The following is a 113,224-nucleotide window of genomic DNA, read 5'->3' as shown; positions in this document are numbered from 1 at the left end:
AATAGGTAGCCGCAGTGAGCTATGAACTTATCCCCCAGCTAGTCAAAGTTACCGTAGAAGAGAAACTACTAAGTTTGTTGCTCGACCAACAAACAAGCTGGACAGAACAGGCAATTCCAGATTTCAAGCTCAATGCCAACTATCATGGTTTTTAACTATCAATATATCCTACAAGACTGCAATTTTGTTTAAGATAAATGATACTTACTTTTCATAGAATGGTTGTCTTTGTCGAGGTTGTTCAGATTCAAAATATTCAAGAAGTAGCTCCGGAACATTGGAGCATGTCATGTCAGCTGATTGAACAGATAAGTCCTCTTTGGAAGAAACTGCAGACAGCTCTGATTTACACAACTCTTTCTCAGGTGGAAAAGCACTCATGTCAGAAGTGTAAGGCTGAGGAACTAGCATTGAATATGTTGGTGGATGACCAATGTAAGAGGAGCTTTGTGATGTTCCACCAATCTCATCCGCCTTCAAATTCCCAGAAGTAGGAAGACCGTTGCCATCATTCATGGGATGACTTTTACCACTCCGGAACAACTGAACTGCTGACAAAAAGGGAACAAAATAGGCACGAAATGAGAACTGATCAACTCCCAATCTATTTTACTCTGCAAAATCATCTGCCTTTATTTCTAAACCATAGCTTCCATGCTTTTCATACCACTGCCACATGCATTCCAATAAGATATTAGGTATCTCATGTCTGCACAAAGATGCCCCAACAACCTGGTCCTGTAAGCACCTATTACAGCTTATTATATTTGAAGAATGACAAATGACTGAAGAGGAAAAGTGGAGAAGTCTTTCAAACTCAGTAATTGGAGAACCAGTGGCCATCTGAACAGCTTCAGATGCCAATCGCATCCAACAGACATGATTCACTGCAGGCAGAATCTTGACCAAATCAGTTTCAACTGAAGAAAAGTTTTGATCTTTAGGTTCAGTTGTCAAGCGATTGACTGCAACATGCTTGCTATTTTTTCCCTCGAATGTGTGGGCACTAGTATTCTTCAATTTTGGAGCATAGTTTTCATCCTCCTGAGAAGTACTTTCTGAAATCTTGTGAAAGATCAGAGGCAGTTGAAACAATGTTGATCATGCCTCCACTGGCTGCTAAGCCAGCAAGAACACCAACATGCTCAGAATATGCCAAAGCCCCAGTTGTAAAGATGGCAAGCTTTCCATAGGTGGATGCAATAGACCAATTCGTGAATCAATTTCGCATCGAACCAGCCTAGATCGGATCCACCCCTAATCGGGCTAATTCAATGTCGGTCGCATTTGAAACAAGTCATAATTTAATAATCATTTACATCCAAAAGAGTTAATTTAAAATCAACTAGTTAATGTTCAAACTCAATTTGAAAATAATTTAATTTTATATTTTGTTGAAATTAATTTAAACGTGAATAGTTAAATCGGTTCAAACTCTATTCATTTATAAAAAACAGTAGAATCTTTGGCTTGAATTTGACACATTCGATTCTAACTAAATTCGAGTTCTAACCGATGTGATTAAATCCACTGGATTGACAAATAAATCAATTTTGAACTAAACCAGCCTGGATCCGATCCACCATAGCTCCACTATAAAATTTGGTGGAGTGGCTCCCATAGTTGCCTTAGACTACTTTTAAGTCCCCATTCAAACTGGTAGTCCAGCTAATCTATAAGCTTTGAACCCATAAATTGACTTGGAGAAACTGGCATAATTTGGAGTTAACTTTCACACAATTAAGTCTTTTGCAACCAAATCTTCCAGTAAAATCAAACTAGCCTTAAATTATTTAAACAAACGTGTAAAAATTGAAACTTTAAGTAAAGTAGAAAGAAAAAGGCTGAAAATTAACATTACCACTGACGGCTTTGCCTGAAGAGGCCACAACACAGGTTTGAATGACTGTGTTCTCTTGCCCGGTAAAGGGTTGCTTTAAAAAGCTGAATTTTTCAAGAAATTTAGTCCCAGTTTTGACGAAGAAGAACCCCAGAAGGCCAGCAGAGACATTGAGAGAAAGAACAAAACCAGTAGTGAGATTCAACTTCATTGCTATGAAGCTGAAAAGTATACTCAATACGAAGCTCACAACAAAGGCTCTCATTGTCAACTGTCTCCTCCATTAAGGAACCGGCTTGTTCTCAAAAACCTTCTCCGCTGAAGACCCCTCTTCTTTCTCCTTCTTGGCATGTTCATAATCATCTTCTGAGTTGACAACGTCCTCAACTCTTCTTGTTCGTCCCTCGTCTCATGTTGTTGATTAATATGCATTTTTGTAATGGTTTTCCAGATGAGAAAAAGAAATAAATATGCATATTGGAGATGCGAATCAATGAAGATGCAAAAATACGAATCTTTGAAGATTCAAGATGACGATTTTATAGGGAATGGAGAAGTTAGTTGGACACTTGGACTCGGAGTCAGTAGGAAAGCAAGATAGAGATTATTGTCACCTTTTATCACGTCAGGAGTCTTCCGTCTAAGTTCGAACAGAAAGGAACTGAGGTTAATTCAAGCTTGGTGAGTTATTTTCAAACTAACTCGAGCTTAGATTGGGAAGAATTAAGTTTGTACTTCAGTTAGTTTAAATTTAATAAGTTTTTTTTTTTAAATTAGTTTAAACTTAAATCTGATTATAATACTAAGTTTAGATCAAATTTGACATAATATTATTACCAAATTAAAATCAGTTAACGTAATTTTATTTGATTCATATTGATTGAAAAGATATCATTTTGGTGATTTGAATCAAAAATTTTTAAGTTTACCAATTTAACAAATCAAATGCTCCTTAATTTAAACTCAAGTTTGAACTCGATAAACTCAAGTTTATACTTATTTAAACCTTAATTAAATTAAGTATAGTGAGGAAAGTAAATATACTATGTAAAGTCCTATAATTTTAACTTTTCACAAATTCACTTCCTTAATCAATTTTATAAAAGTGTTTTAATTTATGTATAAAGATATTTTAAATAACAATTAATTTGATAAATAGACAGGACAATGGCCATGTTCGCTTAAATCCGATGCAAATGCAATTTGTCATACCTAGGGATCATCCCATGTCATGCCGGACAAGCATGGCAAAGTAAACCCGTGGTACAAAGCCCACTATGTATAATAAAGTAGATGGATACAAATATAAATAATAATATATCATTGTATAATTATATAATTTTAAATTACATTAACAATAATAATAAAATTATACACACATACTTTCACAAAGTTATTAAGTTTTATTTTCAATTCAAAATCATCAAATTATATGCATATAGTTTTATTGATTTCGAATACATGTTTTTACAATCGACAATAATATTATATGTACCCAATTTTTATTATCTAATTAGATATTTAAATAATATACATTTGATTTAAGATTAAGAATAAAATAGTATCCAATATCATATTATCAAACATGAATAATATTAAATGTAATAGAGTCATTGAATATACAATTACTATGTCAGTTATGTCAGAGTTTTATTTTTTATAGCATGATTAATATCTTACTATTTCATCTCAAGTTAACAAATTCAAATTTTTCACATGAGAGATAATGTTACTTAAGCCGTGGTAATTGTTGTTTCAAGATATATTGCAGATCGAAGGAGCATTGCTAGAAAGCTAGCGGACAGTGCATTCTTTTCCCTTGGCAGAAGACAACCCTCTTTTCATGTTCTTGTTGAGGCTCAATTTTCTTCCTCCCTTCTACAAATATTTCCTGCATCAGAAAAGAATTTCAGGTTCAATACTCAAACAATAGGTTAAAGCAACTCAATTTCTGGGTTGAGATCTCAACAAACCTCGAAGAGATCTCTGTGCATACAGCATAAGTACAGGACCAAGAGCATATTGTTTAAATCCCCTTGCCATCATTGCTATCAAAACCCGTGGGAAGATATCGATTCGAAAAACAGTTAAATCTTCAGCCCACCAATCAACAATGGCCTTTGGATGAGATGCCATGGTTGAAATTGCTCCCTCAGTACCACTCTCAGCTCTACCAGATACAGAAAACTGGTTTTCTTTACAAGCTATGTATGCTACTGCATTTATGCGACGACCACCGATTTTACTTTCTCTGCAATTGGAAGTGGGCTCTCTGACATATGTAAAACAGTAACTGCTCCTGCAAGGCTCCTGAGTGCTACTTCATTCAAGTAAGCGTCAGCTCTTCCAACCAAATTTCCAACTGCATATTTCTTGGTCATCTCAGGACACTGTGCCGCACATCTAAGCAGGGCAATGTTTTCTGTGTTGATCCCAAAATGAATTCCATAGCAGAATTTTGCTCCAAGTTCAAATGCCTCTGCCTCTGCCTCTGCCCCGCCCGGAGCATCAGATACTTCAATAACAGCAAGATTAGCTTCACTGGATTCAGATACCAACTTCCTTATGTATCCACATTTTGAGACCAATGGAAACTACCATTAGCGTAGGAGATAAAATAGCAAACATATCACTTATTGACTTGATTCTCTGACTTCTTATTTAGTACGTAGTGGAGCAAAAATATATTTGAAACTGAAAAGCAATAGTTGAGAGGAATCACACCTTATATGCAATGAAAAGGAAGTTCCTCTAACATGAAAAGTTACATCACTAGGAATCTCCTAGAAGAAAATCCTGAAACAGAATAAGGAAAAATAAGGACTTGAATAACCCATATAAACATGAGTTTAAACTTGAAATGAATGAGGAAAAACAAAGGATTGGAAGCGAACCATTCACTGTCTCTCTTCACGGCGGTGGACAGGAGCTCCTTCTTAATGGCCATGCTTAGACTGGTGGGCGTATCTATGTTTTTGTTTATCTCTGATTTCTTGTTGTGGTTTAGTAATGATTCTTCACATACATACATATATGTATATGTATGCATATGAATGTGTATGTATAAATTTATGTATGTATAAGTATGCATATGTATGTGTGTGTGTGTATATATATATATATATATATATATGTGTGTGTGTGTGTGTGTGTGTGTGTGTGTGTGTATAGGGCTGGATTCGAACCGAGCCGAGCTCGGCTTGCAGCCAGCTCGATCTCGGCTCAGTTCATATATGAGCGGCTTGAGCTCGGCTCGGCTCGTTTCGGGCTTGGCTCATTTCGGCTTGGCTTGGCTCGTTTTTTCTTATCAAAACGACATCGTTTTGTATAAAAAATTTTAAAAAAAATCAACTGAGCCAACTCGAGCCAGCTCCAGCTCGATCGAGCTCGGTTTAGCCGAGCTAGTTTCAGGCTCGAACCGAGCCGAGCCGAGCTTGAGCCGAGCTTGGCTCGGCTCGAATCCAGCCCTATATGTGTATGTGTATGTATGTATGTGTATGTATATATGTATATGTATGTGTATGTATGCGTATGTATATGTATGTGTATGTATATACGTATATGTATGTGTATGTATGCGTATGTGTATGTCTGTGTATGTATATGTATGCATGTATGTGGTATGTGTATGTATATGTATATATGTATATGCGTATGTAGGTATGTATGTGTATGTGTATGTGTATAAGTAGGTATGTAAATGTATGTATATATGTATGCAGGTATGTATATGTATGTATGTATGTATGTATGCATATGTATGTCTATATGTATATGTATGCATATGTTTGTGTATGTGTATGTAGGCAAGTATATGTATGTTTGTGCATGTATATGTATGCATGTATGTATGTAATATGTGTATGTATATGTATATATGTAGGTATGCATGTATGTGTATGTAGGTATGTATGTGTATGTATATATGTATATGCATATGTATGTGTATGTATGCGTATGAATATGTATGTGTGTGTATGTGTATGTGTATAAGTGGGTAGCCCATTAATACCATTGTAAAGGTGTTGTTGGTCATAGTAAAACACTAGAACTACCGTTTGAAAGAGGAGCTGGTCGTTTTCTGCAGCATGAGCACAGGCCTCTCGAGAAAGCTTCTTACAGTCCATCAAGCTGCAAACTTTCTCCCTCTCCAGGTCACTTTGAGTAGGATGAGCCTGTGAATATTGAAGCAAAAGATTGATCAAATTGAACATAATGCACCTTGAGGTAGATGCCTATGGCTCTCTATATATATCCCATCCTCTATTACCCTTGATTGCTCTGGAATAAGTTCAGCAAGACTAATGAATTTTGCGACAGATAAGTTACAATCGGAGGCTATTTCAGCAAGGTAGTTCTCCATTAGCTTCCCAACCCATTCCATATCATTTATTGTGGGAAAAACACGATCTGCTGAACTGTCCACATCAAACAATGTATCCCTGGTAAAAGAATACACAGTAATCAATAGATCATCCAATACAGCATGTCCCAATTGCAAGGCCATTCTCTTCTCCAAATCAAGCCGGCAAGCAACTGTTGTTTCAAGATATACTGTAGATCGAAGCAGCATTGGTAGAATGCTAGCGGACAATGAATTCTTTTCCCTTGGCAAAAAACTCACTATTGTTTCTAAGACAACCCTCTTTTCATGTTCTTGTTGAGGCTCAATTTTCTTCCTCCCTTCTACAAATATTTCCTGCATCAGAAAAGAATTTCAGGTTCAATTCTCCAACAATAGGTTAAAGCAACTCAATTTCTGGGTTGAGATCTCAACAAACCTCGAAGAGATCTCTGTGCATTCAGCATAAGTATAGGACCAAGAGCATATTGTTTAAATCCCCTTGCCATCATTGCTATCAAACCCTGTTGGAAGATATCGATTCGAAAAATAGTTAAATCTTCTGCCCACCAATCAACAATGGCCTTTGGATGAGATGCCATGGTTGAAATTGCTTCCTCAGTACCATTCTCAGCTCTACCAGACATGGAAAACTGGTTTTCTTTACAAGCTATATGTGTTATTACATCTATGCCACGACCACCAATTTTACTTTCTCTGCAATTGGAAGTAGGCTCTCTGACATATGTAAAACGGTAACTGCTACTGCAAGGCTCTTGAGTGCTACTTCATTCAAGTAAGCGTCAGCTCTTCCAACCAAATTTCCAATTGCATAGTCCTCAGTCATCTCAAAATACTCTACCGCACATCTAAGCAGGGCAATGTTTTCTGTGTTGATCTCAAAATTAATTCCACAGCAGAATTTTGCTGCAAGTTCAAATGCCTCTGCCTCTGCCCCTGCCCCGCCCAGAGCATCAGAGACTTCAATAACAGAATATCGGCTTCACCAGATTCAGATACCAACTTCCTTATGTATCCACATTTTGAGACTAATGGAAACTGTCATTACCGTAGGAGATAAAATAGTAAACATATCACTTATTGACTTGAAACTGAAAAGCAAGAGTTGAGAGGAATCACACCTTAGGTTTCACTCATCTTAAAATTGATGATGGTATGTAAATGTCAAAACTGAGCTACCCATGGCTCCAGGGATTTCAGGAAACCTTCTCTGGTTCTTTGTTCATCTTCCTCATATTCGCAGGCTATAGTTTCAGAGTTATATTTCTAAAGTAATGTTTGCATCGTTCATGTGCTGTTTGTTCAGACCAGTCATTGCTCAAACCATCCATTTGACGGGATCAATGTCTAGTCCAAATTCGAAAACATTACTTGACAGTTAAAGCCTTAAGAAATATAGACTTGAGTGTAGTCGAAGGAATTATACACAAGCTATTTGAAATTTTAAAAAAAAAATTTTAAACATTTATTTATGAGCTAATTTTTGTTAAAATTTTTTGTTAGAGAAAAAGGTAAAATTATTATTTTCCCTCTAAATTTTAAAACTCTAAAAATTTATAATATTTTTCTTCTTAATTTGGAAAACTAACATTTTCCCCTTAAGGTTAAGTTTTGAAAAGTGACATTTTTCCTTTTTCAAATTTCTTGATGATTTTCCAATGAATGACAACCGCTCTCTCTCTCCTAATAATAACTCTTTCCTTGACACATTATTTGGACAATAAAGGCATCGTATAGACGAATTGTCGTTGTCTAGACGATAACGATGATGCATCCAGAGTAAGAGTTCATCGTTTTTTATGTCTACCTTTCATTTGGATGCATCGTCGTCATCTAGACAATGACAATTCATCTGAATAATGTCTTCATCATTCAGATAAAATCTAATTGAAGAGAGAGTGCTTCGGATGAAGAGAAGGTGTCAGAAAGAGAGCCATTGTTAGAAGTGAGAGAGCCACCATCATTTGCTAAGAAATTTAAAAGGGAAAAAATATTATTTTTTAAAATTTAATACTAGAGAAAAAATATTAGTTTTTCTATTTAAAAAGGGAAAATAATATAAAATTTTAAAATTTATAAAAAAAATATTAATTTTATATTTTTATTTAATAAAAAAATTTAATAGAAATTAATGTATAAATAAATTTTTGAGTTTTTTAATTATTTTAAATATATTTTTGAGATTCTTGGATGAAAAATCTTTTTTGACCAAAAAAATACCTTAAAAAACAGTGGATATTTGGTTGCCCATCTTTCGCCTAGTTTCCTAGTCAAATAGTCAAATCACCAGCTGAAAATCTAGCTAGTACACCTTACCTACCGAATATTTTATGAGAGTTTTTAATGTTGATCTGAAAAATTCGGTTTATCCCAAAACCATCATTGTCCTTTAATGGAACGGAAATTCTTTAAATTTTTCTTACGTCAACATTACAAATTTTTTTCTTCACCTGCTTAATATAACAATAAAATTATGTGTATTTATTTTAGATGTATAAATATATACATATTTATATATATCATCATATAAATAGATAATTTTAAATTAAGAATAAAATAATAATCAATCATATAATGACACATATAAATATATATATATTTATGTATCCAAAATAGATATACATAGTATTATTCTTAATATAAACCCTATTGACAAATTCCAATTCAACTTCATTGATTTTGATTGTTGGGTGGATGGAAATGGAAATGGTCTTCCACATTCGAGAAGGATTTAATTTCTGTTGTCCTTTTTTTAAAAACAAATACAGGAATGAAGACAAAGATGTAATGTTCTTATCTAAACTCTAAACATATCAATCTATTTTTAGATTAAAAATCCTAACTTCAGAAACAAACATTCTAGTCCCAACTAACAATTAATAGGTTTACGGATAGATTCAATTTACGGTTAAACCCAAACAGGGTATATTTTGAGTTTGATATGAAATTGATGGGTTGAAATTTAAATTTTATTTAAAAATTATTTAACATTCCACTAAATCCGAATTCACTTAAATTTAAACATTCAAATCAATTTGTTTATGAAAAAAAACCCAATCCTTAACTTGAATTCCATTGGTTTGTTCATACTACCATTTGAACTCTAAGTAGTTTGAATGCTTGTGAAATATCTACGGAGCATGGTGAATATGATCGATGTAACAGTGGATAGATATTAAATCTAATGCTGATTAAGGACAGAGCCACCATGGTAGGTGCCACTAGCGGTGCATATAAGGACAAAAGGCTGTATGATAAGTAGAGAAGCCGTGTCTGTAACTGAAACTCAAAAAGTAGAGTCAACGGTAGCACTTTTAACAACCTTTCTTTCTGGGATTCGGTAAGTAATAAGTGATAACCACCTTTCAAACAATCTTTAAGTCCATATCTAACTAAGAAGCACAGATGATCCATAAATCAAACTCCAACCACAAATTCTTTTCCATGTGTTAAATACTACAACAATTACAAACTCAATCTTAAGCTCTTCACTAGCTCTTGGTTTGTAGTAGAGCCTGAAGAATCATGGCCGTGGAAACTACTCCACTTCTTGATAACCAAACATTCCCCCAAACCAATGCACACGATGAGGAGCAAAAACCAGTTCATTTTGTCAGGGCGTTTGGCCAAGAATCAAAGAAACTATGGAAACTTGCAGGACCGGCTATCTTCACTGCCCTTTGTCAGTACTCACTCGGTGCACTTACTCAAACATTTGCTGGTCTTGTTAGTGAAATCGACCTTGCTGCTGTGGCCGTCGAGAACTCCGTCATTGCTGGTCTCGCATATGGAGTCATGGTGAGTTCTCTATTTAGTTTTAGCAATTTCCCAGCTAGGAAAAATCTGTTTTTGTCCTACGCATGCTGACCAAAGTAGCCGTAACACCTATATCCAAACTCCAGAGTAGTTGCTTTGCCTATGATTTTGTAATTTCAGTATGATAACATAACACGTGTAAAAGAATTTAAGTGGGATGTTGTTCTAGAAACGGTAAGAGATGAAGCGAGTAAGCTTGTGATTTGAAAGTGCTCTGTTTTTTTGTTTTTGTTTTTTTTGTAACTTTAGTTAGTACTGGTAGCTGTAGATAGGGTTTATGTTAATTTTGATTGAATAAATGCAGTTGGGCATGGGAAGCGCACTGGAGACACTGTGTGGTCAAGCATACGGTGCAGGGAGACTGAGAATGTTAGGGATATACATGCAGAGATCATGGGTCATTTTGCTCACTACAGCTTGTTGTCTTCTTCCCATTTACATTTGGTCTCCACCAATTCTTGAGGTCTTTGGAGAGACCACTGAAATCTCGGAAGCCGCTGGTGGGTGCCTTTTTTAGCTTTATACTGTTCATGACACTAAAATTCTAATTCTATAATTTAACTAACATGTCATACTTTTATGATGAAATTATGTAGAATATTCAATGACTATGCAGTGACATTTTGATGCAGGTAAATTTGCTCTGTGGATGATTCCACAACTATTTGCTTATGCAGTGAATTTCCCCATACAAAAATTCTTACAAGCGCAGAGGAAAGTCTTGGTGATGGCCTGGATATCAGCCATTGTTCTGGTGCTACATGCATTTTTTAGCTGGTTCCTGATATTGAAATGTGGTTGGGGCTTAACTGGAGCAGCCATTACTCTAAATTTATCATGGTGGCTCATTGATATTCTGCAATTGTTGTACATTTTCATAACCAAGTCAGATGGTGCATGGAGCGGATTCTCATGGCTAGCATTTGCAGATTTGTGGGGCTTTGTCAAGCTTTCCTTGGCTTCTGCTGTTATGCTATGGTAAATATCTCTAAGCCTACTGTCTAAATTAAGAGTTGCATCATATCGATGCTGTACTGACATTTTTTCTTTTTTGAATTTGGATTTCAGCCTGGAGTTTTGGTACTTGATGATATTGATTGTGATAACAGGCCGCTTATCTAACCCCTTGATTCCAGTTGATGCCATTTCTATTTGGTAGGCTGTTAATTAAATTTTGTTCAGCATAAAAGAAGATACAAAATCAAGAATCAACTACAATACTAAACTGAAACATCTTGCTTTCCAGTATGAATATTCAAGGTTGGGATGCGATGATTGCACTTGGATTCAACGCCGCAATCAGGTAATGCCCGTTCATTTAATTAACCTGCAACATCTTGTTTTCCAGTATGGACAGCCATTTGTGTCAATGACTTACCATTTCTATTGTTGTTACAGTGTGAGAGTATCAAATGAACTTGGAGCTGGTAATGCCAGGGCTGCCAAAATTTCAGTGGTTGTGGTCTCTCTCACATCCATCTCCATTGGTGTTTGTGCCATGATCTTGGTGTATGCCACCAGAGACTATTTCCCTTACCTCTTCACCTCTAGCGATGCCGTCGCTGCAGAAACAACCAAAATTGCTATTCTGCTGGCAATCACTGTGCTTCTCAACAGTCTGCAGCCAGTCTTATCCGGTAACCTACTGAACTATTCTATACTTAGATTGTCTCGGAAATTAAAGTTCCATCTCTGTAAATATTGGTTTTGTTTGGTGTTCAGGTGTTGCTGTTGGAGCTGGATGGCAATCTCTTGTTGCATACATCAACATTGGATGCTATTATATTGTTGGACTGCCACTGGGCATACTCCTGGGATTCAAATTTGATTTTGGAGTTGAGGTGAAATAAAATTATATACTCCAATGCCTTTTCTTGATCATATTAATATCAAATCAAATCTCTTTGAAACTACAAAACTTTTACTTTGTTGGTTCCAGGGTATATGGGGAGGAATGCTTGGAGGAATTTGTTTGCAGACCATAATTTTGATAGTGGTTACTTCAATAACCAATTGGAGAACAGAAGTCAGTTTCTAAAAACCATTGTCATTTCCTTGCCTATGATATGATATTTAACCACAATGAAATATATTAACTGGGTTGAATGGTTTGCATTTGCAGGCTCAACAAGCAGAAAGCCGTGTTCGGAAATGGGGAGGTTCTATCGCAGATCAATAACAAGTTTTACAGTTTGAGGGGGCAATGAGAATGAATTTGTGACTGTGTCCTCATTTGAAGGGGGTGACTGAGACACAGGGTTTTGTTGTATGCATGTAGTAGGGATTTGGTCGTTCAATTTTGTTGTACCAGGGATTTACTATAAGCAGTGTTCTATTCTTTCAGCTAATTTTTGATTGATTTTATCACTCATTTTTCTTGCCATGGTCAATCAACTTCGAAACCACTGTATCATTCAAATGGTTGAAATCATTGTTTCATTGTTTCATAATTTATCTTGATAAATTCGAGTAATCCAATTGAACATAATGACTAGGAGTTAGGGGTGAATTCAAGTAAGTTGAGCTAGAATAGGAGTTGGTTTGAGTTGGCCTTGAAACCAAAAACTTTAGTTTGAGTTGACGATGAAATTGTTGGAGAAGCTATAAGAAAGTATTGGAGAGAAGAAGGGTCGTTGGGGGTAGAGATGAAGAAGAAAAATCTTCGGAGACGAAGAAGAATAATCATGGGAGGGTAGAGATGAAGAAAAATAGTTGTAGAGGAAGAATAAAAGTAGCAGGACAGGATGAATTTATCGATGAGTCATTAAATTAGAATTCAAACTTAGTTACCCTGATTCAAATTCAGCTCATGTAAGCCAAATTTGGCTAATCTAAAGTCATATTTAGTTACCCTGATCCAAATTATAGTTACACCTTTACAATTGTATTCTTTCTTCTTAGTCCTACACTATAATCTCCGTTTTGTCAACATTCTCTTATTTCTCAGTGATATTTTCGACTATTTTATTGAAGTTCTGACAGTAAAAGAGCGAGAGATCTACCCTTCTAGCTTGTTTTTCTAATGATAGTCAACACTTTCTTTTGGTTGTCAATGCTAGTCACGGTGAAGGAAGAAGGTGTTGCATTTATTCGTAGACAATATCAACTCAGTTCCTTGGTTATTCGTTGGCAATGTCTCTATCAAGTGCAAGATTGAGCCATTGTTCCTTGGTTTTTTCGTTGGTTGGAGATGAAGAATGAATTTTGCTAGAGTTGTGGAAGACAGAGGTGAAAATATAATATTTCAAAATTTTGGAGTAACTGTAAGAGAAAACATATGAACCCTAGGAAGGAAAAAATAATGAATTTTTTTATCAAATTTTGGATTTTCATATATATAGATATATGATAAAAATGGTAAATTAGTATACAATTAAACTAATCAATAATATTTACAAAATTGGATGAGAGATGATTATTTGAATTTTCTAAAGATAGGAAGTGAGAATTTGCCAATTCATGAATCATTTGCCTGGAAGAAAGGGTTTTGACAGAGATACCATGGGTTTAACTATTGAGGTGTTTAGAAATAATATATTTTGGTTTAGTTAAATGACTCTATTACCCTTACCGTGTTAACTTATTTACGAGAGAAAAAGGCGAGCTCCTTGTGATTGTAGATCTTTTTAATTCTACCACGCACATCCAAAAGCTTTCTCGTTTAGAGCGCGAACGCAGGAAAAAAAAAAAACACTAAATAAGTTAATAGCGCTAAGCCTAAACACTACAACCTAATGAAAAGCCCTAATTTTCTCGATTGTTGAATTCAAAATTGGTAATACCTTTGCAATTTATCTAATCGATCCTTGCATTGCCTTATTAATGTCTTGATCCATGTTCAACAAAAGCAACGTATCAATCTCGATCTCCGATGAAGAGTCAGACGAACTTGCCCGGATGAGAGTCCGAGTTCGTAGGAAGCGTAAGAAAAACCAGTTACGAGTCAAGAGCGCGTTCACTCTACTACTTCTTAGATTTTTTTTGAGGTACTGGACTCTGTTGATCTTTGTTCTCGCTGCTGGATTACTTCTTTTTGAAGCCACTAGAATTGGGAGGAAACCTGGTTTGGTTGTTAAGTCTAAAGACAGTCCCGTTGAAGTGAAGAATTCGAGTTCGGTGGAACATTCGACTCGGATTGAACCACGGACGAGAGATGCCCGTGGTGGCAGGGATCGTAAGTGTTTTCTTTAAGGCTTTATATTACTACATTAAGTTGAAGATAAATTACCATGCCTTTTTCAGGTGTTCAAATTTATACATGATTATGGTAACTCTCTATGGTTCAAATTGAAAAAAGAAATTTTGAATTTTATTTCAATTGTGTTGTAATTAGGTGTTACGAGGTAGAATTCTATTGCCCGGAGCTTGGGATTTTTTTTTTAAATCTTGTGATAGTTATGAAATAGGGGAGCAGTGTGCAAAGGAGCTCTTTATCATGAAATAAATTAAATTGTTGGAGTGCAGAAAAGTGAAACAAGAATTGCGAAATGCAACAGTTTTAAGACAAGAAAGCTGAATCATAAATTTACGAATTAACTACAGGTTGAATTTGAATTGTGGAAATAGAATGTCGTTCGTGAGGTCTTTGTTTTTGGTGTTCTTATCATCTGTTGTATAGAACATGACTCATTTTTGTGGATTTTATCAGGTTGCTTGAAGCTGTTACCTCCTGATGAGCTTGAGCATCTGGATCTTCCTGTGAATGAAGAAACCAGAAGTCATGTAAAGAAAGTGATTTACTTTTCAGAGAATGGTATACTTGATGTAGTAGGGAACGATACCTTTTCCCAACAGAAAAGCAAAGGCACAAGATTTAATTTATTTACAGGATACCAGACTTTGGATCAGAGAGAGAAAAGTTTCAAGGTTATGAGCGCCTTATTGATGTGTTTAGCTATGTTTAGGATAATAGATGATTTTTATCATGTTAAATGTTCAATTGTGAAATAAAGTTTTCAATTTTTGAAATTAATGTTATAAATTATATGCTTCTATATGCTTGTGCTTTTTATGTACTGTTTCAAATTTATATATCTAATATCCTCTATAAATTTGCTGCATGCAGGCTAGTAAAACTGCTGAGGTACATTGTGGTTTTTACAGTGAAAATGGAGGATTTACAGTCTCAGATGAGGACAAAAGGTACATGCAAAATTGCAAAGTTGTGGTATCTACTTGTGCATTTGGGGGAGGAGATGCTCTTCATCAACCAATTGGAATGTCAGAGGCATCACTTAAGAAGGTTCCATGTTTGATGTACACTGCTTATTACTTGCATACTCATTCAAAAAGGTTAGACACATAATATCATCTGGATTCAGGTGTGCTATGTTGCATTTTGGGATGAAATTACCCTGGCAGCTCAGGAATCAGAGGGGCATAAAATTGGTGATGATGGATTTATTGGGAAATGGCGCATTGTGGTTGTGAGGGAACTCCCATTCACAGACCAGAGGTTGAATGGTAAAATTCCAAAGGTATCCATGATTTACATTGTAATGTTTTCTTTCTTTCTTTCTTATTATTATTTTTTGCACTTTTTGTAATGTTCTTGATGTGATGAATCTGCCATGTCATTCATGGATTCTAGGTCAATTACTTATATTACTAGTGCACTTTTTTGTTCAATATGTGAACATGTGTGAGTGCATGTATTCGTATTTGTAATGATCCAAGTCCATGTCTGCTGTCATCAGATGTTGGCACATCGCCTCTTCCCTCATTCAAAGTACTCTATTTGGGTTGACTCGAAGTCTCAGTTTAGGAAGGATCCTTTGGGGGTGTTGGAAGCCCTTCTTTGGCGTTCAAATTCTGTGCTTGCGATTTCAGAGCATGGAGCTCGCAGTAGTGTTTATGATGAAGCTAAGGCAGTTGTTAATAAACACAAAGCCACCCCAGAAGAAGTTGAAGTGCAGTTGGCTCAATATCACCATGATGGCCTCCCTGAGAACAAGAGGTTTAATGGAAAGAAAGGTATTAATTTCTCTAATACAAATGTTAATAGAACGAAGTAGATGCATTTGCATGATTGAGCTTTTCTTGCCACATATTTCTTTGGGTTTGCCATACTTTATATTTGTCACACCAAAGTTGAGCTACCTTATATTGTCTGCTATTTTATCTGGATTTGTAGAGTTTAGATATGTCTCATCCAATACAAAGAAAGGCATTGTTTATTCATTATGTGCCCAAGTTTTATTGAAGGCTCTTTCTTCTTTTGGTTTTCACTTGTGAGTGTAAACCTGATTCTTCCCTGAGGGCAAGGTTCCTGAAACGAAAGGTATAGGAGTGCTATTGAACCCAGGCTTGGGTTTACTGCCCAATTTAACACCTGAATTTGGTGATTTCTTCCATAGTAAGTCATAGATAGGAAGGAAAGACTAATATCCAGAGTACAGTAGGTGGAATCTAGAGAAATCAAATGTAGTGGCTAAGTGATTGGTAATCATGGGACCTCTTACATGGATCTTATCTTGCTGTAGGAATTTCTTTTTGCTGTTTAAATGTTTATGGTCATTTGTTGGGATGTGCAGCTCTATCTGAAGCATCAGTCATTGTGCGAGAGCATACACCATTAACTAATCTGTTTATGTGCATCTGGTTCAATGAGGTGGTTCGATTCACTTCTCGAGATCAGCTGAGTTTCCCATATGTTCTATGGCGGTTGAATGTGTCTGAGAACATCAACATGTTCCCTGTTTGCACCCGTAAGGACCTTGTTAATGCCATGGGTCACATACGCAAGGCGAAGCCCTTGAACAGTACAATGTCCATGTTCTAAACGGTAACTAATTTCATTTCACCAATTGCTGTCATTGAGGGAGGGGGTGGAGAATATATACCGTAAATATTCATGATTCTTTTGTAGATGTAGAATTTTCTGAATGTTATTTATTGGCAGTGGCACTGGCTTGAAAAATTTCTTTCTCTGGATTGTTTCTTATTCATTTGGTTGAAATCGTGTATTTATATTTTACTATAAAAAAACCTATTCATTCGGAGACAGTTATTTGAGAGAAATTTTTTTCAGAAATAATAGAATTATTTTAATTTATATGTTTGTTATTTGCCTGGGAAGACTGGTTTATTTCATGATACATTTGGTTCATTCTTCACAGTAGGATCATAAATAAAAACCTATCTGGTACAATTTTAAAAATAAATTAAATGCATCCCACTTTTGTTTGTAGTTGGATAGTTTGAAAATATTATAATATGATATGAGGATGATTAATGTTTGAAAATAAATGTTGGGGGTGGCAATTTTTCTTTCTTTTTCTTTGACACTTTTTTATGATTGTTCTAGTGAATTTATCACCAATACAAATTAGACTTTTCGGATTTGAGGAGGTAGTTTGTTTCAGGAGCAGTGTATTAAAGTGATATCGAGAGAAGATACCAAATCCTGGGCTTTCGATCATGCTGCCTAGAATCATATTCTGCACTGTAATAGCGTTAGCCACTCGGCAGCAATTCTCTTGGCTGTGGTATCCCCTGTAGTTCACAAGGGACAATCAAAGCACCACTCCAGTCCCTGGTTGGTTCTTTCCTTGTATATTCAACAACCACATTGCATCATCCTCTAAAACACAACCAATAATCAAATCTAATGGAGGAGCATTTATCTTTCAGCTTACACTGCCGGAGGGACCTGACAGCACTTCTCGGGCGGTCGGAAAAGCTCAAGGTTTCATTGTCCCAATTGAACATTTTGCACATTCAGCATTCAACGTTAATTATCTCACACTTGAAGCCCCAGTGTGTGCTGGTAGCCACTCACAAAGATACAGAGGAATTACAAATTGGCCACATAACACGTTATTAGACACATGTTGTTCTTAGACATAAATTAGCAGATTTCAATCAATGTATAGCGAGCAGAGCAAATCCATTTCAAATAAAAAGAAAGTTTGACTGTTCAATTAATATCGCATATCCCTACTGGATAAGGTGTATAAGCTATTACTATAACCAATATAGAGAAAAAATTATCATCGCGAGACAATTAATAACGGTAAATGTAGAGTGGTGACATCATTGCCAATGATCTTTTATGTCTATACGGTTTAATGACACATTTGCCACGTGTTATTTATACTAATAAAAATCTAAGCACTTTATAATTCAATCATTATAAATGTAAACTTGCAATAACAAAATAAGCAATTGAACTTACATTATGTTGTGTTTCTTGCATATATTCATTTGGAGGGTATATTTTTATATATCTTTTAAGTAATATCTTTGGATTATTATGTCATCTCTTAATATAATTGTCTGAGTCAGCCAAATTATTAAAAACTTTTCAGTCAGGGTTTGAAGGTGACAACTGATTGTGCTATACGGTATGATCATCGAACTGGTTGAAGATTTGGGAATGAAAGTTTGGAATTTGCCAAATTTTAAGATACAAATGAAACTCAAATATTTAACCCGTTTACCCGCGTGAGTCGGACCTTAACCAAACCCGTATGACACGCGCACTTCTCCTTTCATATCTAACAGGTGAAAGGGGACAGTTTAACTGTTAAATGCACACGTTTTATATTATTCAACATTTCACGCTCTGTGTAAGCTTCGCTGACATCTCCTCTCCGCTTTTTCATCTAACGAAGGTGCATCGCTTGAATCTCTTTTACTCCAAAACCGCTACGAATGGCGAAATCTAGCGCCGACGATGCGGAGCTCCGTCGAGCTTGCGAAGCTGCAATTGAAGGCACCAAACAAAAGGTCGTTATCTCGATTCGTGTGGCCAAAAGTGCAGGGGTCTGGGGAAAATCTAACAAATTAGGTCGCAACATGGCTAAACCTAGGGTTCTTGCTATCTCTAGTACGTCTAATTTCTTTTCTTTCAGTCTCCATTTCTCAATTTCAATTAACGCTTCTGATCCATCCTCCTGGTAATTATTATTTTGTTTCTCATTTTGTCATTCTTACACATTTTGTTCTTTGTTGCTTATTATATTTCAGATCAGCTGAAAATGATATTTTGTTCTATTAATGAGAAAATTCTGAAATGTGTAGAGCCAGTTAATATATTGCTGATGATGTGGACTTTTACTGTATGTTTGTCCGAATCTGGAAAACTTGAAACGGAGGTTACTGATATATGTATTCAAATTTGATCAAAGTTCTGTTTAGCTAGATTATAGCATGCTTTTTAGTTTCTAGATTCATTTAAAAGTACCGTGCGGTTAGTTTTTTTTTTTACTAGTTTTTTTTTTCCCCCTTTTTCCAAAATTTTGAGATAACGGAGGAAGTAGGTCTACTTCTGTTTTGTAGTCTTTTTTCACTGTTGGTTGGGATATGCTGGCTGTGACATGTTCATCACCGGGTTGAAAGCTGCTCTTGATAAATAGGATATGATTGATGGAGTGAAAGAATAGATTATCAAATAATCCTGAGGGTTCAGGCGAGTGTCCAACCCTGTAGTTTGTTCCCACATGGTCTGGAGTTTGGATTCCTCAAGGTCATTGACTTGGCCAAAAGCTAGGAGTTTCCTACTTCCCATACTTCCCCAATACTGTAGGTTTTTGTGGGAGTGCTAGTTTTGAACTTGAGCATTGCAAGTTTCAAATTTTGGTTTGAAAATAAATTTAAGGAAGAAGAAACAGAATTTGGAGGGTCATAAGTTATGTAGTAATCAATGTAATATAGGATTGAAAGCTGTTGATCCTCTATTCGTAATTGTTTTCCTTGTTTACTAAACTCATGATACTTTTTGTTCTTTGTAAGAACATTGAATGATATATAATTTGTATGGCATTATCAATGATAACATTTTACACGTGCAGCAAAAGCTAAGGCTCAGCGAACTAAAGCTTTTCTTCGAGTCTTAAAGTATTCCACAGGAGGAGTCCTTGAGGTATTTTTTATTTAAGTTTTAATCATGTCAAAAGAATATTCAGCAAATCTAGTTTTTTACTATACTAACTTTGTTAGCCTAAAAGTAGCTTTACTAAAAATCAACCGCTGAGCTCCTTATCATGATCATTGGTTGGGCTTCGTCATGAGTTTAGGCCATTGGCTATGCCTCAATTATGGTGTAAAGATATCTAAGATGGGTTTTGGTCTTAGATTTTCAAGCTATAGGTTTCTTGTCTGAGCTTGATGATTCTAGGTAGACTATTATGTTAATTGGTTGGTTGTCTTCTTCTGCCTCTTTCTCTCTTTTTCAATTCAAGCAAGCCTGATGCATATTGAAATCTGTTTTAGCCAACAATTTGTGTCTGTGTCAGACATTTTATGGTCTTCTTTATACCTTCCATATTTCACTTGTAATTTGAGATTTGGGTGTGTGTATGTGGTCATGAACTAAGTTGTTGAATACTTCTTAATTTCTATCACTGATGCTAGGACAATTTTTTTACCACATGTTTATATGAAAGAATGAAGATAAAAACTTGACATTCAAACATTCTGGGACAGAAAAATTAGTAGATTATGACATAAAGTTACCTATCTCCAGAAAATTGACTTCTTATAAGTTAATAGTTTATAGAACATAATATGCTTTATGCATTTTTCTACACGCTTTTAGATCAAATTCTTTGGCTATGTATTGTTGAAAGTTTCTTACACATGCAGCCTGCAAAGCTTTATAAGCTTAAGCATCTCTCTAAAGTGGAGGTTGTAACCAATGACCCCAGTGGATGCACATTTACCCTGGTAATGCTCCATCTATTACTTACATCTGAAAACAGAAAAAGGCTTTATGGTCCATCTTTTTCGATCACTCATTGTTGAATGTTTGAAATAAGAAGAACTTTCATAAAATGTGAAGTTATTTGTTTTTCCTTGCAAGTCAAATATTTTTCTTGCTCCTCCTATGAGGCTTGTTTCTGCCAGTTCCTGACTGAGTGTGTTACAGGGATTTGATAACCTCAGGAGCCAGAGTGTTGCCCCACCTCAGTGGACTATGCGCAATATTGATGACAGGTAACATAAGATGATTTGTCTTTTCTTTTTTAGCTGGGGAGTTTTACTCAATTAGAGATGCCCTTTTAGTAATATTTTTTAACTAATAATTCTTTTTAGTGATTGTTAACACAGGATTTTTCCTTTTTATTTCTTGTAGGAACCGCCTTTTATTTTGCATTTTAACCATATGTAAAGATGTAATTGGTCGACTTCCAAAAGTTGTTGGTATGGATGTTGTGGAGATGGCTCTTTGGGCTAAGGTGCAATTAGTGATCTGACACACTATTAGCTTGGGACTTTATGCAATTCGATTGAGCATGTTTGTACTATTCTGTTACTTTTTTGCCATTTTCATGCTGTTAAATTACTACTTCCAAATTGTTTGATCATAGAAAATTTCTATATATAATCAGAATATTTTGGCATGTTGAACAGCTTCAGTTATTGCTGTTGGTAATGATGAAATAATATATGCTTAACTATCTTCCACTGCAGAAATGGTTGAAACTCAAACTGAAGAGTGTGCTATTTATTGTGTGAATGAGTTTGCTATCATTAAAAAAAAAGGCCTCTTGCCAATTACATTTCTTGTTCTGGTTGTGTTTGAAATAATAACCTGGCTTTGTTTCCTTGTTATGTTAGTGGTTGGTTTGGTATGTTGCTTGATTTATAACTTGTCTGTTCTTGATAATATAATATGTATGGCCATAAGTTGAGATGACAATTAAATGTGATGATGTGGTATTATAGCAAACCTTGTCCTTGATGTGATGGGATTAATGATGCAATACAGGAGAATACACCCTCAGTGAAGACTGAAAGAAATATGCAAGATGGGCCTGTTGAAGCTAGCGTGGCAGAAAGTGAGCTGAAAGTGACTGTTGAAAGAGAACTTGTCTCCCAAGCTGAGGAAGAAGATACGGAGGCTCTGCTGGGCACGTACGTATTTTTGTCCTTTTATTTGTGAGGCTGTTAAAACAGGTTGGGATGTATTTTAAGAAGGTTGACAGTCTATGTAAAATGTGAAATGTATGTATAAAGTAGCATACGAATTAAGTTCTTCTTGAGGCCCTTGAAATTCTTCAACACTGAGATGCAAAACTTGAGTCACTGACATGTTAGATCAAGAACATTGCAAAGGAAAGGAAGTCAAATCAGATTAAATTTTGGGTCACAATTTTGCTGCAAAGTTAAAAATTATTTTTAAAACTGGAGTAACACTTTTGGATTTTGTAGATGAGGAATGAATGTTAAATTTTTAAGGTGTATATTGTTTCGTGGTCTGTTTTTGTAGTTTGTTTAATGCAAATATTGACTCATTGTGATTCTCATTTGCTGAATCACTGAAATGGAAACCAATATATTGCCTTTCTTCCACCATTCTTTTGAGCATGAATCGTTGAGATCACTTTTGTTCTGATCTAATGTTTCTGGGTATGCAGTTATGTCATGGGTATTGGGGAAGCTGAGGCATTTTCTGAAAGGTTGAAGCGTGAGCTTCAGGCCCTTGAAGCAGCAAATGTGCATGCCATATTGGAAAGTGAACCGCTGGTAGATGAGGTATTTCCTTCTTATTTACAGCTGTACATTTGAGTTCAACGATATTTATTTTTTGTGAGCATGTGCTTTCTTTTACTTTCTTGGTTTATTCTTGTAATTAGAACTTGTCAGAGAATGGGTCACCGAATATTGAGTCCTAATTGCACTATGTGACATGTCCTAATTCAACCCATTTGTATAAGATGTTGTAGACAAGCAATTATCTGTCAGGGATCAAATCTACTGCTATATAATCGTCTTAAAAGTTGTTTTAACAATATTGGTACAGTCTCCTCTTCTCTTCCATTCAAGCTGTACTTAATATCCATAGGAGTGCCAGTAGTGTGCCACAAGAACTATTTGTCATCTGCAGTTACTGTTACATTTTATTTGACGTTATATCTACAAAGCATATTGTTCAACTATCATCTTATATTAAGTACGTTTTATTAATGCTTCATTTGTTGAGCAAGTTCGGTTTTACCCTCCTTTTTGTAGTCCTTTAATCTGTCGGTACTTAATCTGTTGGAGCAAAGAATTGTTTTGAATTTTATTGTTCCTGATTATTTACTGTCTTTTTACTTCTTAGGGACCATTTTTGCCATGAACATGCTTTCCACTTAATTGGTGATTTCTTGTCTTGCAGGTACTGCAAGGACTCGAGGCAGCAACAAATTGTGTGGATGACATGGATGAATGGTTAGGCATCTTCAATGTAAAACTTAGGCACATGAGAGAAGACATTGAATCGGTAGGGGACTTTCTATACCAAATTATAATACTGTGGTGATTCTTCTGGTCCATTCTTGGTGGTACTTATCATTTCTGTGCATCTGGTACTACTTGAACCTCATTTTATTACACACACTATTGCGTTGCACAAACAAATTACCTCTCTGTCAACTAATCAAAGTTGTCTTGCTTCATTCTTCATTCTGCCTGTGTTTGGGTGTTAACTCAAATTAATTCCAACTTAAAAGTCTATCATTCTATTGTATTCTAGTTCCTTATTTCTGTACTTTGGTTTTTGTTTTAAATGGCTTAGGTTGTTTTTTTTTTTTCCCCAAGAAACTTCTCTGGTTACATGGTTTCATTGTTTTGGAAAAAGGAACTTGACTTATTGGGAAAATTTATGGGTTGTGGATTGAGTCTTGGTAAGTAATGGAATGAGTTGCCACTGTATGAAATTTATATGTACTGTTCTATTTTTCGTAAGCTTTTTATGTAATGTTCATGCATATGAAGCATTCTTTTTGTATTGTAGTGAAGATTTTTTTCTCAATGTTAGGTGCTAAAGACTGCTTTTAGTAGTGGGCATTTTTCTAAGCTGAGCACCTGATAAGTTTGCTGGTAAAATTTTTTTCTTTTTGGTCTTAATATACAGATAGAAACCCGCAATAACAGATTGGAGATGCAATCTGTTAATAACAGATCACTGATTGAGGAGCTTGATAGGCTTCTTGGGCGATTGCGTGTTCCTTCTGAGGTATGCAATCTATTGAGTAATATTACATACACTAACAATTGATACAAACACATGTATAAACGTTGATGTGTCATTATGTGATTGGATGTTACTTTATCTCTAATTTAAAATCACTTAATCACATGATGACACATCAACTTTTGTACCCATTGTTAGTGCAATAAGTATTATTGGCTATCTATTATTTTCATTGTGTACATAAAATAACTTATTTTAGGCAACATATCAAGGCCACAATATGTTATCTTTATGACATTTTGTCTGTTACAGTATGCAGCTTGTCTAACAGGAGGTTCATTTGATGAGGCACACATGCATGAAAATATTGATTCATGTGAGTGGTTAACTGATGCATTGCACAACCTGGAAGTACCTAATCTGGATCCTATTTATGCAAATATGCAAGCTGTTAGTATCCTACCCATCTTGTTTTTCTTTTCTTTTGAAAATCTTCTTGTAAGGCAGATCATCTAATGGTTTATTTATTGCTCCTATGGTTTTGTTAGAAAGTGAATTAGAGCATTTTGAATTTAATAATATTTCAGTTCATTTCCTCTGAAAACTAGAATTTTCAAATTGCAACATTATAGTGATACGATCTATGACCAACCCTGCAACCCTGTGCAAGGGAGCCTTTCCTTATATGGGATTGGATCAAGTTTGAAGAACTTTCCAGCTTCAAATTAAAAGGTTGTTTTAAACAGTTATACGAATGGATTACATGAAAAAAGGATGCTGAATCCTCTGACCATTTGCTCCTTCATTGTCCAATGTCTTCACTGTTATGAGCAAAAATTTGTTGCGAAACCAATCTTCAATGGGTTGCTCTTAGATCTTGTTCAGATTTACTTGTGGAGAATTTCAATTTTTGGTAAAGGAGAAAAGGCCAAGCCTCTCAAAAAATGTGTACCCTTGCTCTTTTATGGGTTATTTGGGTTGGGGCGAAAGAAATAAAAGGAATTTTGAAGACAGTGGGGAAGAAACTGGAACTCTATGGGACAAGATCAATTTTTTGGGCTTCTGAAAAAGACTTTGAGCACACCTCTTTTTTCTTTATCCATCTAAATTGGTTTGGGGTAATATGTTGATTCCGGTTTTGAGGGATTTGTCCATGCCATAGTGTTTCTCTTTTTTTTTTTTTTTTTTTTGGGGGGGAGGGGAGGGATGGTTTCTTTTTGCACAGGTTCACGATATTCTTTGTAAAGATTTGCCCCTTTTTACTGGGGCCATTTGTGTAGTAGTGGATTTCCAGTCTACTATCTAAGTTCTTTTACGTTAAAAAATATATATAAATTTCCTATTTAAAATTAGTCATACGAATGGGCTTTAGTTGTGTGCATGATACCAATTTTGGTGAAAATTGAACTTTATGTAGATAGACTAATGAGCTGGAGAAAGCATGGGCTCAAAATAAGATAGCTCAGCTTGCGAGAAAAACTTCAGACTGTAATTGTCTTATTATATAATGTCATTGCTGATCGTTGGGTGGAATATTCTCTGAAGACAAATTTATGTTTCCTTAGTTTGCTTCTACAAGGTTACTCATTATTCTTCAACTTGAGCAAGATGAGCAACAGGGTCTAGAATTTTTTATGGGAAAGTATGAAAATTGTGCACTAGCTCTTTTTTTTTCTTTATTCCCTTTATTTTTGCTCCTAAATGAAGATAAACCTGCTGAAATCCAGAGGCCTGATTAGGAAAAATTTAACACTTGTGACTAGGGTTAAATGACCCACTTGCAAACTTGTCCAGTTCTAGTCTTTCATTTGAATCGTTTCTATGGAATTCTAGTTGTCTTGTTTCTCCTCTTTTGTTTATTTATTCATAGTAGAACTCCATATTTAATCTCAGCATCTTGAGTACCAGATTCCTGTAGCCACCAAACTGGCTGTATGAATTTTCAACCAACCTAATAATACCATTTATTAGTCCTTGTTGCTTGATGAAAGCATCACTTTGTAAAGCGTTTTCAGTTTATACAGGTTTTTTTCTATATTATTGTCTCTTTCTAAAAGGTGTAGCTGAAATTCTTACAGGTTAAAGAGAAGCGAGCAGAACTGGAAAAAATGAAAACTACATTTGTTAGAAGAGCATCTGAGTTCTTGAGAAACTACTTTGCTAGTTTGGTGGATTTCATGATAAGTGACAAGAGTTACTTTTCTCAGGTATTTCTCAGCTTCATGTTCTTTTGTTTGGAAGAATCATCTGTTTTGGGACTGAGACTTCTAAGTTACTTGTCTCTTTGCAAACAGCGAGGACAATTGAAGAGGCCAGATCATGCTGACTTGCGGTATAAATGCAGGACATATGCTCGCCTTCTGCAACACTTAAAGGTCAAATTGTGGACACTGTGTGTGTGTGTGTGTTGAGGGGGGATTTGCATGTGCATGTTTCTGGTTGTATGACTTAATATGTAAAACTTGTTTCCTTTATGATTTTCTCTGCTTTCAATTTTCAGAGTCTTGATAAGAATTGCTTGGGTCCTTTGAGGAAATCTTATTGTAGCTCCCTCAACTTACTTCTTCGCCGGGAGGTTAGGCCGCACAAACTTCTTAATAAACATCTAAAAATTACTTTCCTCATTTATAATTGTCTTATTCATCTGTTTTTGGAGCTGAGAATGCAGCCCTTGATTCTTATCTCGATTTTGGATCTGTGTTGCATGCCACAAATATGATACTTGCAAGTTGCACCATAATGTGTTGAGGATGTGTACAATGTGAATAGGATTTATCCTTTGTGAACGCGGAGAGATTTTTATTTTTCTAAGTTCATGCCTGAGATTTATCTGACATTTTCTTCTGCTTCTTCCCGTGTTTTTGGGTAAGCCAAATTCATGGTTGATAACTGATAACATAAGCTTTTTCAGTTATAATCTCCATTTGTAGAATGACTGTATAAATTATTGCTGTCTTTTGGTATAAGGCTGTCATACTTTTCCAAACTTGATAGTTCAATCGTTTTAGCAAAGTGTGAAGTTAGGCTCTAAAGTTATTTTATTTATTAACAGGCTCGAGAATTTGCAAATGAGCTTCGTGCTAGTACAAAAGCATCCAGAAATCCAAGTGTCTGGCTTGAAGGTTCTACAGGATCCGGTCAAAATGCAAATACGGCAGACACTTCTTCAGTTTCTGATGCATATGCCAAAATGCTGACAATTTTTATTCCACTCCTTGTAGATGAGGTTAAAGAACTTTCCATAGTTTCATATTAACTTATTCTAAGTTCCAAATTTTATTACTGTTTATGTTGACAGGTTTCTCCTCACTGTCTCAAATTGCAGAGTTCTTTTTTTGCACACTTCATGTGTTTTGAAGTGCCTGCACTTGTTCCCCCAGGAGGTCATGCTAATGGAAGCAGAACTGGGTCCTATGATGAAGATGCCAATGACGATGACTTGGGCATTATGGATATAGATGAGAGTGACAGCAAAGCTAGTAATTCTTTTTTTCTATCTTCCTTCTTTAAGTTCAAGTTGGTATACATATGTCACAAAGTAATGCTGCTCCTATCTCAAGCTGAGATAACTGAGTAAGATTCCTTAATTCTTTAGGTAAGAACTCTGCAGATCTGTCAGCATTAAATGAATCTCTCCAGGAGTTGCTTAATGGAATTCAGGTAAGTAATGCTATAAAAAATATGTTGTGGATGTTCATGTCCTTGTAAGTTCTCTTTTATGTGCTATGGCAGGTTTTCCTGCCAAACTTTTTGTTTTGGTGCTTACGATAGCATCTTTTGAAGATGGATTTCCTACTTTATTTCCTCAGTTCCTGATTTTGACTAGCAAAAGATGCCAACTTTTATTTAATGATTTCCAGGAAGACTTTTATGCTGTGGTGGATTGGGCATACAAGATTGATCCTCTACGGTGTATATCTATGCATGGGATCACAGAGCGCTATCTTTCTGGTCAGAAAGCTGATGCAGCCGGATTTGTACGTATGTTGCTTGGTGACCTTGAATCCAGAATATCTATGCAGTTCAGTCGTGTGAGTGTATGCTATAAGCAGGAACAATCCAGTTTCCTTATGTATTATGATGATTGAGGAGCTCATCTATTAATTTGGTGAATTGTGCAGTTTGTTGATGAAGCTTGTCACCAAATTGAAAGAAATGAGCGTAATGTACGGCAGATGGGTGTCTTATCTTACATCCCAAGGTAACTTGTGTCGTAACAGCTTGTGATTTATTGTCTTCATCCAAATTTGGCTCTTTTAATGAACTAATTATATTATGTGTCCACCTGCCCCAATTTTGAGAGTACATAAAGAGGAAATATATCAAGAATCTAGTATCTTCTGATTGATGGAACTGAGATTTGAGCCATGAACTGTTCCAAGAAAGATTTCTGCAATTTGAGCATAATCAATGAGATCTGAGCAACAGCTGTTAAATAAAAAATGAGTTTATTGAATGTCTCAAGACCTTTTATAGGTACTTTTAAAACTTGTTTGAGCTGCTGTTTTTGAGGTTTTAAACTGACATTCTCCTCATTCACTTAGATCTCTGTCCACTTTAATGTGCATATTCAGTTAGAAATTGCTCAGGTGAAAATAATTAGTTAGCTGCTTTGACAATGGTAATTTTTATGAAGGTTAATGTGCAATAGGAATGATGAAATTGATAATATGGTTGTGTTAGGACTAATATATAGGTGAAATATGTATGGGCAATTATATAATGGATTGTGCAGTTGTGAAACAAGTATGGTATGTATGGGTAGTTATAAAATGGGATTGGGCAGTTATGAAAAATATATGGGTAGTTATGAAATAACGCGAGCATAAAAGATAGATTGGGGAAGGAGAAAGGGGAGGAGGAAATTGGGTTTTGTTTGGTTAGCCTCTGGCTGATTGAGGAGAGAGTCTAGCCTCTTGAAAGCTAAACAAATTAGGGAGACTGTTTGATTGTGTTTGGATTGTCTTATTGTTGTGTTTGGGTAAGAATGCGTGTGAAACCTAGCAGGTTGTTTGAAATATTTTTCCTTGAACATATATATGTGTGTGTGCTGTACTGTCCTTCAATGTTTGATTTAGCATTGATATAATTATTTTGTATAGATTTGCAACTCTTGCAACCCGTATGGAACAGTATATTTTGGGACAATCTAGGGATTTGGTTGATCAGGCATATACAAAATTTGTGAGTACCTTCTTCTAAAGCTTGGTATTTGGTTATTTTTTAATGAATGCCTCATGGTGCTTTGTGCAACTTGATTCTATTATAATGCATAACGTATCAGATTGATGCAGTTTCAGACAAAGTTATGTGTAAATAGTGTAGGCTTCTTTCACTGCTTGCAGTGGGTGGTATTCTAGCTTAAGCACTATAATTTGATCTGTGCTTGTGTTGATTCGTTATAATGACTGTCATCAGCATAATGGTCAAACAACAATGTTGTGATATATGAAGGCATAGCCACCTGAGAGGCTAGTCTTTCACTGACTTAATCTCATAAGCCAACATTATTGTTTGTGTTAATATTTTGCAAGTCTGCAAAAACAAAGCAACCTAGGACTTGAATCTATTTTTGGATTCTCAGCTTGTTTAGTGGTAGGGTCTATGGAAAATAAAGGTTGACATAAATGATAGCTTCAGAAAGAGGTCCATTTACTGAAATCTTGAATGTTCTCCTATAGTTTTTTGTCTGAAGGCCTACTTGGGGGTGGTGGTTAGCTTATATTTTACCATTCTTAGCAAGCAAAATAGCATACATGATTCAGGTAAAAGCTAATCATTCAATATTGGGTATGGCTTTCCCTCAGTTGCAATATATATATATTTTTTTTGGAGAGTAGTCAGCCTCGTCAGAGTGGTTGGGAAAATGCCAACATCTGGGTGAAATAAAAGACTTCTCAAACTGGAGTATAGGCCACCTATCGGATTATGATAGCTTCTGTTATAGGATTTTGTGCATGTTACCCTGTAGTTAGTAATAAATCAATAGAAATCCATGTCTATATATTACACGATAGGAATTTCTTTTGGGTACAATTTACATTGTAATTATTGTTTGACAGGTTAGCATTATGTTTGTTACTTTGGAGAAAATTGCACAAACAGATCCAAAATATGCTGATATTTTTCTTCTAGAAAATTATGCAGCGTTTCAGAACAGGTAATTTTTCCCTTCTATTTGGCAGTTTCTTTTGGCTATTCAGTTGATGTTGTTTTTTGTTTAGGAAAGAGGATTTTTTTCTTTATTTTAAAAAATCATTGTTTCTCTACTGATTATAACCAGTTGCACAGCTTGTATGACCTAGCCAATGTTGTGCCCACTTTAGCCAAATTTTATCACCAGGCTAGTGAAGCTTATGAACAAGCTTGTACACGTCATATCAGCATGATTATATATTATGTAAGCAATCCGCTTTTGTCTCTTAGACTCTCTAAACTCACCTCTATATATGTACGGGTCGTTTCACTGAGAGTTATTAAATAATTCTTGAAAGTTTGATAACTTTTACCTTCAGTTTATGCATTCTTCAAGTTATATATTTAGCTTGCCTAATAAGTTTGTCCTTTACAGCAATTTGAACGGCTTTTCCAGTTTGCTCGAAAGATTGAAGATTTGATGTACACAATCACTCCAGAAGAGGTTTAATTATTTTCGTTTCACATATATCTTGAATTTGTTCTTGCATATGTATTTTCCATTAGCTTGGTAGAACATTTGGGATTCCACTGCATGATTTGCTATTCCTTTAGAAAATGAAAGCAATATGAATTTTTAATTATCTTCATCCCAAGTCATCTTATATTCATCATTTATGTTGGTCCGGGAGGTTGGTAATCTGTTACAGTTATTCCTTTCAGTGAGACAAGATAGGATTGTGATGTATAACAGGGACTTGTTCTTCATATCTGAAAATGGCTTGAATGGAATTGGCAGCATAACAATTTTTGTATTGTCCATCACATTTTGCCTGCATTGTTATAATTGTCTAGTCCATCTTTTTGTGTGGGGTAGGAGAACATACAGTTTAAAATTTTAAAAATGGATCTCTAATCAATGTTCTCAACAGATATTATAGTTTTCATTGTATTTCCATGTGATTTATAATTCCTGTGGGAGTCAGAAATCTGACTGAATAGGCACTTCTGTTTCAACTGTGCACCCAAATACTGTGTGGGATCTACACCCGCAAACTAAACTTTCATTCAGGAATGAGACTTTGGCAGTTTATTTTTCCCATATTTCACTTCAATTCCTCATCTAGACTCTTACTCAAATAACACGGCAGTTTCTTTAGGTCCATCTTTTGAGGGAGTTGATGTTGCATGGGTAATAATAAGGACCCAGTGGCATTACTAACCAAAATTTTGGTCACAAGTGGCACTGTTTTGGTTACATATAACAATGTTTTATTTGCCATAAATAATAGTTAAGCTGCCAATAACTAATGTTGTAAAAATATTATAATATTGCTACTTAATGACCAAATATGTATCCACTAATATTATTAGGCTGGTTCGAAGTTTGACCTAAGGGATGTACAACATATTTATATCATTTCACTATCTTCATTATTACATTTCCCTGCATGTATCTGCTTTAGCACAAGCAGCATAGTGTATATTGCTGGCTCTCAAATATGTGTGCTCTAGTTTAGACATTTTCTAGATTATATTGGTGCTGTTTACTACAGCCTTGATAAGGGATTGCTGTAATTTTAGTCCTACATCAGTGCAAATTAGTTTTTCTGCAGGTTATATCTTATGAATCTCTTCTGAAATTTTGTGCTCTTAATTTTTTTTCTTTCAAAAAATTTCAGATTCCTTTCCAGCTTGGATTATCTAAAGCGGATCTGCGGAAGGTGTTGAAATCCAGTTTATCTGGGGTAAGTTTATTGACCTTTATAATATCTTTAACCTAGTACTGAACAGTAATGAAACTATTTTAACAACTGGAATGCAGGTTGACAAATCCATTGCTATAATGTACAAGAAGTTGCAGAAGAACCTAACTTCTGAGGAACTATTACCTTCTTTGTGGGACAAATGCAAGGTAAGCTGACTGCTTTTTCAGAAAAAAAAAGAGTCTGGATCTTCATAGTTGAATATTCATTTTGGGTATTTTTGGCTGTATAGTGCATAGGTATAAAATATTAAAGAATGAGTATTCTTTCATGTATCCCAAGTGTGAAAATAGAGTGGAAAAGGTAGAAACTCAAAGCCTACTGAGTAACGAGGACTCTTATACAATTTTCTGAGCTCAGAACTTGTACAAATGATAAAATACACCCTTGGGATATGATAACATGGAAAAATTAGTGTTAATAAAATTATGTGGTTTACAATTGACAGAAGGAGTTTCTGGACAAATACGACAGTTTTGCACAACTTGTTGCCAAGGTTTACCCCAACGAGACCATCCCTTCTGTGGCAGAAATGAGGGATCTTTTGGCTTCCATGTAATTATCTTTGGCAATTCCTATTGGAGGGAAGAGCTTCATTAGCCGGCTGTAATTATTTTTTAAGTTTTGACACATTTCCCCTATTTTGATTCGTTGGACAAATTGTCTTCACTGTTTGAGATTCTGTTCAATGGACTTAATGCTTATTGTATCACTTTTTTTTCTATTCATTATGAATTTTATTTGTTTTTCATAGTTGCCTATTGTGGTGAAAAGGGTGTCTGATTATCATGTCGTCCTACTATTGCTGGTCACTTAGTCCAGGCACAATTAATAAATGATGATTTTGCCAGCAATTTTTGCACCGTTAAGTTTTTCAGATCAAGTATGGTGTTACAAGAGACGTTAGTGCTGCAGGTGGCTGTCACAAAGTAAATGGTAAACCTTAGCCTGTTGTTTTCTTGTACATTATTTATTGGTAATACTGCAAAGTTTCCATTGTTTGTGTGCTCAATACATGCCATTTTACATTATGGCAATTGACTCTCTGTTTACTGCTTATGGTACAAAAAGAATTTGAATTATAATAAGGTAATTTGAGCGTATTTTGTCTTGACCTGTCTGAAGAAACTAGCCGGGGCTACCTATCTCTCCATATAACAGCCAACAGAGAGTCTGGAGAGAAGGAAGATACACGCTGAGGAAATTAGCACAGCTCCAGCAAAACAAACCATATCCAGACTACTAACAAGAGGTATTGTGTTGAATTTTTCCAGCACTCCTACTTGAAGTATCATCATCACAGCATGCCCTATTTTCGATTTTGCTTCCCAAACCGACTCCATTTCTACCCATTTGGGAAGTCTCTGAAAGAAAAAAGACGCAGACGATTAACAGGAATTCTATGCAGACTGCTGCACTGATTTTTTTTTTTTTTGGTTTTTATTTGTCGAATGAACGAGGAGACAGACTCACCTTCATATGGAAGAGACCAAATAAATTGGACCCTGAATGTTCTTTCTTCTCCGCTATATTCTTGGACCCCACGAACATGGCATACAATCCTACCCCGAAAATAAGCATAGCGGTTCCCACCAAGAAAACGTCTGCATAAAAGATTGACATAATTGAATTTCTGAGTGTACGTTCTAGAAGAAATTTGTCTTAGTTGAGTTGAGTGTCAAAGCAAAGAATACCTATGGCTTCTATAATTAGATGAACCATATGTCCCTGATCAGTGTTTGGAGGTAGCGTATTGAAAAACTGGAAATATGATTTCAGCACAAGAAAGGAACCCTGCAAAATGTAAAATGTCTGTCAGACTCTTACTGCTATAATTGTACAAATAATCTTTACTTCATTTCTGGGCATAAAACAGTACCTCCAGAAAACACAATACTGAACCGACTAAAGATCCCGCAACAGCAAATAATGTGAAAAACCGACAATCCACTATGACCTGCATGATTTCAGCTCGAAAAGTTAATCTTAGTTTGCGCCTCAGCTTTTATATCTTTAATCATCAGATTAAAATTAAATTATCAGATTAACAACCAGGAATATAAGCTCAAAAGTAGTAAACAATTAAATAAAAAACATTGACGTACCCTTTCAATAACCATCTGGGTTAATTTCCAACGTCTTTGCTCCAATATTTGTCTTAATATCTTAAGCAGGGCATCAATAACTTGGGCCAGCGAAGAGGCAAGATCGATCACTGGACCGACCTCTGGCTTTGTTGTAATCAACAATCTATCTGATGCAGCCACAGATGCTTTTGTGGGCAGCATTGATCTCCCGTGATCAGAATTCCCACAAATTCTCTTATCCCCATTAAGTCCTGCCTTACTCACACACCTGACAGTATTTGTTGACGAAGATGATGATGATGAACAAGTAGAAGAAGAAGAAATTGCATGGCGCAGAGGATTTGAAGTTCGCAACAATCTTGAGGTTGCCATTGCAACTCTTCAGAGGGTTAAAGCTTAGGTTTCTTTATTTATTTATTTAGGGATTGCGGTAAGTGATGCTGTTTGTTTATATACCAGGCAAATGTGATGTGGGAAGGAGAAGATTCGTGGGATATTAGGAGGCCTGGCCTTTCTCGCTTTTACTTGGAGAGGTTGGTCACATTTTTCAACTTGGGATTTTGACAAACAAAAATTCCAAAATCAAAATCACGTTGGTAATTGGTTATCGTGTGGGTCCTCTTTCAATGTAAGCCGCACATATGTTAACAGCGGATCCTTCCAGGAAGTCTGTAAGTTGGAAACAGGAATTTTTCTCCATCGTTGGCTTGGTCTTGACATCAAAGAGAGTCTACCACCGTGCATGCTTGCGTTAAGGAATAGTAGTCGGCGGCCCTGCTACTCGACAACAACAATTTAAGGTTACGCCTTTGAATTTGGCTTCCTAACCATTTTTACTAATTTTCCTTTATATTTTCAAATCATTTACAAGAGAATTTTACTAGTAGCTTAGTCTAAGTATCCAAATCCTTTTAGGAAAATGCCATCTTGTGTGTTCCATATCAAGGGGAAACAGAAGAAATTCTTTGCTAAGTTGCATATAATAATAATTACAATAATTACGAGAGTTCTCCGTATAAGGTTTAAGAAGAATATGTTGGATCGAGAATTAGTACAACAAACATATAAAATCATTGAAATAATAGGGGAAACATATGTTTTGAAAATCTGATTGACTAGTCAATTCTACATGATTATGTCATATAAACTTAGTTTAAGTTTTAAAAAAAAATGAAACATCTTCAAATGTCTCAAAACTATCGGTTTAATCAACTATTCATGCTAAGATCAACATTAAGACTTGGCCTAAAGACCCATCCCATGGTCTAAATCCAATTTTGATTATGACCAAAGGACTTATTTCTACCCAAAGTTTTCTCCTTTTATAAGTTCTCGCCTCTTAATTTTGAAAATCTTATTTACTCACCCATAAGTGGTTAAAATTAACGGAATCTTAACCCTTTAAAATTTTATCTCATTTTTCCCTCCTAAACCCTAAAAAATAACTATTTTTCTCCTACGTTAAGTTTTAAAAAATAACATACTTCTCCCCCCCCTCCCCCTTCCCAGCCCACCCCCTCCCACCCCAGGGTTTAGTTTTCAAACTTCGACGTCATTGTCGACAACCTCTCTCTTCAGTGATCTCTCTACTCTCACTTAAATTTTTGATCGGCATTGAATGAAACTGAAGAGATCTACGCCAAGTTTTAAAAATAACATTCCTCCCCCCCCCCCCCCCCCCCCCCAGGGTTTAGTTTTCAAACTTCAACGTCATTGTCAACAACCTCTCCCTCTCTCTTCGGTGATCTCTCTACTCTCACTTAAATTTTTTATTGGCATTGAATGAAACCAAAGAGACGAAAAGACGAAGTTTTTCGTCTAGGAAAACAATCGTTTTCCCAAAAGATGACAAGGAAAACGCTCATCTTTGTCGGGAAGATCTCATCGTTGTCCGGGAAGATGATCGTATTTCTAGAAGAAGACGAGTATCTTCCTCGTTCTCTTCTGAGAAGATGATCTTTTTTCAATAAAACTCTCCGTCTCTCTGACTTTATTTGACGCCAATTGGCCATCCAAGTGAGAGAAGAGAGATCGTTGAAGGGAGAAAAACGTAAGGAGAGAGAAGTCATTGGCAATGATGTTGAAATTTGAAAACTAAACTCTAAAAGGAAAAATGTCATTTTAAAAAATTTGACTTTGGAGGGCAATAATTAATTTTTAGGGTTTAAGAAAGAAAAATAAATAAAATTTAAGTTTATTTTTAATATTATATATAAAATGATAATTTTATCTTTAAAACTAACACAGTTAATGAAATTTTCAAAATTAAAAGATAATAATTTGAAAAAAGATGATACTTTGGGTGGGAATAAATCCTTTGGCCTTTGATCAATTAAAATTCAGATTTAATATTTAATTATTAAATAATCAAAATTATTTTAAATATTTATTTAAACAGTATATTGATCCAATAATCTATCAGTCAATCTAAATCTCGATTGGCTTGAATTGACCTAATCAATATCCTATTTAAATTTGAAATATTGAAGGAAAAAATGAAGAGAGCTCAAAGCACAAAGCAGGTAAATGAGTTACGTGAATAATCAAAGGAAAAACATAGAATTCTCAGCTGATGACCATGTTTTCCTTAATCAGAGTTACCAAGTTTGAAAATTTCGAGAAAGTTAACACTGTTGCATACCAACTTGCTCTCCCACTAGACATGCCAGGGGTCGGGCCAATCTACGATATAGCCTAAACACCCTTGTTTTTTTGTACACAACCAGCCTCTTTTCTTTTACACAGCCAGCAAAGTCATGAAGCTAACTGATCCATATAAAACTAGAATCAGAATCGTCAGAACTGAAACCAAAGCCAGATTCTGACAATTTATAAGTAAAATATTGTAAGGTGTGTGAGTAAGGCAAGACTTAATGAGAATAAATAAATAAGAGAGTTAAAAGATTGCCTTACTCACACACCTTAAACCAAATGAAAAATGAGAATAAATAAATAAGAAAGTTAAAAGATTGAATAAAAATATTTATAAGTAAAATTTTATATAAAAAATAAAAAAATTAATAGACGCAACGACCATATAATTTGTAAAAAGTGCAAAGCAACCTTTCCAAAATTCACAGGGGACCATATAATTTTATATTTTCTTAATTAAAAAAATTTTAATTATTTCATTTAAAATTAATAATTTTTTTAAATTAAATTATTGAACTACCGATTCATGAATATATGAACTGCCTGTTCATGAATCTATAAACAGGTGATTTAACCATCAGTTCATGAATCTGTTAACCCATGCTTTAATCGCTGATTCATGAACTGATCAAAATAAGAAAAACCTGAATCGAACCGTCAAAATCCGATTCTTATTTCAATTCAGTTTGATTCTGATTCCGATTTAACATGAACCAATTCTGATATGGTTCATGGACCAAACCAGCAAAACTAGAGTTTCCCATGTCAACTCATTAGATTCCTTGTATAATAGTAAAAAATTAATAATTTTTTAAATACGGTGAACAATGTCATGCTAGGCTCGGCCAGCCCAAGCACAATGCATTATGGTAATCGGTGGTGCGTCTACACGCTGTGCCAAAAAAAGATGTTTTCTTATTACCCTTGGTTTTGGATTAAAAAAACCTCAATTTTATCTATTAAACACCTCAAACATAAATAAATACATATATATAATCTAATTAAAACCAAATTACAATCATTGAAAAGAAACTTAACCAATTATTTGGGCTGGTACATCAACATCCCTTGAGTAATGATTCCCCCTGGCCTGACAGCACCTTGGTCTGTCTTCTTGGTAAACCCTGCAATGGATAAGTTGTTTGGCAATTACATGGCAACAGATACTGCTTAATGAAGAATGAAGAATAGTTTTAATTGGCATGAGTGATGAGCCCAACACAATGGAAACAGAACAGACACTTGAGATGAGTCTTTCTAATCCATTGTTTTTCCATTCAATTACTTGTAATTTTGTAGATATATCAAACTCTATCACAAAGAGATTAAATGACCAATAAAACCTCATATCCAATGCAAGTAAAAACACACAATCCGCATAAGTTTACATTCTTCATCAAAGATGAGCATAGAAAAGCGCACATAAGTAGTTTGTATGAGCAAAGACAAATTACTGCCACATATACTACATGACGGTCATATATTTATCAATCACAGTGAAAACAGAACAATGATGCATAAAGATCTTATTTTTATTGCGATGTAGCTCAAAAGTGCTTGAGACATAATCACAGCAATTGCCTCATAAAATAAAAGGTCTTTGTCATCATCACTGCCACATCTTCTCTATAAATGCCCACCAGAGACATTAAAATTGAATACTGAATCAATATATATGTGTGCAGGTGTAAAAACAAGAAATATAACCTTCAACCACAAACATTTGCATGGTATCCAAAAACCATTTCAGCCTTGAAAAAACTTATAGAACATTAAATCTTCGAGTAAAGAATGGCTCGACAAGGAGTAGACAACTAATTAATAATTGATTGTGCTTAGACGAGCCTCTACTTGCCTTGAAATTATGCATTCAGAAAATATGATCCTTATGGCTTTACAGGCATCTATGCATGATGTATTCTTCACCAAATAATCTAATCCAAGCTTTCATTTATAGTTATAGTCATCTTATATAGTCTTGTTGATATAGCAAGAGATTCTCATATATTCCAAAATTTTTAAGTAATTTCCTTTCGTCATTCTGATTTTTAAAGCATTATATTTGTCATACTGTTTTTGTTTAGGCATAACAAATAACTAAGGATTTTAATGTTTGGTAATTTCATACGAAACAAGGCACATAAGTTCTCATAAAATGCTCATTCTCAGTGACTTGCATTTCCCTGACGTAAATCTACAACAACAATCTCGTCCTTAAAGTTCCTGATCAAATTACTTTACAAGCTAAATTAATCTTGCAATAAACAACCATAAGTAGCTGAATATCAGAAGAAATTACAAGAATATAAAATGAAAACAAAAGCTTTGGTTCTTTCAATTTTCAAGACTGCAAAAACGTTTGGTTTCGGTCATTCAAAGCAATCTAAAAGTTGTTGGGACTCTTTTTCATTGAGAAAACTTAAACATACAAAACCAGAAAATGAAAACAAAAGGTGAATTGGGGGTTACTCTCAGACAAATGCCTCGATTTGTCGTCAAGGTGAATGGATTAGTTATCGGACTCGTCATCAAAATTCATCATCACAGAGATAACCCCAATCAATCTCAGTCGGTAAGATTCATCTTACAAGAACACACTAAAAATTTAAAAAAAGAAATTAAACACGGTTACCGAAGAGGTATATACCGTCGTTTCAGAGTGTTGGACTGCTGCAGAGAACACACCTCATAATGCCTCTCTCGTTCAGACTGCATCATCTTTTATACTTATGTTACTCTTAGGGTTAGGGTTTTCGTTGTAACTCCAGTGATGAAAGTACGAAAATAACCATTCACAGCTGCTTATTTAAATGTCCAAATTACCCTTATCACCTTTATGATTTACATCTCCACCACCGTCGAGTCGACAACCTCGGGTGGACCCATGCTTCCGCGGTTCAACTCTTCAATGTCTGCAATACACTGTAAATGAAATTTGGTGGATTTGAAGAATATCTATTCAATGGAGTCCTCCTTTCATTCATCATGAAAGTGTCTGCACATTGTACTGTGGATTGGGTGACACTAGAAGTGCCAAATGAGTGTTTGAGCAAATATCCGAAAGAATTTTGGATTCTCTGAATTTGATGCTGCTGGGTTTGACAGAAAATGGGGAAGGAAAAGAAGCTCTTCAAATCTTTGCCCAGATGAAAGAAGCCTGGGTGAGGCCAAATGGGTCTACTTTTGATGGTGTTAAAGAGGCTTGTGTTAGCTTAGGAGCAGTGGATGAAGGATTAAATCATTTCGAGTCAATGAGCCGGGATTATTATATTTATCCAACAATGGAGCATTACAATAGTATTGTTGATCTTCTTGGAAGGTCACAGAAGATTGCTGCAGCAAAAGAGATAATCAAAAGCAATGCCAACTGAACCAAGCTCTGTGGTGAGGAAGACACCAGAGAAATACACCAAAACTTGACCAACAGATCGGCCTGGTGAATTAGGTTCATTTGTATCACCTTGGGGCTTTAGGCTTAGTAATAAGAAGAAAGAAAGGGACTAACTTAATTTCAAACCAGAAGATAACTAGTCCAGAGAGAAGCGAGGCCTATGAAAAGCTCAGGTGTTTGGGTAAGGAGGTGAGGAAAGCTGGCTACTTTGCCAGACACAAAGTATGTACTTGATGATCTTGACCAAGAAGCAAAAGAGAAGGCATTGATGTATCACAGTGAAAGGTTGGCCATTGCTTAGGGGCTTATTAGGACTCCTCCGTGAGCCACTAAGGATCATAAAAAATCTTAAGGATCTGCTGAGATTGCCACAACTTTGTCAAGATACTTTCAAGCATTGAGAAAAGAGAGACCATTCTTAGTGACAACAAAAGGTTTCATCAATTTAAAGATGGAAAATGTTCCTGTCGAGATTACTGGTGAAAACTCTTAGAAATATAGATATCCTTCATAGTTCATAAAGCCTGATTCTGCAAGTCATATGTCAGTGGGATACTGTGTTGTTCTGTGGAATTTGAAGCAGAAGTTCGGTATTAGATATGAAAACCATGTCATTCAGAGGCTGCAATAACATGGTAAATTTATCTTTAAGGCAACTTTTGGACTTGTAATTAAAGGTAACTCCCTCACAAATAAAGAAAATTTTGGTTTTAGTAATGCAATAAGAATCTGGTGGTTAATAGAAATCAGTGTGAAGTCTACCAAACCTCATTCCCCCAATCTAGGCACCCAAAATTTCAAACTTCATGATCTATCTCAATCAAGCATCCCAATTTGAGCAAAATTTTGCGGCCACAAGATCATTAGATCATCACCATGTCAACAAGTGGCGCTTACATAAATGTACATCCCGCCAATAAAGGAGTTCAAGAACCATTAGAAATGGATATACAGTGTCCCAAGTAAAAATCAGTGGTGGCCAGCCACGGCCCTTGAAGGAAAGAGCCTTAGAAGGAATGTCAACAAAGACCACAGGCAAAGCACACCAAGGACTTGGAAAGTTACCACCATGCCAAACATTGCACCACTTCTCTCCAGCCATTCTGGTGATCTTGGAGCATCTTTCATCGGCAGCATCAACCTCCCAATAAAATGATTAGCTTTGCTCAACTGATATAGTCTATATAACTACAATCAACATAAAAATTGGGTATCAGGCATTAACTTAAATCAAGAGAACACATTTTCTTAAATGAAAAAGAAGCACCTCAAAAATAATCGGAATCAGTGGCCAACAAGATGACCGTCGCTTGTCAAGATATGTCTCAAATGCAAGTTGAACTGCACAGCCAAATAGAAAAGGAAACACTGCAACCAAGGCTGGCAGGCCAAGCACTGGCCAAGTTACATAGACAGCAAAGAGAGGAGCGACAACCTTAAAGCCTGCTGTGAAGAAAGCAAATGACAAGTATCCTCTAAGGCCTGTGATAAGTCCCCACCTCTTTGGACTGAATTGCAAATATGGCCTCTGAACATGATCAGTCACAAGCAAAAATGTTGCAAGACCGATATAAAACGTAGACTCAGAAGTTAGTGAAGCCACAAATTCTGCATGATTATCACAAGGGAAATTATCTCTGGAACCTTTTTCTCAAAAACACTAAGAAATAAGCAAAAAATAATCGTGAGCGTATAGAGTAAGTAGTGCCATGTTTGGTTTCAAATAACAAATAAATAAACAGGATCACAAAGAAACAGAAAACACAAAAATGATAAAAGAGAACCCCAAACAGGCCTATATCTGGAGTTGGCTACTTATGATTGAATTATAGAACCATATTGGAGATATGAAGATCAATCCAGAGGAAAACTAATTCAATATAAACTCTGTAGTTTTCTATGACTCTACTACTTCAACTGTGCTTTTTTTTTTTTTAAAGTAATTTATATGTTAAGAAATGTTTTAATCTGAAGTATATTAATTTACAGAGGCATAAACATCAAGTCCAGTCTGCTTTGACTCTTTCACTGCCAATGACACACAAATGAACTAACATTTATCATGCAGACATAATGCATTTATAGCTGGGGCCAAGTGCCTACATTTAATTGATAAATGCGGGGCTGACACAACAATACCTCCTCTATAGCCTCCCTTTCTTTAATGCTTAGAGACTGCAACACCAGACTAAGACAGCAAATTGCCATATTCAGATTACGACCTTCAATTAGAATAAGCACAATCTATACCTATTGGAAACCTTAATGTATTTTACTCTTTACTGTCCTGTCTATTTCATCTTGCAGAACAAGAAGAAATTTTTAATACCAGAGGGAGAAAAATATTCAGAAAAAAAAGTAACTCTACTAAAAAAATCAATTACAACCTTTTGTCAGTTCAGACTCATTTTTAACAATGAGAACATTAAAAATTTTCATAAGTTTTTATCATGTCAACACCAGTTGATTGATTTATTGGCTAAGTTTTAATCTAATACATTTCTTGTAATTCTTACCACTCAATAAGAGAGTTAAATGAAATCAGCATAATCTCTCTTTCAAGTTCAGTCTCTTTACGCTAGCAGCCAAAATGAATCATCCACGAGATTTTGTTTCAAATATTTGGGATTAGCAGCACTTACCCAGTAACACATTCAAACACATGATACTCACTCAAAGCAAAGGCCATAATACTTATCTTACTGCATATCACCCTAAACCTAATAATTTTGGGCTATAAATATTGTAAAGCTGTCCTTTTCATACTAAAATTTGTCACTTGAAAGCATGTGATACAAAATTGATAAAAAAGAAAACCATCATGGATTGAAACAAATAAAAAAATGGAATATAAACACATATTCTACCATAGTTATTTGAGTTTAAAACTGGTTAACATAAGAGAAAGCAACTAACTATCTTACCTATGAGAATCTCGTTCTCCAAGAAATTTTCTATGGTATCGCCAATTAAAAACTGAGGAAGGATCAATGACAGTATGAGAGCAACAGGAGCCAAAATCCAGAGGAAAGAACCCTTGTCTTCTTGGAAAGGAGCTGACATCAACTTCCCTTCTTCCACTAGCTGGTGAGTTAAGCCACAAAACGAAACAGAACCTGATTTCCCACGAAATGGCTCCACCCCATTATAACTGACAAAGGCTACACCAGAATTGTCTCTCTTAGAAATGTCCAACTTTGCCTCAGTATCAGAACTAGAGGCACATACAATAGCTCCTCTTTGCAATCGCCATAACAAAGAACCTCCAGTTTTGTACTTTAAACGAGGCAAAATATGCCCTGCAAAAGTACATTCTTATTAATCCCATTCTTCAAGTATATAATTACCAATTTAAAACAATTACAAAAAGCCTCAGCCTTCTCAACAACCACAGAAATGAAACAAAATAACACTGATACAGATAAAAGTAGAGTGCAAAAGAGATTATACATCTAAACGTATTCCCAAAACGAACATTCGGACCTTTCGAAACGACGTGGGCCGGAGAGACCTTGAATTGTAAGATTAGAATTAGAGATAAGTGATTATAATAAAGGAAATGAAGAAGAAACGCAAGGTTAAGAAAATGGAATTGAAAAGTGACTGCTTACAGTTCGATGAGCGAGTAGACGATTACTTGAAGACTTGACTTGTGGGATAGGAATTCCAAGACAAATTGGGTGCACTTCCATTTTAGTTTGTGTTGCAAAGAGTTTGGGTTTTCTCTGTTTCTTTGGACCGCTTAAACCCTAACTCCTGCTCACAACTCCTAAGGGTGTGTTTCTTCAATTCATGGGCTTGGAGGGAACCAACAACCACGTTCCCAAACGGGCTAAGTGGCTCATGAGGAGTTAATGGGTTAACTTGTTTTGACTTTTTGAGTTTGGGTTTGAGTTAATTTTTTAATTGAATTCGGGTATCATATTAATTCGCTCGATAAAAAATATTAATATATTTTTAATAATTTTAAATATTATATTGATATTATTAAAATCTTATTTTTTGAGTTTAATAAATATATAAATTTCTGTGGTTTTGACTGATATATTAAAAATTAAAAGATTAAATATAGTTTTTTGAACCAAATTGGACTCATTCATTCAAACTTCAATTTATGATATTACTAATCAAATTCATGATATTACTAATTTGACGGTCGAATCAAGCTTAATTTAGCTTGATCTTACCCTTGATTTAGCGGGACATGTTGATGCTGAGCTGTTCTGTGGTGATTGGTCCACCTGTAAACTTACGGCAACATTATAATGTAGAGTATCTAAACCCAGTCTTTTCAAGATGTGCCCCCCGGAGTCCAAGTCATCGTTATTTTATTATTGAAGACGAAAATGAAATAATATGGAATCATTTGGCATATAATATGGATAATTTACAAGACATTTTAATTAATTAATTAATGATCGCTTAACCATTTTTATGGGAAATTGTAAAACTAGTTATATATTACTTAAATTAATTAGTTATTTCTTACATATAAAATAAGATAGGAATTGAAGAATGAAAAAAATTAATTAATTCCCAAGGGCAAACTTATAATAATAAGTTGATGGGCAGAATTTGATATAAGTAGTAGTAGTAATAGTCCCTAATAAAATATGTCATTTGATACCATACATACATATAAGGACCAAAACCTTAAAACTTAGATTGGATTAATATATTTAACTGATCTAATTATGACTCACTCATCAATTATTTGAGCCATTAAATTATATTAAGTGACATTTAATTAAAATTTTTATACCATTTTGGTAGGTGAAACATTGATTTAGGATAAAGAAAAAATTGTTAATAAATATGAGATAGAAATGATAAGATCAATATGACAAGAAGATGATAAAGACAATTTTTTTTGTTGGAAATAGCTACCAGGAAGAGATTAGCAACAATGAAAGTAACAAGAGACCAATATGGTAAGGTTAGGGTTTTTTTCATTTGGTTTTTATGCAATTAGGGCAAAATTTTACATTAGCCCATGTACAAATTAAATACAATACAATTGTTCTTTAAAACATATCAATTTATCCGGTGAAGAAGAAAATAAAAGATACAAGCAATATTACTCATACTTTTTTTAAATACTTGATTAGATTCTCAAATGATATTTTATCATATAATAAAATTATATATATGTATTTTAAATACATAAATAAATATAAATTTAATATGTATCATTAACTGATTGAATAATTTTAAATTAACAAAAAATATAATATATTTCTTAAATCATTTATTAGTTTAACCACAAATCAATCGATTCAATCTTAGGTTGACTTAGACCACCGTTCACTGTTAACATTCTATCCAAATATCAAACCTTGGTAGAGACCACACGTAATATTAGGCTTTTGTGAATACATGACGAGGCATTCTAAGCAATAACAAGCAAATTTTGCAACCTATCTTTTGCTGGAAATGGGAATAGCCAAAAGACAACCGTCCAAAAATCTCGTTTGGCGATTTCTGACCAACTCCGAATCTAATAATAGTGTATACGAAAAGCACGTTAAAAAAAGAAAAGATGAAAAGAATCACTAAACCACTCCGTCCAAACCTGCGTTGTTCCTTACGGTGCCTAACCATTTTTGGCGGCACGCAATAAAAGAGTGGACCAATAACATTTTCAAAGCTCAGAGTCGCCATGGACGGAAGTTGAAAGCTAAGCTTTCGACGACTTCTCCATATTGAACATTTTCAAAGCTCAGAATAGCAAATCAGGATTCACAAATTCAACCACGTTATTAATTTGTCCGAAAGCTAAATAATCGATGATAAACCCACGCTAAACATCTGTACATGAGGACACGAGAATATTTCACCGTCAACATCGGCGTGGCTGGGTGCGTGGGGACGGTCTCCGCCAAATTGGACGACTGATTGTCAGTCCAATCTGCACGCGCCATGTTGGCGAGTGAAGAAAATGGCACTCGATCAAGTGTTTCTTTCTTCAAAATTTCGAGTCAAGAGTCAGTAAGGATATCAATCATAGAAAATCATACCCTAGGCAGAAGCACGTGGACAGCACATAATGGAAACGTGCACGGGTGAGGCGATTGTCTCAAAATCTCAGTGAAGTGGAAACAAATGCCTATTTCCCACCCAAGTTGCAGAGAAATCTCAAACTTTTAAAAGTTTAAATATCCACCAATAGTTAAATTTGAATTAAAATTAAAGATAAATTTATTATTTATTTAAAAATTAAAATTTTATTATATATATATTTTTTATATTTAAAAATTTACATTTTCTCTTAATCAAAAGTTTAAAAAATGATAAAATTCTTAAGATTTATCTCTCTTCCTCAACATCGATTTTTTTTTTTTGATCATCAATCGTTCTCTCTTCCCTTTAATCTATGCTCTGGTCTATCTCTCTTACTTATTTGACCATCTTTGATCAAAGACAAAAACAAAATTTTTTATTCAAAAAATTAGTGTCAGAGGAAGAAAAATAAATCCTATAAGGTTTTTGTTATTTTTTAAACTTAAATTGAGAAAAAAAAAGTTTTTAAATATAAAAAAAAATTATAATAAAAATTTAATTTTTTAATAAATAATAATTTTATCTCTTATTTTAATAAAAATTTAATTATAAATATATGTTTAAATTTTTAAATATTAAAAAATAAGAGTTTGAAATTTTACTATAAATCGAGTGGAAAATAGTCCTTTGGCCAAATAGAAAACATGCAAGGCAATATGCGACATGCATGGCTATTCTCTCGTGGAGGAAGACGTGAACTCATTTTCCCCTTTTTGTGCCGCCGTGGAATGGAATTATCGAAATAATTTATGTTGTTAAACACGTGCGCATTTTTATGTAATATATTAAACATTCCACTAAAATGATTAATTACTCTTAATTTAATTATAATAATTAAAATAATGAATATTTCCTTTGGGTAGGATGTGTAATTAAATCTTATTAATTTTTTTTCCTTTTTTAAGATTTTTTTTGCACATGATTATAATGACTAATGAGGAGGAATCCGTTTTCCTAGCAAACTTTGTTGAAACGACCATTTTTGACATTTAAGTTTGAAAAGTTTGTTTTCCATCCATCAATATAAAATGGTAAACAAGTAATTGAGCAAGCAGATAACAACCCTAATTAAAAATAATTTCTAAAATACATGAATTTGTCTACTCAGACTTTTCTTTTCCTTTCTTTCTCTCTCCCCTCTTTGGCTTATTTCGATTGTCTAGTTTCTTGATCACAAAATGGGATATTTTCATTCAAATTCAATACAAAATTTAAACCTAAAGGCACAACATTTAGCCTTGCTTCCAACGCATATCCGCGACTTGGCCCATCTCGACTTGCTACTAATTCATCATCAATCTCCTCTTCTCGCCCACATTTTGACAATGCCAATTTCTCAACTCTCTTCACCTAAAGGCAAACCCCATCCAAGGCCAATTTCAAAATCAATCCAATAAAGGGCAAACACTCCTCATTTTAATGGTAATTTCTTCATGATCCATGGTGAATAACTCATTATTCTAAATAACAAAACTATGTGAATATGTTTTCGAATATACAATTAGATACACAAATTTTGAAGAGTCAAAGGTTATAAGCTATTAATTTGTTCGACTCTACAAGTCATCACAAACATAAAGTAGTCTTTGACAAGAAGTAATGAGATCTAACCATCTGAAACTAAAGAAGAAGAGATCAAATATAAGCCATCGGTTTTTGTAGGGATTATAGATGTGGAATGTGAAAGGAGCTTAATAGGACACATGGTGGTGGTGGTGGTAGTAGTGATGATGGTGGTGCCAATGGAGATAGACAAGAAAGTTGGGGGGTTTGGATGACAAATAGTCGGTCCACATGGAAATACTAATAGTGGCCAGCCCTAAACGCACGCACACCTTTCACGACCACGAAATAGCTTACGGGGTTTTTACACTACTGCCCCACCACCCACCACTAGCATAACCCATTATAAAAGGAATTAGCACTTCAATATGTATTATTATACAACATACAATATTTTCTCCATCTTTTTCTATTATTGAAGTACCTCTCTCTATCTGTCTCTGCAATATTGCGATGGAAATGGCATCCACTTCTCTTTCTTTTCCTTCTCTGCAACCCCACTTCCATACTCCACAACATAAATCTTCATCATCAAAAACATATACCCGTCGACTTGCTGTACGTCCGATCACCGCCTCAGTTTCCGAGAAACCATCTGTACAAGCTCCACCAACCACGGTTTCACCATCCCAACTTCCGATCCGTAAAATTCCAGGAAACTATGGTCTTCCTTTTATCGGTCCAATCAAAGACCGTCTTGACTATTTCTACAACCTCGGTAAAGAAGAGTTTTTCAAGTCAAAAATGCAGAAGTACCAGTCAACTGTGTTTCGAACCAACATGCCACCGGGCCCTTTCATCTCTTCTGATCCAAACGTCGTCGCCTTGCTCGACGGTAAGAGCTTTCCCACTCTTTTTGACGTGACGAAAGTTGAAAAGAGAGATCTTTTCACTGGTACTTTCATGCCCTCTACTGAACTCACCGGTGGTTACCGTGTTTTGTCATATCTTGACCCGTCGGAACCGAAACACGGGAAACTCAAACAACTATTGTTCTTTCAACTTAAGTCTAGCCGAGACAGGGTTATCCCTGAGTTTCACTCTGCCTACACTGACTTGTTTGAAGCTCTTGAAAAAAATTTAGCTACCACAGCCAAAGCTAATTTCTCTGAAGCCAATGACCAAGCCGCCTTTAACTTCTTGGCACGATCGCTTTACGGTGTTAACCCGGCTGATACTAAACTCGGCAAAGATGGACCTTCTATTATTCCTATATGGGTTCTCCTTCAACTCAGTCCAATACTCACTCTTGGCTTACCAAAGCTTGTAGAGGAATTATCCATCCACACATTTCGTCTTCCTCCATTTCTGGTTAAAAAAAATTACCAGAGGCTGTACGATTTCTTCTACGAGTCATCGGGTCCCATTCTCGATGAAGCAGAAAGGCTGGGCATCTCCAGAGACGAAGCATGCCACAACCTGTTATTTGCCACATGCTTTAATTCCTTTGGAGGAATGAAGATTTTCTTCCCCAACATGTTAAAATGGATCGGTCGAGCTGGGGTCAAACTCCACACTCAGTTGGCAGAAGAGATCAGGGCGGCGGTCAGATCCAACGGTGGAAAAGTCACGATGGCTGCAATAGAACAGATGCCGTTGATGAAATCCGTCGTCTACGAGGCATGCCGCATCGAGCCTCCGGTACCGTTTCAGTACGGAAAAGCCAAAAAAGACATGACCGTTTCAAGCCACGACGCATCGTTTGAAGTGAAAAAAGGAGAACTGCTGTTCGGATACCAACCGTTCGCAACAAAAGATCCCAAAATATTCGAGAGAGCAGAGGAGTTCGTGGCGGATAGGTTCGTCGGCGAAGGCGAGAAGTTGCTTAAGCACGTGCTGTGGTCAAACGGACCAGAGACGGAGAAACCGACTGTAGGAAATAAACAGTGCGCCGGAAAAGATTTCGTGATGCTGATTTCCAGGCTTTTGGTGGTGGAATTGTTCCTCCGATACGATTCGTTTGCGATGGAAGTAGGAACATCAGCACTGGGGTCTTCTGTTACGTTAACCTCGCTGAAGAGAGCGAGCTTCTGATGATTGGAGAATAAAGCAATTGGAAGGGGTAATTTGGGGAAAATGAATGATGTTAATATAGTTGGTAAGCCTGGAATTAACAGCATATCATGAGGACTAGTCAGTCTTTTAACATTTGTTTGGTTATCTTCCTTGACATTAGGTTGGTTATATTGAATATAATTTATTTCATCGACTTGCCTGCCAAGTGTCTCTCTATTTCACTAATGAATTATGGCATACGTAAACTTACGTAAAAGTTGACAATGTAAGAAACTGAAACCTTTTTGGCGGCTGAATTATTGAAATTTTTTATTAGTATTTATCAATTTACCATAAAATAATTAATTTGAGATTAATTTGATTTTGTTTTCATAAAACCTGGTTTAATATTTAATTTAAATTCGATTCATTTAATCAAATTTTGAGTAATTTGGATAAAATTTAACCCTAATGAAGGTTGTTTTCAGCCCTAAAAGAGGCGCAATTGGCCACAACTGGCCCATTTTCTTTCATTCATGAATGCCACTTTATTTATAAGAAATTGAACGATACCTTACTTTGCATTCAGCCTTTTGGACCCCAGTAAAAGTACTTGACTTCAACCGTGGAGTACGATAATGTTTGATATTTTGTATTTTAAGATTTTCTGGCCACAATTCTGCTGGTATATTATTGATGAGTAGGGACTCTCTCTGCCCACTCTTCTTTAACAAGTTAAAGTCTTACTCTCCCTATCAGAAACCACACTGTATATCATCAAATGCTTATAATGTTTTCAATACCGGATCGCACATTGGCTAGATAAAGAGGATAGTTTGGTCCAATAAGTAATTTAACATTAAATATATAGTTTTAATTATTTTAACATCAAAATAAATTTAATCATGATATAAATTAAAAAAAAATTGATATTTGATGTTTACTGGGTTAAACCCAATTTAACGTTTAAATTGTTTGATTTAAATCAATCAAATCTTTTTTAATTCTAAAAATGGTTTTCAAACATGGGTTTTAAAACCATATTGTAACCTTCAAGAGTTCATGGAGCCATGGTGAAAGGACAAAACTGTTCCACTACAATACTACGTTGACAATACTAAATAAAAAATTAACTATGAACATGAGGATATGAATCCAGTGCCCACCTCAATAAATTCAGTTCATTGAATTACAACATTACTTAGCAAACTATTTGATGAAGGTGAGCTTTGTTCACTTAGAGGCCTTTGGCTTATATTGGAAAAAGAAGAGCAAGGAGATGGCTCTAATGAAGTTGAGCAATTGATTTCTTCAGAAGATGCCCATCTAGTTGTCCTGATTTGCTCCAGTTCAGCTGCTACCTCCATCATTGAAGGTCTCATGTCCCTGTGGAAAGCAAGGCATCTGAATGCTAATTCAGCAACCTTATTAACAGAAGAAAAGGTCCAAGCATCTCTGTGAGGCTCCAGAAATGGATCTATAATCTCGTCTAAACGCCCCTTGCCAATCCTATCGGAAGCAAAACCAGCCAAATTAACTTCATTTTGAGGCCTGGAAAAGTCCACTACTTTCATAGCTGTTATGATCTCAACAAGAACTACTCCAAAGCTATATACATCACTTTTGTCTGAGAGTTGGAAATTCTGATGATACTGTGGATCAAGGTACCCTGGAGTGCCCTGTGGTGCAGTTGAGATGTGGGACTGGGAGGTTTCGGTCTTACCAAGCCTGGATAAACCAAAATCTGCAACTTTGGATTTAAAGTTGTAATCCAAGAGTATGTTGCTTGACTTAATGTCTCTGTGGTATATTGGAGGATTGATGGCAGAATGGAGATGGGCTATGGCTTGTGCAGTTTCTGTGGCAATGTTAAGGCGAATTGACCAGGCAAGTCCATCACCTCTTTCTCTTTGTAAATGTTGGCACAATGTTCCATTGGGCATGAATTCGTAGACAAGGATTTGTTCACCATGTTCTATTGAGCAACCCAAGAGGCGGACTAGATTCGGATGGCTCACAGATGATAGGAGCTTGATCTCATTCACCAGTTGCTCAATGCCGTCAGTGTCTCTTTGTTTTATCCTTTTTATAGCAACCCACAAATCATTATCATGGAGCTTCCCTCGATAAACCGTGCCATAGGCCCCAGTTCCCAGCCGTTGCTTCTCTGAGAAACCGTTTGTGGCCCTCTCAATTTCTTTGTACGGATATATGGGAATGCTGATGCCTTTAGCTTGAGACAGGCAGCGTTTCGTTCTGTTTCTGGTATTCGAATTGGATTGCCTTCGGATAAAACAGCATACTAGACCCAAACTGATAATCAAAGAAGCCCCGGCTAAGCTACCTGAGAAAGAAAACAAGTTACAGGGAAAGTGGGGTTTTGTTGCCAAGAAGTTACAGGGCAGTACTGTTCAATTGGTGTAGGGTAAGAATAATTAGGTACCTCCAATCAAAATAGCAGTTCTAATTTTTCCTCCACATTGGCCAGAGATGTACTTTGAAGTGTTGCAGTCTGATTACATAACAAAATTACAAACAATCAAGAACATTCAGTAAATTTTCAGCTTTAGGAAAAAGCATCGACTATATGCAGTGGAAACATATCACCAGACAATAAGATTTGTCTATAAAGCAACAGAATAATAATAAGAGGGTCCCCCAGATGCATTGGGTGCCCATACTCCCCAAGAACATGATAACATGCCCTCTATTGCCCGTTGACCATTGAAATCACCTTTTCTAGCCTTTTTTTAGCTCGAGATTGGCATGGTAGTTGAATGGCCTCAGGCCCACAGCGCACCATTTCAGGGTCCTATTGGGGTCAACTACCTTTACTTTTTTGCCTCGAAATAAGGCATTTTAATCATTTAACACTTTCCAATACAGCTAGCCAGTGGGAATTTCATTCAACTGTCAGTCCACATATCACTGCAGCAGGCCCCTTTTAATATATAACTCTGCTACTTCCATACCATTATTTTACAGAGACAAGTACAAATTTTATGTATTTTCATGTGGGTGAAGACTAGTCTGACTGGTAAAATGGAGTCTAGTAGATTATTTCACTTAAAACTATAAACTTAAGCAAGATTAATTGTGTGAAAACCATCTCTGTTTATGTATTTTCATGTGGGTGAAGACTAGTCTGTTTATGTATAAAATCCCTGGAAAACCAGAAAGTACTGACCTTTATGGCAGCCTATGCCCGCAAGGTAACCATCTCCTCGGAAGCCTTGTTTACAGTGGCATCGAAATCCGGGCCTTCCTCCAGGAGATAAAACTGGAGTACAATTTGCATCCTTAGAACAGTGGCACGATCCTTCTAGCCACCACCCCAGCTGGACGACCTGAATATCTAATGAAACTCCTGAAACGGACGGCGCTGATGATATAGACGACAAAAGATACTTGCACTGCGGCCTGGTGAGATTATCATAATCAAGAAACCCATAATCTTTTTCCTCCGAATAGCAGCTGATATTGCTGCTATCATTTGAGACGCATTTAAATGACTGAAACTGAGTCTGCACGTCAATCAGTGAAGGTATTTTACATGTAGTGACAGTGGAATTGCAGTCGCTTAAAAGTATGGCGTTTCTTGATGTTGGGGCGTAGTTGTGGGAGAAGAGCTCGTGAAGGGTCTGGATTGAACGGATGCATGTGGGTTGGATGATGAGCTTTATATTATCAGTGTCTATGGTTTGAACTGGAAATTCGCCTATGAAAACATCACCTTTTGAGCTGCAATTCAGGCGAATATGGCAGCCATTAGAGAATCCAAATGGGAAGGGGACGAGGTTGCTGCCGCATGATCTGTCACATGTTGCAGATGCATCAACACTGAGTATTGAAAATACATTCAAGATTCCCACAAAGAGGAGAAGAGGTAGTTTCAGAGTCATGTTGAATTCTATCTCATAATAATTAAAGCTGAAACTGGTAGCAGGAGAATTTTGAGAAAGAAGAAGGAATTCAACTGTGCTGAGAGTAGCTTTTGAAGGTTGAAAAAGTTTGAAAGGTAATTTGAGAATATGGAGATTTTGTCGTAGTTGTTGAGTGCATCAAGTAACAGTGTGTGAAAGTTGGACTGCTACTTCAGGAAGATTGAATATTTTATTGTGTGTTTTTGGTACGTAGTTATGGGGATGGAGGGTTGTGACTTTCTTATAGAAAGCGCGGGCTATTTAACATTAACACATTGGTCTGCACGGATGTGAAAACAGAGCATGAACAACAATGAATTGTTTCTTCAAATTCTCGAAAAACATGGTTTGAAAGCGCTAATCAGATCAGTTTAAGATGAGAATGAATCATCAAAAATGATGAATTGGTGTTAAAAACGAAGAAACCAATATAAAAAATTAATCAAATTAGATTGCAGTGAACTAAGACCGAACCCTTTGACCCAAATCGAGAATTAAAACATAACCTTAGAAACACGTATTTGAACATTAAGTTGTTGATGTATTCATTCACTATTTATTTTCCTCCGGTCCGGGCTAATAAAGTCAAAATATTGAATTATGTTGATGATTTTATTGACATGGGACCAAGGATTTTCAAGAGAATAATAAATTACCCGTGAAGAAGGAGATCATAATTTAACACCATAATTATTAAATATTTATTGAAGTAGGTGAATGGGACCAACGATTTTGAACAGTATGTCATCCTGTCCCTGATATTGAGAGGCTACCTACTCATAATTAAATTGGGAATTTCATTCTAATTAAATTGATAGTTTAAATTGGACCGCTCGTACTAAAAAAAAAAGTTAAAATTTTGAGTTTAATGATGAATTATATAAGTCTCCGATTTAAAACTCTTAAGGGTTGTTTGATTTACAGTAAAAAAAATTATTTTAATAATATATCTTTTATTTTTTATATTATCTTATTTGATTTATCAATAATAAAATATAATTATAATATATTATTATTAATAATAATGTGACAGGTAAATATAAGTGGTAATTAAATTATCATTTTTATTTTAGGTATTAAAAAATTATCAAAGTAATCTTGATTTTATTATAATTTTATTCTTATTTATTAATTTTTTAGAATTAACATTCCTTCACTTTTAATTAATATAAGGGATCGTTTGGTTAAAGCGGACTAAAGATTATTCTAATACTCTATCTTTCATTATTTATATTATTTTTTTGATTTATAAGTAATAAAAAATTTTGATAATCTTTTATTACTAATAGTGATATGACAAGTAATATAAGGGTTGTCTGATTACTATCTCTCTTTAGTTATTAAAAGATTAACAAGATAATTTTAATTTTATTATAACAATATCTTTATGTATTAATTTTTTTAGAGTTAAAATAATCGAATATTTAATTAATATAACAAATAATATAAAAATTATTTTAAAATAATTATATCTAAAGGTATTTCAGTAAAATAATATACTAGTATTTTTTTATTGTGTCTAACCAAACACAATAATTATTTATGTTTAACCAATTTTATCAAATTTAATCAAACATAGTAATGATTTATACCCAGTAATTCTTAAGATAATTTATCTTTTAGGTAATTTACCAATTTTGATAATAAAACATTTCTCAAACTAAATATTTCTTAAGGAGTTATATAAAATATATTTTAAAATAATTATATCTAAAAATATTTAAATAAAATTATATTTTAATATTATTTTATTATATTTAATTAAATATAATAATTATTTATATCAATATATTTTTTATCAAATATCATAATAAATTATTCTCAATAATTTTTAGAATAATATATTTTTATAATATTTTTTTATTTTTAATAATAAAATATTACCTAAATCATACGCAGACATGATGTTTTACCATGAAGATGGACTAAGGCGTATTTAGGTCACCATGTTTCAATTATTTTGAGTGTCAATATGGAGTCGAAACGAGTTCCCTGTTCCCCACAAATTGACAAATATTTCAACCATTAAGCCAAAAAGAGAAGGCTATAATTATAATGCTTGTACCCTAAAGCCTGAATTTTGGGGCATATCCTTGAGCAATAAATAAGGCCAAAAAGGACTATTTTCCACCCAAAATATCTTATAATGATAAGTTTTTATTTTTTAATTTTAAAATTTTTACTTATTCACTCGTAAATAATTAAAATTAACAAATTTTAATCTTATATAAATAAAATAATAATTTTATTTTTCAAATTAATAAATTTAATTTTTTATGAATAAATATTTAAAATTTTTATAATTAAATAATAAAAACTTAATATTAAAGAATACTTTAGGTGGAAATAATTCCTTTGGCTAATACCAAATAATGTGTAAACCCTTCTCTGTCACGTTTCCTTCTTCAATTTAAACACAAAGTCCATGACAAAGCCAAAGTTCGTCCAAAGATTTTATCTATTTTTAAATAAAAACAAAACAAAATAATGCCATCCATTCACACTATAGAATTCATTAAATTAAAGTTTCCCGTTTGTTGGGATGTGGTGGGGGCTGGCTGGCTCTAGCTGGGCACCAGATTTCAAACACTGGTAGTTGTGGCGTAATAATCACACAAACCAAAGCAGATTCAAGACAAAACAGCCACAGGCCAGGCTTGAAAGTAGCAGATTTTTGGTGGGTACTGTAATGTGTGAACATATCATTGCAATTTCACGTCAGATAAATAATATATTATTGTATAATTAATTAATTTTAAATTGAAAATTAAATAAATATTCAATTAAATATTTAAAATCAGAAGTACGTAAGATTGCTTATGATTCAATATTGTAAATTTTTTTTCTCGTTGCTCTAAAAGGAAGACTATAGATGTAGAGAATAATTTGTTTGAAGAATTTTCATATACTTTTAATGCACTTTGTTGGAGAAGCCCAGTTTGGCCCAAACCCCACAAGAGGCCCAAGAAGAGGGTAAGAATAGAAGAGCTAATGGACTGCACAAGTCCAATCTCTGAATGAAGGGTCTCTAACCATATATAAAGTTTATTTGTGGGTTAATATGAGAATCTATTAATCGGTTATTACTATCATAACCTAAATATTTTTAGTTTATTTAAAATTGGATGTGAATATGCATTTTTAAAGACTAATAGAAAAATATAAATGATTTTAGGCAAAATAAAATCGTTTAGCTCATGCGATCTTTACAATAAGCCTTAAAATACAAGCTAAAAATACATGCAAAAGCATAAACCGTTCACTAATAACGGCAACCCAAACTGATAAAACTAACAACCCCGTTATTATTTCTCTCTGTAACGTACACGTGTCCTTAAAACGGTTCGGATTTATATATAAAAGTCCCTCTCTCTTCTCCCGCCTTTAGCTCTTTCGTTCTAACAGCTACTCTCTGGTCCTCGCCTTGTATTCATGTCGTTTTAATTTTTAATATCTTTAGCGTTTTTGGATTGGAATAATAGACGGAGGACGTACGACGGTTGCTTAATCTGACGGTTCGAATTCAATGTCAAGTTTGGGCGGCGGCATGTTGCATTCTGGTCAAAATCTTTCTTCAACTTCACAGAATGATGATGGTTTTCATGTCCGTTCTAGCAGTGCTTCAATGTTTACTTCATCCTTTTCTGACGCCTCTCGGATGAGCTGTGAGGGTTCACCCTTGACCATGTCGCCATGGAACCAAACTACACCCTTTCAATATTCTCCATGGACCCAGTCTGATGACAGCCTTCCGCAAGACGGCCTCATCGGCTCCCTTGTACGTGAAGAGGGTCATATTTATTCCTTAGCTGCAACCAAGGACCTGTTGTACACTGGTTCTGATAGCAAGAACATTCGGGTTTGGAAGAATTTGAAAGAGTTTTGTGGGTTCAAAGCAAGTAGTGGTCTTGTTAAGGCCATAGTTATCTCCGGTGGGAAGATTTTTACTGGTCATCAAGATGGTAAGATTCGTGTATGGAAAGTCTCTCCGAAGAACCAAAGTGTCCACAAGCGATTGGGTACTTTACCAACCTTGAAGGACATATTCAAGAGCTCCCTCAAACCAAGTAATTACGTTGAAGTGAGACGTCGTCGTTCATCCCTCTGGATCAAACACTCAGATACGGTGTCGTGTATGAGCTTGGATGAAGGCAGTGGCCTTTTGTACACAGCCTCATGGGACAGAACTTTCAAAGTTTGGAGACTTTCAGATTCAAAATGCCTAGAATCCGTCATTGCTCATGAGGACGCTGTAAACTCTGTGGTATCGAGCTGGGAAGACACCGTCTTCACCGGTTCAGCTGACGGCACCGTTAAAGTATGGAAAAGGGACCAAAATGGTAAAGGAACAAAGCACACCCTTTTCCGTACATTGCTACAACAAGAATGTGCGGTGACAGCTCTGGCAGTGAACACCTCAAATTCCACCGTGTATTGCGGCTCCAGTGATGGTCTACTCAACTTTTGGGAACATGACAGCCAGTTATCTCATGGCGGGGTCCTTAAAGGCCACAAACTTGCGGTTCTATGTCTGATGGCTGCTGGGAACTTGGTGTTCAGCGGATCAGCGGATAAGACCATATGCGTGTGGAGAAGAGATGGGACGACTCACATTTGTCTCTCAGTGCTGACGGGCCACACTGGACCAGTCAAATGCTTGGCAGCTGAGGAGGATCGTGATTCATTCAATCGAGGTAAACGTTGGATTGTCTACAGTGGGAGTCTTGATAAATCGGTTAAGGTTTGGGGGGTGTCTGAGATGGGTCCTGATATGGCTAAGGTGCAGACGCAGTAGCTCCACGTATTTTATACTAAAAAATCTGCATTCAGTCTGTGGATGGGGCAAATTTTTTCCTGCTGGGTTTTATTTGATGTAATTGGGTCTGTATATGCTGGGCTAGAGGTACAAAGATAGTTTTTGGTTTTTTTTTTTTTTCTGGGCTTTGCCTACAATGTCGGAAAAGGACTGTTTGGATACTAAAGTCGTTTTTTTAACCTTTCGTAATGTTCTGGTAAGATTGGCTTGGAATTTACTTATTTAATGTGAAAGCCTACGACTGTGAGTTCTCCTTCCTTCCTGCTGTCTGCGTGAGCTCAGGCCAGGCAAATGACCACTTCTGTTACCGACTGAGTTAAAGTCCAAAGCCAGTGGCACTGCTGTCTCTCCACCTTCAAGTATTCGAAGGACCTGAAATTTTACAAAATATAAGTGATTATATGATATAACTAAAGCCCACAAGATTCAAATAGGGCAGCAAATTAACCTTTGACATTGGTGGTCTGGATTCTGGATCAGTGCATAAACACAAGAAGGCAGCGCGGGCCATAGCCTGTAGCTGATGGGTGAAGTTCTGGTCATGATTAGAGGCTAAATATGGGTCAATTAGGAAATATATCTTTTCTAGGATAAAGCCTGGCTCTAATGAAGCCAGAGGGTGGAACCAGTTAGACAGCACATAATGCCCCTTGTAATGTTGCAGCTTGCTGGTTCTTTGACCTGTCATGAGCTCTAATAATACCACTCCAAATGCATACACATCAACCTTCTGTGCAATTTTTCCACCGTTAACATATTCTGGTGCAAGATACCTGCATTTGAACACGCCAAAGATTAACAATAGACCAATTTTCAAATGAAATATTCAGACCAATTTGGTACCCTGATGATCCGATGACTCGTTCCTCTATATTTGTACGCCATTGCGAGTGTCACCTAGCAAGTCCAAAATCAGCTACCTAACAAAACACCAAAACAATTAAAGAATATGCATATTCTGTTATTTTTGCTACGAGCATGATCAGAAATTCATGTACCAGAGGTTCAAAATCATGAGTAAGGAGGATATTACTAGGCCTCATGTCTCTATGCACTATACAACCAACTCTGCAATCTTCGTGAAGATATCTTAACCCTTGAGCTGCTCCTATTGCTAACTTCAGTCGAGATTGCCAGTCTAATGGGTCCGTTATATTCCCTGTAAATTTACAGAAGTGCAATCAATATCGAGTCAAATTCAAAGGCAAGGATGCAAATGAAAGCAAAGAATATTGACGACAGTATTTCTTTGGGGAAAAAATTCAACAGAGAAAGGGAATACCGTGTAAATGGAAATCCAAGGAGCCATTGCATATGAACTCATAAACTAAGACTCTCCTCCTGCTGTCAATACAGAACCCAATCAACAATACGACATTCCTATGTTGAGCACAGCTTAAAACTCTCACTTCCCTGCCGAAGTCAGCATCAGCCTGTGAACCGTCAAACTTTAACAACTTCACAGCAACCATTTGGCCGTCTCTCAAAACTCCCCTGGAAACAACTCCAAAACCACCTTCTGCTAAGAAATTAACGCTTGAAAAACCGTCTGTAGCTTCCTCGAGCTCCTTATAGGAAAACATTCTCGGTGGTTTGCCAAATATCGGTCCTTGTGTTGACATTGGGAGCATAATGGTGGAGGTATTGAGGATGTTCTACCTAAAGGGACAGCATTCCTGATGGTTGAACTTAGATTTATAATTTGGCCTTTTTGATAACTTTGATTGAAATCCAGTCTGCCAGCCTTTGTATCTAGATCATACTGAATAAACTTATCAAGCAGGGACCTGGAAGTTGGAGATTTACTTTTGTGAGTATCTCTATAGTTTGGAGTCATCAACAATGCGACATTCTGGAATCCAAAATGCACTGTTGCAGTTAGTAGCTAGTCTTTGTTTCTGGGAGTTTAGTGACATAACTGGATCATCAAAATGGATTTGATTATCTATTGGGATGTAGTATCCTCTATTCATTCCTTCAAAAAGAGGGTTTTCTTCATAGACTAGAAAAAGTGGTGTCGTTGTATCAGAACTCGTTAATGATCCTTGTTTGGCAGTTCTTGAGGAAGAAGTGATTTGTCTTTCAGGACTGTATACGGGAGTGGAATTGTTCATGCTTTCTGCTGGTAACTTTCCAGTTTCCTCAAATAGTGAAGCAGCAGCGGAGAGATATGGCGTTTGGTCATCATCTGAGCCATGTAAATTAAGCCTAAGGACTTTGGCTTAAGAATTTTTTATCGCTACAATGTTGCAGTGAAGTTCCTCCAGGCAATGTTGCAGCTCTTGCTTTAGTTTTCTGCTTCAGCAGAACAAAAACCGTGAAGCACTTGCTTCCAATCTGTATATTCTGGCTTATAAAAAGGCTGCAAAACCAAAGTCTCATAGAGATCACAAATTTCAGCTCAAGCAAAATGGGATTATGAATGAGATAAAACACCAAGAGCCTGACTTAATCGACTAGTTGGAGGATGAATCAAAGCAAAATGCTAGCTAGTATAAATCCTTAGCTACTGTCATGTCCCCCGAAGCCTATTTCCTTGCTTTATTTTAAAGTAGTAGTGGGCTTGAAATGTGGTTAATTGCTTGAACCCTGGTATGAATTCGTTCCTCACCCTTGTGTTTTCGCAGTTAAATATCACATAAACGTTGGATGTGCAAATTCAAAAGGTGATTTACTTTTCCGTTCCTGCATTAAAACACTTTTTCATCTACTGAATGTGTAAATCACATTTTCCTATCCAAAACCTAACTTTATGTATAAAAGATAATTTTGACATCATTAGAAAGTTAAATGGCTTTATTATTTTAACTATTTCACTTTTTAAAATTATTATGCTATTCGAATTAACAAAATTATAAGATAACCCTTTATATATCAAATTTGTTATCAACACCGTTTTCTTCTCATTCTCTTTCATCCTCTTTTTCCTTACAAATGTTTCTTTTGAGTTTGTGTTTTGGTGGGTGGTGGTTCTAATGGAAATGGGTTTGGAGGGGTGGTGGTTGAGGCATCTAATGTTTCTAAACTTAAATTGCATTGACTTCCAATTTTTAAAAATATAAAATGATTAAATTATTGTGTTTGATAGTTTTATGAGGTTTAGGTTTGGGTGAGTGACGACTTTGGTGGATTTAGGTTTGGATTTGGGTGGGTGACAATTCTGGTGGGTTTGAGCTTGAATGGGTGGAGATTGTGGCGGCTAAATTTTCTAAACTCGAATTGCAATGATTAAATTATAAGTTTCAAACATGTAAAACGCTATATTGTCATGTATGTTTGAAAGTTTTGGTGGGGGACAATTCTAATGGGTTTTAACTTGGGTGGGTGGATTTGGGTTTGAATGAGTGACGATTGTGATAGTTGGAGTTTCTAAACTTGAATTGTGAATATTAAATTGTAGTTTCCAAACTCTTAAAATGGACAATTTTTGAATTTTTTATAATAAAATTACTTTTTTGCCACTATAATGTTGGTTTTTTAATGAAATTATGTTTTGAATAGAATATTCTAAGGGATATTAAAAAAAATACCATCATTTTGGCCCCGGGTATACATTTTTTTTACTACACATTTTATTAATTAAACATTTTTAACACAAAATCTAGTATAATACCTAAAGTACCTTTGTCTTTAACCTTAAAAGCATAAGTCTCAGTTAACATTTGAACACTAAATAACAAATACTTTACTTAAAAATTATCCTAATCTAGAGTAATATTAATCCATACCCTTTATATTATGTTTTCTTTTTTGTTTCAAAATTAAAAACCTGTGATTTATAGAAATAAAAATGTATTTTTCAATGTTGTTATTTGTCAATTAAATTAGTTAGATACTAATAATACAATTTAAAAAATAAAATTTGATTATATAAAATGATTGTTTATGATGTATTTGGAAAGAAAATAAGGTAGAAAACGTACTTGGAGAAAATCGAAGGGTAGACCCTGAGATATCTCCTACTCTTCAATTTTCTTCAAGTACATTTTCCATATGATTTTAATTTCAAACACATCATAAACAATCATTCTACATAATCAAGTTTTATTTTTAGGTTGTATTATCAGTATCTAACTAATTTAATTGACAAATAACAACATTGAAAAATAAATTTTTATTTCTATAAATCACATGTTTCTAATTTTGAAACAAAAAAGAAAACTTAATATAAGAGGTATTGATAAGTTTTATGCAAGATATTTGTTACTTAGTGTTCAAACATAGATTAAGATTTGCGTTTTTAAAGTTGAAAATAAGGATACTTTAGGTATTATGTTAGATTTTGTGGTATAAATATTTAATCCATAAAATATGTGATAAAAATGTATATGTAGATACAAATGATGGTATTTTTTTAATATCCCATATTCTAATTTATGTATTTAATGAATTGAAAAATATTTTAACAGCCAAACACCGATTGGAACATTTAGATCATTCTAAAAAGAGAATTTAATCATTGGGTAGCTTTTAAACATGAAAATAGACTATAAGCCACCACCAAACCCATTAAATGAAAAGCTCATAAAAAAAGAAATAATACTTTTTTTTTTTTTAATGTTAAATTACTTGTCCAGTACGACCCACTTGGCTCCATTGCTCCTTGCCTCAGTCGCCACTGCACTTCCAGGAGTCCCTGATACCACCTTAATTTTCACTCTCACCTACATTCAGCCATTTCACTGTTACTGCATAAAACATTAAGGCACCGTCTCCATTTTGACTCATAAGTAAATTATTAGTGATGAATAAAAACAAATATCCCTACACTTTTTCACCCATTCTGTGAAATCAAACAGGCCATAACAAGTTTCTGTTCATGGGGTCTACAATTGATCTGCCAGCAACTTCTATGCTCATGCAATTCACCGACAAAAGGAAGACCTTATTTTATTGATTAACTTAATTTGTTTGCATCTCACCAGCGACAGATCTTAAAACCTGTTTGGCTTCCTTGAATCTTCTACACTCTGACACTCAATCAATTCACAGTTTTTTTCTTCCTCCGAAGACTATCTGTATCTTTGTCACTTTAATTTTACAATATAATAACTGTACCACGTAAAAAAGAATTAACACGTAGGGTATAAATTGTTAGGTGAAAAATGTGGTGTAAATTTTGAAACTGACCTCGATTTGGTTATGAAACTGAAATATCATCTGTGAACAATACTCGGAGATTTTGCAAATCCGATCCGGCAACTTTTCCGCCTGACTGCTCTTACGATCGCCATTCAACCTCGGAAACCTCCAGAATCTTCTACCTTGTAACACAACATTAAAACAAACGCTTCATAAACTTGAAAACCAGAAGGAAAAATAGAAATGCAAAATTAACATAATTTACCTGATTTTTCGGCTGGGAAAACGGCAAGCAAAAGTAATACCGTCCCCGGGATGAACAATGTGAGTGAGAGCCCATGCTAATGCAGTCTTGGAAATCACCTTTTCTGCTCTAACGGCCACCACCACTCTCTCCGTCGTCACCTCAACCGTGGAGGTACGCTGACTCAAGCTGGAGTCTGTTCTTTCAGGAAGCATTAGCGCGACTTGAAGTGAGAATCTGAAGAGGTAATGGGAATGGTTTTGAGACGGTTTCCTTCAAGTTAAGCGGGATAAAAAGATTTGAAGGCAAAATTGGAAATGGTAACCATGGTTAGTTGACGGTGGTTAACTAATCTTGATAGGGCCAATTATTGTTTAATCATGATCTCACAATTACGTGCATATATTTTTGTATTAATAATGTAGCAGGAATCATATGAATATGATTAGAAGATGAAGGCTAGTGGTAGGTCATATGTGGCAGCTAGGACAGTCCAATATAGTGACTTGTTTTTGCAAGTCAATTGATTTGATATAAACGTTACAACAAATTCTAAATTAATATAATATATAAATATAATGAAAAATAAAATAATATTTAATTATATTAATATGATTTAATTATATAATAGTATATTATTATTAATAATACTATTTTTTCAATCTATATACATATTTATTTTACTCACTTAATCATTCTAACTGATTAGTTGTCAGGTTAGGATATCATTACATCTTAATGTTGGATTATACTAGCAATTAATTTGTAGTATATTTGGGTGGGAAATGTTCCAAGATATCTTAGAAACTTCTTTACGTATTCTCTAGATGCTCTTTGGATCCAAATCTTCCACAATGGATTCAGCCTGATCGATCTTTCAATTCACGCCGGATGTGGCACAAGGATGGCAGGGACCAGCTTGTGAATCAGTTGAGGAATCCGCTTCTTCCGGCCAGTGATGAGAATCACTGTTGAATGGATAGCAGAGATCTTGGGGTGATGGCTAATCATGTATTTCTATTATTAGCCAGTGCAAAGAGAAGCTTAAAGTGCGAAACAATATTGGTCGCACAAGCACCATGTGAGGACAGTAATGAGTCGGGATAGTCAGTTTTCATAATCTAGGACCATTTTAAAGGTTCATGAAAACAGTAAATTAACAAGCCAGGAAGTCGTGGAGTGAGAAGTACCTCAAGCAAGCTGGCCTCTGGCATAGTCTCTTATACATGGAATTCCTTTATTATCATTTAAGCTAGCCCTTAGAGCTGAAACTCACAGGATTACACCAAACTTTTGGATCTCCATGAAGCTTTGACAGATAGACTGAAAGACGTGTGCTGGGTGGCACAGGGTACCCACCATTGCTGCTGCAATCTTCTAAGGATTCATGTGGCAGAGACAATGGGACTGCTGGAGCTGGATACAGACCTAATGTTTCCTCTAGGGTAGCTTGAAAGTAGACCAAGTTTTTAACATCTAATTCCTGTACTCGTCTTCCTTCGTTATGGGCTTTATCCAAGACACTACGGTTATTAATTACTAAAGCTACAGCCCATGTGAGCGTAACAGTTGTTCTGTCTGTGCCTCCAAATATCATAATTCATGGCCTGCAGAGAACTAAGCTGGACTCGACTTCAGCTATCTGAGCTCACATTGATAAAGCTTTCTGTCATATATGCTAAGCTGGATTCTTGCTGTTGGTGGATCAGTTTCATTCATCACTCTGGCCAATACAGCAATAATTGAGGCCAAACGCATTCCAACAACCAACGAAATTATCAAGTCCAACAAAATTCCTGTCAATTTGATAGGTTCTCTTATATAGGGCTTTTGTCAAAGTCTGTGTGGCCACCTGCCTTTTGGCTGGTCTTGTCCCTATCTTCTTTTTTTAAGGGATTTTAAGAATGCGTGATTACTGATATTTTAGTGAAAGGGATGGGCCATCTGTTGAGATGATTGAACTCAAAAGCTTATGGAGGAAGTCCCATAATTTATTTTCATTTGTTTCGATTGAATCATACCATTTCGAGTGTCAATTAGCAAAAATATAGAAGACTTTGACATTAATTATCACTGAATTTAAACATATAAAGAAGGAGAAAGCCGTGGGGTGAGAAGAAGTTCAAGAGGAGCGATTAGAAATGGTAAATAACAATGGAGTATACTCATTTCAATTTCCTCGCCTCACAAAAGAAAATTATGGAACTTGGTGTCTCCGCATAAAAGTTGTACTTGGCTCACAAGATGCATGAGATATTATTCAGAAAGGTTATGTAGAACCTGAAAATGAAGCTGATCTACCACAGAATGAGAAGGATGCTTTGGCAAAGATAAAGAAGAAGGATCAACAAGCACTCACCCTCATCCATCAATGTTTGGATGATTCAATGTTCGTGAAGGTGGCCGATGCAACTACCTCAAAAGAAGCATGGGAGATTTTGCAAAGTTCATTTCAAGGAGTTGACAAAGTGAAAAAAGTGCGACTCCAATCATTACGAGGTGATTTTGAAGCTTTGCGTATGAAGGACTCTAAGTCAATTTCGGATTATTGTTCAAAGGTAAAGACCATCGTAAGTCAAATGAAAAGGTATGGTGATCAGATTGAAGATGTTCTTGTGGTGGAAAAAATTCTTCGTTCCTTGACTCCAAAGTTTGATTATGTGGTTTGTGTTATTGAAGAATCTAAAGATTTAGACTTCTTATCACTTGAACAATTAGAAGGCTCTTTACAGGCCCATGAAGACAAGATTAAAAGGAGGGAAGATGAACCACTAAAGCAAGCTCTAAAAGTAAAAGTTTCTTTGAAAGATGATAATGGTGACACTAACCACAAAGGACGAGGACGAGGACGAGGCCGTGGTCTAGGTTATGGTAGAGAAAGACGAGGTGGAGGTGATTATGACAACTTTACCAATGATGAAAGGAGTCATCAATCATATAGAGGTCGAGGAAGAGCAAGAGGCAGAGGAAGAGGTAATAATTCTAGACCAAATGAGAAGATGTATGATAAGTCTAAAGTTAAGTGTTATAATTGTCATAATTTTGGTCATTATTCTTGGGAATGTTATTTTCCAACAACTAATGTTAAAGAACAAGTGAATGTTGTTGATGACAAACAAGAAGTTGAAGAGCCCGCTTTGTTGCTAACACTCAAAGATGACAAAGGAAAAGAAGAAAACTCGTGGTTTTTATATAATGGAGCAAGCAATCACATGTGTGGGGACAAAGGAAAATTTGTGACACTTGATGATAAAGTGCAAGACAATGTTTCCTTTAGAGATTCTTCACGAATTCAGATATGTGAAAAATGTACTATTTTAATTTTCTCAAGAAATGGACATCATATGCTTATTACTGACGTATATTATGTGCCTAAATTAAAAACCAATATTTTGAGTTTGGGACAACTTATTGAAAAAGGGTATGAAATTCACATGAAAGATTGTTGCCTTTGGCCCAAAGATCAAAATGATAAGTTGATTGCTAAGGTGTTTATGTCCAAAAATAGAATGTTTATGTTGAATCTCTATACAATAGACGCTAAATGCTTGAAGGTAGATATAAGAGAAGAAGTATGGTGATGGCATACGAGATTTGGGCACTTGAATTTTGGAGCACTCAAACTTTTGGGAGATAAATACATGGTGAAAGGAATGCCTCACATAAACCATCAACATCATTTATGTGAAAGATGTCTACTTGGTAAGCATTCGAGAAGGAGTTTTCCAAAAGAAGCTGAGATAAAAGCAACTAAGCCACTTCAGCTTGTGCACATTGATGTGTGTGGACCGATCTAACCATTGTTTTTTGGTAATAATAGATATTTTTTGCTTTTCATTGATGATTATAGTCGAAAGACTTGGGTTTATTTCTTGAAACAGAAATTTGAAGCTTTTGAAGCATTCAATAAGTTCAAGACTCTGGTGGAAAATGAAAGTGGCTATACAATTAAAGCTTTGAGGTCTAATCGAGGTAGTGAATTCACATCAAAAGAGTTCAACAATTTTTGTGAACTACATGGTATTCGTTGTCCTTTAACAGTTCCTAGATCACCACAACAAAATGGTGTTGCCGAAAGGAAGAATAGAACAATTCTCAATATGGCTCGATGTATGCTGAAAACCAAGTGTATGCCTAAAGAATTTTGGGCAGAAGCCATAGCTTGTGCAGTTTATTTGTCAAACAGATCTCCAACAAGAAGTGTCAAAGACAAGACACCACAAGAAGCATGGAGTGGAAGAAAGCCCAGTGTTGCTCATGTTCGAGTTTTTGGAAGTATTGCATATGTTTATGTGCCGCAACAAGAAAGATCCAAGTTAGATGATCGAAGTGTCAAACATGTTTTCATTGGCTATGATCAAAAGTCTAAAGGCTACAGGTTATACAATCCAAGCACACATAAGATCGTAGTGAGCCGAGATGTTGAGTTTGATGAAGAAGCAATGTGGGATTGGGAGACAAAAGAAGAAAACACCTATGACTTTTTTCCATACTTTGATGATGAAGAAGAAAATGTTATTCAAGATCTAAGTTCATCTCATTCTCCTACTTCTTCTACACATGAGGAAGATTCTAGTAGAGAATCACAGAAAATGAGAAGCTTGCATGATATTTATAACGAAACTGAAGAAATTTCTAATTATGATTTCTTTTGTCTTCTTATTGATAGTGAACCATTAAACTATGAGGAAGCGGTGAAAAACAACAAATGGAGGCAAGCTATGGAAGAAGAAATAAAAGCAATTGAGAAAAATAACACTTGGGAATTGTCAAAACTTCCCGAGGGTCATAAAGCTATTAGAGTCAAATGGGTTTATAAAACAAAGAAGAATGTAAAATGAGATGTGGAAAGATATAAAACAAGACTTGTTGCTAAAGGATACAAGCAAAAGTATATTGTAGACTATGAAGAATTTTTTGCACCTGTTGCTCGTATGAAGACGATTCGATTGCTGATTTCTTTGGCAGCTCAAATGAAGTGGAAAATTTGCCAACTCGATGTTAAGTCAGCTTTTCTAAATGGTTATCTTGAAGAAGAGATTTATGTTAAGCAACCAATGGGTTTTCTAGTTAAAGGCCATGAAGATAAAGTTTTGAGATTGAGGAAAACATTATATGGTTTAAAGCAAGCACCAAGAGCTTGGAATACTCGCATTAACAAGTACTTCCAAGACAATGGATTTGTTCGTTGCCCTCATGAGTACTCTCTTTATGTTAAATCATATCAGAATGAAGATTTGTTACTTATTTGCCTTTATGTGGATGATCTTATCTTCACCGATAATAATCCAAGACTGTTTGAAGAATTCAAGAAAACTATGTCACAAGAGTTTGAAATGACAGACATAGGACTTATGTCATACTATTTGGGCTTGGAGATGAAGCAAACATAAGATGAAATTTTTATTTCACAAGAAAGTTATGCAAGAGAAATATTGAAGAAATTCAACATGCTTGACTGCAATCCTGTCAGCACACCCATGGAATGTGGAATAAAATTGTCAAAGTTCGATGAAGGATGTAAGGAAGATCCCACTGTATTCAAAAGTCTTGTGGGAAGTTTGAGATACATGACATGTACAAGGCCAGATATTCTTTTTGCAGTTGGAATGTTAGGTCGTTTTATGGAAGCTCCTACTTCTACTCACATGAAAGCTGCTAAAAGAATACTTCGTTATCTTAAAGGAACAATTGATTATGGGTTGTTCTACTCTTCAACAATTGATTTCAAGCTTGTTAGATTTTGTGATAGTGATTTTGCAGGAGATGTTGATGATAGAAAGAGCACTACTGGTTTTGTATTTTACATGGGTGATTGTGCTATTACATGGAGTTCAAAGAAGCAGTCCATTGTTACTCTTTCAACTTGTGAATCTGAATATGTCGCAGCAACATCTTGCACTTGTCATGCTATTTGGCTAAGGAGTTTATTGAGGGAACTTTATTTACCACAAAAGGCAGCAACTGAAATTTGCATTGATAACAAATCTGCACAAGCATTAGCCAAGAACCCGGTTTTCCATGATCGTAGCAAACATATTGACACAAGGTATCATTTTATAAGAGAATGTGTTGAAAAAAAGAAAATAAAGCTTAAGTATGTAAAGACACATGATCAAGTTGCGGACATTTTTACAAAGCCACTCAAGTTTGAAGAGTTTCATCGACTACGAGCATATCTTGGAGTAAAGAAGAAGATATCAAATTAAGGGAGAGTGTTGAAAGTTAATTTGAAGATTTTTAGGTGCATCTCATGTGACACAAGTTCATGAACATATTTCAAGGTGCATCTCATGTGACACAAATCCATGAACATATTTCTAGGTACATCTTATATGATACAAGTTAAATGTTTGTGCAACTCAAAGTTCAATGTTTGTAACATAAGTTCATGTTCATACATGATTCATTTACAAGTTCAAGTTCTTGTTCATACACAAGTTCAATGTTAGTAGTACAAGTTTAATGTTAGAGTGTTAATGGTTAATGTACAAGTTCAATATTAGGTTCATGTATTTAGGATTTTAAAAGTCATCCTTGTACCTATAAATACTCTAATTATTTTATATTTGAAGCATGAATAAAAATTATAAGTCTTTTCCTCTCAAATAATTCTCTCACACAAAGTCTTTCTCTTATATAAAGTTACCTCTCCTCTCCAACATTTGACATTAATTATCACTGAATTTAAACATATAAAGAAGGAGAAAGCCGTGAGGTGAGAAGAAGTTCAAGAGGAGCGATTTTAACAAAAGTCATTCCGATCCCCTCAGCCATGTCAACAGCTTCATCAAACGGCGTTGCAAATTCGAACCCATGCAGCAAAGAAGCAAGTGTAAGTTGCAGAACCGGAAGGGAAAACGACACTCCAGGACACATTCTTCTGCCGCTGCCGAACGGCATGTATTCAAAATTCTGACCCCTCACATCGAATTCCTTGTGGGTCGTAAGAAATCTTTCCGGCTGAAACGTATCTGGGTCCGGCCAAACACGAGGATCGCGATGAATCTTCCAAAGATTGAAAAAGAGCCGTGTGCCTACTGGCACATGGTAATCAAGAACGGTGCAATCTTCCATGGATTCATGTGGAACTGAGAGTGGGCCAGCTGGGTATAGACGCATGGTTTCCTTCAGGATGGCCTGGAGGTAAGGTAAATTTTTTAGGTCTGACTCCTTCACTTGTCTTTCTTTGCCAATGTGAAAGTCTAATTCATCGCGGGCTTTGTTTAGGACGTCGGGGTTGTTGAGAAGTAAAGAGAGCGCCCATGTTAACGTAACTGCTGTGGTGTCTCCGGCCGCCAATACGAGGGACTGCAACGTCGGTAGAGGGGGAAAATTGGCAGATAACTCATTAGTTCAAAGAAAATTGGCACATGACGTTAGAAGTTACCATTTTCAACTGGCCAAATATCATTCCCAACCCAAGGTTTTATAAAACGACTATTTTCCCTTATTAAATTTGGAAAAGCCAATTTACTTCTCATTTGTCAAGTTAAATGTTAATAATAATAATTAAAGGGTATTTATGTTATTTGTTTCAAATATTACCATAGAGATATATTGTGGAGGTGTTAATGTTATTTTTTAAAAACTTATTAAGGATAAATAAATATTTTTTCTATCTTAGTTAATAAATTATCATATTAATCTCGTATATTTTAAAAGTATAATATAATTTTATATGATACTTATATTTCTTATATATTTTAGGGGTATAATTATCAATTTTAAAATATTAAGAACATATTAAAATCTTAAAAATATTCCAAAACTTTTTTCAAAATTAAAAACCCTCTTTAAATTTTCATTAATACCTTTAATTTTTCAAAAATTAAATTTAACTAAAATATATTATTATATGTTATTGACATCTTATACATTAAAAAATTTTTGTTAGTTTTAATTCAAATTAATATAAATTATGATATTAAATTATATAATAAAATTTTTCGAGTAAAATATTATTTAGGTTGAGGACTTTTTTGCCTTTTCAGTAATTATATACAAAAAAAAAAAAAAAGTAAACAGAATTGGTTAAAAAATTTAACAAATGGGTGGAAAATGGTTTTTTAAAATTTAAGGGATGCAATGTTATCATAAAACCTTGGATGAGAATGGTTCTTTCGCTTTTTCTAAGTCAAATGCAGATCTAGGGACTGCAGAAGACACTAAAATTGGTTTATAGAGGCGTACCAGGCAGGTAGCTTTGTTGACAGTATCAGCATCACGACCTGGAAACAAATCTGGATCTTCCAGAATGGACATCATCACATCCATGAAATCTTCTTGATCTCCTTTCTTCTTCCTCTTGTGCTCTTCCAGCCATTCTTGAACAATAACGTCTAATTTTTTTGCCGTCTTCTTCATTGGCTTCTTGTCTCCTCCTATATCCAGCCACTTCAGAAATGGCAACGCATCTGACACCACAAACTTCCCAGTCAACGCAAAAAAATTGGCTAATTCCTCTTTCCATTTATTGCTCTCTTTATCCTCTCGCAAACTGCATCGCTTTCCCACAACATTTCTCAAAATCACGTTAAGGGCTGTATCTCCAAACCATCTTTTCATATCCACCAACACCTTCTTCTCAACATAGAGGTCATATAACTCTTTCAAAGAATTTTTCACCTCAGATTCTCGTACGTTTCTGAGTTTCTCAAGCTGGTGGGTTGAGAGAAGCTCCACTGTGACAATCTTGCGAACCTGGCGCCAATAGGGGCCATATGGGCTGAAGCCAAACATGGAAGAATTGTAAGTTAACAGCTCCAGGGCCATGGTTTTTGGACGACTGGCAAAGGCCTTATCGTGGGTAGTGAGACATTCTTTAGCAGTCTCCCAATTACTCACCACTAAAGCTCGATAAACGCCCATCTTGACAGTGAAGATTAGTCCATATTTATCAGCCATGTCGGCGAGGACTCTTTGAGGCGGTCGTGGCCCTCCTAGGAGATGTAGATGACCAAGCACGGGCCAAGCTCCACCAGCCTCTGGTGCTCCTTTCTTCTTGCTTGCTGTTCTTACAAAATTTATTGATAACCACAGCAAACAGTATAGAAAGACCGAAAAACAGAAAATTTCCGTGATAGAACCTGTTTGGGATGAGAGAAAAAAGTCCATGGCTGCCTGGACTCGCAGAGAAGCACTGAAAGAGTTCAGCTTGGCCTATATAAGCATCTTGGCACTATGTCACACAGTTCAATGTATGCTTATCTGCATCTTTTTCAGCGGGGCAGGTTAAGACTTTTCTATGGGAAAAAATTATTTTTTTATCGTTCAACTAATTAATACCAGTGATTGCTAAATACAGAGTGGCAGGAGGCTTTTCATTGGTAGTAGGTAAGAAAAGTTTTTTGATAGAACATTAATAGTATTTTAAAAAAAGGCTCAAGGATAATATGATTATCTAGAAATTTCAAGTGAGGGTTTTGTGGTTCTGAGGGATTCATCCCTTAGAGAAAATTGAAATGTAAACGAGTGGCTGCTATCAGCATGCCAAATTGTATCAAAGGTCTGCCTAATTGTTGTTGTAGTTTATCGTTTTATGAGGAGGAGTTTTGTCATTCAGATTTACTTGTCAACCAAATATTCTCCAAGCTAGCTGACCACCAGACTGGTATACAATACCAATTATTTTTTGCACTTGTCAGTTGTCATATCCAAGCTTAAAGAACACTTAATCAGTCATAGAGCTCGGCAGGGAGGCGAGGGAAAGGAGAACCTCCAGTGGTGTGGCTTTTGGAATGGTTGTAAGGTGCCCATGAGCTTAAATAAGCTTAAAGAACACTTAATCTTAATTTTATTTATCATCTCACGCCAGAAAGGGCTGTAAGGTGCAAATCCAAACACACCACGTTCATGCTTATGAGCTTTACTAAGCTCAATTTTTTGACTTCAAGTACGAGGTTAAAATGAAGGAAAGCATATTTGTAAAACAAAGCGAAGACCCTTCTCTTTCCCAGAGAGTTCAAAGTAACTTAATCTTAATTTTCTTTAACTTGAGTTATCTTACTCAGTCAAAATTAGAACAGTTGGCTTTGAGGCATCCTATTACTGACAAACGAGAAGAGGAAAGGTCAATCCAATTGAAACCAAAAAAAACAAAAATTTCAGCCCAGAATAACCTTTTGAATCTGTGAAAATTTGGTTAATAGGATAAACTGCGCAAAAAAAAAATTGGTATAATCAAGTTTTGTTTCGCAAGTAATAATCAATCATGATGTCAAACTGATTTGGAATTCACAGAAGATTTTTTCCCAGAACAGTGACAAGCAACAGTGTCAACTAAATAAAGAATAAAGAAATTATATCCATTTAAGAATAGAAATGAAGAGAAAAACTTAAAGTGGAAGAAACAGAATAGACAAACGTGGTGGAACATAAGAGAAATAGAGAAAGAGACAGGATCGTATACATTTTGTCTCAGAATCCAAGAAAAGATTCATGGTAATGATGAACAGTGTGGAAATTCCTGAAACAAAAAGATATTCTACTCTTGTTTCAATTTTGCCTGGTGCTCCATTACATTTGAATACAATTTCAACGCAAGAAGATCAATATCTACAATCATACCAACACTACACTTTCTGCATTCTCTCAGTTGTACAATCATCTTCTGCAACTTTTCTTTTATTTCACCCACCACATTTAGTCTTGGGTGCAATTATAAATTTACATGCGAAATTCATATAGAAACATGTTTGCATAATGATTGCATTGCATTAATAATTTAGCGGCCCACATCGTACAATGGCTCTCTCTTGTCTGACCTTTCATGTGAAGAGCCACGGGGTTCACTGGTCAGGCAATTGTGTAAATTTGAGCTTAATCATATACATGGTGGAAAGAAGTAAGTGCAAAATTTATAATGAGATACTCACCTTTGTAATCTTGACCTATAAATATCTGTAAAATGATATGAAAAATTGGGTTTCTTAATATTTTTATTGGAAAAGATGCAAGCTAGAAATAGCGACATTAATTGAAACTGAAGCTCCAACGCTCTCTAAAAAAAAAAAAAAAACCTGATAACTTATTGGTAGATTTTCATCTAAAGCTAATTTGGACAATATTGAATCAACAACTTTATTAGTTTCTCTAAAATAAATGCACAAATCTCCCTTGCTAATTCTCATGCCACATATTATTAATGTCATCCAAGAGTTTAAAAATTTATGCTCCTAATTATGTCTTTAAGGCTAATTAACTGCATCTGAGCTATTTTTCGGATATGTATTTTACACAAGAATTCGTCCTGCCTTCCATTACTCGTCTGGACCAATCGAGAGGGGAAGCCATGGCCCTCTGGGAAAGACCATTATTACCCAGCGTGGCGTATCGAGATAATAAGTACAGCAGAATTTGGGATCCAGATAAGATTAGACCTATCCATTCACCCTTAATTTTCGAAAGACCAGCAGTCAAAACTTGCCAATGCAAGGTAATTAAACACTGATTCCTTTACATTGAAAAGCGAAAAACATTACTTATATCAATTAATGGAGGCAGTGATGTTTTCAACACTTGAGAAGGGTTAACTCTTTAGAGGATTCAGTATAGTCCATTTGCCAACTTTGTCTTCCAAGGGTGAACTCCAGATTAAGAAACTTCTCGGAAGGTGCCGAGGAGTTAGAATCCAATCTCTCCACAGCATTATGATCAGACACATGGAGAGCTGCCTTGCGTCCGTCCGCCTATCATATAAATAATTACACATTCAACAGCACAAATAGAATTCAATGCATTTTCCATATTTTGTTTTTTTTTTTAAATCTTTTTTTTTCTCCAGCCTTATAATCATACCTTACTATTACTAGCCTTGAAATGAGAACATGTCAAAGCATTTCCCTTGTCCGATATGCTCCTCTCGTCTGTCTCCATTGATGGCACTGACCCTCTGATCAAGTAATATTTAATCAGTGAAACATCAAAAACTCTGGTACAGGAAGAAATTAATGCATCACCATTCAAAGCTACAATAATGCTGATCCGTAAAAGAAATCTGCTTCTTCAGTATATTGAGTTATTGAGCTCCATTATTTGGCTTTTGTTCAGTAATGAGGAAATGTACCTTTGGCACTTTTGTTGTGTTGGCTGTGGTGATGCTAGTAATGGGTCGAGAGAAGAAGGGATGGTATCAGTGTTTTCACAAGATAATCCTCCATCGACACTATCAACAACTCCTGTCCTTTTATTTAAAATCGTATCTGTCTGCCCTTGGCCTGCAACATTCATTATAGATAGAGCCATTGCACTTGCTTTATCAGACACCAAACAAATAATTCACCGAGTCCCATCTCAAAACCATTTTGTATAAGTTGGAAAACAGTGATTCAAATGATAGTGTTTCTGTCACACTTGGATCACCAAGATCCCAAACAAAGAGAATTATAGAAGAAAAATAAAATTTGTAGTGCATTGAGCGGCAATCCAATTACCTGATGCTTTGTCAGTGCTCTTCACTGTTCTATACATCTGCATGAACACCCACAGAGAGAAAATGAGAAAAAGTCCATAATGCTAAGATTACCTCTAGATGCCATTTTGTCCTTACCCTTTGTTCTTCACCCCCACTACAATTGAATCATAGCAAATACAAAAATAGAATACAATGAAGGGGCAAAAACGACTGTAAGAATCACAATAAAATCTATCTCATACATAAGTTCAAATTTCATGGTGATACAAAACAGTAACCCCACCTGCAAGTGACTCTTCACGTGAGCTAGGGTTAGATCTTTCACATTCATCAACTCTAAGACAGATTTTGGAGTTGCTCCTGTGACATTTTTTTCAATAAAAATAAGTAACCTAACTATGCTGTTCTCTCAAACATAAATTACTACGATGGTATTGCATAAAAAAAGCAAACAAACTAATGCAAGATAAATATTTCATTTTGTTGTTATATATTACTTTCATGGCCTCCGAGAAGCTGGACCGCATGGACAAAATGGGCATGTAGAGATGTTGTCCATCTCATTCTGGGAGCTCTAATGCTTCTTTTCACTCCATTAATCATTCTTGCATTCCTCTTGAACTCACGGCCATAGATTTGGGGTTGACATGGCTGACGATGATAAAGGTTTCTTGGTAGTTGCAGTGAGGGAGGAGGAGCTAAATCAGCCATTTCGATCCCTAGACTCAACGTGGGTTCACAAGGACCAAGATTACAAGTGCTCCTGTGTGGATTAAAAAAGCCATTTTCATGGCTTAAATCGCTTCCGCTGCTACCAGAGTCAGTGGCTGAACACCCATCACTATAAAAAGCATTTCTTGGCAATCCATAAAATCCTACTTCCTTGGCTTCACAATTTAAGGCAGATGGTGGGCTGATCTGTAGAGAAAGATCAGGCAAATCTGTTGCGGTTGTCATTATAGGGTTCAATCTTGAGAACATGAGGACGATTGAGGTCTAAGTTACCCAAAAACCAAACACTCGGTTAGGTAATACTTGACAGGAGTAAGAATTATTCGTATAAGAGAGCTAGCTAGGGAATGTGAAGAAGTTTGATAGGAATTAATGCGGATTCCGGAAACACAAATGGGCTAAAACATTGAAAGTAGAGCTACCTTTAATTAGAACCGAAAAGGAGGGGTTGTGATTCTCTCATGAGTGCCTCATGATTATTGATTTGTGTAGGTTTGTTAAGGGTAATTAATTGGAAACTTTTTAGTAGACTTCCTCTAGGGTTGAAAAATTGCAGAGACTACCAGTCAGATGAAAAAATGCAGGAAGTAACTAAACTTTCTTTATTTTTGGGATGATAAGTTTGAAGGAAAAGTTAGTGGGAAGTAGAAATTATGTATTTAAGGACGCAGAGGACCAGAGGCCTTTCCATGGAGAGAGAAAGATAGAGGTCTGTTTTAGTTATCCCCATAATGAAAAGGAGGTGCAGGGATACGATTTATTAATGGCGGTTTCTACAGGGAAAGGTTGGAATTCGAGAGAGAAAAAGTTTAAATAAAGCCAAATAGGGAACTGTTCAATGGAATATTTGGAATGGAATTGAACCTGTTTCTCTCTCCCTCTCACTCCCTACTACGTTGATAGAAGGCGACCCATCTAAATTCCCTACTATTTTTTATTTGTGTCAGGTTTTTTAGCCTCATCTTTGAAAAGACTATTCCCAGATTTCATCATGAACGAGGATTGACTGGCAGCTCAAAATATCCCTGATCAAAGCTGCACTCTTCATGCATGCATACATCAACTGCGCTGGTTCAAATCTAAATCACATCAGGAATGCCTACAAGGAGTGGTTAAGGTGATGATCAATGAAGTTTTCTAACATAAGAAGCACTGAGTTTAAATTTTTTTTAATAGTATTTTAAAAATAATATATTAATTTATTTAATATAATAATTATAAAATTAATTATTCTTAGAGTTTAACTTATTTGATATAATTGATTTTATCTTAAAAAAATACTCGAATTTGGATAAGACTCCTCTTTACAAAAAATATGTATATATTGAGAATTTGGGATATAGAGTGCACTTGATTAAGCTTGGAAGACCAATATAAATATTATTAATCTGAGCATTATGACTGATTTTTTTTAGTAAAGATCATGCAAGCAAATCCTTCCTAGGTTATACTGAAGCTTTACATTATTTGCACGTAGCATGATGAAACACTAGATTTTGTTGACAGCTCTTTACTATGAGTCTAAAGTCTAAACCGGCAATTTCATTGCAGCTTAAATGGGCATGAACTGAAGAATCTCTGCATACAAGCCAGACTTGAGTGCACGTAGGAGATATGGCATTGCCAATAAGCATCGAGCTGTACACGTGCGAACGCCCGTTCAAGATTGAAGGATTAAAATGGTCTCGTGAGCTAGCGAAAGGAGAAAAGGAATATGAACTGTTCAGAAGGAAAATTCGTCAGATTGGCTGGGGTGTCCGGCGACACTAGGGCCTCAGACTCACATGCAGCTCTCTCTCAACCCTTTCCATCCCACGCGCTTTTTTTTCCAACTTCACTCCTGCCATACCAAGAAGTCCACCTTACCATTACACAAAGATGAATACAAAAAGAGGGTGGATGTGAATGACTTGTATCCGAATATTTTTTTATTTGAGTTTAGATCAAATAAAAAATGTTTAAATTTGAATTTGACTCAAATTTGTCAGGTTAAAATTAAAAGTAATTTAAATATAATTCGAATAAAAATTATTTGGCTTAAATTTATAACTTGAATCTATAACTTAATAGTTTGAGTTTGTGATTCGTTGACAAAACAATATTGTTTTAATCTAATATTTATAAAAAAATATTATTTTGTAAATGAGTCATAAATTTGAATTATGAATCCGAACTATATATTCAAATTATGAATTAAAACCAAGATCGAAACATTAATCTGAATTACAAATTTAAACAATAAATTTAAGTTAAACTTGAGTCAAATTGGGTCTAATATCTCTTACTCAAGTTTTGCTTAGTTAAAAAAATAAATCGATCCTTTTAATTCAAATTTAAACTAAACAAATTTAAATTAAATAAACTTTTACGATCCAACCTTTTCAATTCAAATCTAGAGGCAATATAAACAAATTGGGAGGTTAGAATGGCGCGTGGAGAGAAAGGGGAGGTGGGAATTGTAGGAGTGCGTGAAAGTGAAGGTAAAATTCAACGGCTAGTATTTGTCTAATCTAAAAGCGTTCTTCTCACCCCTCCAATATTCCCTCTCCGTGTCCAGATATTCCTACCTGTCGTGCCCCACCCGCGCGTGGAAAGCCACAAAGAAAGGCCATAATCCTCGCCGTCGACATGGCTCTCATCCATCATGTGACCTCACAGACGTGACCTTGTCTAGGCGATAAGCTCTTCTTTGTTCTCTTCTCTTGTACCATCTCCTCCGTATTCCCAAAAAAGAAAAACTAATTAGCTCGCAATCCCATGGCTTTCTCTTTTACTTTAATTTAACCCATTTGTTTATTTGGTGATTAGAGAAACAACAAGATGATTGGAAAATGTTTAATCATTTGTTAATAATTTCGAAGCCACGGTCAGCGTCTGATCCGCTCTAGATTCTCCGGGAAATGAAACCCTTTTGTCTATTTTGTTATTCCCATTAAACTCTCTCTCTATGGCTCACTTGCAATACTGTCAAATGCTTTGGCTATATTCCATATGTTTGTCTTTTCTCTTCCTGAACTTTTTTAACCAGTGCATTGCCTTCTGGCCATGGTGACTTTTGGCTCTCTGTGAGACTGCTAAACAAGTTTTAAATTATATTATATATAAACAAGAGATTAGACAAAGAGTAGCAGAGTTGAAAAATGGACGGTTTAAATTTCATTCTTCTAGCTTTGTCTTGAAGATTGAAAAAAAATTATGCCATTTGGAAGAATATTAGGTTCTTCATGGTGATTCGTGAGATGAGGATAGAGCCATGTGTTGCTTTGAAATTTGAGCATCGCCTTCTCTCAGACTCAGTCTTTGAAGGACAGAAGAGAACGGAAGGAATCACCGAAATTTACGCCGTTTAGGCTGACGTGCATCACGACATTACATATTCAACACATTGTTGAGCTTGTTTCGTAGAATTTTTCTCATGTCTTCGTGCCTGAGATAAGAGTGCACTGCAGACTTAACTTGGTAGCCTCTAGCAATGGTTAAATATTGTGTCACACAAGCCTCCTGCTGGAGCTCTGAAGCTATAGCTTCTGTGCAACTGAAATCGATGCGGCCTGTATTTGAGAAACAAGGTGAAAACAGAGTCAATTTCTTAAGAAGATCTAAGACAGTAGAGATGAATGAAGTCAGACCACACAAGAGGGTTTTTTTTTTTTTTTTTTTTTAATTTTTAAATTAATCTTACTACTTGAGACTTAACATTCACCCCTTTTCTCTTTAACGTTTGAGACTTTGGCGTGCCGTTTACACACAAAAATGTGCCACTAATTAACTTAATTAGCTTCAGAAATTATCGAAGTGCATACAACTATACCACATAAAAATCATACCAGATATTTCAGAGTTAGTAAAACTGATAAAATATTAGATTTTGTAGGGAGAATACTTAAATTCAACTCTTTATTATGCTTATAAAACTTTGACTTACTTAGCTAGTTACCCAAAAAAAATATACATACAAAGAAATTAATCATATCCTAATCATCAATTTTTCCTTTCTCATCCATGCATTTGGTTAGCCTAATCTAATATGGATTATTACGAATATCAATAGGTGTATATTAGTTTAATAAAATTATATATTTCATTTTAAATATATAAATTGAGACACATTTAATATGTATAGTCAAATGATTAGACAGTTTTGAATTAAATAGAAAATAACACTCAATCACATGACATATCATATATGTATTCATTTGTGTATTCAAAAATGGGTATGCATAATATTGCTCATATTAGTATTATATTTAGGTTAATTAACATGTATAAATAATCATTGTTTTGGTTTACAGTACCCACTTTTCGTATACAAATAAATACACATTTATGTGTGTTATCACATAAGTAATGTTACTTTATCTCTAATTCAAAATTATCCAATCAAATAATAATATATATAAAGTGTATGTCTATTTATGTATTCAAAATGGGTATAGATAATTTTATTGTTTCTTTTTTAATCGACTAGAAAGTTGGTTTTATAATATTGATATTATATACACAAATAATAACATATTATCATATGATTGAGTAATTTTAAATTGAAAATAAAACCACATATACTCAGATGATAACATATCATTATTTATATATAAAATTATGCATATTATTTATACACATAATTTTATTATTTTATATTCTTTTGAAACCGTCCTAGTCTCAGTTTCTCACAGTTGTCGCATGGACCACAGGTTGTTCAATTTTATACCCTAGTCTTTGGCTCTTTCCAATTTTTCCACGAAAAAATGAAACTACTTTGGCCGTCAGTTGTAAAGTTCTTGTATAATTGATTATAAGAAGACAAAGGCCTTACAAAATGTCAGCAAGAACAAAAATATATCCCCATTTCCATTTCATGCAGGGATAACTGCTGTTTTGTTGAATTTATTATGGATAAAACTTTGACTACGGGCCGTATGATACTTTCTCATAAGGTAACCCCAGAAGAATGAATGCGTGTTTTGTTTTTAGTTGATGGTTTGAAAGAAAATTAATAAAATTTACAAGACAAATTCAAATGGGAAATTGGAAACAGATGCATGGCTGCATCACCTATGCGTAGATTGCATCCAGATCTGGAGCCTGCAATGAACACCGCGGCTTTTAGCCAAGAATTGTAAAATTATTTATGAGGGATCGTTGGACATTGCAATATATATTCTTTTGTAACGGGTGAACCTAACCCAGTTTATTGGACTTGTAACCTCGAGATACAATGACCGTAAGAGAATATATATATATATATTTTCTCTCTTCACTCATACTATTTGAATCTTAGTTTTTCATAAGAGGGTCTTTTACTTTCATCACTCAAGCTAACCCCTCGGATCTAGAGGTTTATCGATCCAACATTGTTTCGTGAAATGATAATTTTTAAGGAAATAGTCTTCTATATCTTGGACTAAGAATTGTACTACCCTTATTATGTTTGAAAAATAGTAATCATATGCTAAGTGATCATGTACTTATTTCTTGTTATCGAATGATTTATTCATCAATAGTATTGAAGTTTGAAGTTGACATTGTCCACTCTAAATATTTCATAATTACTTTCTTGCCTTTCATCTTTATAGTAGTTGTTTTTAAGGTTCTTACAACAATGTCCTGCCTATTGTCTTGCAACAACTCATAAGGTAAGGTAATACCATCTTAATATACCTTGATCAATAAGCACATGTACAAATAATTGAACTTTCAACGTTGTACTAATTTGTTATTGTAATGTTTGGCTATACACAATTTCTTAGCCACCTCGAAACTCCTCAAAGTGTATAATGTAGATTATGAGTGATGTTTTATGAGTACTAATTTAGATACAAATAATAATATATCATTATATGATTGTATATTATTTTATTCATGATTCAAAATCATCAAATTTAGATGGTAACACATTATCGTTCATATCCAAATTAATATTCATTATAAATATACATAGTTTAATTGGTAGATTATTATATCTTTATGCAATGCGTTCATGCCCTTGATGACATTAATGTGAATTGATCGATAAAATTAAATAAAGTTGCACATATTAGTTAAATGCTTATAAATAAGTTAAAAATAAGGATTATCGAGTATAAACAAATTTAAATGTCATCCTGAAATTTAGGAGTTTTGAATAGGGTTGGATTCAAAGTAAGCTTGTTAGAGCTCGAAATGAGCCCGAACACGAGCCCAAGACAACAAATATGAACTTGAGTATTAGATGTGAAGTAAAACTAGAAACGAATCCAAGCTCAAACTTGAACTAGAGTCATGCTTGGCTCACTTGAACCTTTAGCAAACGATGTCATTTCCTATCTTATATAGGATTGGATTCAAAATGAGCTAGTTTGGGCTTCAAACGAACTTAGTTCAAACAAGCTTGAATACGAGTCTGAGATAATGAATATGAACCCAATCACAAATACGTGTTGAGTGAGCTCAACGAGCTTAAATCGAACTTGAGTCAAGTCCAATCCAAAACAAGTAGGGTCTTATTTAGACTCAACTCAACTTGTTTCTAACACTAATTCTAAATTAGAGATAAAAGTAAATAATTAGAACATATATTCACATGACGGCGAGTTTGTTTGTTTCCCTATGTTTGTGGGTAATATTTCTCTTTGAACTACCAACACAAGAAACAGAACACAAAACACTAATTGAAGACTAAGGTCCAAATACACTCTTCGGACTACTGACCATCTAGTTTAGGATTAAGGCCCAAAGACACCGACCTTGAATGGGTCCTGGCCCAACTAATTAGATCCGACCGAATCATAATCTTTTTTGCTCGCTCAATGATTTCTCCAAACTTTCACACTTTCTCGCCTTCGTCTTTGTCGGATCTTTGCTGCAATTTCGAGGAACAGCGAGCAAAGATGACGGTTTTTCACTTTTTCAACTGTGCGATTCTCACTTTCGGTCCTCACGCCGTCTACTATTCCGCTACTCCATTGTACTTTTTTAATTTTACTCTATTTTCATTGCTATTCGTGTTCAAATTCTTGTTTTTTTGGATTATTTTTAGATCAGTAAACTTTAGTTTCTAGCTAATTTTGTTCATACGTGTAGATCTGAGTATGATACACTTGGTACTTCTGTTAAAGCCGCTCTTGTTTATCTCGGAACAGCTTTGGTTAAGGTTAGTTCATGGATTGAACTGATGTATTATAGTTAAGCGATGCCTTAACTAAAACTAATTGATATGCTTGATGGCAGCTTGTTTGTTTGGCGACGTTTCTTAATGTATCAGAGAATGACAACTTTGACCCGTATCAGGTATTAGTGTTATTTCTCTTCGTTTGTCTGATTTCCATTTGTTGCAAAATAATAGAATGGAAGTCGCTATTAGATTTTGTTATTTCAATTTTCTTGCGTATCTATTTGTTTCTTGCTGTTCCATTGAAACTTAGTTAGTTTATGCTGTGTTGAAGCAAAGCTATTTTCCAATTGAAAATATTGGCGAGTTGTTCCATGAATATCCTCACCCACTTTAGCTTGGTTGCAAGAATACTGTCGATATTTCTCTCTGCTTTATAGAATTGGGCATGCTGGTCCTCTTTGTTGGGTGTTTACCATGAATGTTAAAGCTGATTTCTGAGCATAGCATTTAAACCAAATGTTAAATATAATGACATCTATTCTCGTTTCTTACTCCTTCTTAGTATATCTTGGATTTAAATAAAAATCCTAGCTAGGAACTGCATCATATCTGTTTTCTTAGTTCAATACTCAATAAGTGATATGTAAATGTACAGAGATTTTGAACACATTGCTGAGGTTGTGAGTTGGTGTTCCTAGATTGTAACATATGCTCAATCTTGAAAGCCCACATATGTTGCAACATTAGAATTAGTATGAATTAATAGATTTCATCTGTTGTGATGCTTTGATTATCATATTGCCGTTTATCTGCAGGAACTGTTGAAAGCACTAATTGGTTTTGTAGATGTTGCTGGGCTTTACTTTGCCTTGACCCAGTTGACTCACAGGAACATCTCTCAGAATCATAAATTTCAAGCTGTTGGGCTTGGTAAGTGAAGCTTGGTTTAGTCACATTTTGTTTGAATATCAATTATTTGTGTTTTCTCTTTGTAATACCAACAAAAATGTTAAATAATTAGATTATCTGCCATTTATGATTTATATTCTTGAAGAAGGTTCTGAGTTTAAAATTTCTTTTGTGCTTTATAGTCAGGGAAATGGTATAATTAAAAAAGATCAGTTCAACAACTTTTTGTTCCCCAATAATTTAAGTTACATTAATCAAGCAAGTAATAGTAAAATAATACCCAAAGGAGATAGGTGGGGAAAATGATACAGGAGAGAAATGACTGAGCAGGGAAGCTCAGTTCTCATCAGCATGTATACCTTTCAAAATTTCATCAAATTGATGCATAATATGGATAATAAAAAAGACTCTTGTTTACATTATCTGATAAACTGTTTGCATAAACTGACTTTATTATCCATATTGTCCTTTCTTAAAATGTAGTCTGTATAGGAAATGCTAAATTGTAAGTGCATCTTCTTTAAATTTGTGATATAAGTAAACTGTTCAGAAGCCAGTAATGGTAACATTTTGCATTTGTATACCTTTTGTCTGTTGACTGAATGAGATATTATTACTAAATTAGCTTCTTGTTCTATTTGTATGGACTTCTTAAACCGTTTGTATTATCTTCATAAGCATTATGGGACCTTCTTTTCCCATGATGGTAGGGTGGGCTTTTGCGGATTCTGTACTACATAGATTGGCACCGCTTTGGGTGGGTGCTAGAGGACCGGAGTTCACTTGGGATTACATTTTGCAAGGTCTAGAGGCTAATGCAAATTTGGTATGTTTGTATCTTTGATGGATAGAAGTTTCATTTATTCACTGATCCTTATAGCATGGAAATTTTAGCAGTACTTTAGTAGGTCAATTTGATCTGTGGAATTTTGGCTCGGTAATGAAACACATTGTCATGGATTTTGTATTCAGGTGTTGAGCATATCCCTTGCTGCATTAGGTTCTTTGATGTGGCTTCGCAAGAACAAGCCCAGGACATTGATTCCTATAATATATGCATGTGCAGGAATTGTGGCAACCATGCCATCCATTACAAGGTCATTTCCTTTTCAACCTTCACAAAATCATAACTTACATCATTATATAAAGTTCATCTTATTTTGCTTCTCTAAGATATGAGCTTTTTTGGGAGATAGTGAAATTGGATAAATATTAATTATAGTCAATCAACTTTATAAAAAAGAAACTTTAAGGGCCTTATGTTATGTAAGGTCTCTTGGACTAAATTATTTCTGTAACTTTTAGCCATGCTTTGTTACCTTAATAAGATTGTTATCAGTTTGTTTAATCATGTGAATTCTGAGATCCTTACTAGTTAATGCATTTTGTAGTGGTGTCTATCTATACTGTTGTTCTGAAAAATGCCTTTTGCAGCTATCTGAGGCGAGGATTGGGGTGGCAATTCCCAAAAGTGGTTGGCTTTGAACTTTTTACCTCTTTGATTATGGCTTTCGTTTGTTGGCAACTTTTTGCTGCGTGTCAGAGACCATCTACCTGAGGTTCTTACGGCAGCTTAATTCTCCTTTAGGGGGCTTGGCCCAATCAATCTTCCCCCTGTGACGGCAATGGCTTTTACTTTAATTTCACATTAATGTTATAGTTTCTGGTGTATCTAATTAATTTTGATCTACGCTTTATTAGTAACCAACTCATATAGGAATTTCTTTGATGTAACCCAATAGCTAAATTCATGAAAATTTTGGACGAAGGATGAGGTAGTCCTTGCCTTGCACTCACCTGATGTCTGGAGCCCCTCCTTTCTCTTTTAAGGTTGATGTGGGTGTTTGAAAGAAGAAACTCATAATGCCTACCGATCATCTTTGTTTAATTGGGTTGAATTGTCCTTGAAATTACAAACCGAATCGAGTTTTAACTCTCTTAGCTCAAAAGTTAGCTCAAATTACCGGTCATCTTTGATGAAAAATAATACAGTTTGAGTTTGTTAGGTCAAAAGTTAAATATAACTTGAGTTCGATTTAAATAAAAAATAATTCAATCTGAGTTAGATTTGGGTCTATTTTGAGTTCATGATTTGAATGTGTTTTGAAATTTTAGTTCGAATTTGTGGTTTATTAACAAAACGTTGTAGTTTTACTTAATAGGAGATAAAATGATATAATTTTAATAATTGTTTAATATAATTTAAATAGAATTGTAAGAAGTTCAGACTAAATTGAATTATTTGTCTAATTTATGAGTTAAATTAAGTTAAATTTTTTCTAGTTTGAGTTTGGTTAAATTTAAAAAACAAATTGACCCGTTTAACCTCTGCTCGGTTAGAGTTAGACATAATCAAATATAAGTTGAGTTAACTTTTGAGATCAAATTAGATCTTGAAGCAACTTTCTAATGTTGTTTATTTAACATGGATTTTGGCACAGTTGCGATCCAACCACAAGGGTAGTATAAACTAAGGATTAAATTTATTGCGAAAGATAACAGAGGCATTTCTGCAAACTTGAATTTACAGCAAAACAAATCAATTAAACGTCAGATAGAGAGAAGAATTAAGAGTCACTCAGATTCTTCTAGCCATGCTTCAATTCGCAGAAGAACGAAGCCAACCGCAACCCCAACTAGCACAAGCCCATTCATGATGGCGGCAATCCTGAATATCTCAGACGCAGCATCACAGGTAGACCAAAGTGCACCACCGCCACCGCCTCTTCTTTTGGATGTTGTCTTGAGAGAGCTCACAACATTTGCGAAGCACTGTTCAGTGCATAGAGTTATGCCGAGAGAGACCACCTCGTTGTGTGCTTTAAGACCTCCATAGGAATTCAATCCATTCAGATACAGTACCTTCTTCATTCTCTTCTGGGTTCTGCTCCCGCACCTTACCACGGCACCGGCGACTGTCGCTGGAGGAAAGACTGCGGATGTTGCCATCTCCGTTATGCCCACAATCTAGAAACTAAAAATTCCATATACAAAAACTATGTATCAATCTAATGCATGTCAATTTTACGAAGTTAAATATTAAAAACAAAAAATAAAAAAGGGGAAAGGTAAAAGAGTTCAGAAATGATTAACTTTGTCGTAGACCCAGTAGTTGCAGCCAAGGGCAGAGCTTACAAAGGATAACAGTGTATTTAGAGACACAGGTTTGGATAAGGTCAGAAATTTATGGTTAGTTGACAAAGCTTTACATTGACGAAGGCAGGCTTGTTTACTCTTATAAAATGGTAAACTCTTTATAAGTCAGACGATGTGCCTCCTGGAAAAATACAAAGTTGTTGGATTTATATAGATCAATAAATTATGTAAACATATTTTGTATATAACTTTATATATAAATTATGATATGTTTTTTTATGATTGGATGTTAGTTTATCTTTAAATTTTAACTATTTAATTATATAATAATTTATCGTTGTTTATACATAAAATTATACACGTAATATTACTCTATATGGATTTGGGTTTTTTCAATTAACTGTAAGATTAGGGTTGGACTCGAGCCGAGCCAGCTCGAGCTCGAGCTCGGCTCGGCTCGGTTCGAGCTCGAAACGAGCCGGGCTCTGCTCGGCTTGATCTAGCTCGAGCTGGCTCGGATTGGTTAGGTAGATTTTTTTTTAAAATTTTTTATACAAAATAACATCGTTTTGACCTATATATATATAAAACGATGTCGTTTTGATATGAAAAATTAGCCGAGCTGAGCCGAAAACAAGCTGAACTCAAGCCGTCCATAAATAAACTGAGCCGAGCTCAACTGGCTGTGAGTCGAGCTCAGTTCGGCTCGAATCCAACCCTATGTAAGATGGCCTCTTACCATATGTTAGAACTAATGTACAATAGAATTCAGGTCAAGCATGACATTCTTGAAAGGCTACAAGAGTATCAAATGCCCATTTTGAGAGCGCCTATAACAGATAATGGGCTAAGGGACATATTTCCACCTAAAGTTCATTGTATTCTTAAATTAGTATCTATTAATTATTAAAAACTTAAATACTTATTTATGAGTTGTTAAAATTAATCAAATTAATTAACATTATCTATTTTTTTCTGAAGTTTAAAAAAGTAACAATTTTCTTGATAATTAAACTTTAAAATATTACATTTTATCTTTTAGGTCTTCTTTATTTTTCTCCCTCCCTATTTTGTGTCGTCACCGACTGACTTCTTTCTCTCTTCCCTTTCTAACACCATTAATCAAATGAAAAACGTCTTTGTCACTCAAAGAAGACAAATTGTCTTCCTGTAAAGACGAAGATGATGATATTTTCATCCAATGATAGAGACGTTCTTCGTCCAATTACTGGTGTCGGAAAAGGAGAGGGAGAGAGAAGCCAATCGGTGACAAAGTTGGAAAAGGGTGAGAGAAAAACAAGAAAACTCTATGAGAGAAAATATAATATTTTAAAGTTTAATCATGAAAAAAATTATTAGTTTTATCTAAAGCAATATGGATAATGTTGTATTATTTTAAAAATATTACTAGTTAAATGATAATTTTGTTCTTAAAACTTAATTGATTTTAATAATTTTAATTGTTTATAGGTGAATATTTGTGTTTTCAATAATTAATAGTACTAATTTGAAGATATAATAAATTTTGGGTGGGAATAAGACGTTTGGCCTAGATAATAATTATATATTTGGGCTGAACTGAAGTAATTAATTGAAGTAAAGATAAATAAACTTCAATTCACTACCAACCGAAATCCTAAAAAGAGGCCCAACTCAGGCTAAGCTGGCCTCCATTTGTGTCCTGATGTAAATATGATGCTTCTTTAACGTTATCATGTACGGAAAACAGAACCCAGAGCTCCCCTAGCCCGGGTGAGATTGGTGTTGGGCTTTTCCTGTGCAGTTTAGGTGGAAGGGAAAGAAAGCCTCTTTGGCCATAAGTGAGTATTACTCGAGAGAATTTTAACCTTGTATTAGGTCTTACAAGTTAAGAGATAATGTCGAATAGACAGTTTCTATATAGCGTTGGCCTCCCCAAAGGTAAGGGAGGCATGCAAAGATTTCCTTGGATCAGCTGGAGATTAGCCCTTGAGTGTAATGGCAAAAGGGAATTTAACTGCAAGACCCACCCGTCGAGCATGACGAAGGTGAGATTAAAATCTAAAGGTCTTATAGTTGTCTTTCCGTGTTGCGATAAAATTGGAAAACTTTTTCAAAAACAACCTAGTTATTACACTTATTACATTTCCAGGGACCACTGCAATCCAATCTGCCCAGTTGTATACACACTAATGCTTGAATATGATTTCTTTCTTTCAACTGTTTTGAATTAATTGTCTTCCCGTGATGACCCTAGAACTTGAGTTCTAGTTAACACTGGTGGATTATAGCTATTAATATCCGGAAGCTTTTATTAACTTGAGGAGATTCCCAGAAATATCAGCAATCATCTAGCTCTTTTTATATGCACATTTCCTAAGGTTAAGCAGAAAAGTTGTATGCTTACAGATTCAATCAAACAGCACCTATGAACATAATCCATGACCAAACATGGGAAACTGGCTGAATCTGAAATGGTAAAATGGATTTCAAGGCTCGGAGTAAAGGAAAATTGAAGGCAGTATATAGAAGACAGCAGGTTGAGAACTCAAACAGCGAAATACTTATATTTGGTTTTTTATGCCAGATTGGGTATGTCCGGCAAGAATTTGTAGTTTGTAAAATGCAATGAGATTGCCCCTTGAGTGGCAAAGGCACGAGCACTCAAGTAAGAAGGTCTGAGTTTGAAAATTGCTGAAGTGATATTAAGATTAAACTCTTGCTTAACTAATACAATGGTTAGCCGAAAAAACAAAATTCTTGCATGCCATTTCTCAGTGATACAGAGAAAAATTATGAAAGGAACATACTTAATAACAAGATTGCTCCCTTCTTGAGGCAAAATATAGTAAAGAAGACAATGTGATGGTAAACATCTCTTAGATACATACAGGGGTAAAGGCAAATGCAAATCATTGAATATCATTACTAATAGAATGATTATATTTCAATAATTGAAGCTGTCTCCAAACCATTTTGACTGTATTTAAAGTAACCAATAACTTCCTTAGCCAAGATATAATATCAGAGCAAACTCTACATGCCACTAAATATGAGTAATACAAAAAATACATTCAACAAGAATAAACAATTTTTTCTGCTTACACAGGATCACTTCCAAGAGCGATAGAGACAGACCTCACAAGTCGTATCTTCCTGTTTGCTTCAGCATCTTTCGCTGCAGCCAGGTCCAAGATTCAAACATGGGCAGTAGGTGCAGGTACAATCTTCTTCACAAGAGTTGCAAGAGGCAACACAGGGAGCCATCTTTTGGTCAAAATAAAAACAAAAGCATCCATTCAAAAGTACCCCAGTCCTACATTTCCAAATCCTCTGGAACAGATGTTGAATCTTCTATAAATGATGGATTAAGAAACTTAGCCACAAAAGCCCACATCTTATAAACATCTTCAAAGTTGGTCAAAAATCCAAGTGATGCTGTAACAACCTCAACTCGGTAAAAGACATTTTTGCCATCTCCAGAGCCATTCACCATTGGCTTGCACAAGTCTGCATCTTGAAGATCAAATGCTCCACAAGGCTGTTTTGGGCTGTCAACTACCCTAACATGGCAAAGGATACCAATCCCAAGAGATATACCACTTTTCTCAGCCAACTTTTGAACAATTTCTGGATGGATTAGTCGGCTTCCACTGCTATCTTTCACATTGAAGGCTACAGATGCACCCCTTTCATATTTGATCTTAGGACCATAAATCTGCACAAGAGGCACTCCCGAATTCTCACTTGAATTTGGTAACCGAAGTTGAAGTAATGAGGTTACAAGCCAATTTATTAGATAACGCAACCTGAGCATAGTTTTGTTGAGACCTAACATATTAATGTGATCAAGGTGCCGACAAACTATTTCAGGCTCCCTCCTCTCCCACTCTTGTTCATCGCTATATTCCATGTCACTCAAATAGTCATCTTCACCTAGTGTGGTTAAGGAAATTTCCCCTTGCTCCAAGTGGCTCAAGTTTTCTCTTTGGTTGTCCTCCATGCTAAAAGATACCCTGCGGTCCATGCTTGGAACCCGATTGTTCTCCTCTAAAACAAAAAATCTACCACCACCAAACCTATCCCCTTCCCTTCTTCCCAACAGTCTAAACTCTCCCTCTGTCTCTCTTCTTATTGCACTTTCTTTTTCTTGGCAAATTTCAGAGGCTGAAGCACTCTCAATGTTGCAATCACGAAGAAGCGAACTCTGGTTCTTGGTTCTGAGACCATTTATTGTAGACCTCAACTTAGAATCAGGTAACAGTGACCCATTCCTGATTTCATATTCTTCTTGAATTTCTCCAGCAAGCTGGAAACATGCATGTTTGCTACCATTTCCAGAAGCAGCTTCTGTTTCAGCAGAATCTTCTTCTTCAGGTATCACCCCAACACGATCAAGGTCTTGGGACATTGATAAAACAGCTGCATCAAAAGAAAGCACATTATCATCCTGCATTGGAAGCTCAACCCTCCCGTCGTCATAAATTGGACTTTTGGATAATTTTGATATTGCTTTGGGAGAGATTCTTTTTCCGTTCCTCTTCCCTGAAAACCATGAAGGTGGCAGGGGTGAACCTGATTTCTGCTTAATCAACTGGCCAGAATTGTCAGACCCCAATGGACTCTGACCCAAATCAATCCAGTATGAATTATCTGATGACTCATCCTCACTGAAAATTGGACTTTTCATGACCTCCCCAACTGAAATACTCCCAGCTTCTTCAAATATCGTGCTTGCACCATCCCTATCTGAGCTATTATCATGATCAATCTCCATTTCAAACACATCCCTGACCTGATTGGATGTAAAAACACCTGAGAAGGCAGGCATCTGCGATCCCCCATTGGATTCAGGCATTGATTCTTCATTACCATTAAGAGCATTATCTCCAATGCCAGCCAAGACATCAAGACCGTCCACTGAATCACTCAAATACTGGGGAAAAAAAGGAAGGATCTTCACCATACCGGACCCAGTACGACCAGACTGGTTTTGAAGAGTTCCCATCACAGATTTCTTGATCAAAAGGCAACCAAACCCAGTTGGATCAGACCCAAATACCCTGTAAAAAGAAGTGATAATAAAATCTGGCCGGAATAGGGACAGCCCTAATGAATCCATGTCCTTGGGACCCAATGACCCAGCATCAAGCAGTACATGCCAATTGTTTTGCTGAGCAAGTGCCATCCATTGGTAAGAATACTTAGCCCCGGTTACTCTAGACTGAACAGGAAACACAAATAGCCCATTTGCACAACCCTTTCTCTTCTTTTTCTTATTTGAAATCTTCTTCCTAAGCTCCCTAGAGCAGAGTTTCAAAGAAGGATATTTAAACCACGCACTATAAACCTTAGCACCTTTCTCTTTAGCACTCTGAGCCATCCAATTCACAGACTGGCTTTCATGATCAAACATGGTCAACAACTTCTTATTGGTCTCAAAAGGGTATGATTCAGCAAGCAATTTAAATGCAGACCCCCTACTAACAGTAAAAACCATTCCATATTCATTTTCAGGAATGTTCAAATATTCCATAATCCTAGTCTTGATATCATGTTCAGCTGTACCTTTCTCAGCACCACCATATAGAGCATGGTTACTCAAATTAGCAGTAATCTCAGACAAAGTAAATGTTGACGACTCCCAATTCAGTTGAGTTTGAATGTCAGAAAACAGCCCAAAGCCACAATAATCAAGACATACTTTAGCAAAAGCCTCGGATAAATGTCCATACTCATCTGATCGCAACTGATCAACCTTTTCAGTTGACTGGAATTTGGGGTACATTGTTAGAAACTTTGAGAAGGCATCACTTAGCTCTAGAATTGAATCCTCTGAACTGAAAATTCGGTCCGCAGCTAGAGCAGTTGCTCGGAGAAACTCCTTCTGGGTATGGAGTCTAGCAAGAGAGCGTGATCGGCCTAAGCTTGTTTCATGGTTGAGTGAATCAGAATCAATGTCCTGAGATTTTGCTAAAGACCCTTCTTCGGATGCCTCCTCTAAAGCCTCTTTGAGCTTGTTTTCTTGCAACTGGCGAAGCATAGAAGCTCTGTGCTTTACGTCCACGGTCAAACCAGAACGGTTTCTTCTTTTGCTTTTCTTGTCCATGATTAGAGCTGCACAGTGAGTTATTGGCTTCCATAGTGAAAGATGCATAGATGTTACTCTCTCTGCAACCAACCAATGTAACTGCTATTCAGAAAAAAAGAAACTCAACCAAAGTCCCCCAAAGAAAATGGAATCGATTTCAAACCGAAATGTAAAGCAAAGCGGGCATCTAGTTTGTTGTAGAAATCAAATGTTTTCTTTTTGAGTCAGATAAGTAGTCAAAATTTCAGATTGGACGACATTCCATGCTTTGGCTGTAGTGAAGAGGAGGCTTTACTTTATGTGATAGAGCCTACAAAATTCAAAAACAGCAAATAAAGATTCTTGTATTAGGACAAGCAAACTTTTTGAGCGAGATCAACTAAGAATTGGTCATAAAGAAGAGAAAGAGATTAAAAATATAGAAAAAGAAAAAGAAAAACAAAGGAGATTAGAATCAAACCTTTAACACGATCAGAGATACTCAGCTTTGGCATCCTTCAAGAGCCCATAACTCGGACGTTCTTAAATTAATAACTCAATTCAAATTAACAACAGAATCACAATGAACACCCAAGAAAATTAAAAACACTTCCCAACTCTTAACCCCACAAAAGATTCAAAACCTAGATTCAAAATCATCCCACCAAAAACAGAATAAATGGCTATGTAAATTTTACCAAGACCCAAAAGCCAAAGGCTCAAAATTTATCAATATTTTTCCCAGAAAAGCAATGTGACAACCAGAGATACCCAAAATGAAGAAGGAAGATATAAACGCAAAAACTCAAACTCACTCAAACACTGAAGCAGAGAAAGCAGGAAGCCAAAACAGCTTCACCAACTTCCCTCCTACTATCACTACTCGCCAACCACCTTTTTTGCCTTTTTCTCTTCTTTCAATTCAATCTTTGAATCTCTGTGTATAGATGAAGTGAGTCAAGCTGAGAGAAAACAAGTAAAACCAAAATCCTCGGCTACCAATCAATTCCTCATTTAATACAAACATGTCTGCATTGAATGCTGCAACTCTCTTTTCTTCCTCATCATTAATTACACAACAATTTCTATCAAAATTCCGTTTTTACCCTCTCCAACTTTTTTTCGCCATCGCCAATCACTTTGTCATAAGTTTTACGAAGTGGCAGCATTATTTGATTTACAGATAAATTTTGTTCCTTTTTCACTTTTTTGTTCTTTTTGATATTCCTCTGCACTAACACGCAGAATGTTTGAGAAAAGTTGCTGGGGAAGCTACTTTGACTTCTCCCTTCCCTCCAATATTTCCTTGGCCATCCATATTCATTTGGCATATGAAGTTTTATGATTTGAAATCAAACCCAATTCAATGTATGCTTTTTTTTTTTTTTAAATCTCATCTGAATTAAATTAATTGTTTTTTTAAGGTTGAACTAATCCCACATAACAGATTAAACCCTAGGTACAATACCGATTCCACAAATACGGTATAATTTTGAAAAATAGTCAAGGGACTTAAACCCATACCCTTGGAAGCCCATCAATCGCCATTCAAGCAACTTCTTGGAGGCAATTCAATATTCGTATAACACGTAATGGCAAAGTGTAAGCATTGCTTGCTGCATCTTAAAGTGTAATGCAACTCAACCTGCATTAATCTCGTGGATGCATGTCTCATCTGGCCTGTCATTTTAAAAAAAGTGGTCAACTCACGTGAACATTTCAACGAGATTGAAACACTGGATTTATAATTATAATTAATCTTTTCGTAAATAATTTTCAAGTCAATTAGCATAATCACCATTGCCATGTTGTTTGGGTAATGCATGCCGTGCAGGCTAATATAGTAAAAGTCTATTACTTTGGATTCCAAATTTCAGTGCGAAAATTTTTTAATTTTTCACTTGGTTCTAGGTCCAAAAGCATCATGCATGTTGGGCTAAGCTTTCTTTCTTTCTTCATTTTGACCTAAAACAGCTTTAAAATATCATCAAATTCCTATGAACCATGGGGAAATTTGTAAGGTAGTTTGACTAATGCTTGGACAGTCAATTGTTTGGGCCACGTGAAACGCTGCGTTGACCTAGGTCTCCGGGCACCGTTGACGTCAAACGCATCTGCTAAATTTAGCATGCCAATCAATTTTATTTTTGCATGAAGTTGTCACTCCCCAAAATAAGACTCCTATTGGCTCAAGAGGGATGAATCCTCTAATCTCCCTTCTCATTTACAGGAAGAAAAATTTTCTCCATTCCTATCTTGTTTTGATATTAAAATGATAAAAAATCTTTGTTATTTCCTTATTACAAAAATTTCTCCTTTTTTCTTTCACTCCATGCAAAAAAAAATTCTCCTTTCTTTCTCTTTTTCATCTCCATTTAATGTTAAAATATATCTATAATAATATAAAATTTTTTAAGGGAATTCAAATTATCTCTATTTACAACCTTGTATCCATAAAATCCTTTCCTCGTTCACGAAGGAGCGGGTTAGAGACCCGGTTAAGTGGGTGGAATTACCATCTCTGTTCCTAGGTTAATTGTTCTGTGGAAGGCAATTTCACTGTCCATGTCTCGTTTTGCTGAATATTATATCAATGCTTCTGATCTGACATCCAACAAACATAAAATATTTTACACGACAAATCAAGATGGCATCAACTAAGAGACGAGATATTTCTAGAAATTTCAATCCATTAAAAGAGTTGCCGGTCCAGGACGTACAAGAGTGTGGTTGAGTTACAGTTGTGTAGGGAAGTGAGATGGCCCGAACCACGATGCTCTTGCTCAGTGTCTTCTCTGCTGTTTCTCACTTACCCTGTGGAGATCAGTGGGATCTTAGGGCCTTTTTATATTCCTAGTGATGATCATGGAAAAGAAAATTAATTTATGGGTAATGAGTAGAGACGAGAGCCTTTTTGAAGAGATACATATTTCTTTGGTTGCCTTATAATGTCAAATTTTATCTTTAACGTAAAGTGCACCAATATCTAAGTTAGTGGGGTTACTACAAAATTTAAAGCTTTATATTTTAATTTTAGTTTTCGAGATGAGACAGACAGACAGACAGACCGGCAGACAGACAGCCAAGGACTATTTCCCAATACGTTTTGATGCTTTCACGGGATTTAAAAAATTTTAAATCTCATTCATAAGTTTCCTGAAATTAAAATTTGTTTGATAGTGACAAAAATAAGGTTGTTATTTTAATAATATTATTAAAAAATATAATTTTTTTTAATTTTAAAAATTAATAATTTTATTTCAATATAAAATTTTCTAATTTTCAAAAGTTTTTTTTTTTAAATCTAAAATTTTTACCTTCTTTTCTTTGGGTATCATTTTTGACACTAATAACATTTTTTCTTCACCTTAAAAAGTTAATAGATACACGATAAGATATAATAACTTTCTCTTTCTAAATCTCTTCGTCATAAATAAAGAGATCAGTCTCTTCGTATAGATGAAGAGACAATCTCTTTATAGAGACAAAGAGACTGATCTCTTCATCGAAAATGAAAAGATTTGGAAGAGAGAGGTCATCGTGCTCTGTCATGTGTTAACTAACATTTTAGAATGGAGAGGAAACGTTATCGACATTAGATATGTTGACTGAAAGGGTGAAGAAAAAAACTTAGGTTTAAGAGGGGAAAATTGTGACTTTTCAAAGTTAGAAAACTTTAGGTAAATGTGCAGTAGTTAGTTTTTAAAACTTAAGGGGGAAAATTAATAAATTTTATATTTTTTTAATATTATTAATAAAATAATAATTTTATTTCTGATCTAATAAAAAATTTTAACTACTGTTAGTTTATAGATATGATTTTGAGTTTTTTAAATTCAGTGAATATGATATTAGAAATATACCAAAACTTGGGTGAAAAATAATCCTTTGACCTAAATGCAACTATCGCAATAATATATCATCTGAAAACCGAATTGGGTACTAAAAATTGAACGTACTTTATATGTAATTTCTTTCAAATGATTGCTATGTTCGGAATCTGAAGTATGTTGATTCTATAATCTTATTCATTGTCTCAGTCCTCCCTTTGTCCTTGCATACCAGGGTCCATGCCTCAATTACAGACGGTACATCAAATCGGTAAAAGCCAAAAGAGAATCTTGTGAAAAATAGAAGGTTATTCAGACTGTGTCATTAGCCATGGCACTTAAGGGTTACCTTTGGTGGTTCATCCATACTTTTCCATAATCCAGACAAGCTAGTGTCGAACAAAACCGACTGCCTCTTGACAAACAATATCCCCAGAAGGATTTAAAAACAATCCTGGAACGCCATTATTTTATACTGATCACATTGTATATGTATTACTACCAGTCCTTTGTCCCAAGATCATCTGGGAGTCTAGGACTCTTTTCTCAGTGAAAAATCAATGGCCACTTCGGGCTGCATCAATCAACCATTTCTGACAATGCCCTTTGCCACTTCTATTGCCCTTGGTTGTCTTTCTTTCTTGTTTCTCCTCTTCTTCATTAAAAAATTTAACTTCACTCAGAAGAAGATGAACTCTACCAAGCTTCCACCTGTTCCAGGTACCATATATATATAGTTTTTTCTGTTATTTGTGCGAGGTTTTGATGGATGAATAGGTTGGTGCAGAGATTCCAGGGTTACCAGTGATCGGGAACTTGTTACAGTTGAAAGAAAAGAAACCACATAAGACGTTCACTAAATGGGCTGAGAAATATGGACCCATTTATTCCATCAGGACCGGAGCTTCTACTGTTATTGCTTTTATTTAGGGAAATTTTAAAAAATAGCCAAAATGCCCTCCCATTAAGCCAAAATGCCCAAAATCACTATTTCCAAGCCAAAATGCCCAAAATCACTGTTCCAAAAAAAAAATGCCTATAACTTTTTTTAAATACCGAAATTACCCTTTCCCTCATATTTATATAACTCTCCCACTCACTATAGGGGTTTTAATGGAATTTTAGATAAATATGGAGGGTTTTTAGACATTTTACACTATAAAAGATTTTGATATTTATTTATTTATTTAAAACTTTTTCTAAAATGACAAAATTACCCCTCCCTTCATTTATATAACTCTCCTCACTCACTATAGGGTTAAATGTAATTTAGGATAAATATAGGGGGTTTTTAGATATTTTACATTGTAAAGGCATTTTCATATTTATTTATATATTTTATTACTTTTTCTAAAATGTCAAAAATACCATTCCCCTCATCTATATAAACCCTCCTCACTCATTTTATTTTCACACACTTCTCATATCACTCAAACATTCATTCTCATTTTCATTTTTTTTCAACATCAATTAGTAGGGATTCGTTCGGACAAAGGAAGTTCATATTTCTGAATTCGATTCGAAAAAATACTATTCATCAAAAAAAGGTATTTATGTCAATCTTATCCTAAAACTTCATTTTATTTGTTAAGTATAGTTTTTATGTCGTAATATGATGGTTAAATGCAATATGTGACAAGTATTGGGGGTTAAATGTAATTTAGGATAAATATAGGGGCGTTTTAGATATTTTACATTGTAAAGGCATTTTCATATTTATTTATATATTTTATTACTTTTTCTAAAATGTCAAAAATACCATTTCCCTCATCTATATAAACCCTCCTCACTCATTTTATTTCCACACACTTCTCATATCACTCAAACATTCACTCTCATTTTCATTTTTTTTCAACATCAATTAGTAGGGATTCGTTCGGACGAAGGAAGTTCGTATTTTTGAATTCGACTCGAAAAAATACTATTCATCAAAAAAAGGTATTTATGTCAATCTTATCCTAAAACTTCATTTTATTTGTTAAGTATAGTTTTTATGTCGTAATATGGTGGTTAAATGCAATATGTGACAAGTATTGGGGGTTAAATGTAATTTAGGATAAATATGGGGGGTTTTTAGATATTTTACATTGTAAAGGCATTTTCATATTTATTTATATATTTCATTACTTTTTCTAAAATGTCAAAAATACCCTTCCCTTCATCTATATAAACCCTCCTCACTTATTTTATTTCCACACACTTCTCATATCACTCAAACACTCACTCTCACTTTCATTTTTTTTGTTAATATCAATTAGTAGGGATTCGTTCGGACGAAGGAAGTTCGTATTTTTGAATTCGACTCGAAAAAATACTATTCATCAAAAAAAAGTATTTATGTTAATCTTATCCTAAAACTTCATTTTATTTGTTAAGTATAGTTTTTATGTCGTAATATGGGGGTTGAATGTAATATTTGACAAGTATTGGGGGTTAAATGTAATTTAGGATAAATATGTGGGGTTTTTGGATATTTTACATTGTAAAGGCATTTTCATATTTATTTATATATTTCATTACTTTTTCTAAAATGCCAAAATTACCCTTCCCCTCATCTATATAAACTCTCCTCACTCATTTTATTTCCACACACTTCTTATATCACTCAAACACTCACTCTCACTTTCATTTTTTTTGTTAACATCAATTAGTAGGGATTCGTTCGGACGAAGAAAGTTCGTATTTTTGAATTCGATTCGAAAAATACTATTCATAAAAAAAGATATTTATGTCAATCTTACCCTAAAACTTCATTTTATTTGTTAAGTATAATTTTTAAGTCGTAATTAGGGGGTTAAATATAATATTTGACAAGTATGGGGGTTAAATGTAATTTAGGATAAATATAGGGGGTTTTTGGATATTTTACATTGTTATGGGGGTTTTAGATATTTTACAATATATACAGGATTTATATAACATGTTAAAAATATATAGGGATTGCTTTGATACAAGACGATATACAAGGGTGTCAAATGAAATGTTATTAAAATTAGGGCGTATTTTCATATTAAACATTGTAGGCGCATTATAATTAAAATTATAGGTTTTTTCGAGTTTCACCGCTTTAGGATATATCAATGCACATTTTTCTTATTTCTGGAGAATTTTTCGATTGTTGTCATTCTATGGTATTTCAACTTTTAGGATTCAAATTTCAGTTTTGTTTTTTTGAATTTCACCGTTTTAGCATATATCAACTCGTATTTTTCAGATTTTTTTAGAATTGTTTGATTATTACCATTCTAGGGTATTTCAATTTTTAGAATTCGAATTTAAGCTCAGTTTTTTTTTAAATTTATCATTTTAGGATATATCCACTAGTATTTTTCAGATTTCTGCAGAAATTATTTATTATTGACATTTTAAAGTAATTCAAAGTATAGAATTTGAATATCTATTTCAAAGTATAGATATTATAAAAACGTTTTAAATAGAACGTTACAAACAGATAGATGCATTTTGATATAAGATAACATACGAAAGTGTTATATAAATTGTTAAATAATTATAGGGGGATAAATAACATATTAGAAAAATATGAGGAGTTTTTTTTAATTATTAATAATTGTACGGCTGATTTACATAGTTATTATTGATTTTTTTTTATACCTGAATAATTATCTTCAAAAACTTATCATTGTAGGATTGATATTTAAAATGGAGGGTTATGCATCGGTTCGTTACCAGGGAGAATGGATTCAAGGTCGCAACAACACAATGAAATATGTTGGAGGAGCCAAACAATTGATTAAAATCCCTTATGGAACAACATTCGAGGGATTTATTGAGCTTTTGACGGAGTATTGCAGTATTGATCCAATGAAAAACTACATTCAAGTATCAATGAAGCCAAGAAAAATTGAGCTCAACTGTCCCATCCAGATCCAAAATGATGAAGATGTGCAAGGTCTTCTTGATATGTCCCAGTACTTTCAGGAATGTATTCCTGTTTTTGTTACATGTACCCCAATTGAAGGGCAGAAGGAAGAAAATGAAGATGAAGATGAAGATGAAGATGAGGATGAAGATGAAAAAGAAAGCAGTTGGGTCAAAAAAGAATACGATTTGGAAAAGTTGATTGATTTCAGTAATGACCCATTATATATTGCAAACTCATGGGCTCATGGAGAAAAAGATATAGTTCCCTATTGGGGTGACTTCGATGGAAATGATATGCCCGACATTCCTTCAGACGATGTAGAGCCTGAGTATATGACATCAGTAACCGAGGGTATAGATAGTTTATGGCTTGAAGATCCTACTTCAGGTGGTGGAAATTATTCTGGGTCGTTTTTTGACAATGTCACAAAAATAAATATGCAAACAAATGTATTAGTGAAAAAAACATATAAAGATGAGAAATACCAAATAATTAAAAAGGAAATGACAAAACTTAACAAATAAGAACAAAAATTCGAGTTCTATACGTTCAACTTCTGTAGAATGTTAACAATCGAAAAAGTTATCCTTAAATGACGGAAAATAGAAAAAACGAAACTGAAATTCATACTTTATAGGTTGAAATACCTTGAAGTGGCGATAATCAGAAAATTGTTCGAAAATTTTGAAAATACGAATCGATATATCCTAAAATGGTTAAATTCAAAAAAACGGAAATGAAATTCGAATTCTATACGTTGAAATACCTTAAAGTGACGATACTCAGAAAATCATTCGGATATTGTGAAAATACGAATCGATATATCCTAAAATGGTTAAATTCGAAAAAACAAAAATGAAATTCGAATTCTATACGTTGAAATACCTTAAAGTGACGATACTCAGAAAATCATTCGGATATCGTGAAAATACGAATCGATATAACCTAAAATGGTAAAATCTGAAAAAACGGAATTGAAATTCGAATTCTATACGTTGAAATACCTTAAAGTGACGATAATTGAAAAATCGTTCGGAGATCATGAAAATACAATTCGATATATCCTGAAATGATGAAATTCGAAAAAACGGAGTTGCAATTCGAATTCGATACGTTAAAATACCTCAAAGTGACGATACTCAAAAATTCATTCGAAAATTGTGAAAATACGAATCGATATATCCTAAAATGGTTAAATTCGAAAAAACGGAAATGAAATTCGAATTCTATACGTTGAAATACCTTAAAGTGACGATACTCAGAAAATCATTCAGATATCGTGAAAATACGAATCGATATAACCTAAAATGGTGAAATCCAAAAAAACGGAACTGAAATTCGAATTCTATACGTTGAAATACCTTAAAGTGACGATAATTGAAAAATCATTCGGAGATCATGAAAATACGATTCGATATATCCTGAAATTGTGAAATTCGAAAAAATGGAGTTGCAATTCGAATTCGATACGTTGAAATACCTTAAAGTGACGATACTCAGAAAATTATTCAGAAATCGTGAAAATACGAATCGATATAACCTAAAATGGTGAAATCCGAAAAAACGGAACTGAAATTCGAATTCTATACGTTGAAATACTTTAAAGTGACGATACTCAGAAAATCATTCGAAAATCGTGAAAATACGAATCGATATATCCTAAAATGGTGAATATCGAAAAAACGGAACTGAAATTCGAATTCTAAACGTTGAAATACCTTAAAGTGACGATAATTAAAAAATCGTTTGGAGATCATGAAAATACGATTCGATATATCCTAAAATGGTGAAATTCGAAAAAACGGAGTTACAATTTGAATTCGATACGTTGAAATACCTCAAAGTGACAATACTTGGAAATTCATTCGGAAATCGTGAAAATACGAATCGATATAACCTAAAATGGTGAAATCCGAAAAAACGGAACTGAAATTCGAATTCTATACGTTGAAATACTTTAAAGTGATGATACTTGGAAAATCATTCGGATATCGTAAAAATACGAATCGATATAACATAAAATGGTGAAATCCAAAAAAATGGAACTGAAATTCGAATTTGGAAAAAAGAAACTGAAATAACGTCGTTACATCGTAAGTTGTGTCAAAAAACACCAAAATTTGAAAACTCGAATTTGAAATTTGAAAAATACATATAGAAAAACCTAAAACAGAAAAAACAGATATAAAATTCGAAAATTACACGATTAGAAACCGTGGATGAGAAAAATCTCAATTTAACCCCGAATGAAAATTCTTTAATTAAAAAGGTCCAATGTTATATCCAAAATTTCCATAAAACCCCCTTTGTTGTAATGAATCTCATCCAGCTCTCCAAGATTTTAAAAAACCCAATTTACCCCCCAACTAAGTTTGAAAAGGATGCTGCCGTGGGAAATTTCGTTCTGCCGTGGGAAATTTCGTTCCCACGGCAGACTGCCGATCCAAGTTTCAGCCAATTTCGGCCAATTTTTGGTCTTTTTGACCTCCGATTTTTGCATAAATCAAATCTACACATTGTATAACATAAAACCCCTCAATCAATTCAACAAAAACAACCAAAAATCCAAACATTTTAAGCAATATTCAAAGCGTAAACCCTAGAATTTCAAACCCAAAATTCTCAATCAAATCTCAATTATATCAGCAATAAATTGATCCAAACAAGCTTACGGGAGATATACTAACCTTCTTTGCCATTTTCGGTTGCCGGGAAGCTCCAAAATCGACGGAAATGACCTTCGCCGTGGGATTGACGTGGGAGGAGGAAATTTTGCGATTTTTCGTGGAAATGCACAGTGAAATCAGAACCTGCCGTGGGAAATTTTGCTTTGTATATAAAGGGGGGCAGGTTCGTAATTTCGCTTTTCCCACGACAACGTGCGAAATTTCAAAAAAACCCGACGTGGGCTAAGGATTTCCCCGACACCCCAATATTTTAAAAAAGCCAGTTTACCCCCCCACAACCCATTGTTCATTCAACTGCCGTGGGAGAATTCGTCCTGCCGTGGGAAATTCCGTTCCCACGGCAGACTGCCGATCCATTCGGCAGCCAATTTCGGCCAATTTTTGGTCGTTTCGACCTCCGATTTTCACATAAATCAAATCTACACATTGTATAACATAAAACCCCTCAATCAATTCAACAAAAACAACCAAAAATTGAAACATTTTAAGCATTATTCAAATCGTAAACCCTAAAATTTCAAACCCAAAATTCTCAATCAAATCGCAATAATATGAGCAATAACTTGATCCAAACAAGATTACGGGAGATGTGATAACATTATTTTCCATTTTCGGTTATCGGAAAACAAGAAAATCGACGGAAATGACGTTTGCCGTGGGATTGCCGTGGGATGTGGAAAAAATTCGAATTTTCTTTGAATTGCACAGTAAAAATTTGCTGTGTTTATATATGGGGGCAGTTTCGTCATTTCACAAAACCTGGGCATTTTTGCTTAAACCTGAATTTTTTGGGCAATTTCGCTTAGACCCCTTTAATTTTGCCTAGTTTTTAAAATTTCTCTTTTATTTAACAGGTGTTACCAAAGAGGTCTTCTCTTCACTCTCCTCATCTTCACCGAAATATATTGCTACTGGATTACTTTGACACGGGAACGTGGTTGGACTGCTCCTTCCAATATTGGTAGTATTTTTAGCCTCCTTATAAATTAAAATTTATACTTATTTATATACTCAAAATAGATAAACACAATTTTATTAATATTAATATAAAGTAACCGAATCACCATCTCAACATATTACTGCAAGGATAGAATTACACTTTACGTGATAACTAGGAATCCACTCTTCATGAAAAAACCTCTCTATAATTAAAGAAAAAATATAAGTATAATAAAATATTAATAATAATAATAAAATTTCAATGATAAAACATATTATAATCAAAGGAGAAAAAATGATTAAAATTAGAATCTATCTTACTTTTTGAAAACAATTAAAATTAGGAATTTCAAATAAACTATAATTTAAATTTAAATTCTTTTCAACATGCTATGCTAGAAGAAGAATCATTCTTAAGTCATTAAATATAACATATACATTATAATTTTTGTAGGGTTTTTGGTTTTTTAGAATTTACAAATACGATAGAGATACAAACCTAAATCTTCTTCCTGAAAATCTAATACTCCACCAATTTTGTAGGACTTATTTTGTTTCAATACCTTTTCTTTGACTTGCTCATATAATTTCTTAATCTTTTTAGCTTCTATCAATACTTTTATAAATGTCATCTTATTCTTATAAATGTCTTCTTTGAAACAATATTAGATGTTTAATCAATCAGTCTTGATCATAATCCTTCTTGAAATACACTCGTACTGTTTTTGCACCATTTTTTCCAAAGGAGTATGCATTCTTGTACCCGTCATGAATTTATGAATAACTCGATGATCATATTGCTAAGGCCAATCTAATAACATATATCAAATATCCATAAGAATATAATTACACCATACCTTGTCATGACACTTGTTGCCAATGGAAAATTCCAGTAGTCACCACTTTGTGACCTCCACATCATTACCCTTTCATTAACTGGTAAATTTGTATGTATTTAGATGTTTTTAAGTTATTAACCTTTGTTATAGATACAACATTCTCACCATTACCACCATCAATGATAACATCACAAGTTTTTCTATGCGAGGAACATCTCGTGTGGAAAATATTATGACTTACACAATCATCTTCTTCAATCAATGAAAAACTAATACAAAACAAGGCAATTTACAAATAGTTGCCTGTTAATGTTTCTTGGCTATTGCAGACCATGGTGACCAGATTCTCATCCATTTCAACAAGAAAGCTATCACATCCCCTCAAGATTCTCACTGCGGATAAATGTATGGTTGCCACAAGTGATTATGGTGAATTTCACAAAATGGCAAAGCGATGATTGTAACAAATGTATTGGGTGCAAATGCACAGGTTTACAAAATACAAATTTCTCTGCTTTTTATTGTCTGATTTATGCGTTACATCGATTCTGTTGCCAAAATTAAACCTGAGCTATGCCACTGAAATACCAGAAGAGACATCGAACTCATAGAGACACCATGATGGAAAATTTATCTAGCCAATTTCATGCCCACATCAAGAACAATCCTGTGGAAGCTGTGAATTTCAGAAAAGTTTTCCAGTTTGAACTTTTCGGATTAGCAATGAAAGAAGTGAGTTCAATCATTTTCTGGGAAATTTTCAGGCTTGACTGAAACATTATGCACTGATAATGGAATTTCCAGGCTGTAGGAAGGGACGTGGAATCAATATGTGTGCAGGAGCTTGGAGCCACTTTGTCAAAAGAGGAGATACATAAAATTTTAGTGACAGACATGCCGCAGGGTGCCATTGAGGTAGATTGGAGAGACTTCTTCCCATATCTAAAATGGATCCCCAACAGGAGCATAGAGATGAAAATTCAAGGAGTAAGTTCCCGCAGACTTGCTGTGACCAATGCTCTAGTGAATGAGGAGAAAAAACGAATTGCCTCAGGAGAGGTAGTCTTCTGTTCCAGAGACACAGGTGTTTCCATCCTTTAATGCCATGGTTTTAATATGTTCCTTGATTCAATCTTCACAGGAACGAAACTGTTATGTTGATTTCTTGCTATCTGAATGTAAATCCCTGACAGAGCAACAACTAACTATGTTACTCTGGGAGACAATCATTGAGGCTGCAGATACTCCTTTGGTTGCAACAGAATGGGCTATCTATGAGCTTGCCAAAGATCCAACCCGCCAGGTTAACCGATGGCCTGTTAGTTCATTGTTATGGCTTTCTATGTAAAGTTAGGATGCATTTCTACGTTTCCGAAATGTTTTCTTTTCTGAACTGCTTCAAAATTGGTATGAAACGTTTTGGGGGTGTTTCGAAAATATAAAAAAATTTGAAACGCATTTATTTTCCTTTGTTTTTAACTTATTTCTTGTTTCACACTCTTCCCCAATTTTAAACGGTGACTCTGATTTCATCTCCTATTTTTGCTAATGTATTAAAACATATCTTTTATCTAGTGTGTTAAAATTCATCTCCTCTCTTTCTCCTGCTTTTCCAACCATTGGCAAATGCTGGAAAAATTGGTTTCGTCAAATTTGATATACACTGTTTAATTGATTGTTAATTAATAAATAAGTTGATTGAGTGTAGGGATGGCAATGGGGAGGGGCGGGGAGGGGATATCAATCCCCGTCCCCGTCCCCGTAGGGGATATCAATCCCCGTCCCCGTTGCGGGGATAAAAAATAATCCCCGTCCCCTCCCCGTGAAGGAAAATCTCCTCCCCATCCCCTCCCCGTCCCTGCGGGGAAAAATCCCCTCCCCATCCCCGCCCCGTCCCCGTGGGGAAAAATCCCCTCCCCATCCCCGCTCCCCGCGGGGAAAAATCCCCTCCCTATACCCATAAATATAAATTTTAATTCTTTTATATATTTCAATAAATAAAATAAATCATATTTTCTCAAAAAATCACTTGCTACAAGAGCTATAAAATATTCTTTGTTATTTTAGTTCAAATATAAAGTTTTCATAAAATCTAACAATATGCAATAATCAATCTCTTCATTAGTAGCTCTTCATGTATGTGATTTAGGGTAATTTTATAATAACATTAAATTTAACACTTTTCATTCACTTCAATTGATTTTATCAAGTTTATAATTTATTATTTTTTGTGTGTAAAATCTGGTGGATTGATTAACTAAGTTTTGAAGTTGAAATAAAATTAATTTGATGCATTTGCATTTTATGATAATGAGATTTTGGGGTTTTTTTAATATATTAGATTAATAGTTTAGAAATTAGTAAAAACTAATAATTGATAATTCAAAAAATTAGTAAAATTAAAGTTATAGTTTTAATAAATCATAATGTAAAAATTTCTAAAATTTAATAGTTTAGAAATTATTATATTAATATATTAGGTTTAGGGGGTGGGGCGAGGCGGGGCGGGGAGGGGAGGGGAGGGGCGGGGCGGGGCGGGGCGGGGACACATATATCCCCGTCCCCGATTACGGGGATTTTTTTCATCCCCATCCCCGCCCCTTTCCCCGTTTTTATCGGGGAATCCCCTCCCCGTTAGGGTCGGGGAGGGTCGGGGCTTCTAAAATCGGGTCCAAATTGTCATCCCTAATTGAGTGTACACTTTATTATTATTAAGGAGTTGTTGAATTTGATATTTATAACAGAAAAAAACTCTTATATTTTTTATATTTATACATTTTGTCACGTCTATGTTGAAAAATAATATTAATCATTTCATTTTCACGTCTCTATGTTTTCGTATTTCCATTTATGTGCTATATAGATGTAATGTAATTTTGCTTCTGATAATTCCGACTGTGTACAACAGGATGTTCTTTTTCAGGAAATCAGAAATGTTTGTGGGTCAAAGAAGATTACAGAGGAAAACATGGCCCAGATTCCTTACCTAACTGCTGTGTTCCATGAAACCCTCCGGAAGTACAGTCCAGCTCCAGTAGTTCCTCTGAGATTTGCTCATGAAGATGCTGAAATAGGTGGATTCTATGTCCCTGCTGGAAGTGAGGTTAGTATTGTAATCCTACTATATATAGAAAGTAAATTTGTCGGCAAAATTGACATTTAAGTTGTTTTTGAATAGATTGCCATAAACATTTACGGATGATATATGAATAAGAAAGAATGGAAAAATCCTGAAGTGTGGAAGCCTGAGAGATTTCTTGACAAAAAATATGATCCCATGGATCTGCACAAGACAATGGCTTTTGGAGCTGGAAAGAGGGTCTGCGCAGGTTCTCTTCAGGCCATGTTGATAGCTTGCACAGCTATAGGCAGGTTGGTGCAGGAATTCGAGTGGAGACTGAGAGATGGTGAAGAAGATAATATTGATACAGTTGGCTTCATCACTCGCAAACTTCATCCTCTGCATGCACACATTAGGCCCAGAAATTAGAATTGCAGAAACACCTCATAAAGGACTCATCCTGTTCTCCACACAACTTATTTGGTCTGTTTACTTAATGGTGCCTTCGGATTTTTAAACTATTTAGGCTAGTAAGTTTAAGTAATCCATTTCTGCAATGCACAGTTAAAAAAGACTATTTCTTGTTGGATTTCATTTCTGTTCTTTTTCCATTTAATTTTCTGCTAAATTCTTAATTTTAGTAGTCACACAAAAATTATAAAAAGATATTATTGTTGCTCTAATTTGATCCGTTTGAACCAAATTTAGATATTTGTTTGAGCTAACTACACTCGAATCCACCTCAGTCAACAACCAAAGCAATAAGTTCACATCCAATGATCTCTAAAACAGTAGTCCCAATTAGTTCTACCCCATGGGTTTGGTTCTCATAAAACCTGATCAAACTGAACAGAATCTGCAGAAATAGCCAACAAGAGCTGCAGATCTCTGAGACAAGAGAAAAGGGTTTCGGCCAACATGAATGGTTAGGCCTTTTAGTCAGTCTTGGTTGTCAATTTCATACTGCAAGTATAGAAAAACTTATTGCAGCAATATGAAAGAAAGTCACTGAATAATTGTGGCAATGAGGCTGATGTCGATGGGGCCACATCAGTGCAGAGGGTCAAGTAGTCAAACCGCCCCACCGGCATGGATGACCAATTTCTTAACGCATCAGTTTGATTGAGATTGACGTGTTGTATGTAAGAATTCGGTAGTTCAGATTTAAGCAGAGTCAATTCTTGTCTTGGAAGTTAACCCATTAATGGAATTACAGTGATAAAGACAGTCACCTACCCAACTCCATCGCCTGGTTATAATTGGTTACTCCCAAATTCAATACATTATTCTGGGAATTGAAAGCAATTGAAGGGCCCTTGTGTTGTCTCTGTCATTCAAATCACAACCCAATTTACGTTACCATGAGTAGAAACTTAAAGGAAAATCCTTCAATAGTCAGAGTCACAGAGACTGTCAAAAAATGAAAGACAGAGGAGAGACAAATAAAGTGACTTCGGCTGGAGCGGCTTGCGTGCAGCAGGCTGATGCCATGAACGAGTCCTTGCTGAGTGACACGTGTAACATCAGTGGTCAAAATAGATGAGCGGTCCTCTGTGGGTCTGCAGTGGCTTCATGTTCAGTGTGTCTAGTCTGTCCACTGCAACAACAAAGTCTGAATTTTGAACAGAAACCCAGCTCGCTTCCCTCTTTTAAATACCAGATTTTTAGAAATTAATGAAGTTGAAATCACAGAGGCCGATAAATCCGGGGACAGACAATTCAGTAGGTACGAGAGAGAATCTTTAGTGTGCAAAGAGAAGGAGAATAGGGAGGCACAGCCATTCAAGCCTCCACACAGAGCAGGCAACCCAATAATTGATTCCCACGCTGCCCGACATCAATGATGTTGTCGGTCCTCTTCGATCGACACTTCATTTCTTAGCATAAACATGGACTCGGAGAAGGAGAATAGGGAGAAACAGAACAAGCCCTTATTTGACCAATAACATCTAGCTCCGCAAGCCAAGCCGAGGCAATTTAAAACGTCGTGCAATAAATAAGCCCACCAGCCACCACCGCTGCTTAGGCTCAGAACCAACTCAACTTTAACCTTTTACATATTTATATAGTCGGTGATTGTCTTTCACTCTTATTACATCGCTCTCTTTTTCTCTCAACTCTTTTGCATCTTCTCTTGTTTCCTCTCACAAGTTTCTATCACCATAGCCACGAAATGCGTTCAGATGTTAGTGAGCAGAAACTGGGACGAACGCAGAACGCCATGAGCACACACCCACCGCCTAAGATGGCTGAATCGCTGCCCTGCCCAAGATGCGACTCAACAAGCACCAAGTTTTGCTACTACAACAACTATAATCTGTCTCAGCCACGTCACTTCTGCAAGGCCTGCCGTCGCTTCTGGACTCATGGCGGGACCCTCCGTAACGTTCCCGTTGGTGGTGGAACCCGCAAGAACTCTAAGCGCACACGCTCTTGTTCATCTTCTGCACACAACTCGTCTTCATCCACCGTGACCCATGAACCCATGTCCATTTCCACTAACCATGTTTCTGCTTTGCCTTCTGTTAACTCCGAAACTGTTTCAGTTTCGACAACTGACGTTAGTCTGAACCTCAATGAGAATGTGCCTGCGAGTGCAAACTTTACTGCGATGTTGAGCAACATGCAAGGCCAGAATTTTATGAACCTGGAAGGTTTTAATGGGTATAATATGGGTATGGGGTCATGTTTCGAAGAATTGGAGCTTGGCTTTTGTGGTACTCGTGCTTGGGAAATTCCTGGAGCTGCTTCTTCTTATCCCGGTGTTAATGGAACTAGTTCTAGCGTTGCTGGTGCTGCAATGGGTGGCGCTGCTTCTTCTGGGTGCAACCCATGGCAGATGATGAGTAATGAAGAAAATGGTAACTGTATGGTGCTTGGTGAAGATTACTTTGCTTGGTCTGGTCTTGCCATATCCACTCCAGGACAGGGCTTGAAATAAAGCTCCATATTACTTCATCATTTCAATCAAAAAAGGGTTTTTCTTTTAATGTCCTCTGCGTTTGGGTGGCTTTTGAATTTAGTTATAGTTTTAGGATCGAGTTCTTACCATGGTTGTGGTATAATCGACCACAGGTAGGCTATATTACATATATAAAAAATCGAATGTGACTCTGAAACTCAGTTCAGCTGAATTGGGGCTTCCTTTTGACGGGACAGTGGTGTCCTTGTTGCTTTATCAAGGTTTCGTTTTTCATGCATGGCTCTGTAAATCTTCCCATCTAATCAATGGAAGAAAACTAGCAGTTACTTTCTTAAATATTATAATCAGTTTCTTTCTTGGTTGGTTGTCATCAAGTATGGAATTTGGATTCATCCCTAAACAACAACACTCTTTCTGCTTGCTTTCACACAAATCTAGCTTACTCAAGTCTAAAGGAGCTATTCTGGTTAAAGTTACAGTCATGGAAAGTGCTGCAATCTAGTTATCGTCTATATAATGTACCAGTATCCGATGAACAGACCAGACCAGAAATTAATACTATGATTGAAAGTAGTTGTTTTATAAACCAAGAATACCAACTCCTGTCACAGTAAGTTTGAGTGGCAAAGGTGGGTTGTCCAATTACGACAGATAGGTTCGAAATCTATGGGCAATATATTAAGCAAACTCTTGATCCATCTGTTTAGTTATTGTTGGGTTTTCAGTATAATCGATTTAATTTCAAAAGAATAGTATGGAAACAAGGGTTAGTCTCTTTGTTATGCGTGGATATGTAATAAAACAAGAAAAGAGCCCACAACCAAAGGTGGGTAAACGTTGAATAGCTTAAGCTGCCAATTGAATTAGAATATTGAGCCATATTTGCTAGTTTGATTGTGCAACCTTATCTAGGAATAGCTATGACATCCCACCAACCATGCGACTTTAATTTGAAATGAATGAAGGGGAAGAACAAAATGACTCCAGTATTAATAGGTGTCTCTGTTTATAGCTGTTAATATTGCTCAGTCAACTTCATTGTTGATTATTTTATTTCTTAATATTTGTTGTTTTTTCCCTGATTAAACAACCAGGTGGGTTTCTATTTCTTTCCATAATTTATTTTAGTTTTTGG

At 35.2% G+C, this 113,224-nt stretch overlaps 15 protein-coding genes, 1 non-coding gene and 3 pseudogenes across 25 annotated transcripts; 9 read left to right on the top strand and 10 right to left on the bottom strand.

Annotated features, from left to right (window-relative positions):
* Positions 1 to 3,526: 3,526 nt before the first annotated feature.
* LOC123202924 lies at positions 3,527 to 7,438 on the bottom strand (annotated as a pseudogene).
* A 2,186-nt stretch (positions 7,439 to 9,624) lies between these two features.
* LOC123203166 (protein DETOXIFICATION 33-like) lies at positions 9,625 to 12,383 on the top strand. Its single transcript, XM_044619376.1, has 9 exons — positions 9,625 to 10,001; positions 10,324 to 10,519; positions 10,652 to 10,997; positions 11,088 to 11,174; positions 11,266 to 11,322; positions 11,418 to 11,656; positions 11,742 to 11,860; positions 11,959 to 12,045; positions 12,142 to 12,383. The coding sequence occupies exons 1-9, from the start codon at positions 9,729 to 9,731 to the stop codon at positions 12,196 to 12,198; spliced, it is 1,461 nt and encodes a 486-aa protein (XP_044475311.1). The 5' UTR covers positions 9,625 to 9,728; the 3' UTR covers positions 12,199 to 12,383.
* A 1,281-nt stretch (positions 12,384 to 13,664) lies between these two features.
* Positions 13,665 to 17,791, top strand: LOC123203167 (probable hexosyltransferase MUCI70). Of its 7 annotated transcripts, XR_006499220.1 has the most exons (8): positions 13,666 to 14,193; positions 14,668 to 14,885; positions 15,085 to 15,261; positions 15,341 to 15,496; positions 15,716 to 15,992; positions 16,553 to 16,803; positions 17,384 to 17,556; positions 17,652 to 17,791. XR_006499220.1 is itself a non-coding variant. In XM_044619381.1 (7 exons), exons 1-6 carry the CDS (start codon positions 13,854 to 13,856, stop codon positions 16,798 to 16,800), a joined length of 1,416 nt encoding a protein of 471 aa, XP_044475316.1. In that variant the 5' UTR covers positions 13,666 to 13,853; the 3' UTR covers positions 16,801 to 16,803; positions 17,390 to 17,789. The 7 variants fall into 7 exon arrangements, 6 of the variants coding, with proteins under 6 accessions (XP_044475317.1, XP_044475316.1, XP_044475313.1 ...); XM_044619381.1 differs by having other exon boundaries at positions 17,390 to 17,789; XM_044619378.1 differs by having other exon boundaries at positions 17,384 to 17,789.
* Positions 17,792 to 18,539: 748 nt separating this feature from the next.
* Positions 18,540 to 32,574, top strand: LOC123203523 (exocyst complex component SEC3A). The gene is made up of 25 exons (XM_044619907.1): positions 18,540 to 18,849; positions 19,814 to 19,884; positions 20,607 to 20,687; positions 20,890 to 20,957; positions 21,097 to 21,199; positions 21,733 to 21,878; positions 22,382 to 22,499; positions 23,125 to 23,229; positions 23,863 to 23,964; positions 24,235 to 24,372; positions 26,001 to 26,129; positions 26,217 to 26,297; positions 26,423 to 26,497; positions 26,975 to 27,148; positions 27,248 to 27,401; positions 27,518 to 27,582; positions 27,783 to 27,953; positions 28,044 to 28,123; positions 29,025 to 29,106; positions 29,985 to 30,082; positions 30,214 to 30,322; positions 30,494 to 30,562; positions 31,740 to 31,805; positions 31,883 to 31,972; positions 32,272 to 32,574. The coding sequence occupies exons 1-25, from the start codon at positions 18,675 to 18,677 to the stop codon at positions 32,380 to 32,382; spliced, it is 2,661 nt and encodes an 886-aa protein (XP_044475842.1). The 5' UTR covers positions 18,540 to 18,674; the 3' UTR covers positions 32,383 to 32,574.
* Positions 32,575 to 32,756: 182 nt separating this feature from the next.
* On the bottom strand, positions 32,757 to 34,430 carry LOC123203525. The gene is made up of 5 exons (XM_044619910.1): positions 33,929 to 34,430; positions 33,703 to 33,780; positions 33,518 to 33,617; positions 33,297 to 33,427; positions 32,757 to 33,187 (listed from the first exon to the last, which is right to left on the bottom strand). The coding sequence occupies exons 1-5, from the start codon at positions 34,280 to 34,282 to the stop codon at positions 32,966 to 32,968; spliced, it is 885 nt and encodes a 294-aa protein (XP_044475845.1). The 5' UTR covers positions 34,283 to 34,430; the 3' UTR covers positions 32,757 to 32,965.
* Positions 34,431 to 37,499: 3,069 nt separating this feature from the next.
* On the bottom strand, positions 37,500 to 43,747 carry LOC123203524. 2 transcript variants are annotated; one of them, XM_044619909.1, is made up of 6 exons: positions 43,565 to 43,747; positions 43,437 to 43,464; positions 42,878 to 43,252; positions 41,221 to 41,561; positions 39,210 to 41,141; positions 37,500 to 37,686 (listed from the first exon to the last, which is right to left on the bottom strand). In XM_044619909.1, the coding sequence occupies exons 1-5, from the start codon at positions 43,643 to 43,645 to the stop codon at positions 40,923 to 40,925; spliced, it is 1,044 nt and encodes a 347-aa protein (XP_044475844.1). In that variant the 5' UTR covers positions 43,646 to 43,747; the 3' UTR covers positions 37,500 to 37,686; positions 39,210 to 40,922. The 2 variants fall into 2 exon arrangements, with proteins under 2 accessions (XP_044475844.1, XP_044475843.1); XM_044619908.1 differs by having other exon boundaries at positions 43,404 to 43,464; positions 43,565 to 43,741.
* LOC123203799 lies at positions 39,029 to 39,112 on the bottom strand. The gene has a single exon (XR_006499377.1). It is a non-coding gene; the product is annotated as a small nucleolar RNA SNOR75 (small nucleolar RNA).
* A 4,192-nt stretch (positions 43,748 to 47,939) lies between the features above and the next one.
* Positions 47,940 to 49,785, top strand: LOC123203093 (allene oxide synthase 1, chloroplastic-like). The gene has a single exon (XM_044619269.1). The coding sequence runs from the start codon at positions 48,030 to 48,032 to the stop codon at positions 49,608 to 49,610; it is 1,581 nt and encodes a 526-aa protein (XP_044475204.1). The 5' UTR covers positions 47,940 to 48,029; the 3' UTR covers positions 49,611 to 49,785.
* An 860-nt stretch (positions 49,786 to 50,645) lies between these two features.
* LOC123203092 (wall-associated receptor kinase-like 14) lies at positions 50,646 to 53,685 on the bottom strand. Its single transcript, XM_044619268.1, has 3 exons — positions 52,759 to 53,685; positions 52,015 to 52,083; positions 50,646 to 51,915 (listed from the first exon to the last, which is right to left on the bottom strand). The coding sequence occupies exons 1-3, from the start codon at positions 53,471 to 53,473 to the stop codon at positions 50,753 to 50,755; spliced, it is 1,947 nt and encodes a 648-aa protein (XP_044475203.1). The 5' UTR covers positions 53,474 to 53,685; the 3' UTR covers positions 50,646 to 50,752.
* A 3,329-nt stretch (positions 53,686 to 57,014) lies between these two features.
* On the top strand, positions 57,015 to 58,394 carry LOC123203094 (protein JINGUBANG-like). Its single transcript, XM_044619270.1, has one exon. The coding sequence runs from the start codon at positions 57,021 to 57,023 to the stop codon at positions 58,287 to 58,289; it is 1,269 nt and encodes a 422-aa protein (XP_044475205.1). The 5' UTR covers positions 57,015 to 57,020; the 3' UTR covers positions 58,290 to 58,394.
* A 37-nt stretch (positions 58,395 to 58,431) lies between these two features.
* Positions 58,432 to 64,002, bottom strand: LOC123203091 (annotated as a pseudogene).
* Positions 64,003 to 65,777: 1,775 nt separating this feature from the next.
* Positions 65,778 to 67,217, top strand: LOC123202923. The gene is made up of 2 exons (XM_044619069.1): positions 65,778 to 65,795; positions 65,901 to 67,217. Exons 1-2 carry the CDS (start codon positions 65,778 to 65,780, stop codon positions 67,215 to 67,217), a joined length of 1,335 nt encoding a protein of 444 aa, XP_044475004.1.
* Positions 67,218 to 70,176: 2,959 nt separating this feature from the next.
* On the bottom strand, positions 70,177 to 73,072 carry LOC123202762 (cytochrome P450 CYP82D47-like). Its single transcript, XM_044618874.1, has 2 exons — positions 71,830 to 73,072; positions 70,177 to 70,947 (listed from the first exon to the last, which is right to left on the bottom strand). Exons 1-2 carry the CDS (start codon positions 72,751 to 72,753, stop codon positions 70,324 to 70,326), a joined length of 1,548 nt encoding a protein of 515 aa, XP_044474809.1. The 5' UTR covers positions 72,754 to 73,072; the 3' UTR covers positions 70,177 to 70,323.
* A 1,959-nt stretch (positions 73,073 to 75,031) lies between these two features.
* LOC123203049 (probable transcription factor KAN4) lies at positions 75,032 to 77,640 on the bottom strand. 2 transcript variants are annotated; one of them, XM_044619210.1, is made up of 6 exons: positions 76,549 to 77,640; positions 76,335 to 76,411; positions 76,071 to 76,107; positions 75,704 to 75,854; positions 75,436 to 75,568; positions 75,032 to 75,326 (listed from the first exon to the last, which is right to left on the bottom strand). In XM_044619210.1, exons 1-6 carry the CDS (start codon positions 77,030 to 77,032, stop codon positions 75,150 to 75,152), a joined length of 1,059 nt encoding a protein of 352 aa, XP_044475145.1. In that variant the 5' UTR covers positions 77,033 to 77,640; the 3' UTR covers positions 75,032 to 75,149. The 2 variants fall into 2 exon arrangements, with proteins under 2 accessions (XP_044475145.1, XP_044475146.1); XM_044619211.1 differs by having other exon boundaries at positions 75,436 to 75,529; positions 76,549 to 77,635.
* A 5,924-nt stretch (positions 77,641 to 83,564) lies between these two features.
* On the top strand, positions 83,565 to 86,578 carry LOC123202947 (transmembrane protein 147-like). The gene is made up of 7 exons (XM_044619095.1): positions 83,565 to 83,726; positions 83,843 to 83,912; positions 83,990 to 84,049; positions 84,689 to 84,803; positions 85,493 to 85,608; positions 85,755 to 85,879; positions 86,217 to 86,578. Exons 1-7 carry the CDS (start codon positions 83,569 to 83,571, stop codon positions 86,338 to 86,340), a joined length of 768 nt encoding a protein of 255 aa, XP_044475030.1. The 5' UTR covers positions 83,565 to 83,568; the 3' UTR covers positions 86,341 to 86,578.
* Positions 86,579 to 87,243: 665 nt separating this feature from the next.
* Positions 87,244 to 88,016, bottom strand: LOC123203059. Its single transcript, XM_044619225.1, has one exon. It carries the CDS (start codon positions 87,729 to 87,731, stop codon positions 87,357 to 87,359), a length of 375 nt encoding a protein of 124 aa, XP_044475160.1. The 5' UTR covers positions 87,732 to 88,016; the 3' UTR covers positions 87,244 to 87,356.
* A 2,737-nt stretch (positions 88,017 to 90,753) lies between these two features.
* Positions 90,754 to 95,022, bottom strand: LOC123203536. 2 transcript variants are annotated; one of them, XM_044619930.1, is made up of 3 exons: positions 94,409 to 95,022; positions 94,112 to 94,258; positions 90,754 to 94,028 (listed from the first exon to the last, which is right to left on the bottom strand). In XM_044619930.1, exon 3 carries the CDS (start codon positions 94,012 to 94,014, stop codon positions 91,174 to 91,176), a length of 2,841 nt encoding a protein of 946 aa, XP_044475865.1. In that variant the 5' UTR covers positions 94,015 to 94,028; positions 94,112 to 94,258; positions 94,409 to 95,022; the 3' UTR covers positions 90,754 to 91,173. The 2 variants fall into 2 exon arrangements, with proteins under 2 accessions (XP_044475865.1, XP_044475864.1); XM_044619929.1 differs by having other exon boundaries at positions 90,754 to 94,258.
* Positions 95,023 to 98,356: 3,334 nt separating this feature from the next.
* LOC123203655 lies at positions 98,357 to 109,760 on the top strand (annotated as a pseudogene).
* A 918-nt stretch (positions 109,761 to 110,678) lies between these two features.
* LOC123203656 (dof zinc finger protein DOF3.4-like) lies at positions 110,679 to 112,446 on the top strand. The gene has a single exon (XM_044620099.1). The coding sequence runs from the start codon at positions 111,340 to 111,342 to the stop codon at positions 112,105 to 112,107; it is 768 nt and encodes a 255-aa protein (XP_044476034.1). The 5' UTR covers positions 110,679 to 111,339; the 3' UTR covers positions 112,108 to 112,446.
* Positions 112,447 to 113,224: the final 778 nt, after the last annotated feature.

This window comes from Mangifera indica, chromosome 19, assembly GCF_011075055.1.
Source record: "Mangifera indica cultivar Alphonso chromosome 19, CATAS_Mindica_2.1, whole genome shotgun sequence".
In the NCBI taxonomy this organism is placed as follows: Eukaryota; Viridiplantae; Streptophyta; class Magnoliopsida; order Sapindales; family Anacardiaceae; genus Mangifera; species Mangifera indica.
This window is presented reverse-complemented; position numbering and strand designations above follow the sequence as displayed.

Excerpts from the sequence above, each read along its gene's own strand:
- LOC123203166 (XM_044619376.1), top strand. The coding sequence starts at position 9,729 with ATGGCCGTGGAAACTACTCCACTTCTTGATAACCAAACATTCCCCCAA. Across the intron at positions 10,998-11,087 it reads GCTTCTGCTGTTATGCTATG|CCTGGAGTTTTGGTACTTGA; the intron begins GTAAATATCTCT and ends TTTGGATTTCAG. Across the intron at positions 11,657-11,741 it reads TCTGCAGCCAGTCTTATCCG|GTGTTGCTGTTGGAGCTGGA; the intron begins GTAACCTACTGA and ends TTTGGTGTTCAG.
- LOC123203167 (XM_044619381.1), top strand. The coding sequence starts at position 13,854 with ATGTTCAACAAAAGCAACGTATCAATCTCGATCTCCGATGAAGAGTCA. Across the intron at positions 14,194-14,667 it reads TGCCCGTGGTGGCAGGGATC|GTTGCTTGAAGCTGTTACCT; the intron begins GTAAGTGTTTTC and ends GGATTTTATCAG. Across the intron at positions 15,993-16,552 it reads GAGGTTTAATGGAAAGAAAG|CTCTATCTGAAGCATCAGTC; the intron begins GTATTAATTTCT and ends TGGGATGTGCAG.
- LOC123203523 (XM_044619907.1), top strand. The coding sequence starts at position 18,675 with ATGGCGAAATCTAGCGCCGACGATGCGGAGCTCCGTCGAGCTTGCGAA. Across the intron at positions 20,688-20,889 it reads GTGGATGCACATTTACCCTG|GGATTTGATAACCTCAGGAG; the intron begins GTAATGCTCCAT and ends AGTGTGTTACAG. Across the intron at positions 20,958-21,096 it reads ATGCGCAATATTGATGACAG|GAACCGCCTTTTATTTTGCA; the intron begins GTAACATAAGAT and ends TATTTCTTGTAG.
- LOC123203525 (XM_044619910.1), bottom strand. The coding sequence starts at position 34,282 with ATGGCAACCTCAAGATTGTTGCGAACTTCAAATCCTCTGCGCCATGCA. Across the intron at positions 33,618-33,702 it reads CAGTATTGTGTTTTCTGGAG|GGTTCCTTTCTTGTGCTGAA; the intron begins GTACTGTTTTAT and ends TACATTTTGCAG. Across the intron at positions 33,188-33,296 it reads TTGGTCTCTTCCATATGAAG|AGACTTCCCAAATGGGTAGA; the intron begins GTGAGTCTGTCT and ends TTTTTCTTTCAG.
- LOC123203524 (XM_044619908.1), bottom strand. The coding sequence starts at position 43,645 with ATGGAAGTGCACCCAATTTGTCTTGGAATTCCTATCCCACAAGTCAAG. Across the intron at positions 43,253-43,403 it reads TTTTGGGAATACGTTTAGAT|GGCATATTTTGCCTCGTTTA; the intron begins GTATAATCTCTT and ends GTACTTTTGCAG. Across the intron at positions 41,562-42,877 it reads GGAGAACGAGATTCTCATAG|AATTTGTGGCTTCACTAACT; the intron begins GTAAGATAGTTA and ends ATAATCATGCAG.
- LOC123203093 (XM_044619269.1), top strand. The coding sequence starts at position 48,030 with ATGGAAATGGCATCCACTTCTCTTTCTTTTCCTTCTCTGCAACCCCAC.
- LOC123203092 (XM_044619268.1), bottom strand. The coding sequence starts at position 53,473 with ATGACTCTGAAACTACCTCTTCTCCTCTTTGTGGGAATCTTGAATGTA. Across the intron at positions 52,084-52,758 it reads GGGCATAGGCTGCCATAAAG|ACTGCAACACTTCAAAGTAC; the intron begins GTCAGTACTTTC and ends TTATGTAATCAG. Across the intron at positions 51,916-52,014 it reads AACTGCTATTTTGATTGGAG|GTAGCTTAGCCGGGGCTTCT; the intron begins GTACCTAATTAT and ends TTTCTTTCTCAG.
- LOC123203094 (XM_044619270.1), top strand. The coding sequence starts at position 57,021 with ATGTCAAGTTTGGGCGGCGGCATGTTGCATTCTGGTCAAAATCTTTCT.
- LOC123202762 (XM_044618874.1), bottom strand. The coding sequence starts at position 72,753 with ATGGACTTTTTTCTCTCATCCCAAACAGGTTCTATCACGGAAATTTTC. Across the intron at positions 70,948-71,829 it reads TCAACAAAGCTACCTGCCTG|TCCCTCGTATTGGCGGCCGG; the intron begins GTACGCCTCTAT and ends CCGACGTTGCAG.
- LOC123203049 (XM_044619210.1), bottom strand. The coding sequence starts at position 77,032 with ATGTTCTCAAGATTGAACCCTATAATGACAACCGCAACAGATTTGCCT. Across the intron at positions 76,412-76,548 it reads GCTTCTCGGAGGCCATGAAA|GAGCAACTCCAAAATCTGTC; the intron begins GTAATATATAAC and ends AAAATGTCACAG. Across the intron at positions 75,855-76,070 it reads GAGCACTGACAAAGCATCAG|GCCAAGGGCAGACAGATACG; the intron begins GTAATTGGATTG and ends TGAATGTTGCAG.
- LOC123202947 (XM_044619095.1), top strand. The coding sequence starts at position 83,569 with ATGATTTCTCCAAACTTTCACACTTTCTCGCCTTCGTCTTTGTCGGAT. Across the intron at positions 83,913-83,989 it reads TCGGAACAGCTTTGGTTAAG|CTTGTTTGTTTGGCGACGTT; the intron begins GTTAGTTCATGG and ends GCTTGATGGCAG. Across the intron at positions 85,609-85,754 it reads TAGAGGCTAATGCAAATTTG|GTGTTGAGCATATCCCTTGC; the intron begins GTATGTTTGTAT and ends TTTTGTATTCAG.
- LOC123203059 (XM_044619225.1), bottom strand. The coding sequence starts at position 87,731 with ATGGCAACATCCGCAGTCTTTCCTCCAGCGACAGTCGCCGGTGCCGTG.
- LOC123203536 (XM_044619929.1), bottom strand. The coding sequence starts at position 94,014 with ATGCATCTTTCACTATGGAAGCCAATAACTCACTGTGCAGCTCTAATC.
- LOC123203656 (XM_044620099.1), top strand. The coding sequence starts at position 111,340 with ATGCGTTCAGATGTTAGTGAGCAGAAACTGGGACGAACGCAGAACGCC.